At 41.1% G+C, this 144,179-nt stretch overlaps 8 protein-coding genes across 8 annotated transcripts in view; 4 read left to right on the forward strand and 4 right to left on the reverse strand.

The window, feature by feature from the left end:
- Window positions 1-11,191: 11,191 nt before the first annotated feature.
- LOC119655306 lies at window positions 11,192-52,954 on the reverse strand. The gene is made up of 25 exons (XM_038061135.1): window positions 52,743-52,954; window positions 33,913-34,103; window positions 33,620-33,858; window positions 33,377-33,560; window positions 33,087-33,221; window positions 32,920-33,027; window positions 32,380-32,799; window positions 32,132-32,322; window positions 31,980-32,075; window positions 31,682-31,865; window positions 31,478-31,622; window positions 31,143-31,417; window positions 26,008-26,184; window positions 24,563-25,954; window positions 24,371-24,506; window positions 23,994-24,301; window positions 23,813-23,937; window positions 23,582-23,757; window positions 14,034-14,195; window positions 13,720-13,974; window positions 13,461-13,645; window positions 13,199-13,400; window positions 12,852-13,039; window positions 12,530-12,785; window positions 11,192-11,524 (listed from the first exon to the last, which is right to left on the reverse strand). Exons 1-25 carry the CDS (start codon window positions 52,780-52,782, stop codon window positions 11,283-11,285), a joined length of 6,012 nt encoding a protein of 2,003 aa, XP_037917063.1. The 5' UTR covers window positions 52,783-52,954; the 3' UTR covers window positions 11,192-11,282.
- LOC119655308 (protein tumorous imaginal discs, mitochondrial-like) lies at window positions 39,604-44,092 on the forward strand. The gene is made up of 2 exons (XM_038061136.1): window positions 39,604-40,350; window positions 43,059-44,092. Exons 1-2 carry the CDS (start codon window positions 39,795-39,797, stop codon window positions 43,922-43,924), a joined length of 1,422 nt encoding a protein of 473 aa, XP_037917064.1. The 5' UTR covers window positions 39,604-39,794; the 3' UTR covers window positions 43,925-44,092.
- Window positions 52,955-53,099: 145 nt separating the features above from the next.
- Window positions 53,100-69,598, forward strand: LOC119654844 (telomere-associated protein RIF1). Its single transcript, XM_038060423.1, has 8 exons — window positions 53,100-53,330; window positions 62,143-62,284; window positions 62,349-62,584; window positions 62,698-64,130; window positions 64,232-65,457; window positions 66,978-67,766; window positions 67,828-68,354; window positions 68,461-69,598. Exons 2-8 carry the CDS (start codon window positions 62,189-62,191, stop codon window positions 69,230-69,232), a joined length of 5,079 nt encoding a protein of 1,692 aa, XP_037916351.1. The 5' UTR covers window positions 53,100-53,330; window positions 62,143-62,188; the 3' UTR covers window positions 69,233-69,598.
- A 7,632-nt stretch (window positions 69,599-77,230) lies between these two features.
- LOC119655601 (histone PARylation factor 1-like) lies at window positions 77,231-79,035 on the reverse strand. Its single transcript, XM_038061557.1, has 3 exons — window positions 77,933-79,035; window positions 77,532-77,875; window positions 77,231-77,478 (listed from the first exon to the last, which is right to left on the reverse strand). Exons 1-3 carry the CDS (start codon window positions 78,931-78,933, stop codon window positions 77,279-77,281), a joined length of 1,545 nt encoding a protein of 514 aa, XP_037917485.1. The 5' UTR covers window positions 78,934-79,035; the 3' UTR covers window positions 77,231-77,278.
- A 5,710-nt stretch (window positions 79,036-84,745) lies between these two features.
- LOC119654353 (54S ribosomal protein L12, mitochondrial) lies at window positions 84,746-85,463 on the reverse strand. Its single transcript, XM_038059697.1, has one exon. It carries the CDS (start codon window positions 85,369-85,371, stop codon window positions 84,817-84,819), a length of 555 nt encoding a protein of 184 aa, XP_037915625.1. The 5' UTR covers window positions 85,372-85,463; the 3' UTR covers window positions 84,746-84,816.
- Window positions 85,464-85,536: 73 nt separating this feature from the next.
- Window positions 85,537-88,729, forward strand: LOC119654352 (ATP-dependent RNA helicase DDX42). Its single transcript, XM_038059696.1, has 5 exons — window positions 85,537-86,040; window positions 86,229-86,395; window positions 86,448-87,217; window positions 87,281-88,185; window positions 88,401-88,729. Exons 1-5 carry the CDS (start codon window positions 85,684-85,686, stop codon window positions 88,563-88,565), a joined length of 2,364 nt encoding a protein of 787 aa, XP_037915624.1. The 5' UTR covers window positions 85,537-85,683; the 3' UTR covers window positions 88,566-88,729.
- Window positions 88,730-113,995: 25,266 nt separating this feature from the next.
- LOC119655169 (transferrin-like) lies at window positions 113,996-125,191 on the forward strand. Its single transcript, XM_038060919.1, has 11 exons — window positions 113,996-114,185; window positions 119,930-120,163; window positions 120,253-120,534; window positions 120,629-120,777; window positions 120,841-120,962; window positions 123,471-123,628; window positions 123,704-123,941; window positions 124,006-124,400; window positions 124,456-124,569; window positions 124,621-124,883; window positions 124,945-125,191. Exons 1-11 carry the CDS (start codon window positions 114,128-114,130, stop codon window positions 125,125-125,127), a joined length of 2,196 nt encoding a protein of 731 aa, XP_037916847.1. The 5' UTR covers window positions 113,996-114,127; the 3' UTR covers window positions 125,128-125,191.
- Window positions 125,192-142,936: 17,745 nt separating this feature from the next.
- Window positions 142,937-144,179, reverse strand: part of LOC119655862 (DNA repair protein complementing XP-A cells homolog) — a 9,758-nt gene continuing 8,515 nt past the window's right edge. Inside the window, exon 3 of the mRNA XM_038061983.1 lies at window positions 142,937-143,394. Within this exon, the coding sequence (XP_037917911.1) occupies window positions 143,122-143,394 (273 nt within the window). The 3' untranslated portion in view covers window positions 142,937-143,121. The remainder of the gene's footprint in view (window positions 143,395-144,179) is intronic.

Consider the following 144,179-nt stretch of genomic DNA (forward strand, 5'->3'; position numbering starts at 1 on the left):
ACTCCATAAGCATGCATACATACATATTATCTCATCTTGTTGACTAAAACGTGGTAGCATCATAATAAAAATTCAAGTTATGTACTTTATTCCATATTGAAATTTGTACACCTTTTATTCATACCACATTTCACCTTATAATTGCTGTTTACACAAAACCTTAAAATTAACGTTTCGGCGAGCACGGTACAAGATTGCCCTGTAAATATACCTGCCTACATACATACGTACAATACTCATATTGGCTGCATTTGCAAAACGGAAATGTATCTACTATGCACATAGTACATTGCATCAACAAGACATCCTATATCGTCTCACCAATTAAGTGACTCGCATTTCGCTGAGTCGGATGTATAGCGTGCTCATTGAGCGGTTGGAATTGTGTGTTGTCATATCGACGTCGTCGACTATTCTGAGTTGATTCGATTCACTCCTTTTGTGCTCACATCAATGGACTGAGTACCACAACTGGATCGAAACTCCTATGAGTTGCTCATCTCTAACAATAAGATGAATTTCCGTCAATGTCGGGGAACTATTCTCGAATGCACAGTTTGTCCAGATAGTGAACCTTGGACTAGGTCATCTTCAGTAAAATCATCGGTTCTGCATTCCAAACTTTACTTACATGGAATTTTTGCAAACTGAGACGAAATAAAGGGATGTCTAATCAATAAACCCACCGATAAACGATCAGAGCCCATTTTAATCCAAACCTTATACCCCGGATAGCTGAGTGGTTAGAGCACAAGGCTGTCGTACGGAGGGTCGCGGTTCAAATCTCGCTGGCGGCAGTGGGATTTGTATCGTGATTTGACGTCGGATACCAGTCGACTCAGCTGTGAATGAGTACCTGAGTCAAATCAGGGTAATAATCTCGGGCGAGCGCAATGCTGACCACATTGCCTCCTACAGTCTACTGTGGTGTACCGTTACGGTCTTGAATGAAGTGCTCTAACACACTTCAAGGCCCTGATCCAATATGGATTGTTGTGCCAACGATTATTATTATTATACCCCTTATGTCAAAAGAACACTATCGGAGATATCTTCCCCAGGATAACCGATATTCTAGATAAATTAGGAAAATATATGTACTTCTTATCTTGGATCAGACCAGATCAAAGTCCGTGAGCAAAAATCCAAAAACCATTTTCCCAGTCCAGAACGGACATTATGAATATACTTGAATGCCATTCGGCTTTACAAATGCTCCAGCTACCTTTCAACGTATCAGGAGTAACATCGTCAGGGATATCATTGGAATCAAATGTCTTATATATGCATATATTTTGATGACATTTACTCGATCGCCCGCTATGGTTCTAAGTATTCGGCTACTATGAAAGACAATGAACGATGCCTCGCGGTAATAGAGACGGGGTAATACCCCATTATCACATCCGAAATGAGGACACCTGCGATCCATATCAACTCTCACCGGATATGTAATTTGCGTTGATTGAACAGGCCCTCCGAAACAGTGTTGGTTTGATACGCAAGACGGTGGTTTGGCAGCTTCTCATCACCATCCACATCAGGAGTATGATCGACGAAAATAGCGCGACCCATCAAGACGACAAGACCTCGCTTCTGAACGAGACAAAGACCTAAGAAGCAGAATACTCCAGGAACACATTGAAAACCTCGAAGAAGTATAGCCAATCTTAAAATTCGGTGAATCTAAATTAACTAAAAGAGAAACCAATTTCCTAGGACACATTATCTTTGAAATATGTATTAAGCAAATGCAGATGCAAACAAGTAAATACAAACCTTAATTTTAATTCTTCCTTTGGGCCATAATTGTCAGCATCTGAGATGAAATCACGTAAGTGATTTGTTATTCTATATATTCTTGTTGTTAACTCCATGGGGTTTTCGCACATGTTTGAATCTGCATTGAATTTGAAATGTTTATAATTTAAAAATGATAACTGTTATTATAAGTTTTGTTATTGCGCTCTACGGAAATGAATTTCATCATTATTGAAAGCAGGCGGAGTTTTTGTTGTTGTTATTTAATTCCACTTAAAATGGTTTCTTATAGAGGGAATTTTGGTGCACGACTGCCTCGTGGTATATGTCTATGCATTGAGTATATTAGGCCAGGGCCGTAGAGATCCTCTTTACGGGGGAAAACTATGCAGAAAAACCGTGTCAATGGCTGTAAACGGAATTCATAAAGTGATCGCCACATATTATGAAATAGTTTTAAGCTCCCAACAAATGTAGTTGCGTAACCTATGACAGAAGCTACTCCTGGAGGAATATAATACGAAATACTTAACAAGTGTAAAAAAAAGCAAATTCTTAAAGCAAAACGGGAATTGTTGAGGAGAACCGGTGAGGAAATTCACATACTGTAAAAGAGAATGTGCTTTAAGGTGACATTCATCAAAAATCCGGCGTAACATACACAACAACTGGCAAATAAACTTTAGATAGAAGGATCAAAAAACTCAATTTCCAGCTACTGTATTGTACTGTACGGGTGACGACATCTTGTTGGATGACTCAATTTCAGAGAAGCTACTGGAACCACATGGTATTCTACTCACGTACAACATCTAGTGAACATACGTATCATATATAGAAACGGGTTGGAAGCAGTTTAGGGTGCCTTTACTAGCAATTACAGGGCGGGACCAAACCCAAGTCAAAGTCTACAGATGAATCAGTTTCATTTCCTTCCTTGTCAAAATTTGAGGGATGGAGAGACTGATAGCATACTTACCAACCGGGGAATCCTATGTAAATGGTTTGCATCAGCTGATACCAAGAACTGAAACCGTGCTTAAACACGAAGAGAAAGCTATTTTGATATTAATAGATATATCCCTTAACCCTATGATATTAGCAGCTAGAAGGTAGGATGTAGAAAAACAATATGTATGAATGAACTATATGGAAGGCAGGGTGGCTCAGCCAACTTATTAGGTGAGGGGAGTTCTCTCGTCATTATTGTGAAATCTTGTATTAGGCGAACTGTTGATTTTAGGGATACACTGATCATTATAGGTAAATCCTGGGAAACATTCTAAGAATTTGTTTGACCAAGTACCTTAGACTTGGGTTAAACTAAATTGGCATAGATTATACTATTTATAAATTTATTTGAGCGAATACCGGTATGGAGGCATCATGATTTTTGGGTGTACGGTTCTTGGGAATGGGTCCTGTAATTTTTCACAGATTGCAATATGTTATAGTTGTCTAAAAAAAAGTACGAGAGTAAGTACGTAGCAAACAAACACTGTTTCGAAGAAAAGGTATTTAGCGATTCCATCTACATAGAGTATCTGTTCAGCTTGCTCGCATAGATCACTTTTAGCCAAAAAAGGTCCTATCCTGCTTTGATCTAAAATATTAAACTCCATATATGAAGCAGCAACTTTTTCCTATTTTTAAGGATTTGTGTGAAACAAAACCTTATTAGAATCAAGTCAATATCTGTCTGCCACACCCGATTTATTCGGAAACGGCCGGAACAATTGTCACGAAAATTGGTGAGAGTATGTGATCTGTTGTTCCCTTTACATGCAGCAAGTGGCGCCATTTTGTGTTAAGTTTAAGGGGTTGCGAATGGAGGGTGCACAACTTTTTTTTCATAAAATGTGGTCATGTGGGGTATCAAATGATGATTCCATATTTGATATGAAATATAGGGGAGTGATGGCTCAAAATATGACCATCAACAAGTGTAAACGGTCTCGTTCTCAGAACCTACTCAACCGAAAAATATGAAAAAAATCACAGTGCTGCATATCTACTAAATCCAGGCCTTAAAATACATCCGGTTCCGATAACTGCACAAATAAAGTTAATAATAGTATATTTCCACATTTTAGAAATTTATCCGGCAACTCCCTTATGTTCATCCCATCAACATAATGCACAATTTGGATAGGTTTGAAGAAAATCCAACTATTATTAACAAAGTTATAGGGGGTGAAACCTTGCCATTTTTTGTGAATTTCGTGCATTCTACAACCTGTATGACGTCATCATCACATATCAATTCATCAATACCACAACGAAATGTATGAGTGCGTATGAATGGGATCGCAAAGAATCATTTTGTTTTAGTTTTTTAGTCATTTGTATATGAATATCAATTACTTCAAACAGACATATGTGTATGCCTGTGTGGAGTTGCCAAATCTCCCATCAGGCGCGTCCCTTCGTGCGGATAAGGGAATGCTCGGCGAATGTGTCATGGCCATGCACATGCACGCATCCGGAGATGTGCGTGTATGGGCATGTTTATGCGCAGGCCGGGTAGGTGGGAAGTAAACGCCCACCCGTGGATAAAAATTGGCTATGGGAAGGATACCCAGAAATAAAACCAAACATGGAGGAGCAGAAGAAGAATGAAGTTACGGTGCAGGGCTTCGGAAACCCAGTGCCGGCGGTTTTTGGGAGTGAGCAAGCGGGCTCCCGGCCGTCGATATCCAACGACCGCAGTGCCTCAGTAGTGGGAACCTTGGCTACTGTGGCATCTAATGTTACAAGCGTACGGGAGGAACTTGAACTGGCTCCAGTGATGGATCCGTTCAGAAGGAGCTCGATTTTTCGCAGATCCCCTCCCACACGGGCACAAGCCCCCACGATCGCTACCCCCAGTGGGAAGCGTATAGCGGGAGTCTTCGATGAGGAAGAATCGCTGACGCCGATTCACCCGAGCGATGTTTTGGGCAATGATCAGTCTGGAGCTGCCTTTACTGCCCTCGGTAAAAAGATCATGGAGCTGTGTGAGTTTATAAAGGAGCACAGGAACATTCACTAAAATATAAGGGCCATAAGAGGCATCCGTTTGACGTACGGCAAGGCCCAGGATGAACGAGTGGGGAAGTCGCCGATTGGAAAAGTGAACCAGGCAACTCAAGTAACGCCGGTTCAAAACACAAAAGGGGAGAAACCGGGGAAGAGGCGGCGCGAGAAGCTGAATGACTCAACAGGCCAGCAAACCCCGAAAAGAAAAAAGGACTCAACTCCCAAAAAGGCGGAGTTCATGAAAAGTACGTCTGAAGCTACCAGGAAAAATACTGCAGTGGCTACCTCGAGAAAAGGGATCGAACCTTCAAAGGCGGATGCGGAAGCTTGGAGGAAGGTAGAACCGCGGAAAAGAAATTATCGGAGGAAGATTAGACCGGCGGTGATTTTCATTTCCAAACGAGGCGAAGGGTCATACGCCGACATTCTCAGGAAAGTGAAGGCAGACCCCGAACTCACCAATTTGGGAGACCACGTCAGCCGTATTAGACGGTCGCAGAAGGGAGATCTTATGTTGGAACTTAAGAAATCCAAGGATGCAACCGCGGACAAATTCTTAAGCCAAATCGGGAAGACTTTAGGGCAGGAAGCCGACATAAGAGCTAGCAGGCCGGAGATCACTATAATCTGCAAAGATATAGATGAAATCACGACGAAGGAGGAGGTTCGCGAAGCGTTGGAGAAACAGTTCGATCTTGCCGGACTACAAGAGTCAACGGTGAAAACGCTAAGGAAAGCCTATGGGGGAACACAAACCGCCATCATCAGCCTACCAGTGGAGAACGCACTCAAACTGTTAGCAGCAGGGAGAGTGAGAATAGGCTGGGTTATGTGTCGCCTTAGGGAACAGGTGGCGTTAAAACGGTGCTTTAGATGCCTTGGATTTGGTCACATTGCGAAGTCATGCACTAACCCAAATGACAGGTCAAAGCAATGCAGGAGATGCGGAGTGAAAGGCCACATCAGCAAGGACTGCGGAGCTGACCCAAATTGTCTACTGTGCAAAGGAAAGGAGGGTGTGGACCATCGGCACATTGCAGGCAGCAGCAGGTGCCCGGAATACAGGAGAGCCCTTAGCACAAATCGCAGATGAGGTTGATACAAATCAACCTCAACCACTGCAGGCGGCGCAGGATCTACTCGGAACCATCCGCGAGAAAAACATCGATGTGGCCATACTAAGTGAACCATACCGAAACCGCGGTGGTAGCGTTTGGGTCAAAGACCAAACGGGCCAAGCAGCGCTGTGGACTTGTGGAGAACAAGCCTTCCAGGAAATAATGGAGCACCCGGAGGAGGGCTTCATCAGAGCGAAGGTGAAGGGCATCCACATCTACAGCTGCTATGCTCCACCCAGCGCTACACTCGTCGAGTATGAGCGGATGCTTGCTGCTCTTGTTTTGGATGCAAGAGGACGTTGGCCGATCATAATAGGAGGCGATTTCAATGCGTGGGCTCTTGAATGGGGCAGCCGGATAACTAATGTGAGGGGACGTGTTCTCCTCGAAGCATTCGCGGAGCTGGACGTGGTACTGGCGAATGTTGGGTCTTCGTACACTTTCCGGGGAAGGGGCCTGGGGTCTATAGTGGACCTGACATACGTGAGTGCCACTTTAGCCAGTAGAATCGCTTGGCATGTCAGTGAGGACTATACTCACAGCGACCACCAGGCAATCTGCATAGAGATCAAGGGCAGATCGAGCTCGAAAAAGAGTTTTCGCAAAATGCCGGGTGGTATGCTTGGCTGGACAGTGAAAGCGTTCGAGGGGGACACGTTTTCCGCGGTGCTCAAATCCGACATATCCCTGAGTGGTACGGCTGGAGAGAAAGCCACCCAGATCACCCGATGGGTGACGGAAGCATGCGATGCTACTATACCCAGAAGGCGATTGCTCCCCAGTAGGCAACCCAACTACTGGTGGAACAATGAAATCGCAAGTTTGCGAGCCGCATGTTTTCGGGCAAGGAGGCTTTGCCAGAGGCTCAGGGGAAAACCCGGTGGCGACGGTCGAGAGGAGGCACACAAGCAATTGCGTGGCCGCCTAAAGGAAGCCATTCGGAGGAGCAAAAAGAACTGCTTCAAACAGCTGTGCGACCATGCCGACATAAACCCTTGGGGCGAGGCTTACAGAGTGGTGATGAAAAGGCTGCGGAAATCACCCCAGGTGACCTGTCCGCGCCTCCTGAAACAGATTGTTACCACTCTGTTCCCTCACCACGAAAATAGGAGAAGGCAAGTTTTTGTCCAGCCAAATGACGGCATAATACCGCCTGTAACTGTGGAGGAGCTGCGGGAAATATGTGGTTGGTTTGGTGACAACAAGGCCCCAGGTTTGGATGGCATCCCCAACCGAGCTTTGAAACTGGCAGTGAAGACTAGGCCCGACCTTTTCGCCAACACCTTCGAGGCGTGCCTAAAAGAAGGAATATTCCCTGCCCAGTGGAAAAAGCAAAAGTTGGTGTTGCTTCCGAAGCCTGGCAAGCAACCTGGAAACCAAGCGTCGTATCGTCCTATCTGCCTGTTGGATACAATGGGGAAGATGATGGAGAGAGTCATCTACAACAGACTCCTGCCCATCGTCGAAGCCAGCAATGGTTTGTCGGAACGCCAGTTTGGTTTCCGACGCGCCCACTCTACGGTGGACGCAATTGGCATGGTGGTAAACCTGGCAAAAGGTGCACTGATTTCTGGCGGCTGCTGTGCCGTGGTGGCGTTGGATGTCAAAAACGCATTCAACTCGGCCAACTGGAATAGAATTAAACGGGCGTTGGCTGACATAGGTGTCCCCGGATACTTAGCGAATTTGGTGGAAAACTACCTCTCAGAGAGGACTCTCTGGTATGGGACGGATGAGGGCCCCAAAGAGTACATTGTCACAGCCGGGGTACCACAGGGATCGGTACTTGGTCCCCTGTTGTGGAATATCATGTATAACGGGGTGCTTGCTCTTCCCGTTCCAGAGGGGACTACGATTGTCGGCTTTGCTGATGACCTAGCTGTGGTTGTTGCAGCAAAACACCCAGAAGATGTGAAGGTTTACGCAACGGAAACAGTGAGAGCGGTAAAGTCCTGGCTGACCTTGGCGGACGCGAAAACGGAAGCGGTCTTGATAACGAAACGCAGGAAAAATAATACTGTAAAAGTGGAGGTCGGTGGACATACGGTCGTATCAAAGCCGGCTATCAAATACCTGGGGGTAATAATTGACACCAAATTGAGTTTTAGGGGGCACCTAGAGTATGCATGCCAAAAGGCAGCCAGTGCCACCATGGCACTTGCAAAAATGTTGCCAAATATTGGTGGGCTGAAACATTGCCGGAGGTTGGTGCTAGCCGGAGTGGTGCGCTCCATCCTGCTCTACTCGTCGCCTGTGTGGGCAGAGGAGCTTGCAAACTCTCAGAGACGGAAGCAGGTGAACTCGGTTTACCGGCGGATGGCTTTGAGGGTTTGCAGTGCTTTTAGAACCACATCAGATGAGGCAGTATTGGTGGTGGCAGGCATGATCCCGGTTGACATTCTGGCCAAAGAAATGAGTGTCCTGTACAATGCAAGACATATGGAGGGGCATGCACAGCGTAGAAATGTGGCAAGGTCAGAGTCGCTTGATCTCTGGCAACGCAGATGGGACGAGTCTGCGAAAGGTCGGTGGACGCACAGGCTCATTCCCAACATTAGGGTGTGGCTTGAGCGAAAACATGGGGATACCAACTACCACATTACCCAGTTCCTCACGGGACACGGTGGTTGCTACAGGCAGTATCTACACCGCTTTGGGTTGGATGATTTTCCGAACTGTCCCAGATGCGGTGGCATACCGGAGGATCCAGAGCATGTGATGTTTCACTGCCCACGATTTGCGATGGAGAGAAGGAGCTTAAACCAGGTGCTGGGCAGGAGCGGGACCCCGGAGAGCTTGGTTACTGAGATGCTGGAGTCCGAGGAGAAGTGGCTTGCGGTTAGCTCCGCAATCATCCAAATGCAGGAGGAGTTGTTGAAAGAACAAAGAAGGAGGAAAGCTGCAAATAGGAGAAGGATGAGTGCCTAAGAGCAAACCTACCCCGCGAAGTAATACCTCAATGGTGGTCCCGCGGGGCTGGGCTGGAGAGACGGGGGGTGGTTTTTAGTGGGTGTGAATCCCACACGCGCCTGCTGTTGTTCCGCCGTTCGGGCGACGGAGCTGCGGCGTGTCTTTCTAAGATTTTCCACCTCCGTGTACGCACAAAAAAAAAAAAAAAAAAGACATGTGTATGTAGGTATATAGTATATGCGTGCTAATTAAGTTTGCGGGTAGTGTCTAATTCAGATAGATATATTTGTACATTAAACCAGCCATATTTTATATACGTACTATATATGCACATATGTATGCTTTTGTGCACCAAGTAAATCGGAAATATGGATGCGATCAATTTATATACGTGCATATATATGCACAGTATTCGGAAATGCTTATTTAGGGTGAGGATAGTATGTATGGCTGTAATATGTACGCATATTTTGTAGTTTGAAAGACAATGAATGAATGAAGAACTATGTTGGATTTGTAGCTATATACGGATAGAAAAATGTGCGTTGAAGTTTCTTACATAAGATGACTACAAAACCTTTATACTCGAAGCGCGAGCTTCCGGTATTCCGATTTGTTTGTGTCTGGTTTTAGGTGAACTTCTCTCCACTTGCTAATGATGTTAAACTCCTAGTTTGAAACGTATGTAGTTGACTATTATTGATAGAGTATTGCACAGTAAATTATTTGTACAAATGATTCTCGAATAAGACAACAATGCAACATTTAATTTTTAACTACATACAAGTAGAACTGCCATGCACTCAAGGTTCCTCACATAAGAAACACAAAGCCTTTTATACCTGAAGTGGCCAGCTTTCGGTTTCTCAACATGTTTTAGCGGATCTCATTTGCGCCTTGCGTCTGCCTGTCTATTTGATGAGCATAAAAGCAGAAAAACTTTCCTGTTGACTATTATCTGCAACTCACTCACCCGATTTCACGATGCATAAAGATCCTTTACTAAATTGTTCAGCAGCAATGTACAGCCCCTGGCGCAATCATTAGACGCACTATCGTTTTTTTGCCTTATCTAAATAATTACAATATTAGAATATTTAATGTAATTGAAAAGTAAACGTGTAAGATGTTATTCAGGATACCTACTATAAACTGTCATTTCACACTTTTTTGTTATCGGTATAAGAATGTAAATAAACTCATTTTTATTTCAGTTGATTTTAAGATAACGTGATGCTAAAGTACTCGTTTCTTCGTTTTACTAGTACTAAAATTCTGTATGTGTATCACCATTAGTTAAAGAATTAAGAGAAAATGCGGGAAATAATCAGCTTCCACACCAATGGCAGAAAAGTGCCTCAAAAATTATTTAAACAACAGATTTGCTACTGTAAAAATAATTCAACCTATACATTAACAAAACCTGAGTTTAGAACGTTTTAGTAAAGTTCTATAACTAAAAGTAAAAAATTCAAAACATTTACTAAATGTTTTTATTGTCTGCAAAAATGAATATTTCGGCAACTATTTGTCGCCTTCATCATTGCACGGGTTAGAAAATTAAAATAAAAATTATTTTAAAAAATCTTTTTTCTTAGGAAGATTTTGTTTTCTTTTATTTCCTAATTTTACACAAGGTTCCCAAGTTAAGAGAAAGTAATATGTTTCGCTCCTCGATACAAATCATCATCATCATTAAAGGCGCAACAACCGGTATCCGGTCTAGGCCTGCCTTAATAAGGAACTCTAGACATCCCGGTTTTGCGCCAATTCGATATCCCCAGAAGCTGTCTGACGTCCTGACCTACGCCATCGCTCCATCTTAGGCAGGGTCTACCTCGTCTTCTTTTTCTACCATAGATATTGCCCTTATAGACTTTCCGGGCTGGATCATCCTCATCCATACGGATTAAGTGACCCCCCCACCGTTACCTATTGAGGCGGATTTTATCCACAACTTGACGGTCATGGTATCGCTCATAGATTTCGTCGTTAATTAGGCTACGGAATCGTCCATCCTCATGTAGGGGGCCAAAAATTCTTCGGAAGATTCTTCTCTCTCGATGCAAATGGAATTTTAAAAAACGAATAAGCGCGACCTTGGTGAGGTTGAGTTGAAATGCTTGCGGCCGCGGGGGGCGCATTCTATGTGTGTTGTATGCTAAAATATAGCGCATAATATGAAAACCAATTTATCTTTTCCGCAGAGGGATAAGTAGGTACTTATCCTCCTGCACAAAACATAAATCATCATCATTAGTAGCGGGAATATAGGATGTGGAACGATATGATTTCCACAAGAAAGCAAAAATTCAGTAAAAACGATATTTGCAGTGCAGTTTCATAAAATAGTCCATATTTATACCTGAAGTTTTATTTATTTATTCAACTTCATTTAGGTTATTTATTTAAATCTATTTAATATCTTTCAAAATATAAACTTATTTCCAAATGCTTTTTAAAATCAGTCAACATTTATTCTAATATTTTACTTAATATTTCTAAAACATTCATCAAATTATCATTTTCTACTTCATAACATGATTTAATCATCTCATCATGCATCATTTTGATTTTCTTTGGTATAGAAGTTGATTTGATTGCGTGTTTGGCTTTACAATTGCCAGCAATAAGTCGCCAAACTGCTACAAGTACCAAAATTTGTTCCGAGCGAGAACCATCGCAAAGTATTGACTTGGAAATGTACAAAAAGTCCTCTGAAATTAAAGTTAAGAAAAAAAATCTTAAATAACTCATGTTATGTACCTAACAAGTTATCTGATAGAGGAAAATGCTCCCACTGATGTAGAGCTAAATGTAAAACTGGCTTATGCGTGGTAAAAACTGCTCTCGATCAAAGGATAAAATAGATGTTGCGACCAATTCAAAGAACCCTATTCATGTCGTACTATTTGCCTTTTAGAAAATATATATTTTCTAAGATCACGTGATTTATATTCACCGTTTTCTTGTGTGTGTTTTGTCATCTTCCTCATCTGGAAACAGATGCATCCGAAAGATCTTAGATTTCTTCTCATTTCCTAGGATACTAAACAGGGATCTATGTAGCGCGTGTTTGCGTCAACCATGCATCGATTGTTCCATTATTTTCAATTTAATTCCATAATCTTCAATTCAATTCTCAATTCTCTAGGGTGATGAGTGATGTTAAAGGAGGAGAAATTCCAGATAAACAATCTCCCCTATTCCGCATAAATGGAGCTAAATGTTCCGCTAAAACAGAGGACGACCTGGAGTCAGCCCACGCTCCCAACGAACTCTTGGAAGATATGAAGGTCGGTGGTCCGATGGAGACTAACGATTTTCCTACGCAAGCAGATAATTCTACAGCACACGAAGAACGCCTTAGGTAGTTTGTTGATCTTCTTCCGAGAGGAAGATATCGACATCACACTGGTACAAAAGCCATGGATTGGAGGAGGCCGGAGTATCAAAGGAATACAATTTATGTTACAGTACAAGGGACAGGCCTAGAGTATGTATTCTCGCTAGACAATCAACTAACTCTTCCCGAATAACTATAACATCTGGCTCCATTATCGCAGCCAGGAAGGCCAACCTGCTGATAGGCTGTGAGGCGGATGCAAGGAACACTCTTTAGGGCAGCTTGGAAATCAATGAAAAAGGTGAGTTTCTCTTGTTAATAATAAACATGGACATATGTTAATAATAAACAATCATCGACCTTTCATATTTCTTACCTGATGAACATAATGCGGCACGATTTGAATTCAAGAACGCCATATTTCGAAGAATTGTTAAGCACTGATAGCGTATATTTTTAGTAGACTTTGTAATCAATATGCATAAAAGGTGCATATGCCGAACAGTAGCACCCTCTGGATACCGCGAAAATATTTCCCAATATTTTAACCATAGTAAGATGATAGGATTCCAGCATTTTTGAGACTTTGTTACGGACGGATGAAATTTATTGAAGACATCGAGGGCATTGAACTAAAATTTATAAAAATAATATCTTACTTGTTTGGTAAGAGTACTAAACCCAGTGAAATGCCTTACCTTTAAACTCTGTAAACGGCCTTCTATGCATGAACAGCAGTTCGACATGGCCCTCAGGCCAATTTCCAATAAGGTCGCGTCGATTTGCGATGATTTTGCCTTTAATGTTTCTTGAACAAGAAGTGATATTAATTGTTGTAAAATTGTAGATGTTTGACCCGCAATCATGCTGGAAAACTGTTTACATACTGCAGGGTTAAAAAGAAGTATTAGTTGAATATTTATATGAGGCAGATAGGATTTCAAGTTTGTAATATGAATTAGAAGAAAGCAATCCTTTTTTGCATTTTAAAACAGATTCGGTGCTGGAATTTCAAATTAAATTGTCTTTCTGCTTGATCACACACCTGTAATAGAGTTCTCGCTAACGAAAGCCAACAATTTGACAAACGTGATCCTTAAATCGACTGAGTGATTTATCCAAGGCCAAGTGTTTAGGAGAATTTTCGTTAATCCGAGAATTTGTTTTTCGTCAGCAAGTGTATCTTCTAAATACCAATTTAGAAGAATAGTGAAGATGGAAATGAAACTATCAATTACTGGCTGTTTCTGAAAAATAAATAAAAAAATTAATTTTGATTAAATTATTCGTATAGCAATTTCTACTACCTTCACATCACCATATTTTCTTATAAAATCTGTGCAGTTCATACCCATCTTATCAAATATATTTTGCAATTTTGTAAGAAGATAATCGAACAATTGAATACGTGCCGCAATATTTCGGGCTTGTTTAGAATGTTTCAATAACACACTGAGGGTTTCAGAGCAAGCTGACAGCAGCTTTTGTTTTTCTGTAGAAGAAAATATACGAAAGCATAATAATAATACAACAGATTTGGGACAAATTGACATCACATTAACTTACCACAGCTATGTTTACTCTTTTCACTCGTATCGAAGCTAGCGAACAGTTTAAACAGGACTATTAGTAATACCTCACTTGCATATTTTGCTTTGGTGGAATTACGTTCGCTCTCAATTGCTTTATTGTTGATTTTTAAGTTTGCGCCGTCTAAAACTTCGGTTGTATCGAGAATTTCATGAAAAGTAGGAAAGTCGAAATGTCCTGTTTGTCCTCTGATCAAAAGGACTCCAACAAATTCAACACATGAGCGGCTTACTGAAAATTTAATTTTTTTTCTTTAAATAAGATCATTATACTTTTTTCATATAACTTACGCAAAATGTCGTTACAATTTGTAGCAAAACAAATGAATGTGAAGAATTTGCCGGTAACGTCTGCCGATATACTGTTCAAAATCATATTATAAGGTAACATCTCTTTTGCTAAAATGCGTAAGACTTGTATAATATGGATGGGAGCCGATTTGATGGAGTTTTCTGTAATATTAAAGAATAATTCTACTCAGACAAATGTAAAATTTGCGCATTTTTTATTCGATTTGATAAACCTAAATTAAACACCAGTATTAGCTTAGTAATTTATAAACGCGATCAGTAACTCGCTGTGATTAATAATACGTTATTCGTCGTACCAAGGTTGCAAAAAATTGCATCGCTAAAGCTAAATGATGACACCAATTGTAGCACTCAAGATAGATGACCTTCTTTGGAATCTTAGCGATCATCCCTTCGTTTTCCCAGGATTTCCGTATAAGTGGAAGTAGCAAATCTGCGCAAACTCCAGGTGCTCTGCAATTTTACACCGTTCGGCTCAGCAATTTTACACCGTTCGGCTCAGCAATTTTACACCGTTCGGCTCAGCAATTTTACACCGTTCACGTGCATTAATAGCCGAGATCATTTCTTTTTTTCTACATGTTATAGTGACTAGCAATTAATTCACAAGATTCTGTACTTCACCGGATGAGCAAAGTTAACGTCCTTCACAGGAAGATCGAAAGATTTGTGACTCCGTATAAGTTTTTTCGTGGTTCTGAAATTATTGCTATCTGCGGAATTGAAATTATTGCTATCTGTGGAAGATTCTGTTTCCCTGACCAGCCCAATAACAATTTCCTATGCATTTTTGATATTCGTAGGCGGGTTACTCAGAGCATTTGCCGTTTGATCAGCAAGATAGCTCTCAAAATATCCAGCGACAGCTGGATCATATAAGCGGATGAAATACGCAAGCGGAGGTAAGAGACCATCAAATGGTGTTGTCAGAGTCTACCTTGGCATTTAGATCACTCATTATGATCACAATGACACCTTTGGAAAGCTTCTCCTAAACTGTGTGATTGCCCATAGAAAGTATCCTTCTCCAATTTGTCGGAAGTCAGCATTGGTACATAGCAGTGTACATTTGTGATGCTCTTTAACCTGAACCGAAATCTTGCAGTCAAGATTCTGTCAGAAACCGGCTTTCAGGTCAAAAGAGCGTATCTTGCTACACATTGCTATACCTAACTTGTCTTTTACGACAACCATGTAAGGGTTATTGGCCTGTAAACAGTTTGTATTGATATGTGTGATATGATGTCCTAACGACGGTGCATTTTGACATCTTTAGCTTTATGTATATGTCAAGCTTAATGTAATTTCGCCAGTTCTATCCTCTTCCATTGTAGATTCTAGGTTTGTGTGCGAGTCATTTATTTGTTTTAGCATCACTCCTTCATCATATTCTTTCACAACTGCCAGGAATGCCAAGAGTTGTGTACTCTTAACAGCAGTTCTCACGAAAGAAATATTTGAAAACAGAAAACTTCTATTGTTGAAACCGCTACAAAAAGTGGATACCGCCCACTGTTGATTGACAGCCCAATAAGAAAAAACAAACAACAGAAAACAGTGGAACGTGACCCTCTGATAACCCTATTTGAACAAGAAAGAGTCAACAAAGATACCAAGCGAGCCAGTGTAATACACTTAACAGAAATGTTCCTTCCTTTTCCACGCATCGTGGCCAAAGAAAGAATTGAGGTGGGAGGATTTAGTAGGGACCATAGTTCTATTGGCAGTGGGATTTGTATCGTGATCTGACGTCAGATACCAGTCGACTCAACTGTGAATGAGTCCCTGAGTCAAATCAGGTTAATAATCTCCGGCGAGCGCAATGCTGTCCACATTGCTTCCTACAGTGTAATACTGTAGTATACCGTTACGATCTTGAATGAAGTGCTCCAACACACTTCAAGGCCCTGATCCAATATAGGTTGTTGCGCCAACGATTATTGTTATTATAGTTCTATTGTGTACCGAAAAAGATCCTAAGAAACAGAATGAAAAAAGGCGATTTACAGAATGTCTTATGAGGTTTGCCCATACATAAGGCAAGCGAAACGCTAAGTTAGCACTTGGGTTAAAGAGGATCTGAAGAAAGATGAATTAGTAAAACGGGAGCGCAGACAACATATTAGGTCTGCAGCCACACCGCATATCAAGAAAAAAAGGACATGAAATGAAGCAAGTAACGGTGGTCAAAAAGTATTAAGCCCAATAAATTTAACCCTTACCATAGCTGCTTCATCGGAAAAAGGATCGGGCACATAGTCTACACACATATATGGGTAATGTGCACTCATATTTGTTTTTACTTATATGGAGGAGAGAATAATAAAATTAGCGATATGATTAAGGTTCAATCATTTAAATTAAGTTTGAGAGGATAAGTTTTGTCCATTCCGTTGAAAAAGTAACCTACCGAAATACGTTTTCGGAAAAATAAAGAAAGATTCACTGACTCTGTAGAACTGGCGAATTTTTATTTTTAGATTTTTGAATCGTAAATGACAATTCGATGGTTTAGAGGAGTAATTTTAATATGAATTTGCATCTCTGGAACTCTCTATCGTGGAGATTGAAGTCAGGGATCAATGTGGTTTCCAGAATGATTAATTATGCAAAGCACTTTAAGATTATGAGAAAGCAATTTAAGCATTAGTTATGATAAATGACAATTGGCAATTGTACTAATAATAATGTGAAAATAAAAAAATTCAATTCCTTGTAATCCGGACCGACCACATCCGAAGGGCATGTCAAATAAAACAATGATCAATAAAGGGGTTTTTTGACAATCATATCAAACATAATTTCACTTTTAACTTCCGTACTCCATTCATTCAGTTCACAAGTAGGTTTGCTTTTGCAGACTCCCTTCAATTCTCACTGTGTGTCGCTCAGTTGTCTTCAGTTATCGTCAAACAATTGTCCGACTAAAATACGTCCCTCGACAATGGAAAGTGGCCGAAGTTATAACAGTCCTTAAACCAGGGAAGGAGCCAAGTAGAGTCGAATTGTATCGAAAATATCACTGCTTCCTAATACAACCAAGCTATTTGAAAGACTTTTCCTTAAGAGATTGAAGCAAATGATTGTGGATCGAAATCTAATCACACCTTGCCACTTCGTGTGTGTGCGCGCCACTTTTCTTGATGTCGCCCAGGCGTTTGATAAGTTGTGGCATCAAGGTTTGTTGTATAAATTGCATAGGGACCTCCTAGAAGAATTTTTCGATATCTAAAATCATATATATCAGAGCTCCTATTCAGAGTGAAATATAAAGGAACCTATTTTGAACTCAAAAAAATTGCAGCTGATGTACCAGAGGACAGTGTTTTGGGCCCAATACTGTTCCCCCTATATATCAATGATATACCTTGCTGTGAAGAAGCCAAAATAGCGAAATTCGCGGACGACACTGTCATCCTCGCTACTGATGGAATTACGGAAGAAGCAAAAATAAAGTTACAAAACGCTATTGACATTGTAGAATGGATCAGGAAATGGCAAATAAAATTATACGAAAGCAAATCAGCATGCATTAACTTCACAAACAAAGAAGAGAATCCAGCTAAACGGACAAGATGTGCCACAGGCGAATGAGGTCAAATATTTAGTTATGGCACTCGATGCTAAGGTCAGCTGGAAAAGACACATCTTAAGAAAGAAGGATGAGCTAAATTCCAGATACAGACAGATATACTGGCTATTGGGGAGGAATTCCCAGCCGACCAACGACAACAGCTTGCTAATTTATAAGGAGATCCTAAAGCCCATATGGACCTTCGGCATCCAGTTCTGGAGCTATTATGGACCTTCGGCATTCAGTTCTGGAGCTGCTAAAAAAATAAACCTGAAAGTCATACAATCGTTGCAAAATAAAATGCTTACAAGCATAGTAGACGCTCATTGGTTCATTCGTGATGAGCATCTGTATAGGGACCCGAAAGTGTTGATTAGTGAAGTCATCAAAGGACAAGCAATTAAGCATAGTCACCGACTACAATCACATGAAAATAAAGAAGTTCGAAAATTGACTTATAATGAGACGACTGAAAAGAGTAAAGCCAAACGATTTACTAACGAAATGGATGTCTAAAGATGATATAACCTACTGAGGAATAACCAGTTCCTCAGCGAAGCTTACCAAAGTGCTGGGGTGGACTACAGAGTCCTCGCCTCACAAACGGGACTTAAATATATACAAAGGAATCTGTTGGATGGGGAAATCTTAGTCGTAGCTGGCGAGAGGTGGTTCTAGTGGCTAAAAATCGCACACTCTCAGGGATCATCAACTTTTGAAGATTTTCACCTTCTATAAAAAAAAAGTTGCCACTCTTTTCAATATATTACAATGTTTCGGCATGTGCAATATAATTGGCAATTAGTAGGCTACATTGTAAAACAACATTGTACCGTTTATTTTCCACTTTCTACAAGAGAGAATTGCTGCTTGGCCGAGCGTTGGTATCTAATGCAGAAAGAGCTACTCCAAGACCTCCTCGAAAGAGAAAGTATTTTTTTTGCTCGTACAAACGCAAATGGTACACATAAGTTTAAAATAGTACTCTTTGAAAAACAAAATATTACAGAGCACAAAAAATGCAGCGACTTTCCCGTTGAAAAATGCATGAATAATTTCAACTCGAAAAGTGATTTTAAACAGAGAATAACCTTGAGGGGCCTTCCCACTCTAACATTTTTTATAAATCCTTTTTTATTTTGATTTTCGAAGTGTATGGGTGTATAGGTATACTGTGTTATAATTATAATGAATTTTGTGTGCCATTTCGCGCTTCTTCTCCTGCGGCAATTTGGTTTCATTTCCTTAAACAAAATAAAACTCACCGTAGAAGGGCTAGATTAGACAAAAGAAAACCGGAAGGTTTGTTCTATAATGCAGGCATTGCCGATTAGCTCCAAGTTGCAATTATCAACTTTCAATTTCCGTTAAAAGCAATTAAAGGAGTAAAAATAAAACTAGGTAGCTTTCTCCTACTACAATATATTTTAATAGTTAGTAAATACGAATTTCGAGCCTACCTGAGAGCTAGCTTAAACTACTAGTACCTTAAGTACTGAGGAAGAGAGTAATTAGCTCTTGAAATACGTATTTACTAACTATTAAAATATATTGTAGTAGGAGAAAGCTACCTAGTTTTATTTTTATTTAGAAGGGCTACAAGCATCGGAACGATAACTATTTTAATTAAAGGAGTCTTTCTCAAAACAACATATTTCAACGTTGAACGTTTGAAGTAGGGATGATAAACACTTGTTTACTGATCATAAATCTTTTTGATTTTTTGGTTTCTCACTATCCAAATCGGAGATTTTTACAACGCAAATATAACATTACACTAATATAATGTATAATTAATAAAAAAAAACAAGTTTAGCCAAAATACCCTCAGAACTCATTGAAAATCTCACTATTTAGATTGCTTTTTATTTGTGAATTTTAGTGATAAGTGTTGTATCCTGATGCAATAGCAAAATTGAGTACATAGAGTATATAGAGATTTTGTTAATACCAACAATTCAGATCGTTCGAGAGTCCATATTCAAATAACGGTGAATCAAGCCGGGTTTATCAAGAACTGCGGAACTAGTGACGTTATACATGCTGTCCGGTTACTCATGGAGAAACATCGTAAGGAGCATTGCTCTGTTTACATTGCATTTCAGGATCTAAAGAAGACGTTTATCCGTGCGTCACACGTACTCATTTGTGAGTCATCGCCTTATACAACACGGTCTCAGATTGAATCTGAATAAAACTGAAGTTTAGACCACCGATGGTAGTATGGTCACGTAATTCGCGCTAACGAGAATTCACTTGCCAAGATTGGCCTGAACATGGAAGTCGTTGGGAAAAGGCCAAAAGGCCGGTCGAAGAAACGGTGGTTTGATACGCTGGATTGTGATCTGAAGGACTCGTGACTACATCGAAATCAGGTCTTTGAAATCCGGAGTTTTGTTTCAGAGAATGAAAGTTAAATTTGGCCATACTGTATAAAACTTTAGAATAGTTTTTGAAGAGTTGATCCTAAGTGTGTTAAAAGAAATGACAGCATTTATGGCAGTGCAAATACAATAAAAGCTACTAGCTGGCGGTTGCGAAAAGCAGCTTCTTTTTTCCAAATTTTTTAGTTGGAATCGTAATGACAATTTTTCCCACTTTGCTAAATTTAAACTTTGGGAATTGATAATAAATAAATGGGCGTTTATTTGGACACTTTGTTGATGGTGGCAAACCTGCACGGTCAAATTCAAATTAGCTTTTCGGAATATGTTCTTCCTTAGTAGTTGATCATGATCAACCCAGATGGTCACTTTGGCCATCCCCAACTTCAAGAAGTCTTTACAAAGTTTGTATGACGAATGAAATACTTTTCGACTTCTGACAAAAAACGCAATAAGGTGCAGGTCTACATTAGTAGACAAATTTTTATGGATTTTTTTCTCAGCTGATCAGTGGTATTGACGTTTCCTTTGGTGGAATAAAATAAATTCGTATTTTAGAAAGAGGGGACACACAATCGAGGCCATGAGGCTGCGAAGAGTCGAAAAGGCGCTGACGTTTAAAACGGTTTCAGATTACTTGAACGAAAGAATTTTTTGAAGATATCTTAAGAAGTCATTTTTGAAAGTGTAAAGAATTAAAAAACGAAAAAAAAACAAAAAAAAATATTTTTTTTTAAAACTTGTAAGTAGGAAAAGTGAAATACATTTCTATAACTTTCTGAATTTCTTCTGAATTTCTAAAGTACGGTAATATGCTATTATAAACTTTATTTAGGTAGGTATTGGAATGGGATGAGTTTTGAGGCCTTGATTTTATATAGGTGCACCACTGTGATTATTTTCAGATTTTTCGGTTAGATAAGTTCTGAGAATGAGAACTGTTACACTTTGTATTCAGTCAATTTCTAAAATATGGTAATATACTATTAGTAAGCTTATTTGAGCAGATATCGGAATGGGACATATTTCGAGGTCTAGATTTCATCTAAGCGCACCACCCTGACTTTTTTTTGGATTTTTGGGTTGGGTAGTTTCTGAAAATGGGTCCTGTTTCACTTTAAGTGTGTATATTTCGACTCCTTACTCGTGCACTTTGCAATTCACGTCAACGTCACATGTCTATATTCGATGAAAAAAAAATTTTACATCTCCTTTACATGTATGGGGAGCCCCTTTTAAACTGCACATAAATCTATGTCACTCGCTGTATGCGTGGGATCTCAGTTCCCATATGTCGACCAAATCTCGTTCGGATCTGTTCAGCCGTTTTGGAGAAAAGTGCGTGAGGCAGGCAGACAGTGAATCAGTTTTAATAAGGTTTTCTTTTGCACAAAACAATAAAAACTATTCAGCCAACTTAATTGAAATTTGAATCCCTTACTCTACACACCTGTGTCGATATGTAGAATCTCAAAAATATTTACTTTTATAATAATAAATATTTTTTTTAATAATTTAGCATAAATAACACGTTTTTGAAAATGTTTTTTTCACAAATCCGCCTTTTTGCCATTTTTGGAAAATGTTTCGTTATTTGAGGTCCAGCATATTGCGACAAGTCTACAGAATAGAAAGAAATTCCTCCTTTTTAATTCGGATCACTATGTTTTGACGAGAGATAGCGTAGTAAGTTCCGTTGTTACCTAACATGTATATTCATGGTGAAACTATTGTCAATAACTACCGTTTGCTTTACATTAACTGCTTTTCGATCGTAAATAATAAAACTTTGCAATCACTGAATATCGAAATTTGTGTCGGATAAATAATAATATGAATAAAAGTGCTGCTAGTAGTCATAATATTTTATTGGAAATTTATGGTAAATCTACTTTAGTTGAGCAAACTTTTCGATAGTGATTTGCACGTTTAAAAATTGGTGATACCTGCTTGAAAATAAGGGACCACATGAACAACCAAAAATGTTTGAAAATAAAGAATCATAGAAGTTGCTGAATGAATATTCACTTTAAAGGCTCCTAGAATTGTCAACATTGTTGGGGGTTGATTTATGAATAGTAGGAAAATATTTTTAAATTATGGGTATAACTCAAAAGTAAAGTAACAATTTTCTTTAAATAAAAACATTTTTTTTAATAAATGTTCTAATTCCTACGGTCACTATAAATTAAAAAAATTAAGTCGGAAAATTATAGCAGAAAATTACAAGAATAAACGAGAAAATGACATGAGATGAATTCCGACTGCCTTTGGCTGGAATAGACTTTCGCCTAAGACAGACACTGACAGATATGTGTTTAAGACAAACAGAGTCAATTTGTCTGAAACATGCAGAGTGCTGTCTCAGGCAGAAACCGACACAGTTCTCTGTCTGTTGGGAGCTTATACTAATGAATAAGTCCTTTAAAGTCAGATGATGCGGAATCTTATAAAAGTTATCTGGTTTTAATTTTAGCTATTTTGCCTTCGAAGTTATGAATGATCATGACGTCATAATTAGACTACAATCATAAACAGTAGAATTTAGTTACGATGACCATCAGGGAGCTCAACACAATGATTCCAGCCGGCAAGTGATAAGAGAGAAGTACCAAATATGTCTTGAGAACCAACTTTGTCGACTCCCATAAAAGACAATGTGCAAAATAAAAGTCACAATCCAAAAACTCTGCTAATTTCACCATGCAATAGAAACCATTATCCGACCGAAACCGCTAATTGTACTGTTTTAGAGCTATGCTTATGGAGCTGAGAAGTCTGAAAAGAGTTATCCCGTGTGTCGGATCCGCGGAATCGATTTTTTTTGGTATCTATATATAATGTAGAATATATGGGCAAAGCGATTTTTTGATATTTGGAGTCGTTCCGAAATTATAGTGTTAAACACGTGATCAGTCACATGCCAGATTTATGTCGATCCCCGTAATAAAGCTCGTATTTATTGGTCCGAATGATGTTGGAATGACTTCGCTAAAAGGACAAGAATTAAAATCAAGGCTGTGCATGTGTTTCTTGAAGAAACTTAAGGTCTATGGACTAGGTATAGCAGATTAGTGGCAGCAGAAAAACACTTTTTTGGAGATGGGTGTATGCACGCTCAAGATATTAATAAATCTATGGTGAAAAATTTGTATTTGTATCTTTACCCAGTTCTTCACAACAAATTTATAAAAAAAGCCAAAAAAGAACGGCCTTTACACGGTGTGACCCCCTTAAGCATAATTTCACCCCCGTGCTTTACGTGGGAAATATTTATTGTTTATAAAAGCGTTTGTCTGCGAAAAAAAATTGTAGAAATACTATGTTATAGTAATCTTCCTGATGGAACATGATAAAAGTAAAAAATTCAAAATTATTCACGAAAATAATAAGACGACTACTTAATGATATGTTAAGATAAACACGCGTCGAGCCAATTTTGACACCACGTAAAATTATAATAAATTACAATAACAAGAGCGAGGAACAAATTAACAATATAAATAATTGTCATACTTAATTGAGTACGAAAGCGATTGAAGGCATAATACATACTAAAAAATACTCACCAAACAACCTCCAATCCAAAGTGTTCACTAATATCTCTATAAAGCATCGATCACGCGACATCAAACTTAACATCAAACTTTCATCAGCCTGGAGAAATTTTGTTAATAAATTGCAAATTTCTGCTAACATATTCAACGATGACTCCGTTATACATAAAGGCACATTTTTAATGATCCTTGAAATGTAAATAAATTAACTTTTAAGAATATTCTTGTTTTGCTACAACTCACTGGAATATCTTTTCAAAGCAAGCAAATTCCAAATATAGAGACAGTATCTCAGGATACAATTCTGTGAAGTTAATGAACACTGAACAATACATTCGTACTATATCACAGGTTGCTATACAGTCTTTCTGAAATGATAATGTATAAGAGGCGCCCAAAAAGGAATTCAATCCACTGATAATACTTCGTTAATGAGGATTATGTCGGATATGTAAAAGTAATCCAGAGAGATTTCAACACGATTATAAAATCGATGCTTGTTAAAGAGTTGCAATAATAATTGCACCCCATCATTTGCTGTTGAAGATGGCAAATTAGAACAAAGAGGAGCAACGGTCATATTCAAAATCTTTCCGGTTGGCGTTTCTTTGGTATATGTTAAAAAATTGGATAAAAGACCTCCTGCCGTGGCTCGCACGATTGGCGTCTCCTGGAAATCGAGGAAAGTACTTAGACAGCAAGCGTGGAAGCCTCCCGGTAGATAGGACAATGCTAAAATACGAAAGAAGAAATCAATCAACGGGGTTTTAAACAGTATTGGTAAGTTTGTCTCTAAATTACCTTTGATTAACGAATGTGCTCCTTTAAGAGATCGTGAAATTTTCTCTAGAATACACCAGGATAAAGCTCTTATTTCAAAATCTTGATGAGCACAAAGGCCTGATAAGCACTTTAAGTACTTCCCATCTAATATTATCTGCAATATAACTTATCATGTGAAACCGTGACAAAAGATATATATGGTTGCCATACTTCGCTAATATTCTCCAAAACATTCCTCGCTATCAAGAGTGCATTTTTGTTGATATGTGATCCAGTTTGCGTAAACGATTTCAATTTCATTATAAAATCTAACATTTGCTTTGCTATATTTATGCTAAAACCTTCATCTAAATCAATGGAATTACTCAAACTTATATATTGAGCCAAGCTCAATAAAAGGCGAAACCGGTCAATGTCGTGTAGACGGAAAGCTTCCTCCGATATTTTTAAAATGCGCTCAAAAATCTGGTTATAGAAATTTGAGTCATCTTCTTTTTTATTCGATTTTAAATGTGATTTGAGTTGGTTTTGATCGGTGTGGTAGATGCATTGCTTTACTATGAGTTGCAAAAATTTACAGGTGGCCTTATATAACCATATCGATGAGGTTAGATTCTTCAATATAAACCAAAATAAACAGTGTTTGATCTTTAGCTCACTTATTATTAAAAACAATGCATCATCATTGCCCGCTGATATTAAATGCGCCAACAAATTGAGAACATTTTCGAATAATGCAACATCTTTTGCATTATTTGGTGGCGTCATTATGAACCGCTTAAAAGTATTTAAAATGTGCTTTTGTTGGTGAGAAGATATTTTACTAGCAACCGTAATACATAAATGAATTTTGGCGATGCTCTCTGCTACGTGACAATGCGTGGTAGCATTTGAAGCATCATAAAGGAATTGCTTAATACTTTCATGTCTTGAGCTGATTTTTACAGATTCTATGTCAGTCTTTCGTAAATTGAGATCTGCATTGTACTTTAAAAATTCTTTCAGTGATGATATATTATCACTATAATTTATAATTTGATTTCTCGATCTAAATTTCGGATAATTTTGATTGCCTTCCATATTAGTTACTTCGTTTAGAACATTTTCAAGCCCATCGCACCATAATATTGCTAATTGTATTCGCATAAATCGCAAGGCACATTGTTTCAATGAGCTAATGCTATCGTTGGAGTGATTTGTAGTAAACTGAAATTCAGATGAACTGTTTGACCGTGGGGAGTCTATTATATCAGCAAATAATTCTGCATAGGCCTGTTCAAGAGGGCTTTTATCTGGATGTCGGTTTTCTTGAGAAATAGTTTGACAAAATATTGGCATTTGAAGTCCTTTACACATTTCCGGAATTGAAATACGTTTGCTCCCAATGAGAATAGTACTAAATGTTAGTAGAAATATCAAAAGGATGCAATCTTGTTTGAAGGCATCTTCATAAGGGTAAGAAAATAATGCTCTCAATATGAGAAAGTAAATATTCAACTCTTTCGATAATTCTCGGCGAAATTCAGGCACACACAAAGAAATTTTAGCAATAATTCCTACAGCTGGTATAGCAGCATCAGGATAATCAATTGAACCAGTTTTCTAAAAGGAGTGAAATTGTTTTACAGCTTCAATGTACGTTATCAATTTTTTACCTTGAGAGCATTTTCAATTGCTTGTAGCACCAATGACCAACCATGTTCATTGTGGATAAATTCCGCTAAATCTGGATCTTGGCTCATTACATTCAATTGCAATAGTGTTGTTTTGCGGATAGATGGTTCTACATCCGGACTATTGAGAAGCTCAAGTAAGGCTCGCACAGTGTTTTTCTGAAATGGATAAATATAGCTTTACTTCATGGAATGGTAAATTTTTTCTTGCATCATCATAAATGGGAAGATACAGAATATAATGAAATAGTGTAATCATCGAAAAAAAGTTGAATGGAAAACCACAACAATTGGGTTGAAATTCATTGCACATTATTGAGTTCTCAGACTAAGGGGAAATAAATCAATGATGATATGACCTTAGATGGAAATGCTATTTTTGCAGTAAGCACTTTGGAACAAGTCGGGAAACTGGAAGCTGGGCGCTTCAGATATGAAAGGTTTTGTTTGCTTGTTCTGTGAGTATATTTGAGTGTAGAACTATCCCATTTGTACGTAGCCCGTTATGTATTTGCATATAGTATGTCTGACTACCCACTTTAGTGTGATATTGATATTTAGTTGCAGTAAATTTACAGGGTTAAGTCAACTTCGAGCTACTGTAACTTTGTTGCTAATAGTTTGATTTTGATCAAACTTGGGGATAATGTGCTTCATATTATATTTTATACTACTACCAACTTTTATAACTCTGGGATGCACTTAAGGGGGGTTTTACTCAATTTCCCCCAAAATATGGTAATATACTATTATTAATTTAAATTGGACGGATATCGATATGGAGAGTATTTTGAGGCCTGGGCATCATATAGTTGCAGCTTTATTATTTTTTTCAGATTTTTCGGTTGGATAGTTTCTAAGAATGGGTCCGTTAAAGGAATCATCAATTTCCACTCCTCCCACTCCCCGCCTTTCTAACAAATTTCAAAACTAAGATCGGCTTCGAAAAGTACCCAACAACCCCCCTTTTACACATATGGGGACCCCCCCAAAATTCCAACGTAGAAGGATATCACTCACTGCATGTCTGGGCGTTCACAGTTTCCACATTCTCACCAAATTTCGTGTCAATCGGTATAGCCGTTTCTGAGAAAAGTCCGTGTGATAGACAGACAGCCAGACGGACAAATAGACATACAGACTGTCATTGAACCGATTTTAATAAGGTTTTGTTTTGCAAACAAGAGTCAGTATGTGGTGTAGATTATGAGTATATAAGGCATTATCTGTTAGCATACATCCAGCAAGGCACTTTGGAACTTACACACCTCACATATAGCATTAATCGTACATGCGAGAAATAGAAGTTTTTATGAAAGGAAATTAAATTTCAGATGATTTGTATTAACAAACTATAATGTTGAGATATCTGTAATAACAATCACGACATTCGCAGTTGCTACACTACTACACTAACTCAAATATTAAAAACAACCATTTATCTGCACTGTTTGTGAACGAGAGATTCTACTTGTCTTTTTAAGGGTTTCTATCATCCTACATGAATCCTTTGGATTTATCCTACATGATCAAAATGTGGCACGAGTATAAATGATAGTAAAAAGCTTGATAGAAATCTTATCACTATTAACGAAATAGTATTGGTGTGAATCGATATCATCCCGAGATATCAGGGATACACGAAGTGTATAGAATGATCTACGCAAAAAGGAAGCGTTCTGGAGAGACTAATAGTTATTATCAGAGCGAATATAATGTCGCTTGCTGCATTGAGGTAAAATTTCAGAGACATTTGAAGTCCAAACAGGGTTATATATATCTTGTCACCGACGATTTTTGTTGCGAAGAATGTCAACGATCACACTCTTTAATGGGCGATGTCATCTTTCTTTCAAAAGCTTTCCACCATGCTAATGATATCGGCTTGCTCTCTCATTGAGTCATGGGAGAAAAAGGAGAGAGCAGAGCCGGATTGAAGACAATTATCAAGAAAACCAAGGTTGTCAGTCTTCTATTTCCATTAAATGGAACAGAAGACGGAGAATACAATTTTTAAATTTATCAATAATAATCGATGATGTGTCCGAATAGCTGCGTGGCTAGAGCACAAGGCTGTCGTATGGAAGGCCCCCTCGAGCGAGCGCAATGCTGACCATATTGTTACTACAGCGTACTGTAGTGCATCGAATGAAGTGCTCTAACACACTTCAAGGCCCTGATCCAATATGGATTGTTGCGATAACGATGATGATGAAACAAAAGCCGGTGTGCGCAAGACAGGAGGAAAAATCGAGACAACTTATGGGGGGTACTTCCAAGGATAAGGAGAAACCCCGCCTGCAGAATCTCGGTGGTACCGTATTTTCGGAGATGCTATTGCGAGGTCAGCCACCAGAAACTGTTGCCGACTTAGCGTCAAGGACTACGCCGCACTTCCGTCAAGCATCGAGGATGCAACATCAGATATAAGACGTCCTTGCCTTCAGCAGCGGGAAAACGTATGCCATAGTTCGCTCCACTATTGTTAAGCTAACTCGCGGAACTGTAAATGGAGACACGAGCAGATGAACAACGGATCCATTGCTAGCATCACGACGTAGACAGCTGAATCTTGCAAATTTCTTGCACTTAATCACTGACAGAGGAGTACCGTAACGGTGTTAATTACTTTCAGACACATATAGCAAGGAAATCAGGAACTCAACTAGTGTAACTTTTCTTTTCTACCGAAACGAGTTTCTCCTTAGGAATTATTTAATTGGGTTATTTAGATCCGCTACTGGGTAGAAAAGTCAAAATGACTGCTAATATCCAAAAGTCTATTCCTGAATTTTTGAAAGTTACTTAAAATCACCTTGATTTTATACTAGGACAGCCTTTGAAATAATAAAAACTTGTTTCTTTTTCGTTGGTGTTAGCACTGATGAAGGGAACAAGTGGTTCCCGAAATATCGGTATTTGCAAGAATAAACATTCACACCAACGAAAAAGAAACAACAAGTTTTTATTATTTCAAATAATTAATCGTTGGAAACACCGCATAATTTCACTCAGATAAAATAGCCTTTTGTGGACATGTGGACAAAATGTCAGTAACACAAACCAAAGCCATGCACTGAATTTAAACACGCTTTGGTGGGCCTGGACCAGGAGTCCATCGTCGACGCGCTGAGCGAATGCTCCTACGTCTGAATCAGCTCATCAGGCGCCTGTCAGTAAGTGAGACACCCAAAATGACGGATCTGACGCTCGGCGATCGTATCCAGCTACTTCGGAAAATGACGCAGCCGGCTGGGGACAAATTTAGATCTGAACTTCAAAGACTTTGTAGGTTCAGCGACTGTTGGGAGGACTATACTAATTGCCATACTAGCGTGTGCGGATGACGATTTCCTAGAAGTGGTGGCCGCGACTGCGGACAAAATCCGCGAGGTGCGCGTGCGCCCTTTTGTTGCGGAGGTATTGGGCGGTCGACGTGGCGGAATTGTGGCCCCACTGACGTGGCGATGAATGCTTTGGGTTTGAGAGAGCAGCCGCGAACAACGTTTAATGCTTGCCTCAAGAAATGAGTGCTCAGGTAGCTGCGCATTGCACTCCGCATCGAACTCTAACATCGTAGGTTTACGGAGCAGGTCACTGAATGGACCAGCCCCTGCACTGCAACTGAGTTTGCTGGGGGACGCGGCGAAGTCTAAACAAAGCGCAGCAACGCGTCGTTTGACTCCTTTAGTAGGCACAATTATTTAATATACACGGGCGCGGAGGTCTCAGTCCTCCCCATCTCTAGACCCAACAAGCTTTTTCCTCAACAGTTGAAATTAGCGGCAGCAAACTCCACGCGCACCACAACTCACGGCTACTGGCAAATGTGGGTCTTATTTTACGTAGGACCTTTCTGCGGCGGTTCATTTTGGTTGACATCAGTGTCCCCATAATAGGCGCAGGTTTCATGTGTCATACGATCGCTGTCGCAAAGAAAGATCACACAGTTCTTCAGAGAATGCAGTTAGACCCCTAATACAAGTTTCAGGAATTCCCCATCTTTGACTCACCTTCCTCTATCTACTGCGAGATCTTCGAAAAGGGACTTAGACCATATATTCCGGTCGCTTTTACGTAAGGAAGTTTTTCGCTCGCTGCACGATCTAGCGCACCCCGGCATTCGAACAACAAACCGGCTAATCTCCAGCAAATATTTCTAGCCGTCCACGAACAAGGACCTTCATTCAAGAGAGTGCATCGCATGTGAAAGTTGCAAGGTCACTAGGCATGCTAGGAAGGAATTAGGTGTATTCCCTAAGTCAAAAAAGCACTTCCACACCATTAATCTCGACATTGTACATTGCTACAAGTATTGCCTCACGATCATAGATCAGTTTACGCGGTAGCCTGAGAAAAGTTATGTCCTTGGGCCTCCTGTGGAGAGTTGATCCCGCTGTTTGGTGTTCGTGCCCTAATCATCACAGAACAGCGAATGCAATTCGAATTCACTCTTTTCCCCGAGCATGGAAAACTTCTTGGATTCAAACGCCAGCGGGCAGCCGCATATAATCCGCATTCCACTGGGTTGCTAGAACGTAGGTGTCGGACGCTTAAGGCGGCCATTATGGCGCGCGACGTGCCTTAGGTCTTAGCTTTCATTGTGCTTACCCTCCGTTCTCCGCTTCGGGCTGATTCCAGTTAACCCATTGGGGATTGCCATCCTCACGTGCTCGAGGAGGGTGATCAGACCCGAGTCTGCAAGGGACTATCTGAAGCGGCCACGCATCCACTGGTATGAATGCTGAGCTCTGATTGTGGTCCCAAATTCAATCCGTGTCCGAAGAGGACCATGGGATTATGCCTACACGGCAAGTACTCACGTTAAACCCCCAGGACTTTGATGTGCTTACCCTCCATAGCTGGGGCGGGGTGCTGTGGGAGAACGAGCGTACTCAGTTTTACGAATTGGGTTGGCCATGACGTCGGAAAAATTGATATTCCGATGTCAAAAGAGAAAAATATAAAAATAAAAATGTTAGTGACTGATCATCAGCGACCATACACAACGGTTAACTTATTGAATAAGTTAATTAAGAAATGTAATAATTATTACAATATCATCCCAAGTTCACCTTGGAACTTTCTAAAAAATATAAACAGATCAAAGCAATCACCTCATATAATCCGTTTGTGAATATTTTTTCCGAATTCCTGGGTGTGTTTAAAATGCAAACATCATTTAAAATCGTATCACTAATTTGCAAAATATTTGGAGTCCATATTTCAGCTTCCGGTTGAGTTGAAACTAAATAAATAATTCTCGAAAGTCCATCTCGACGAATTTCTTCATCTCTTGAAAATAGAAATCGAAGGTTCCCTTTAATACTTTCTAGTAAATCTATATCACTTCCACTATCATCAGGGTCGTATAACTTTAGTAGTAATGCACCTGTTTAAAGTAAAAGTTATCAGAATGATTGAATTGAATTCATTGAAAAAAATGGCATACTTAAACTTGATTTCTCATTTGCTACAGAAGACTGTAGAAGAGTAAGATTTGGCAATAATATATCCAGTATTTCTTTCCAATTACTTCCCAAAATTGGTTTTGATTTCAAAATTAATACAAGTATAGTCTCAGCGTTCGTTTGAATCTGTGACGACAAGCAATTATTTTGATATTTGAATATAATTTATAATATAAGAATATTACTATCACATCCTCGTCGCAGTATCCTTGGCATATAATTTGGTTTAGAATACTCGCAGTTACTGGTATACCAAAGTTTGGAATACGATGAGCACCACCAATGGACCTACCACTTACTACTACTTCTCCATTCATTGCTTCGGCAAAAAAATGTTTGGCTTTATTACAACACTCTTTGTACATAGTTCTGTAATAACAAATTATTTTTATATTGTTAAATTCGATTAATGCTATTTTCAATTAGATATTTCATAATGCCAAAAAGTTACATTTCAATTATTAAAGCATCTTATACACCCACCTCCTAATATTAACATCGTCATGAGAAAGCAATTTCAACAGCAAAGTTTCTGCGCAGTCTTTCAACTTGTCATTGCCGTCGTAAAGTGGAACACAACTATAAAATAAAAAAAAATTGAATAGTAATATCTTATATTATTAACATAAACCTACTCGACAATGGCATCTACAAGCTTAGGAACGAAATCAATGTTTTTAGTTATTAGCAGTGTATCAATCATTTCCGATCCCTCAGTCACCAGCTTTTCACTAGGCATTCTTCCATGGTTCTTCATAACTTCTACCGCAGGATGTAGAACGTTCTCACAATTTAATAAGATTTGCAGCTTATTTTTTTCTGTTGCCTAAAATAAAAGTTTGGTAATTTCATCCGAATATATGTTTTCATTGCGAATTTTTACTTTGCAATAAATTTTTATTTTTTTATACAATGCGCCATACATTTCTTTCAATGAAAAATCAAAAAGCGCACATTCTAGTTCCACCATCCAAGAATCCAGGTGGTGAATATCATGATAACTGCTGTTTGACATGTATGTTTCTGGATCATAACGAGCTTTCGATTTTCCAGCCGTCGGTATAAGCTGTACATTTTTCTTAGTTTCAATGTCCAATACTTCAATTATGATTTGCAATATGTATATATATAACATTCGATTTAAGGCGGTTTCTGATTCATTAGAGGAATATCGCTGCCTAAAGTATCGCGCCAAATTTCCTAGGTCAATTAGGACTGTATTTCGGAAATCATAAAAATGAAGATCGTTCGCAATAACATCCAAGATTTCTTTTTGTAGGTTGTAGATTGTTATTGGTGGCGGCTAGAAGAAGAAGTAAATAGAAATACATTAAAAAACATCTGGATTGCATTGACTTTGTTGTTTATTGGTGATGAGGCAAAAGCATTGACATCTAAATCTATTTGTTTTCAAATAACTTACTTTATTTTCCAACTCACTTGACGTTTTATAATATTCTAAGCACAAATTGAACAATACGATGCAATACCTTTGAGTTGTAATTTGATTATTGGCGCTGTGTAGTTTATTCTGAAAAATCCAAGACATTATCCTACTAGTATAAAAAAAGAGCGAATTTCACTACATACGTCTTCTGAGGAGAAATATGTTTTCGACAATTGCCTTTTCTTTATCCTTCCTGCTAATGATCTCGTTAAGCTGGTTAATATTTTCAATAATACTTCGGATTCAAAACTCCTCTTTTTGCTTAGTAATAAAAGAGACTAAAAAAAGCCTGAATTTAGAACAAGTTAACAAAATATCTGTCGTAATTTGTCCCACAAAAGCATATCATGAATGTAGCTCCGATTTATCATTCAACTAAAATTGACTCAAATCAAGCGATGCTTTCGCGTAACAATCTATTGAATTTAATTACATTGAAGATGTATGGAGGTTGTAGAAAGTATTCCGGCGGATAATCAGCAATCGCTGCTTCCAAATAATTAAATGCATGCTGCAAGCCATCTTCACTTCCTGTGGAGAGTGTCTCTGATAGTAGTTTTAATGAATTGTAATCAGGCACTGATGGCAAAGTCCATTGTGCTTCGTAATCTGAAGTACTTCATAAAAAAATTATGTTTTTATTTGTTAATAAAATAAATATTCATAAGGCCCATACTCATCCAATAATATGTCTGAAGAAGAAGTGTATGTGATGCTCGATGAAGAGAGACTTTTACATTCGCTTCTTTCCAGCGAACATCTACCTTCAGGAGATCGATGCCTTTCGACTAAATCAATCATTTCCGATACTTTTTTCTTCAAGAAATTACTTTGCACAATTTTTTCAATTTTATTAAATTCCTTGAGTAATCGTTCTTTACTAAGATATTGCACTGCTTCATCGATGTATTTGCTCTAAAATGAAATTAGCGTTACGTTACGCGTTAATTGTCACAAATAAATGCGTACCTGTAAGATTTTAACGATAAGGTTGAGAACATTTTCTTCGTCTTGTAATGGCTTCTGTCCAAACCAGCGGATAAGATGTTTCAACAAGCTTCCTGGGTTAAAGACAATGTCTTCATTCAAATCAAGAGAACGTTGAATTTTCCCGTCAATATGTTTAAGAGCTCTTGACCGAATCTCGGGGATATCATGTCCTGCATAAAATAAAAAAATGTTTAATTTATACATATAGGCTGTCGGTTCATCTCATTGATGATAAAATTTGTATAGTGATTGGAAGCCGGACACTAATCATTGTGAATCAAGGTAGTAATCACGAGCGAGAGCAATGAAGACCACATTACCTTTCACCGTACCCCCACTTTGTTGAATAATGTGCTCTAATACGTTCCAAGGCCTAAATCCAAATATATTGCTGCGCCAATGATTATTATTATTTCTTGTAGAAAACATAGAAGTTCAAAAGATCATATAAGTTTACTTAAGACGCTGTCTGGTATCTGCTTTTGAAAAAATCGATATTTTTATAGTATATAGCTGCGAACTCAGCAAATGTGGTTCAATGCTTATTTTGAGAGCACGCGCATATTATAAACTTCTAAACTCTTTTATCTCGAAACCGAGTTTTATGAACTAGACGAAACTGGACGCTTCAGGTATGAAAGGTTTTGTGTATTTCTTATATAGAAACATTTGAGTGGACATTTGTCCCATTAGTACCTCACACGTAATGTATATGCATATATTATGTTAGAATATTCATCTTCGCGTGCAACTTAGAATTTGCACTGAAGTGACAACTTTGACCTATTATAAACTTTATTAGTGATAATACGAGTTCCACCAAACTTGGTAGAATCATGCTTTATACTACAGCCAGGCTGAAGTTAAGGAGGATTTTGCAGACAATTACCGAAAATTATAATAATATACTATTATTAGCATTATTTGAACAGATATCTGCCCTCTCCCTTGTGCATAAAATATCTCAATTGACCGCTTTGAAAATACTAGCCCCACATGACTATATTCTGTGGAAAAAATGTACACCCCCCTTTGCAGTTGTGGAGCTCCGTTCACAAGTCCTACCTTTGTCAATTGGTATAACCGTTTCTGAGAAAAAGGCGTGTGACCGACAGACAGACAGACAATAAGCCGCTTTTAACAAGGTTTTGTTTTACACAAAACCTTTAAAAGAGGGCCAAAAAATTGTAAATGCCGACACCTTGTTTTTTCACCTACAGTTCTTGATTCTCTAAGTTTTTTCCAAAGCTCCCAGATTTGTGTATTGTGTGAACCCGTCAAAAAAGTTATATTACCTAGCTACTGAAAAATAGCTTTGTACTGATGAAGGGAGTAAGTTGCTCCCGAAATATATATACATAATAAAATAAAATTGTAGTTTGGAGTAAGCTACTGGTCTATCAATTTTAGACTTAACTACAAACAGAAGGCAATATCTAACATTTTAGAAAAATATACTGTTGAAGACAAGGCCTGGCTTGATAAATATTATTGGGATTTTGCGCCAGGAAAATCAACCGTTCAGAAGTCGTTTGCTAAGTTTAAACTAGGCGAAATGAGCACAGAGGACAATGCACGCAGTCGACGCCCCAAAGAGGCTGTTACCGACCAAAGATTCAAAAAAGTTCACAAAATACTTTTGGATTATCGCAAAGTAAAGTTGATCGAGATAGCTGAGGCTCTAAAGATATCAAAGGAACGTGTTGGACATATCGTGCATGAATATTTGGGTATGCGTAGATCGTAGAGAAACTTCGAGGAAGGCGTCTTCGATGGTATGGTCATGTAATTCGGGTTAACGAAAATTCACTTATCAAGATTGCTCTGAACATCGAAGTCAATAGTAACAACGGTGGCTTGATACGCTGGATGGGCATTTAAAAGCCCAAAATTGCATGCAGATCAAGCATTTAATAAAATAAAATGGCGAAACCGATCACGACGAGCCGACCCCGATTGTGAACGGGACAAAGGCTGAACAAAAAGAAGAAGATGTGAGGAGCGACGAGTGCATGACAGCTCTGTGTTAAATTAAATGTTAAAAATTCGATTGCCCTCGAGTTTTTAAAAAGCGATTTAAATATATCATTTGATGGAAAGCCCTGTATTGATAATAGTCAACCTCATACGGTTCAGACTCTGAGTTTAATATTATTAGAAAATGCGAAGACTTTAACCTACAATAGATACAAAAAAGGGCTGGGGAGAACTAGATTCTTCATTAATGGAATTCTAACATTTCATTCAGATGTCAATTATTCTCGTTAATTATGACGCCAGCATCTTATTTGTACGGCTTAGGATGCGATAAATTCGCAGGAAATTGATAAGTTTGAACTGTTATAACTTTGACACTAATAGTCGGATGTGGCATGTGTTTGCACGAGACAGTCCTCTATGTCGGTGCAAAATTTAATATTCCTAGGATGAACTTAAGGGGAGTTTTTCAGTCAATTTCTAAAAGTTGGTAATATACTATTAGTAAATTTATTTGAGCAGATATCGGAATGGGGCATACTTCGGAACTTAAATTTCACATAAGCGTTTTGCATAAAACCTTAAAAAGGACTAGGTAAAAGTAGATTCTTCATAAATACGAATCTAATATTTCACGCGATTCTCAACTATTCTCGTTAATTATGACGTCACCATCTTATTTGCATGGCTATAGAAGCAGTAAAATCACCCGAAATTGCTAAGTTTGAACGGCTATAACTTTGGCGTGAATGGCCAGATTTTCATGAAATTTGGCATGTGTGGTGGTGGTTGGTAGTCCTAAGATGCATTTAAGGGGGGTTTTTCAGTAAATTTCTAAAAGTTGGTAATATACTATTAGTAAGTTTATTTGAGCAGATATCGAAATGGGACATATTTTGAGGCCTAGATTTCATCTAAGCGCACCATCCTGATTTTTTTCGGATTTTTGGGTTGGGTAGTTTCCGAAAATGAGTCCTGTCTTACTTTAAGTGCTTATATTTTCACTCCGTACTCACGCACTTTGCAATTTACGACAAAACTAATGCCAATTATTAATCGAGATGCTAATCCTGTCGAGACAAAGAGGGAAATCTGATTTCCGACAGAATGGGCATATTGGAGCGATGGGTTGAGTACTTTGATGAGCTTCTGAACAACCAGAACATCGGCGAGTAGGAGTTCCCGCCAACTGAGTCCGTGCAATTCATCGGCTAAAAAATCATAAGTCGCCAGGAGCCGATGGAATTACAGGCGATCAGTTACACCAAGTAGTTCATCAACTTGTGCTCAAGGTATGGAACAGAGAATCAATGCCTGACGATTGGCAACGAGGCATCATCTGTCTCATATACAAAAAGGGAGATATCACACAGTGCAGCAATTATAGAGGTATCACGTTGCTGAGTACCATCTATAAGATATTCTCCGCTATCTTGCTAGGCCGGATAGCTCCATACGCCCAGAACATCATTGGCCCATACCAAAGAGGCTTCACTCCAGGCAAATCAGCAACAGATCAGATTTTCTCTCTGCGGCAAGCGATGGAAAAACTGTTGGAATATGGACAATAGTTGTACCATCTATCTACCTATGATAGCATAGCCAGGGTAAAACTGTACACGGCCATCACGGAATTCGGTATCCCGACGAAACTAATAAGAATGACTAGGCTGACCCTGACCAATGTACGAGGCCAGATAAAAGCAGCAGGATCACTCTCAAGACCATTCGACATCAACAACGGTCTACGACAAGGGGATGCCCTGTCATGCGTCCTCTTTAACCTGGCCCTCGAGAAAGTGATCCGTGATGCTGAAGTAAATGCAAGAGGTACGATCCTCTTCAAGTCCACCCAACTACTGGCCTATGCTGACGATATCGACATCATGGGAAGAACCATCCGAGACGTACAAACAGACTTCATCCAGATCGAGCAGGCGGCGCGAGATCTTGAGCTGCACATCAATGAAGGCAAGACAAAATATATGGTGGCAACGTCAGCAACGAAGACGAATCAACCAACAACATCAAACCGCACTGGTCAAACAGGAAGAATAAAGATAGGAGAATACAACTTTGAGATCGTTGACAATTTCTCCTATCTAGGGTAGAAAATCACAACCGATACCAGCTACGATGATGAAATCCGCGCACGGTTGTTGTCAGCCAACAGAGCCTATTTCAGCTTACAAAGACTGTTTCGCTCGAAACGTCTCACCATAGGGTCAAAGCTCTTACTGTATAAGACTATGATCTTGTCAGTCCGCATGTATTCCTCGGAAACTTGGGTTCTTAGCAAGAAAAATTGCGAACTCTTGGCCGCGTTCGAGAGAAGAATCTTCCGAAGAATTTTTGGCCACCTACATGAGGATGGACGATTCCGTAGCCTACACAATGACGAAATTTATGAGCGATACCATGACCGTCCGGTTGTGGATAAAGTCCGGCTCAATAGGTTACGGTGGGCGGGTCACTTAATCCGTATAGATGAGGATGATCCCACCCGGAAAGTCTATAAGACGAGGCAGACCCTGCCTAAGATAGAGCGACGGCGTAGGCCAGGACGCCAGAAAGCTTTTAGGGATATCGAATTAGTGGACCTCGGCGCAAAACCGGGATGTCTGGAGTTCCTTATTAAGGCAGGCCTAGACCGGATACCGGTTGTTGCGCCGTTAATGATGATGATTAATCGAGACCTTTCATTTGATACCCTAAACGTTTTACACAAAACCTTAAAAATGGTATCGAAAAATTGTATGACCGGTTTAATCGTTGTATCGCTCTCGAAGTCAATTATATTGAATAATAGAATCAATCATTTTATCAAAAAAAAATTTTCCCATGTTAGCCTACGAACTTTTCAGCCCAACTGTTATTACCATACTCATAAGTATATTTTCTAGAAATTGACTGAGTACCCTGTTAAGTTTAGCATAGAGTCATAAACTTTTGTTTTTGTAGTAATGTAGGTTGGACTATAGAGCATGATACTGCCAAGTTTGGTGGAAATCGCACTATTACTAATAGAGTTATAATAGGTCAAAGTAGTCACTTTTGCGCAAATTTCTTGCATTCTAAAATTTTGAATGTTAGTATCTTACTAAAGTGAATGGTTTGACAAACTAAATGCATAAACATTACGAGCTCAGTACAAATGGGAGAAATGCCCATTCAAATATGCTTATGTAAGTTATATACGAAGCCTTTCATACCTGGAATGTTTAGCTTCCGGTTTCCCGACTTGTTTGAGATTTGATTTGTTCTTCTTTGTGCGAAATTTGCCACAGACAAAGCTAAACAATTACGCCGAAACTAAAATCTGTTCATGAAAGTACTAATTGAGATTTTTCATTTGATACCAGACATGGCTAAATTACGAGAAAAAAATGTTACATTCCCCTTTGCGCGTATGGGGAGCCCTCCTTTACACTTACAAGTTTATGTAAGTATGCGTGGGATTTCATAGTCCCCATAAGATCCACAAATTTCGTTTCAATCGGTCTAGCCGTCTTGGAGGAAAGTGCGTGTGACAGACACATATAGACAGACACAAAGTAAACCAATTTTATAAAACTTAATTTTACAAACTTAAAAAGGCAAAAATATTATCTTATGGCGCATTAATGACCATTTTAATACATACATTGCCTACTTTCTACTTAAAATTGATAAGCAATTGAATTTCTATGGATTGACATCCAGTGAGCGCTGACTTATAATTCAAATTTAAATTGGGAAATGTTTGTCGGTAGAAAAAATCACGTTTAAAAATAAAATTTTTGCTAAACAGTTTTCAGTAAAAAATTTCGATTTCTACCTGCAATTTCTACTCTATTTAGATTTCAGCCTTTGTTTCTTTTAGCTTTAAAAATTGCGAAAGGAAAATGAATGCACTTCAAAATTGTTTCAATGTGGCAAAATATCTTATGCATTATCATCCGTATCGTCGACATTCGAAGCTGTATTTCGATACTTTTCGATTGATCAGTTCTATGCACCAGTTCAAAGTGAACACCATGATAAAATATCCTAAGCGAGAAATCCCTAAAGATAGTCAGGCTGAATTACCTATAGAACAGAGAAATATTCATCAAACATCTTCCCGTTTGGCGGAGCGCAAGAATTACTATAATATTTTAGGTGTAAGAAAGGACGCTACATTGCGGGATATTAAGAAAGCTTACTACGTTTTAGCAAAGAGATATCATCCAGATTCATCAAAGGCATTTACTTCACCCGAGAGCGATAAAAAGTTCCAAGAAATCGCAGAAGCATATCGAATTTTGAGTGATGAAAGTAAGCGGCTTGAGTACGATCTATATGGAGTTGTTAAAAGTATCAAGAGAAGCTTGCCCGAGTTAAAAACTAAAAATGAAAACGAGCAGAGACTGCATCGGATGTTCGATGAAATTGGTTTTACTCGAGATAGTGGGGACTTCGGTAAGCGTTTTTTCTTATTATCGTCCTCTGCAGTAATAACATGATGTTTCACTACTACAAGTTTATTCAGAGTAAACAATTTTTAACATTGCCTATGATAATGATGACCGGTTCAATATTGATCCGGCTCTATTGACATTATTTACACTCAGTTTAGGAACAACTTAGAACTACTCATCACTTAATTTTGGAAAAATTAATTTTTCTATTTTCTTCTTGATACTTTTACTTTGCGAAGATAACATAATTAACAACGAACATCCTTGGGATTTGTCTAATAAAATACGATGAGTTGATTTTAGCGTCCTGGGTCTGGTTTAGGTTTCTACGACCTATACATTAACGGATAGTGATGCTCAATATATGGCTGCGTTGTTGCCAACTGCGGAATATAGATTGTAATATTAATGGCGCCAATTCATAAAAAGTCTGATAAAAATACTTAGTAACCTCTTAATTTCGAAACTATATTGTTAACGAAAGCTTGTCAATGACTCGGAGAGGGTCTGACCTTACGGCTGAAGTTGTCGTTCATGTCTCAACAGGACGGACAAGACCTTGCTCACTACAGGGAGGAGGCGGATCGATGGTCGTGATGGACTTAACGAGTACCGTGAGTTGCTGGTAGATGGATTTTTATCGTGAGTGGTCAAGTTAGGGTAATAATCTCGAGCGGGCGTAATGCTGACCACATAGCCCCGTATAGTATATATAATCCTGTAGTGTACCGTTACGGTCTTGAATGAAGTGCCCTAACACGCTTCAAAGTCCAGATCCAACTGGATTGTCGCATCAACTATTATTAAATTAAATTTTTAGACTCCATTTGAATTAAATTAAGAGCATTGCATTACAACGGTAAGCAATACCGATTAAAATCCGTTTTTCTGAGCTTTGAAAATTTATCCTGAGTTCGTTATGCAAATGAAGATACAATAGAGAAAAAACTTTTATAAAAAGAAACTTCGCTGCCATTAAATCGTTTCTTAGCAACCGTTAAGTTGTTTATAGTGAGCCCAGGTACGTTTACGTTGCACTACCCGATATCAGTATTTCGTGATCCGAACGACAGCGGTATTTAAATATGATTTTCTGTTGGGAATATTAGGTTTGTAAATTTGTTACTATAAGAAGGAAGCATGAGGGCTCATCACCATCTTTGCAAAGTCTTAATATTGTTTACTAAGGCATTTTCAGTAACTAAATATCAATTTTTTATATGAAAGAATTTTCGCTTATTTTTGACGATAAACAGCCAGTCTACGAGTAAATATAAATTAACAACCATCTTATCTCAGAATAAGCAGAAATATAGAACACCAATCACAAATGAAATCGGGACATCAAGGAAAATTATTCTGCGCTAAGAAAATCATTTTATTCTACGCCTCTCTTCTAATGTAGCGACTAAAGCACCTAACCGGTTGATATTCCTTTAAGACCGTAACAAAATTTGAAAACATTTTCAATACATATTTTCCTTGCGAAAGTTTACAGAAGAAAAAATGTTAATAGCATCCTATTCGCTTCCATGGTGATTAGCTAAATGTTTAATCTTTTAAGGAACTTTCTTTATTTATTTTTATTTTATTTATTCCCCGTAGTCCCAGAAAATTCTAATGGTATTCTGGTTTTTTAGTACCTTCATTGATTTAGAGTATAATATGTTATTTTTCCCAAATGTCAAATTTGTGTGCATATGTATATATGGTAGTTCCATATCAGAAATATGAGTTAATTTTCATCCGTAATACTACTCCTCAGTATTCAGCCTAGATGAGGCCTAGATTTCGTAAAGATGCACCACTGTGATTTTTTTCAGATTTTTCGGTTGGCTAGGTAAGAACGAGACCTGTTACACTTTTTGATGGTCATAATTTGAGCCCTCGCTTCCCTATTTTTCTTCCGATATCAAATATGGAACCAGTTTCGAAAAGTACTAATTGAGCCCTTTCGTTTGATACACACATGGTCACATTTTGTGAAAAAAAAATTGCACCTTCCATTCATATGTATGGGGAGCCTCCCCTTAAACTTAACACAAAATGGTGCCACTTGCTGTATGTAAAGGGAACAGCAGATCACATACTCTCACCAAGAATCGTGAGAATCGGACCAGCCGTTTCCGAATAAACAGGGAGTGACAGGCAGACAGACAGAGGGACAGACAGAGACCGGCTTCTAATAAGGTTTTGTTTTCCCCATCATTCCTAGGGTGTAAAAGACGTCTTGCGTTGATATATTTGACACTGAAATAACCACCTCAAATGCAAAACGAATATCTCGAAGGGCTATTTGGCACAGTCCAGATTCCAGATTCGTTTACACCTGAATCTGTGGCGCAATATGGAATGGAAAATATGGCCCCTATGGTATCTGCTTGAGTTTTAAAAATTTGACGTCAGCGCTAAAAGACGTTTTAGTGGAAAAAAAACAAATGTTATTCTTATAGCAATATATTGTAAAGCTTCAAAGAAGTGATAGACTGCATTCTGCAAGGGATATATTTTGTAATCAATCATGCCCTTAGTTTCGCCATATTTGGAAGATATAGAGACGTCCAATGGGCGATGATAATTTTCATAAAAAAAACTCAACCATTGAGATACATTGCATTTGCTGCGTTTTATTTATTTTATTTATTTATTTATTTTTTATTTATTTAAAGATATAAGTTATCCTCCACTTTCATCTACATGTTCTTTCAGACCCGCCTTTTCCTATTGAAATCCCAGAAGAAGCAACCATCAAACTTACATTTTTACAATCAGTTCGTGGCACCAAGAAGGACATAACAGTTAAGACAATGAAAAAATGTCATGCGTGCGCAGGAGTTACAGGAACACCGATCAAGAGAAACTTAGTAATGTGTGCAAAATGCAATGGTTCTGGAGTTCAAGCCATCACAACAAAAGCTCACATGGTCCGGGGGCCATGTAAAGTATGTAATGGACGGAGATATGTTCCACAACAATCGTGTCTCCAATGTAACGGGCGCGGAATTATGATTGTAAATAAACAAGTTGAAGTCAACGTGCCAGCTGGGGTCGATTCGGGCGATATTATAAGGGTGCCACATCCAAATAAAAAGCAACAAATTGCTGTGCGTATCCTGGTTGCAAAGAGTGATGATTTTACACGAGTAGGGAATGATATTCTTAGCGATTTAATGATACCCCTTTCGCAAGCTGTTCTGGGCGGATCAGTCAAAGTTAAGGGTGTCGACGGTGAAAACAATGAAATAGTTCTCCAGCCTGGGACAGAGAGTAATACGAAAATCCGATTAGTTGGCAAAGGCGTGAAGACAAATTCTGGCGTTGGAGACCATATTCTAACTGTGAAAGTTAGAATCCCTAAAATCTTGTCTGCGAAGCAACGAGCTTTGATGACCGCGTTTGCCGAGATGGAACATGACGAACCTGATCATAAAGCCGAACTTCGCAAATCGAAAATCAGGGACGAATTAGCAAATCTACATAATCTGAACAAGCAACAAAAAAAGTCACCACTAACAACAATGTCCAAGCAGAAAATGTCAAACGATTTGTCGACTAAACGATTTTTCCCAAAATAGACACTATACGCCATTAAGATTACGATAGTGTGTGTTAAGAGAGTTTTGGCCAAACAAAGTTTGACTTCAGTGAGAAATTGTGAAAGTTTTTCGTCCAAACCAGATAACAGCATTTGCAGCTCGTTTTCTATTGAAGATATAATAAATATGAAAATTATCTGTGGGAAAGTACTTTTTATTCCTTACGCGTTTACAATTTTTGTTATTTTTGTCATGCAGGTTGAAAGTCTGATCGATTTTAACATCAAATATTGATGTCAACAAGCTGTTTTTGTGCTTTACCTGGTTAAAAATTTTCAGATTTCAAACTGCTTTTAAAATAATAGATGCAGTTTCAATTGAAAGGTTCTGATATTTCCACATTGTCTTTTATTGAATGAAAACTTTCGAAGTGCTTCAATAATTTAATTGGACAATTGATATCGGTGAAATTCATTCTTTGTTTTCATGTGAGACTGAACAATTGCGCACAAAATGAGTTTGACGGTAATTTCATAATTTTCACCCAAATGGAAAATCATATTTTGATTGCGAAATTCACATAAGTTTCATTGGAATGCTTGCTTCCATGTTATTAAGCCCACATCAACCTGGAAGGATAGATAACTTTAGATAAGACAATAGTCAGGGGTTTACATGTAGGCATTTAATCAAATGGTTATCTATCTAAAGTACCACACTTCCAATATGGAAAAAGAAAGGTCCAGCAGAATGTTTCAATTACCGTCCGATCTGGTTACTTTCTCATTCCATGAAGATTTTTGAACGCATTCTTGACAACCGTATTCACGAAATCGTTGAAATAACTGTGAATCAAGTGGGATTTGTCAAGAACTGTGGGACTACTGACGCAATACACGCTGCGCGGTTACTCATGGAGAAGCACCATGAGAAGCATCGTCTTCTTCACATTGCATTTCTGGATCTGGAGAAAGCATTTGACCGTGTGCCACACGAACTCATCTAGTATGCTCTACGACAACATTTAGTGCCAAACGAACTCGTGCGCTGGGTTCAATTGCTCAACCACGATCCGAAAAGTAAAGTCCGTAGTGTGGCGGGTGTATAAAAACCGCTTCGTGTCTCTGTTGGTGCTCATCAAGGAAGCGTCCTCTCACCAGTCCTTTTTGTGCTTGCTATGGACTGTCACACGGGACATCCAGGGTCTAGCGCTCTATACACTGCTTTATGCAGATGAAGTTTTCCTAGCGTCCAATAGCAAAAATGATCTCGATCAACTTGTCCAAAAATAGAATGATCGCCTCATGCAACACGGTCTCAGATTGAATCTGAATAAAATTGAATTTTTGATGACCAATCTCCATGAAACAGGAACAATCACTGTCAGAACTGAGCGATTTAAATACCTCGGGTCACCGCTATCAGTCAATGGAGAACTGCATTATGAAATTGCTTCATGCATTAACACAACCTGGATGAAGTGGCGTTGCACTGGTGGTGTTCTTGGTGACCGACGTTCGTCGATAACGTCTCAAATCTAAAATTTGCCGCAATTTCGTCCGTCCTGTCGCTCTCTATTGTCCTGAGTCTTGACCGACTATAAAGGGCAATGAACGGCGTCTTGCGGTAATGGAGACGAAGATTTTGCGCTCGATTAGTGGTATGACACGTTTTGATCACATCCGAAATGAGGATATCCGCGATCGATATGGGGTTGCACCGATCGTGGGAAAACTGCGAGAGAGGCGTCTTCCAAGGTATGGTCACGTAATTCGCGCCAACGAGAATTCACTTGCCAAGATTTGTCTGAACATCCATGTCGATGGTAAGCAACCAAAAGGCCGGCCGAAACAACGATGGCCTGATACGCTGGATGGCGATTGCATCCAGATCAGGCATTTGAGAGAGCCAAATGGCGAAATCGATCACGACGAGCTGGCCCCGCTTGTGAATGAGACAAAGGCTGGAGGAAGAGTAGACTTGTTTCCTTCATCAGTGCTACACGTCGTGCACCGTTGAAGTCATTCCCGAAATGCCGGTATAATCAATCAAAAAATTTAACCGCTAGAAACCCCGCAAGATTACCCTTAGCTAGAGCATGTCGTGTATGTTATACAGAAATTCAAAATCTTAAATTGCAGTAAATTTACACAAAAAATGATAACTTTGACCTATCATAACTCATTAATAGTATTGTGATTTCCACCAAAAATGGCAGTATCATACTCTATATTACCGAAAATTTACGATTCCAGGATTACCTTTCCAGTCAACTTTTAAAATATATAAAACTCTGCTATTATTAACCTTATTTGAACAGATATAGGTATGGAGGGTATTTCGAAGCGCAGACACTATATCGTCAGCGCCTCGTATTTTTTTTCAGATTTTTTAGTTGTGTGGCTTCTGAAAATGCGTCCGTGAAAGGAACGACGACTTTGAAAAACTCAGTAAATTGACCAGATGACTTCTGAACCGCGTTTGGAAAAGCAATAATTAAGACTGCTTAAACTTCAGCAGCTCCCAGCGTAAATTTAAGAGACTCGTAAGACTCCTTTAGAAGACATTGTCAGAAGTTCGAAAGCAAAAGAAAGACTTAAAGGCTGTGTAAAATTCTTAAGCGGGATAAGTCAGCCACGTTGGACTCATTTAGAACACCAGATTGATTTGTCTTGAGAAAAAGGCGAGAAGTATTTACACAATTGTTTTTCAATATTTGAAGATGATTTCTAACTAATTTTGTGTAGCGTGATAATGGGTAGAACAAAGTAATCGACTGCCAACAACATTGAACATTAAAATGAATTAACATAGTGAAGGATAGACAACCTATAAAGGAAGTTGCTTGATTGTGTTGATGTGCGGTCCGTAACTTTATTCCGCGCCCTGGAAATTATGCCAAGAAAAAGTCAAAAGGAAGGCTAAGAATTATAAGTCCTCGGTCCGAACGAGAATTATTTGAGTAGCCTCTAATTGTAAATTAACCGCATGACAAATCGCGGACAAGGGGAGCATCGCTATTAAGATTGTGTAGAAATGCACGAAACAATATCGCACGAGCAAAGCATCTTAAGGGGTTATCCTAGTGTCAAAAGTTTTCGTTTTCGATTTTTTCCTTTTTACATATTTCAAAACATTAAAAAATAACTGCATTAAATATTACTTTCGTTCTAATTCTATAAAAATATTTCAAATCGTGTGTGAATAGTTGCCATGCAGTTGAAATCAGTAATAAAGATATTTCTTCAAAACACGTGTTTTGAAGCGTTCCACAGAGAAAAATTTAATGAACCAATTTAAACAATTTTTTTTTCAAACTTATGGCATAATTGACGACTGCATGCAATATTAAATTTGGAAATTGCGGAGCACTTTTCCAATAAGAAAACGACAAAAATAGAAAATTCTATGTTCAAAAGATTGTCGAATTTACCAAATTCAAAATTTATAGCCAAATTTAGGAGCGCGGCAGTGGGTTTTTATCAAAGCTAAAAAAATATTATTGTTGAGTTGGTTACCGGTCACATGGAAAACCTGGGTACTACCCGAGCGATTCACTCTCTTTGTATTGTCACGCTGCAATGCTTGGAAACTGCGGCCGCTATCTTGTTTTTTTTTAAATTTTTTGTAACCATGAGATTTTAATTTTAAGGATACAATAAAGATGCATGTAAAATTTGAAGTCAATAGCTATAGTTTTCTTTTTATAACAGTTTTAAAATGATACCCTCTTTTCGCATATAAAACTAGAATAAATTGAAATCAACATAGCCTCTTACAAAAGAACATAAAATAGCCAGAAAGGTCTTTCCTGAAAGTCACTTGCATTGGAAGAAAAATGGTACATCACATCAGATACATACATAGCTCTGGGGATCGTTTTAATTTTTAAGATTTCTTTAAAACCAAAATGTGTACGTTATTATTTTTAACGACATTGCAACACTGTTGATCATTTCTCCATACAGCATACATCATACCATACATCACTTCTCTCCATACAGCGAAAAATGTTTGGAAGGAGTTCAAGGTTTTGGCATTAGGGATTAAAAAACATACTTTCAAAATTACAAAGCTTTCATCATTCACCGAAAGGAAAAAAAAGTATATCAAATTTTACAGAGGACAATACGGGAAATTAGTAATTTCGCTTTTATGATATGTTCATCAAATATGGAAATACTAGAACAAATAGTCATTGACCCATAATAAATAGTTGTTCAGCTGAGGACAATACAAGAGTAAAATACTGGTTCCGGTAAGCTAACGATGCAATGCCGTGTCGCACCGATTCAGTTTACGATGACTGCCGACATGAGGAGAATGGCAGGCTTTTGCCTATGATGCCAATGTTTTCGATAAGTTTATAATGTACTTCGTAGAAAAGTTTATCTTAGAAGGTGCAGGACAGGGAAGAATGGAGATTGTTTGGATCTCCTAATTTTACAGCTGTAAAAAAAGGAAAAGTAAAAAGCAAAAGAAAGCTACAGCAAAGGCACGAAATGTGCGGCTTTGGTGTATGGCTATGTGAGTAGAAAAATTGAGATAGCACACAGAAGCTAGTGTAAACGGAAGACAAAAAAAACGGAGGGGTAAGGTTAGATATAGAAGATGAAGGAAAAACATGAGCAGGAGAGGGAATAGGGAAGCTAGAGCCTGATTCCAACTTCTTTTATAAAACTGGCAAGGTTTATCCAAAGCGATCGCAGTTCGCTCCGAGTTCGCGTGTGCTCCGAGTTCTCGAAACGAACGATCAGCAAGAGCAGAAGCTGATCGAGGACCGTTAAGAACCAGAAGGAAGTATACGTTCTGGACAGTGGTGTCATTCACGTCACGTGTTACATTCCAGAGCTGCCGCACACAACAGCAACTACGGGCTTGGGGACAGGATGTCCGCCAAGAGGTGTAAGATGATACACTCCGAGGAGATGTCATCGGAACAAGAAGGCTGCAAGCATTGAACGAAACCCTCCTCGAAAAAATCGAAGAGTTGAAACAAGAGAAGGCGACGATGGTCCAGCAACTGGACTGTCAACAAAACATCATCAAGCAGCTAGAGGAACGCTTGGCATCCCTTGAACAGAGGATGTCAATCGCAACAACAATATCTACAACATGAAGAACACGAACAACGGCAACGTCATCGTGAACAACGGCAACATCAAGAACAACACAAGCAACAACAGAAGGAGCAACAACATCATCAAGATGGAGAGATGTGCGTCGAAGTCGTCATCCAAGAAGAGGAAGGCGACGAATTCAATTTCGTCCAGCGGAGGAAAAAGAAAAACAAAGAGAAAGTGAGTGTAAGTAGAGTTAATCTCCCTCCGGCAAACCATCAGGCACCCTCCCCCAGGCTACCCGCCCAAAAAAGGCAAAAATTCCACCCATCACTGGGTATAAAATCAATGTTCCTCAATTCTTGAGGATACTAAAAGTGAAAGGGTTAAAAGCAACCCTAAAAAATTCAAGGGCCGATTGGACCCTCATTTTCGCTCAAAGCCTTAAAGATCATGCAGCGATCTTCAAGCTTATTAAAGAAAAGGGGCTACACGTCACGACCAGTACCCCACCAGCTTTAAGGACTCAGTCCTTAGTCATCCGTGGTCTTCACAGAGAGACAGACCCGGCTGACATAATGCGCGAACTCAACAAAGAGTATCCGTACCTAAAGTTGAAAAGCGTGTCGAATCTAGTCACGCGAGCCAACAAGCTTGTACACAGCCAGAACCTGACGCTTCCGTTGAAGTCGTAATCGGGGCTGTTCTTGGCTACTTTCAAGCCAGAACAAGAGCTAAATGAAGCGCTTAAGGTGAAATATATTCTCCATCAGAAAATTTCGTTTGAGAAAGTCAGGCAGACTCAAGAAGTGCAGTGCTACAACTGCCAAAACTTCGGGCATATCGCCCTCAATTGCTTCATCGTGCACCGGTGCGTGAGGTGCACGAAAACCCATGTGCGAGAGGAATGCCCAAATCCCACCGCAGACAAACCAACTTGCTGCAATTGCGGCCAGTCCTGACATCCCCCCCCCAACTACCGCGGATGCCCGGCATACAAGGACATGGTTGCCAGAAGGGAAACTGGCAGGGCAAAAAAGCCGAGGTCATGAAAGCCAAACAGACGGTGACTCAGATGTCACAAAGCTTGACCAAACCGGACGTTTCTTACGCTCAAGCAGCTAGGAATACTCTTCCTAGAGCTACAGCCCCCCAAACTCTTCTTATCCAAGCAACTACGAATACTATTCCTAGAACTACAGCCCCTCAAGGCAACAAGTTGGCCTTCAAAAACTTGGTCGAAACGGTCGCTTCAGCCCAAACAAAAGAACAGCGGGAATTAGCCGGTATCCAACTTTTGATGAGTTTATGGAGTTAAAAATCGTCCCATTTAACTCCGCATCCTTGGTCTCACACGCCCAACGTGCCACCGCACAAGAGTTGGTCGATTCCCTGAAAGCAGACTTCTTCTGTGTTTCAGAGACACATTTAAAAAGCAGGCACATCGTTAATTTTACCGGATATAACATTATCCGAGACGACACCAACTGCGGTACTGCCCTTTTAGTCAGAAAAAACTATGCATTTGAGGAAGTCTCCATCAAAAACCTGCAAATCTGTTCGGCGGCAGCGGCTTTAGTTAAAACTAACGACAGTAGACGCATCTAAACAGCTGCAGTCTACATAATATGTAACTCTCCCTCTGAACAACTGGGCCAAGATTTACAAATCTTGAGCGATCTCCAGTCAAAATACTTCATTTTTGGTGGGGACTTTAACTCACACTTCCTGGGGCGATTTGGCAAAACCCCGAAATGGGATTGCCCTCGAAAAATGGATCCATATACAAAGTCCATTAAACCAGCTGGAGATGATCTTGCCAGACACACCTACAAGGCCTGAAAGTCAATCAATACTTGACTATTTTCTAATGTCCGCAGACGCCACTTTCACACTGCAGGCGTTAACGTGCAAAACCTTACCAGGAATGTCACTTCGCAGTTGAACTCAAACTTTCATTAAACTCAACTGCAAAAGCGACTACCCAACAAAATAAGATCATTTGCCCATACTAACTGGGATAAGTTCAGGGCAGAATTAGCACCACAGCTAAACCTGAAAAAAATCACTGTCTCGCAAAATCTAAATGAGGCCATCATCTTGGCCACTGATGCCATCAAGTACAATAAACTGCCGCACGAGATAATAAAACACCTGAAAGTCAGACGAATCTGGTGCAGAAATCTCAAGCGAAATTTCCACAAAAATGGCTACAGAACTAACACGGAATATAATGTGTTAATTTCTCGGATTAACTGCCTTAGTACATTAATCCGTCAAATGGTGGAACAATTCCGTAGCAAGGAACTCACCCTCAAGCTAGCAGATGTGAAACCCGGATCTAATATGTTTGAATACATTAATAGGCTGGCAATAGGCCGCAATAGATCCAAAAACTTTTTTCTTACCAAGAACAATGAAAACCAAAAACCAAATGACCCAAAAACCTATTTGAGCTTATCACAGCTCGCAGCCAGCACTAAAAGCCTTAGCAGCAAAAAATCAACTGGGCCAATTGACATAGCAAAAATTGTCATCAAAAACCTCCATAGGGCATCAATGAAGTTCCTTCTTGCAGTCTTCAACAACTACATCAATAATGGTTATTTTCCCATTACTTGGAAAGTAGCCAAGGTAATCGCCATTAAAAAAAAGGCCACAAAACTTCAGGTCCGTCTCTCTCCTCTCCAAATTGGCCAAGCTTTTCGAAAAAACATGGACAGTGGGATTAGTCCATTAAATATCTTCCTCTTTTTAGAAGAAAAAAACACTGAAGAAGGGGACAATTGGTCCCCGAAATACGTATTTGTTTAAATTAGACACTTTTAGCCAATAAAACGGAAAAATATCTTCCAAGGCAATCTTTTATTCTAGAACTTCGGCTAACAAATAACCTCTTAATTCAAACCTTGATGGGAATGTTAAGGAAGACACGAAAGAAAAACTTACCTTTATCTAAGGAAGTGAGTTTGAAAGCCTCGTTCCATTCAGAACGAATGCTCTCAGAAAAATCATAAGGAGGGGGAGTCAGAGTGCCGGTCGTTCTTGCTCGTTTGGCATCATCATCCGCTATTCCGAGAGAGTGTGAGCACTTTTTTCAAACGAGTTTCCTCATTACATCGAGCAGCCAGGTAATTGACTGGAATTTTGTTAATGAGGGTTTTAATGGCTTGAAGGGACTCCATGATCATTAGGATTTTCTTTAGCTTAGCCGTACCGATTTCACCACATGTGCCAAGATCTCCTGAGGGCGAGTCATCATCCTTAATAAGGAGAAGGGTTTGAAAGGGACAGGGGCAATGGCAAAAAAAATATGCCTTATTATTTTTGCCCACCCGAAAAATTCAACTTTTTTTAATTACTCGATATGTTACATCGGAAAACTTCAATTAATTACTCAGAAAAGTAACGGCATGCGATCACATCAGATACGTACACAGCTTCTGTGGGCCGTTTTACTTTTAAATATTTCTTTAAAAACAAAATATGTATATCATTTTAACCAAGTTCAAAGTGTTAGCATTAGGGATTAAAAAACGTACTATGAAAATTAGTTTTTATATTTCAACGAAAGGAAGAAATATATGTATCAAATATTGTGTAAGACAGATGTCTTTCATTATTTTTGCTCAATGATCAAATGCGAACTTAGTGAATCGAATTGTCCTTTCGCCTTTATATATCCATTAAACATGGAAACACTAGAGCAATAGTCATTGACCTATAATAAATAGTGTTCAGCTGAGGACAATACAAGGGAAAAACACTGAGATATTATACTCATTTCTGAAATATACCTAGTTTGCTGATAGCTGATGATGATATCTGCAAGGACATATTGCTTATTCACGAAACGAACAAATCACGCTGCACTTTTACTATCTTTGTAAATTTACAAGTGTGCTTCTCCTTCTTACATTATTTGAAATCTGGAACTAACAACACAATACCAAAGTACCTCTCAGGTCCTGACAGTTATATGATGGAAATCAAATGCCGAAACATCAAATTCAAATGTCACTCGGCAGCTCGTAATACAAAAGTCTACACAAATCGTTCTGTCTACGACAGCGCCACACTGCCGACAGTTTGCTTTATTGAAATGTCATATAATTCGCGCCATTTCTCACTGTTTTGACATTTATCGGGAAAAAATGACAACAAATGGCGCGCAGAGTTCATGGGAGTCGCGCGTTTTCGTAAGTTTGCTGAGTGTGCTACTTTGTAGAAAACCTAATGAAATAAGACTTTTAAATAGTGTATCAGATTTCGAGAAAGTGTTTTAAAGGAAGTAAGGACTTAAAGTGTTTAAAGAAGTTGTAAAACTATACGGAGAAGTAGAAATGAGCGATTGATATGAAATAGATGAAAATTTCACAAAGCAGGTATGTAGGAAAATTTCCGGTCTCCCAATATGAGCGATTTGTAATGATAGTACTGATGTTAATGGTTGGTTTTACACATTGTTGAACTAGCAAAGTCTTTGGCGGTGAAATATGACCTAAATTAGGTAATGAAGGACCAATTAACCTCAACATTTGACCATTTTCGCTGACAAGTGCTATACAATGGCTACTCGGGCATTCTAGTCTGACGAAATTATTTTTACAATAGGTCATGCCTGGCTGGTGACGTTGTAAGCGTTTATTTATAAAAACACGGAGAGTAAATACGGCAGCGAAACTCGTGAAAGAGCAATGTCAAAATATGTGCATTGTAAAGAATCACAACATTCGAATGTGGCTTGCCAAGTGTATCAGGAATATCCTTTTTCTGCTACTTGTTTGATTGCGCCACATGCTGTGCATATTGGGCCAACAGGGTGAAAATAATGACTACCACCTTCTCAAGGTAGCTCTGACAGCTGTGGTGCACTGACAATATGTAATAATTTCAATATCTTTCACGTTACCTTATCAGAGCTTATCGATTCGTGATTATTGGATACTTTTAGAGGATTTGGTCTTTTAATTGGGGCGGGAAATGCGATTGTGTTTTGAGCTCCAACATTGGGAGTGTTAGAATTAAATGTTATAAATTGCAGTTTAATACTTTCAGATTGCATACAAGAGGCTACACAAAGATTCACGTATTTATATATTTACAAACTCATTGTGTTACTTCTAGTAACTTAGGTACTGGGCAATTCGGGTCAATATTTGTTTAAAATGTTTAATGGACTGCTAAGAAAAAATTACCATGTTGGAATCCATTTTTAAGTTCCCTTACTTGGTGATCAGGCTTTATATAGTCACTTGGTTAGATTATCGGCCTATATGTGCAACGGAATGGTTAAGATTGCTTTCCTATGTAACGCTCGTTATCTTAACCTTTAGATTTTGTTTTGTCACTTTCTTTTCGATTTATTTATATATAAATAATAGCGTATTGAATTATAATATAAAATTTTCAATTGACGAATTGGATAATCATTTGTGCACTAAAAGCTGCACCCGTGGGCGGACACTCACAGGGCCAGTGATATTGTCCGGCCAAGGGAGATGTCGAATAATAAAGAACGAAAAATTGACAACAAAAGAAGTAATTTTACATAGAAATCAGCCAAATATTGTAGATAAAGTTACTAATTGGCTAAAATCAAAATGACGAATTATCAAATGGTTTAAATTAGATTAATAATAATTTCCACCCTTCCTCACTGTGGGGATTACCTACCTTATCCCTAAGGACACGGTGCAGGACCCCGCAGACACAAGACCGATTACTTGCTTACCAACCCTCTACAAATTCATCACGTTCATTATTAGTGGAAGGATCAATGCGCACCTCGAGACCAACATTCTGTCCGAGGAGCAGAAGGGCCGCCTAGTTGGGTCAAGGGGTGGCAAAGAGCAACTTATTATCGACTCGGCAGTTGTAGGACAAGCAACTAGAGGCCAAATAAACCTCTTTGGTTGCTATATCGATTATGCCAAAGCTTTTGATAGTGTCCCGCATACCTGGCTAATCAATATCCTACATCTGTATCGCATTATAATAAAGTTTTTTTTTTTAATAAAATTTTTGGCGACAGTCATGGAAGGGTGGCATACCACCTTATCAGTGCGTACATCTGAGGGTGCTAACACCTCAGAACCCATTCGTATACGAAGGGGCATTTTCCAGGGGAATTCGTTGACTCCCCTTTGGCTTTGTATGGCACTGAATCCCTTTTCATGGCTACTGAATGATGTTAGAGGGCATGCGAACTGACACACTTGATGTACTCAGATGACTGTATGTTGGGACTGACGACCATCTTAGAAGTCTGTTGCGAATAATAGACATGGTCAGCCGTGATATTCGGATGGAGTTTGGATTAGACAAGTGTCGAATCCAAGCCATCCGCAAAGGTCATCACGAGCCACATGCCGGACATAGCATTGGTGATCTTCACCTCGAAGCTATGACCGAGACAGACTTCTACAAGTACCTAGGAATTTTGCAAGGAACCCAGGCTCGAGTTGGTGATTTGAAGGATGCTCTGCAGGATTTGAAGGATGCTCTGCTGGAGAAGAAGGTGAACTATGAGCCATTAGCTCGGGAAATCAAAGAAATCTGGCATCTCAAGCGAGTGACTGTAGTTCCCATAATATTGTCAGCTACAGGTATTGTACTTAAATTCCTCACGGCTTCCCGTGATGTCCTCGGACTTTCGCACAGTCTGGTTCAAATCATGCAGAACTTCAGCATTCTGCATACGTGCTCGATGTTGCGGAGAGTCTCGACGGATTATCCCAAAAACCTACCACAGGCCACCATCATCAGCGTCTCTTTAGTTTTTAAGTAGGTAGGATCGTCCGAGCCTAAATGCTTGGCACTTAGTGCTAGTATTAGGATGCCAAGATTGTGATAACCTCGGGAAATGATAATCGTTGGCGCAACAATCCATATTGGATCTAGGCCTTGAAGTGTGTTAGAGCACTTCATTAAAGATCGTAACGGTACACTACAGTACACTGTAGGATGTAATGTGGTCAGCGTTGCGCTCGCCTGAGATTATCACAGCTAAGTCGACTGGTATCCGACGTCAAATCACGATATAAATTCCACTGTCACCAGTGAGATTTGAACCGCGACCTTCCGTACGACAGCCTTGTGCTCTAACTAATCTGCTATCACATTGCCTCCTAGTGTACCGTTATGGTCTTGACTGAAGTGCTCTAATACACTTCAAGGCCCTGATCCAACATGGATTGTTGTGCCAACGATTATTATTATTATATTAACTGTAACGAAATAATACAGTCGTTTTTTTGCAAATTGTTTCAAATGCGAATTTTGTTGCAATGGAAAAAGAATGGTAGTCCAGCAGAATGTTCAGTTACTTTCTCATACTATGAAGATTTTTGAGGGCATTTTTGATAACCGTATTCGCGAAACCGTTGAATTAACATGCAAAACGGTCGCAGATTGAATATGAATAAAACTGAATTTTTGACAACCGAACCCCATAAAATAGACACAATCGCCATCAGCGGTAATGACCTGCCCAGAATTGAGCGATTTAACTACCTCGGGTCAGCGCTATCAGTCAAAGGAGAACTGCAACCTGCATTGAGTGCCTCAAATCTCAAATTTACCGCAATGCCGCCCGTCCTGTTATGTATGGTTCTGAGTGTTGGCCGGCTAGAAAAGATAATGAACGGCGTCTTGCGGTAATGGGGAAGAAGATGTTGCGTTGGACTAGTGGTGTGACGTGTTTTGATCACATTCGAAATGAGGATATCCGCGATCGATATGGAGTTGCACTGATCGTGGAAAAAATGCGAGAGGCGTCTTTGATGGTATGGTCACGTAATTCGCTCTAATGAGAATTCACTCGCCATGGTTGGGCTGAACATCGAAGTCGACGACCAAAAGGGGTTTAAAAGCCTCGCGACTACATCCAGATGAGGCAGTTGATAGAACCAAATGGCGAAACCGATTATGGCGACCCGACTCTGTTTGTGAGCGGAAAAAAGGCTCAAGAAAAAGAAGAAGAAAGGTGCCATTCACCCCTTGGTGGAGTATACTGCGTCAACCACATCTACGCGCCATCGTTCGTGGTTACCTGAAATGCCCTTCAGCACCCCCCACGATTCCCCGAGACGCTCGCACTTCTCTTTTACTGTTCTGCACCAAGTGCCTTTGGAACGACAGTCGTCGGACATCAAGGTCTTCGTTTGAGATAGTGTTAGGCCAACGCACTCCGATGATAGGAAGCAGACAGGTATTGACGAAAGCTTGGAGCTTTTGGGTAAAAGTGGGGTTCACTTTGATTGCACTACTACCATATAGCAACATAGAAAGAACACTTGCACAGAACAATCTTAACTTGATCTTGGTATATAAATATAAATAATTTCATATTACTAATTACCAAAACGTCGGAGTTGTAAAGGAAAATTTTCAAAATTAGGTCATTTTTTCATTGAAAATCGAAAATAAGATCATTACCGAAAATATGATATCGTGGTTCGGACTAGAAGGATGTGAAAATTTCAACCCTATCGGTAGAACAGAATTTTAGTTGTACTTCCTACCAGTTGAAGTTTTGTATGCAAATCAACACGGCTCTTACTCTTCTAGGAGCAATGTGGTCAGCATTTCACTCACCCGATATTATTACCCTGATTTGACTGAGGTACTCATTCACAGCTGAGTTGACTGGCATCCGACATCCAGTCACGACAACCAATCCCTCTCCGCCAGTGAGATTTGAACCACAACCTTCCTTGATTAAATAATTTATGGGTAAAAAACCAATTGTCCACTGTAATATAAATTTCGTGATTTTTTGGATATTAGTATTATTAGATGAATGACGATATCAACGTGTTTGTTTTTCAGTTTATGAGATCCATGAGGTTTAGATTTGTAGCATCTTCCTAAGCAGTGGGCACAGACGCTCTACCAAATAATGTGCTTTTTATCTATTACTATGGTTATTGACTATATATTGTCTGAAAGCGCAGTTCCAAGCACTCATATCTTTTGTTGGACCCATTGTACTATCCCCTAAAATCGCCCATTGAATAGTCTTCCGTTTGCAGCAATCGCAGGCCTTTTATCTGGAAGCATTTTCCAGTAGCAGAAAGTGCGCCGATTCTTCTCCAAGGTATCTCCGTCTGAGGTCTGAGTAGACCGGGCAGCTGTATATGACGAAATGAAGTACATCTCCTTTTCGTCACAACCACCAGACCATGCATGCATGCGTCACAGTGGATTTTATTACGGATGTATACGTCCAAATAATGTAGTGAATCTTCTCAGGTCTTATCTATTGCAATCCGACAGCATCACGATAATTTGCAGGATATCTGATATTGTTCTGGAAAATGGTGCTACCTTGTTAGATTGCACTTGAGATGTTTCCCAAAATACTTGATAGTTTGTATCACCTGAATTTCTGCATGTGGTAAGTGGGGTATTTTCTAGCGGCCCCATCTAACGTCGCTAGTAGCCCCAGCCCAGTCTTCCTAGCATTCATGGTGAGTTCGTTACGGAGCCACTAAGTGTGGATTGCTGGGTAATTAGAACGCTGGTTTATATTTGCAGAACTTAATCGAAAACGATCTGTAATTTAAGAATCTCACATCTCTAGTGGTGTCCTGGAAGATCTGCAAATTACTCGTTTACAGCAACTATTACCTCTTCATCTGATGAAAATCGATATCCACGTAAGAATTTTTGAACTGTGGGAACAGCAAGAAATCAGAGGGAGCTAAATTTGGGGTTGGGTTGGATATTACAGCAATTCATACTTTAATTCTCTTCTAGCTATGGGTTTCTGAGCTATGTGAGCACGTGCATAGTCTTAAAGCAAAATAATTTTTTTCTTTTGCAACGCTGGCATTTTCTTCCGCGCAGCTGGTCCAACAAGTGTGTGTGTGTGTGTTTGCGGTGGGGAGAGGGAAAGCCTTAGTCGTCCATTGTATACGATTCCCCCGTCTAACGGAATATTCCGGATTCTTTTATGTATCGTAGGAATTCCGTTATTGGATGTGACGCTGCCCACTGCAGTTGGAACACATCAGCACGAAAAATTTGTTATCCGATGCGTCCATAGGCGGGGCACTCACATAGAAAATGTTCCGTGGATTCTGCTTTCTCATTTCCGGAATCACACGTATCAACTTGGATAATTTCTGTTCTGAACATATGCTCAGCTAGTGATTTATGCCCAGCCAGAATGCCACAGTACTTCTGGTTGGTTGGTTCTGACAGGAAAAGTTTGGTGTGTCTAGCAGCATTGAAGCTTCGCCACCTGTCATTATGGGAAGCTTGCTAACCGTTTTTGATAGCAGCATCAGCCAATGCTACCGACACCTCAATTGCTGGGGGAAGTTGAAGCTTCTTTTACTAAGGCATCCGTGGTTTCATTTCCCTCTACACCGCAATGACCAGGTACCCAGAGTAATTTCACCGTATTGAATCTAGAAACAGAGTTCAATCGGTTTCTAAATTCCTGAAGGAAAAAGTTATAGTAATAATTGTGGTTTATTGTCTTTCCAATTTGGAGACAATCCAATAACAAAACTTCTTTAACATCTCAAAACATTGACGCTAGCAAACTTTTAGCTGATTTCGGTGCTAAAGATTCAGGTGGACAATACTCCCTTGCCTCCAGTTTCAATTAGGGACCATGGTGATGAATCGACGCACAAAATATTTTCAAGTTTTCCTTAAATGCTCCAAACGTTGCTGAGAAAGTTCGTTCGGGCGCGTTTTTTGTCCCATTAAAGAATGCGGAACCCATTGCGCACACAGCTCTCTGAAACCCGAAATGTCACTTAACATATGGCTGACACTGCCCGCTGAGATGTGTGCGGCCTCCACTAATTGTTTCTGTGTTACTTGACGATTTTCGAAAACCATATCTTGTAATTTCTTATGTTTTCTGAATTTGATTCACGGAACGTCTTCAATGCTTGTACGGTTTCTAATTCACCTTTGTTTTCGAAGGAGCACATTCGCCTAGTACATTTACCACTTCGGTATAAACCGCCATTGGTCTTTTTACCAAAAAAAAAAAAATAAAAATAGTACGATGATTTCCATTGTTGCACTGATATGCCTGTTTAGAATAGCTTGTAAGCAATAGCGGAACTACCAGATCGAGTTGAACCTCGGGGAAGCCATATGACCGAGATCTTGGACTATATTGTCTCGTTTTATTTTGGCATGTTGAGGGGACTGCCTTCTTAGAAAGCTTCTCTCATGCGAGTTGTGGTTATTTGGGTTGTTTTCGGAATTCCAGCGATAGATTTGATGCGCCTCCAGTGATCATAACTCGGGCGCCCAGTTCTGTTTCGTACGTCACTCAAAGTGGCTTCCGGGGATTCCAAAGTGGAGTGGCTAGAGGTGGACCCATACTCATTACGAAATCATTGCGCCAATGATCCGATGCTGTCTGCTTCCCAAGTCAGGGGATGCCACCGTGATGTCGATGACCACTCATCACATTGAAGGAAGTGGGTTGATTACCTAAGCTGAAGATCTGCAGTCCGGTTCCTATCATAATTTCCCTTCATATATGGGGAGGGTTAACATAATATCCTGTTATTATCCCAATGCCTTTGCTTTTGGTATATTGGACAGCCCTAATGAATGTTCCTCGAGGAACTTCTTCCACGACATAAGGAAAGTTAGCTGAACACAAACAATCTCTTTATCTCCCTTTTCGCACCGGTATTTATATTCACCCCGACTCTCCCTGTCTCGTTTAGCAAATGCGAAATCAATAAGTCAAACTAATAATCCATAGGGTGTTGATATGTTCAGTACGGAAGGATTCAAATGGAAATTAGTAGAAAAAGGCGGCGCCGATGTAACTGGTCCAAGGAAAACGGACTTAGAATCAATTTGTAAGCATATCAGCATATTCTATGTAGAAATACACGCCGTAGATAGATGTACCTACTTCAACCTCGAAGGGAACTATAGAGGGCAGAACATTGCTATTATAACCGACAATCAACCGGCTATTAAGGCACTTAGGTCCTACCAGATAAACTCCAAACTGGTGTGTGAATGACTTAACAGACTGAACACCCTCGGCTCCGTCAATAAGATCTAGATGCCTAGGTTCTGGACCACATCTCGTTAGAAGGTCACGAGGAGGCGGACGGCTGGCCAGAAAAGGGTAGTGATGCCACTATAGGGACCACAGTCATTCTGTAGAGTCGGAAATCGGTTCATGGCTACTTCGATAAAAAAAGCAAAGAAAGGCTGAGGGTGCTGTGCTGGGCAAACATACCAGGAGTGGAATAGTCTAGGCTGCTCATGGGAGAATACAAACCCAAACTTCATCAAGAAGAGCCTCCGGAGCATGTGGGTGGGAATACTCACTGGCCACTGCAAAACTAAACTATCACGTGGGGAAGCTAGGGCTATTTACGGGCACTATATGTAGATTCTGTGAGAATAGTAATGAAGCCTCTACACATGTTCTGTGACAATGTTCAGCACTTATGCCAAGAAGGTTGGGGCACCTGAGAAAATACTTAATAGCAGATGCTAAGTTGAAACACTTGGAAATAGGGAACATAATAAAGTTCCTGCCGTTTATAGGCTTAAACGACATACTGCAGTTTATAGAAATAGCAAAGGCAAGTAAAGGGGCACAATAATTATTTTAGGATGCAGAGCAACATCCTTTGATAATATTATTATCCTTTTGAGAGTACAGTAGCAAAGAACCACAAAAGGGAGGGAATCCCACCATCTAACCTCCCTTAACGTCAGAAGGCCTAATTTGTAGCTCTCGAACTCTTGATCAAATTGGAGAACGCGATATCGTTATCGAGTTTAGGCACCTTCTAGAAGCCAACGCATATCGTTGTATTGTACTATAGCCGAAGCTACTATAAACTATACTATAAACTCCGGTTAACTAGCGTAATTTTAAATTGTAAACAAAATATTGGAGTGGGGTAAATATTTTCTCAAACTGAATTTGATGTCGCCCTTGGTGGATTTGCTCGGGGGTTAAATTGGGTCTGTTACGGAATTTGCAACGGACCCAATATGGTTGCTTTTTTCGTTTGGGGGCGAACCTATATAAAAATACCTACCTCAGTATTATTCAACAATAATATCGGATAGTACTTCATTAGTTCCCGAAAATGAAAAAAATGAACCTTCATCAATGCTAACCTTTTCCTCCATTGTAACTTAGAGATAGGATTTTAATTAAAAAAAATTTTCTTCCAGCTCTTGTAGTTGACTATTTTATCAACATAGACGTTTATTAAAACAAATGAAAATGACGAACGATTTAAGTGTAGCTGTCCAGGGAGTTTATAACTCCTCACGAGAAATAATGAAAAACAAACAGAGGCATCTATACATAAATGTGAGTATTGTAAATTACCATTTGCCTTAAGCCTTAAATTACTAATGAAATTCGCCCATTATAGATGTTGGATCTTCTAATCAGAACTACTAGGGCTTCGGGTGTTTCCTCAGCCGTACCTCTAAACGAAGATTATGTTAAATTTTGGTATAGCGAGATACTGCCGTTGGTTTTTGATGAAGAAAAAGCCATACAAGAAAACGCTATAACCGCTTTAGAGACTGTACTGCCATATCTGGAAAGTGTAGATTTCCAAAATCTCCCTGAGTGGCCGGTAATAAAGGCGATCATTGTTGACCAGTAAGTAGAAAATAACTGAATAAATTGTTGTTAAAATCTTTCAATTTCACTGTGAGGTGAAGATAAATTATTTTACAAGATCATCAGATATTTTTTTTTTGTGTTTCCACCAGATATTCGAAAAAACTTCATGACCTTCGCCAAGCCTCCAATTTACTTTGGTATAAAATTTGGTGCCTTCTCGTACGAATTCTTAACAAAGAAATCCTAAAAGGTGCCACTGTCATCAATACATTTCTATCAATTGTGGAAATGGGCTTTCGTAGTGGGGATTACGCAATTCGGGCCGATGCTTTCTTGTGCTGGAAAGTTCTTGTTGAAATATTCGCAAAACATAACGAGATATTTTCGCCAAAACGAATCAAACTGATTTGCATTCCATTAAAGTCATCGCAATCAAAAACTTTGGAAACTTCAGTGAACAAGTTCAAAGTTTGGTGGTATTTTCTGAGCAAACTGGCACCAAGAATTGATGAATATTTGGATATTTATGAGTCGTTTTTAGTATATTGTTTTGGACCATCTTGTAAACAGTCAAATGGGGCGAATTCAAGCACATCAGCCTCATCGGGTCAAGGAAAAATGTATCTGAAAGTGAAACAAATGGCTATTGCCTGTTTGATTGAATCACTGGGACAGCCAACTAAAGAGGTGACATGCGTTCTAAACTCAATGGGATTAGACTCGTTATCTAATCCTCTTGTTGGCAAGAATTTGATGTCGAAATGCAGCAAAATGATCACAACTGCTTGCGTTGAGTCTACTTTGATGGCTTGTGATCCCGAAGGCAAATTCGGAAAACAGATTGAGGCATTGTGGAAGAATTTCAATGATCGATTAGTTGAATCTGCTGATCCAGAATTGTATTACGAATGTTTTAAGCAACTTGGTACAATCGTTGAGAACGAGAAATTCGCCGAAAATACGCTCTTGTCCCAAGGGTTTACAAAAATCATTGATGTGTTGACAAGCTCAAAGCAGATTCCTTTTGAAAGTGAAGATAGTGTTAATGCTTCAAAGCTATCTGATGCCCTCATTCAATTCCTTAAAGTTTTGTCTGATTCTGATTCTGGGCTCTCAAATAATACCATGGAAAATGCCGCTGAGATGTTTAGCCTGAAAAATCTTGTCCAAAACCAAAAATATTGGTTAGTCCAAAGAAATATGATAACATTCATTATGAGTCGAGAAAAAATAAATGGAGACTTTAAATTAGCTTTGTGGCGAACCATATCATCAACTTTAGTTGATTATCTGAAGCATAGTTTGTTTGAATTCAGAATAGCAGATAATGCAAAAATTGTGAACGAATGGATTATGTGGCCCATTCAAACTCAGTCAAAGACCGATGAGCCAGTTTTGAGTGATGCACAGATTTTCACAATTTGGAAACAATTGATTGAGGCTGCATCGACTGCTGAGGGAAAAGAGGTATTCACAGAGCAAATGGTGGGAGCACTTCGGAAGGTATTCGAGAGCGGTACTAGCAACAGCATGTTTGCAAATGTCTTTGGGTCCTTCATATTGGCTTTGGATATTGAATTTGGTGAGTATAGGGTACTTAAAGTTATTTTTTTTTCTTTCGTGATACTTCTGAAGCGTTTCTTCAGAATGCAGATGCAGATGAAATAACATAAATAATTTCAGATGAAACCAACAAGCCAGTAGCGGCATTGAAACTAGTTAACGAGGTTATATCAAATGCTCAGAAATCTAGCAAGCAGGACTACACATTTCTTGTTGAATCTTTAACAACCTACCTCGCAAAGCTACCAGAAAACCAAATCATCCTAGCATTTCCCGAGCTGAAAATAATTTTCGCTACAATTATTGAGAAAGAAGGCAGTGGTACATTCGCGAAGCATTCAGTCGAAAACTTCAAACGGACCCTGCAAGACAAGCTTAAATCTAATAAGGCGAAAGAAAAGAAGTTATTGAAAGAGATTAAAGATCTTATGAAAAACAATTCGACATACGTCATCATACCAACGGTTTGGAGCATGAATCCTGAGAAATTAACGGAGCACCAGAAAGAGAAAATGAAAGAAAAACGTAGCGATATACCAGCTTTGTATAACGATATAAGTCAATCGCAAGACACATCTATTAAACCGTGGACTCCTAAGAAGATAGTTATTGCGAAAAGCAAAGATTCGCCTGGGGAAATTGTTATTGAAAACAACATTGAAGATAGGGACTCTCCGATACCATTGCCAGATAGTGATGACAATGTGGAAACCCCCTCCACTGTCACTAGAACTGATGCAACTCATGGAGAGGCAGCGGGCTCTAATGATGGATCGCCGCGTGCAGATTCGATGCAGAAAGATGTTGGAGACAGACCCGAAAATGCAAACGCATCAAAGGATGAAAAAGTTGGGAAAAGCTCTGGGGAAAAATCTAACCTTGGAAATAAAAAAAGAAGTAAAAATATCGTATTAAATGAAAGTAAAAAACTTTTAAATAAACTAAATATTCAAATTGATGAAACGAATAAAAAAAAAGTAATTCGCGAACTGAAAACAATTGAAATTGATACAGTAGAAGGTAATACAGTGGTCAAGGGGAGATTTCGAGAGCGGCGATCAATTGGTGGCAAAGATGAAGCCAATAAGAAACGACGGTCATTAGGCGCCAAAAGGAAGCGCAGTGATAACAGTGAGGATGATCAGCAAGCTAGCAAGAAGAAGGATACAAAATCTTCGAGAAAAAGTCTTGTTTTTGGTTCGGAGAATTTGGAAAAAGGCGAAAAACTGGTGAAGAATGACGCTAAAGAAAAAACTGACCAAGCTAAGCAAACAAATGGATCAAATGAGTCGATAGATGAAGTTATTGAGGCCTCACAAAAATCTGAATCTGTTCTGGCTAAGAAGGTATGTAAAGTTTTCTGTAGATTCTATATATATGTTTCTATTCATTTGCATAAGATTAACAGTCACTTCTAACACTCGGGGAATATTACGTTGCTTGTTTTGTAACTGCTTGTAATTTGTAACTTCCTTTGGTTCTTTCACTAAAATACGGTCAGGAAATCTGTTTAACTGTTGCGTTTTTTTCCGATTGGTTTTACTATAGGAATGCTTATTGGAAAAGATAATATGCTATTCAAAAATTTCAAGAATTTAATGAACACTCAATGAATTTCTGCAGACACCCAGATCAAAATGTTTGTGTAGGAATTGAAGGAGTTATGAGTTCACTATCTACTTGGTGGCGGGTCGAACCGAACCGATGAAGCAACCGTCTCTCACTATTGGTCCATGGGCCCCTCTGATTACTGGGTTAAATTGGTCTATCGCAATTCGAAGAGTAAATTTCGAAATGTGGCAGGTATATTAAATCTACTTGCTGCCTCTGTCGTTGTGCATCAAGAAAAGGACCTCTCGCCACTCTTTACTTTGTTAAAAACACTAACACACGAGACTTATTTTCGTGTCTAGTGATCTCGAGCAACTTTTCAAAAATGCAGTGATCACTTCACCAGAGTAAAATATAATTTTTAACAACGGACCCGAATGAAACAAGCATTTTACTGTGTGGGGCAGCGCCCTGCCAAGATCTGAGCGATTTAAACATCTAGGATCCTTGCTATTAGTCTATGGTGAGCTGCGTTATCAAATTGCTTCTAACTTAGCCAATATTGAAAAATCCCGGTCGTACGCTCACGATTTCCGCTGTCGACTAACCACTAGTTGCTTTCAATCGGATTCGTGACTATACGAGCAAACGATTTCTATTAGTATATTTGTTCATTTCTCTGGTGTAGCTACACCTATGTTATCCCATCCCTTAGTTGAGCTTATCATCGGCCGGCTTCAAATTGTTTTCCTGATTAGAACGAAACATATATGATATTCTCGCCCTAATTTCCTGTAAAAGCCTCTCCTAAAACAACTTTCCAGTTTCTTGGAATGAAGCATTAATAAACCCCATCCACGGTGGGATGGAGAATTGAAATTCTTTGCCCGCTTAGAATTATCGTCTCATTTGTTGTCTGTACATCTTCCCTCGCTGGACAATTCAAAACTATCTAGATTTGTTGAGAATTAACTTAACGCTGCCGGCCTACCTAATTTCGAAGCTCGCGAAATTAAGTTCATCGGGTAGTGATCGTTACAACGTGATCCTCCTTCGTCTGTTGTTCATTGTTCTGGATAAGTCAATCGCATTTGTCGGTAATTGAAATTAAAAATATTTTCTTACGCAAGTCCTCTTGAAGCAGCTGGTTTCGTATAAGAATTTGTATCACATGAGCTGAATTTTAAGTTATATATTTTTGTCCCAAGGTTTTTAAGTGAAGCCTGCAATATCTTCATTTCCCTATTCTTTTTATTTCTTCTTCTATTTGTATTGAATTACCAGTGAATGAACATTGCTTGCTTTATTTATACAGGTTACAACAAGAAAATCGATTGGACTAACTTCAAACAACAACAATACATTCATGAAACCGTTCCCTAAAAATCAAATACAGAACGAAACATTACACACGCCTCAAATTATATCTCTCAGTCCGCAAAAGGAAAATTCGTCGCCAAATGTAGAAGAAACAATAGCCGAAACACCAATCAATCAAGGTGATCTCCCGCCATCGGATCATAAAGACAAAGCTGAAACCATATTCGAAATTGAAACAGAACCGAATACTGAAATTCTGGATAGATCTTATAACGCACAATTCTTGAAACCATCGGACGTCTCCTCAACGTCTGTGAATAATTCTCCTTCAAGCAAAGTACAAATATCAACCATAGCAAGCGAAACTGCCGATTCACTGAAGGCATCAACTTCAATAAAAACAGCATCTTCTAATTCGAAACACTTGGCATCGGAAACAGTATCGATGAACGGACAAGATACTGAACCGAACACGGAGTTACAAGTCAACGCTTCTGCAGAGAAAAGGTCGCCATCGGCACTGTCTACAGTTGGTCAAATATTACAATCAGAAGCTGGCGAAAAATCGAACTCCATTACAGTAGATATGAATTGTAGCATCCGATCATCCCCGGAATGTAAAGATGCTGACGAAAGAAATTCTGAATTCCTAAATAACACCCTTAATATATCGCCAATATTAAGTGAAGCAGAGAACGCAACCACGGTACGAACTGTAATAGATCAAGATAAAACACCTTCGTCTCCTGTCGGAAGAAAGTCGAGCAGAGTTGGATTGCAATTGGTTAGTTTGGCAATTCTGCAAATGACAATGTAGTTGCTATAATTTAATATTTCATTTACAGCCGATATCTCCTCCTGAAAGAAAATCTACAAATAATACTGAAAGCCCACCGACTCGACCAAAACATGGTACACAATTTACTGGTCGCGGGGCTCAACTTATTAATTTGATACGTAATAGGCGCATTGAGAATACGCCTAAACCTCAAAACACACTTATAATGACTGCGAAGACTGATGACAAACTTACCGAACAAATGATGCAGCCACCGGTGCCACAGGCCTCTTCCTTATCACCCCCCAAAAAAGACCACATTACTGCATCTACTACACAACCCTCAGCACCTTTACAAGTTCCACAAATTTCTATGCACAAAGACCTTTTGGTCTTTTCAAAAACGTTACCGTCGCCTTATGCCAGTCCGTCGGCTAGTATACTCAAGCGGAAAATTCGACACGATAGCTTAGACGAGAGTGAGTCCCCTGCAAGTAAACGGAAGCGAGTTAGTTTCCATGATCCACCTGTTTCAGTGACAAAGGAATATGTCAAGTTTAGTGAAGAGGACACTGTCAGACCGAACTTGAATAGGTATAGTAAAATGTTTAGTCGTTTTAGTAATTTTGTGCCCATGACGGGAATGACTAAAATTCTATATGTATATTAGGAAATAGTCTAACTTAAAATACATTTACAGATGCCTTTTACCTGATCGTACAAGCACACCAAACAATATCAGCACAAAGAACAATTCCTTTAAACGTAAAAGTCGGGCAGATAGTATGTTGGAGTTGGCCAACTTTTCTGACAAAACAGAGCAACACCTGAACGTTGTCAATGGAAATCGAAGTGTACAATTTGACCAACCATCTACGGAAATGGATTCGCTAAAGTGGAATAATACCTCCACTGATAATTGTCCAGCAGATTTAGATGACAGATGTCTGACACCGTCACCCTCTTTCTATTTCGTAAACGAAGAAGCTGTTCTAAAACACGTCATGGAAAAATATCAATTAGAGACCCTTTTTGAAAAGTACATGCAGAACGATAAGGCCCTAACAAACAAATCAGTTCGTACTATTACGAATAAAATATGCACCCTTATGAAGCAAGATCCGAAAACTAAGACTAATGTCCTGGAAATCTTGTCTGAACAGCATCCGCGTGAATTCTTAGACCATGCTATTCAAGAGAATTTAAGCTTCGTCGTCTGCGAACGGTTAAATTATAGTTCGATTGTAGAGTTCGTCTGCGAAAAGTCAAAATGCAACGAAGACAATCGTCGAACGTTACTTGAGCGAATACAAAGCCTGCTAAGTGTTGATAAACTGACTGCAGATGCCCACCAGTTGCTCATGACCCTCTTGAAAAATCACCGAATGTCCGACCAAGAAATTGTTGCCTGCATGAAACTGATTGTTGATCGACAACAAGAAAATCAGCAAGAGCTGTCTGAAAGCGTTTAATATTGGAAATATATATTTTTTACCTATAGTTTATAAGGTTATAATTTGTGTATTTAATTTAAATATTTGTTGCTTGAAAAGGTTACAAAGTATATTGAAGAAAACTTATTCCATAGAAAACTCCCTTTCACTGCTAAAACTCCGGGATATCACCATGTGATTGGTCATTTTTTTAAAAAATAACTTTTTGTAAAGCTCTACTATAAAATACAATGTACAACTGAAACAGTCACCTTATCACCAAAAGAATTTATCAAGTCCAACAACTAAGATGGATTGAAATCGGTAAACGTTCTATCCTCATGTTTATGAATTAAGAAATATTTTATTAGTAAATAAAAGTAGAAATAGTTTTTACAAACAAAACATTTTGTTTCAATTGTGACGAAAGAAGTTAAATGAGCTTAAAATATTTTCACTGCTATGAAAATAGAAGGCATAAGGAGAAGTTGAAGAGAACTATTTTGTTGAAAGTATTAACAGTTTATGATACGATGTCGGTGATAACATGCCACAGAGAAGTTACTTATGGAATAACTGAAAAAATGATTGTTCACTTTGGTGATGGTTTATCAATTCTGGGTAAGTTGGCATTCGTAGTTATTTCATTGGAGATTAACGAAGCAAAAGTATCTGAAGGTTGCAACGCTGTTTCAACGATGAAATTTGAAACTTAAAATTTCAAATGTAAAACACGTTTTCAATTGCATGGTTATTGCGGGGAAGGTGGACAAGATCGTCGGCCAGAGTGACAAAATTAGAGCAAACTAGTCGTTTGTGGCAAGAAACTGATGGACTGGTAAACTTGGCCGATAATATTTAAATATCTAAATAAGTCAGTCTGGTTGGATTGCTGGTAGACTAAGTGTAGTGCAGTTGTCATTGCCTTGTTGGTCGAAGTCAAGAAGACTATACAGAGGAGTTGAAACTGCTTAGTAAGCCTTAAATTTCTACAGGCTACAAATGAAAGCATCCGATTTGCGGAGCTTTTAAGCCTAAATCGCAGTTGCATACTGCGCATCTTCATTAGTATTGGTTCCAATTTGTGTGATGGTATTAATGGACGTGGCTGCGTTTTTTTATAGAAATTTTCCACTTTAGTGCGAAAATCAATTGAAGAAGGCGGTTATCCTATTATTCGTATGCAATCCACTTTTTCAATTTACTGTTGTATTTATGTATTAATGCATTGGTTGCCTAGTTACGTGGATTCACACACAAAAAAGTACCATAAAAACAGGATACATTAACAGATGCGCAGAACGCTCTGCAATCTTGAATCCGCCTGAAACCGGATGATTCATTTTTCGTCCTGCTTTTGTTGACTAGTTTCACCTCCTCTGTATAGTCTTCTTGTTCGAAACATTACTTACGATTTGATTCGAATGTTCAAATATGTATATGCAGCAAAAAGTCCTATTTGTAAGACTCGCCTTACACGGTCAGCCATAAATCAATCTATAAAAAACCAACCAGCCAACAATATCAAACCGCATTGGTCAAACGGGAAGAATAAAGACAGGAGACTACAACTTTAAGACCGATGATAATTTCTCCTACCTAGGGTCGAAAATCACAACCGTTAACAGCCACGATGATGAAATCCGCGCGCGGTTGTTGGCAGCCAACAGAGCCCGTTTTAGCTTACAAAAACTGTTCCACTCGAAACGTCTCACCATAGGGTCAAAGCTCTTACTGTACAAGACAATGATCTTGCCAATCCTCATGTATTCCTCGGAGACTTGTGTTCTTAGCAAGAAAAATTGCGAACTCTTGGCCGCGTTCGAGAGAAGAATCCTCCGAAGAATTTTTGGCCCCCCCTACATGAGGATAGACGATTCCGTAGCCTACATAATGACGAAATCTATGAGCGATACCATGACCGTCCGGTTGTGGATAAAATAGCTAAAATTTAAATGCGTTTTTCTCGAAACTATACTGAAAATCGGCTGCCACCATAGCTCAAAATCTATCAAACGAAATTTTGACGACTTATTCAGAACTACGGTCCGCAAACTAGGATAGTTACGATTCATTCAGTAGTTTTTTTTTATTCATTAAAGAAGCCTTAAAAAAAACCAAAAATTCACAAAAAAAAGTTTAAAACGTCGCCAAAAATTTAGCTTTTCATATTTTTAATAATCCTAGTTTGCGGACTGTAGTTAAATCTACACGTTAAAATGCCGTTTACTTTTTTTCGTTAAAATGATCGCGGCACCCTCTAGCGTGGCAGCAGAAAAACACCTTTTTTTTGGAGATGGGTGAATAAATTGCCCTGTATTTCAATAACAAACTATGCCTTCGGGCCGGGAGAACTACTACGCATGCTCAAAATATTAATAAATATATGGCGAACAATTCGTATTTGTATCTTTATCCAGTTCTTCACAAAAATTTATAAAAAAGCGAAAAAAACCGCCTTCATACGGGATGACCCCCTTAAGCTCATTTCCCATCACCATACATATAATTCCAAATTAAGTTCTGATTTTAAGTGATACCTTAAGTTATTGTATAGATGGAGCGCCCATATCTCAAATTGTAGGTTACGTCGCAACCCTATGGCTCCTATATTGCAGCTTTTTCACTCATTAATCTACTTTACCGAACGCATCCATAAAATAGGCTGCCGCGACACTATATCACCTTTGATTGATTTTTTTTCACTTGTTATCTTACTTCATCGAATACATTAAAGATGCATTGCAAAGTCAAAATGTTTGACTTAACTTAAGATACGTACTATTAGAAAATGTAGGCCGCCTCTCTATATGCCCCGCAACTTTGTGCCATCCTCGACCGAAGTTGTTTTTCAGTGGTTACCCTACTTTATCGAATACTTAGATCAATTCTTTTTTCATCCAAATACATCGAAGTGGAGATTACTTCTTCCCCACAGGCAGTCTATTTATTTTCAATGGTACACACCATGCCCCTAAACTTTTTAAGAATGCTGAAGAGTGATTTTCTCTTCCAAAGTAACAAGGTTCAAAAGTTAAATGATGCGTCAAATTTAGACTAGCGTGCCCAATTACTATAAATAGGTCAATCTCATCTTCAGTGAAACGAAGCAAAACATCGCCTTACTAGACAGAACAAACGCCAACTTTTTAGAATAACCATGCTGAGTTGACATATGAGGTCTTTATTTACGATCTGCATTTATACAATAAAGTATATGCGATTTTAATGGATAGAATATTTGCCCAGAAGAACAACGGTGAATAGAAGGAAAGATAGGTGATTTGCACAATAGCAGGACTCGTGGTTTTGTGGCGCAGTAGGATTAACAACATTCGAAATACGAGCGGATGAATAACGCCACCGCCGCTCTCCGCAGCTTTTCTAGAACTCGCCACGAGAGTGGAAAGCCAGTAGTGAGAGAGTCCCGTGGTTTGGAGACAGAGGGTCCGCATCTCTTCTGCTCCAACCGCCGGCGTGATCACATGCACTCTCGCGTAGTAAAGTTTACGTTTTCACTCTTTTGGCGAGCTATTGTTCTTTTCGATCTGCGAATCAAGCGTCCGCTTCGGGGTGCGTCGTTGGTTTCTCTTTTTCACTCGTGCGGACATTTGTTGGCGCGGTCTGCCGTAGTCAGTGCAGAGCCTTATTAGAATCTGGTACAGCCGCGTCTTTGACAACACTCGCGTCGTTAACTTAGCTTTAGTTATATCGTTTGACAATCAAGACGCGGCAGGCCCATCAGATCCTCATGTGACCATCCTCGCTGTCCGCGTCCATTTTGGCGGCGGAACCCGGAGCTGTCCTTCTGAAAGCACAATTCCAGATGTCCGGAATAACGGCGGACGCGATCTAGTCGATAGTCGGTCTGGATAAGGAGTCCATCCTACTGGTGACCGACGTGGTAAAATTGGCCTCTTACACGCTTCTGAAGACCGAATTGATCAAGCGCCTGTCGGTAAGTGAGTCAGCAAAACTGGATCACTTGCTGGCAGGTTTAATATTGGGTGATCGAACCCAGCCAATTGCTTCGCGAAATGAGGCAATTGGGTGGGAGCAAGATCGACGATGACTTGATGAAGTCGCTCTGGCTGCGTAGACTCCCGGAGGGCACCCAGGAAGTATTTGTTGGTACCATCGCAGATTCGGCGAGAAAGCCACCAAATGTACGATCCCGTGTTGCACGGTCAGAAGATTCGCTTTCGTGTTATTGGTTTGAGTGACTAAAGAGATCCACCATGGAAAATTCATCTGCAACGTCGGCGGAACTCACTAAGGCAGGACATTCCTAGACTGATTCAGATCAGCACTGGCAATGCCAGCAGACGGGTGAGAAATAAAGTGCAGAGGGTTTACCGGAACTATGCCATCCCCAGTGAAATACCCGTAGTTGAAATTATGGACACACTAAAGCAGAAACTTTCTGTCATATGCAGTCGATTACGATGGTATGGTGAAAGTTATTCCAGTCGTGTCCAGAATGCAACATACGCGAAGAACCAGCGGAGTTTTTTCAGATCTCTCAACAAATCCCAACAGAGCGTCCAGACGTGCCGTTTTCGGTGACGGAAGCGGAAGAGTATTGGGGTGGACTTTGGGGATTACCCGCCCTGAGTGGAAAACCGTCGAAGGCACCCGCCATGTCAATACGCCTGGCATGAATTTTGCGGATGTTACCGAAGAGGAAGTTCGACGAGCCATAAACAGTTGGAAGAACTGGAGGGGCCCAGGTCTGGATCGTGTGCAGAATTTCTGATGTAAGGAATTTACCAGCGTACACAGTCGGTTGGCACACAGTATAAATAAGGTCATGAGTCGGCCGGAGGAATTTCCACTCTTCCTTACTGCGGGGGTTACCTACCTTATCCCTAAGGACACGATGCAGGACCTCGCAGACACAAGACCGATTACTTGCTTACCAACCCTCTACAAATTCATAATGTCCATTATTAGTGGATCCAAAGTCTGCCGTCGGGTGAAATCGGACCAAATGCGGATCGATGAATGAAAATCGAAGGCAATGCACAGTAAACACGTGAATTGTCTTTAGCAGCCGTTTGATTGATTTGCATTTGTCAAACAGATGGCTGTGTGCTGGGGAGCTCTGGGAGGGAGGGGTTCATGAGGAGGGGACGGCGAAAGAACAGGTGGAGAACGACCAGTGCAGAATGTGTGGTTCAGCGTTAGAGACGACAAGACGGGTCGCTCCGCGTATATAATTGATGTTGTTATCCCCCATAATAGCAACATCGAACGGAAATACGTGGAAAAAAAGAACAATGAGCCACTGGCTCGGGAAATCAAAGAAATTTGACGTCTCGAGCGGGTGGTTATAGTTCACATAATATTGTCAGCTACAGGTATTGTACCAAAATCCCTCGCGGCTTCCCTTAATGTCCTGGGACTTTCCCACAGTGTGGTTCAAACCATGCAGAAGTACACCATTCTGCATACGTGCTTGATGTTGTGGGGAGTTCTCGACGGATACTAACATTAACCTACCACCGGTCACCACCACCAGCGCTCCTTTCGTTTTTATGTAGGTAGGATCGTCCGAGTCTAATTGTTTGGCACTTAGTGCTAGTATTACGTAAAATCCGGCATCTGCCGGGATTGTGATAACTCGGAAATATAACAATAATCGTTGGCGGCTGACCACATTGCCTCCTACAGTCCACTGTAGGAGGCAATGTGGTCAGCATTGCGCTCGCCCTAGATTATTACAATGATTTGACTCAGATACTCATTCACAGCTGAGTCGACTGATATCCGACATATTTTCTATAAAACAGGTTTTATTTACTTTTTGCCAGACTACAAAACTGAATACTAAAAGCCTAAGATTTTCATAGCACATACTCTCTCCAAAACAGGCTATTTTTTTTCAGGGATGAACGGTTCCACAATATTTTACGTATGTTCTAAGAGTGAATCTGTCTACTCGTGCATATCGCGCCATTTTTCCCCAATGTCGTGACGCTTTTGAAAAGACTTTTCTGCGAATTGTTTTTGAATTGCCAGCGTTCGCAGTGGGTCGTTCCACCTTATTTCCAATTTCTTGGATTATTTTATACTCTTTATGATGTAGTTATTCACCTAAATCGCTATTTAGTTCTGCAATTTTACGGAAATTTTGAATCATTTCAAGAAATTTTTAAAGACAACGTAACGTTACAGTTCAAATTTTCGGTCATTTTGTTGTTCAGCAAAACGCGAAATATTAATCTCGTTTACTGAGCTACTGATGAACTGGCTAGTATGCGTATTATATAATCAAAAGGAAGCAATAGTTCTTTAGGACGCAGTTCAATGTTTATTCTATATGGTTGCATAAAGCATAGCGAGCAGAGCGTAACAACCATGTCTACCCGATATGGCTGCCAGTTCGTCAATGTGCTTCAGCTCGCAACAAGTTTTTACGAGAAGTACTCCCCCATTGTTATACACCACGTAGTTCTTATGAATTATTCACAGCCACTTCCGCCTTCTCCAGGAGTACCCATACACCGGCGAAGTTCTTCATTTGTTATTGTCTCAGATCAGAGTAAGCTGATGACACGCTAATGGAAGCTTCCAAGTGAGAGGTGATGGAAATTTTCCATGCGTTACTGCCATATAGAGAACATTGGTGCAAACAGAAAAATCGAATAAACGTCGAGTCAAGGATAAGGAGAGTGTCTGGCTTAGTATAAAGCTCCGCTTTCGACTTTCAATCTCTCTGAGATTTTACCTAGATACAGCAAGTAATATCTTCTTCTGATAAAAACTATTAACTTCTACGCAATGCAGAGCATTCCAGATACATGCCACAATCCTGATCTTTTTTAACCCGTTAACTCTATCACCAACATTCATTAGGTTAAGTTGCGTATTTTTACAACCCTTCTTAGCCACAAGAAAATTACAGTCGTTCTTGGTCATTTATGAGATTTTAGTGCAGATTTTTTAGAATTGTGTTTATAATATATATTAGTATTATAGATTTACAAGAAGAAGAAGAAAAAGTGTGTGAAACAAAAAAAAAGAAAGGACAAAATTCTGTGCCTCATAAAATTGGCCTGTCAACCCTGAAATGGTTCGCCACTTGGGCGGAAGCCCTGGTATTATAGCCAGAAATTTTCCTGAATTTAAAGCTTATAGTATATCTTCCGGTCGGTGAAAAACGGGAAACTTTTAACTACGAGTCATATGCAATGGACCGGAATCTTGCAGTCACCTGGTTTCTAAGATATGAGAGTGCGCCTTGCGGTAGGTATCACCAAGAGTTCGACAATGAATTCGATTCTGCTACCACTCGGCTTTCCAAAGTGCAAAAGCGTAGTATCGCAAGAAGGAAAGGGGTACTCTCCAGAGCCTTAGCACCTCACTTCGCTTAGGTCCAAGTGTTCCGTTTATCTCGTCGGTATTGGAGAAAGCGAGCACTCTAAGGGCTCTTGACAGGGATTGAGTGCACTCTTAAACTGAAACTGGTTTTTGAAAAACTCAAAAAAAAAAAAAAATACTTCTTAACACGTGACTATCTATTCCTATTATTTATTATCAAATTAGTTAAATATTCGAGTAATCAGGCGAAAATTCAGATTGGAAAAGCCGCCAAAAGTTTCAACCCAACATAAATAGACATTGTATTAAGGATATTAGGAGCAAGCAAATTGGATATGCTTGATTATTTTAGCAAAGCTGAATTGAGCTGATATTTGAATGGTAAGCAGTGCCGTCAGAAGGGGTCTGGAAACTATTCTACAAATGTATGAACAACCCAAGAATGTTTTTCCGAACTCCTCCATATTATCATCAACGGCGCAGCAATCAGTATCCGGGCTAGGCCTGCCTTAATAACGAACTGCAGACATCTCGGTTTTGCGCCGAGGCCCACCAATTTGATATCCCTAAAAGAAGCTGTCTAGCGTCTCCATATAGCTTTCCCAAACCTCACGTTGCCAACCTAAGTGCATATCATAGACGGGTAGGCTACCAAAATACATTCCTTATTCACATTTATGAAAAGAAATCTTTCATTTTTCGAAAATTTAATAGTTTGTTTTAGAAACTCAAGCGTGTATTTGTAAAAACTTAAAATATACCTTAGGCAAATATACTTAAATCTGAACCCTTTCGCCTTCTTTCGAGATGTGTTTTCATAATAGCAATAAACTGTGGACGATCGACCATCGAATACCCTGTCACCAGCAAAGCATTCACCGCACCATGCACCTCCTTGTGACCCGAACAGAATAAATCGATTCCTAGTTCGATAGCTGTCCCAAAATCACACTCGTCGACAGCTAAAATTACTAATCAATATCCGAAAGAATAAAATCAGAATATGGGGGCCTACCTATATTCGCCGCTGTAATAAAAGGCTGTAACTCCTCCATGGCTGACGCTATTAATTTCTCATCGCCCTTGGCCAAATCGAAACGCGCTAAAATTTTTTTTAGCTTCGCTTCTGTGTCAATCAATCCCCGATATCCCAATTCCGTTTTTCTATCGAATGGCACGACCAAGCCAGCATGATGGAAAGTCTTGCAGACAACTTTCCGGTCCCGTTTTTTCTTCAATTCTTTCAAGGCTGTTAGTGGAATGTCGTTAGACTGTGCAAACTGCTCCAATGATTTCCGCAAGGAAGTGGCAATTTGCCGGTTGAATGGTGTGATATCTGCATCTTTGTCTAAGTAGTACCTGCAATGAGGAGACATGCTCGACTTTAAATTAAACAGAAATAAAGCAAATATTTACAATACAGTTTCGAAACAATTCCCGCCAACAAATTCGAATTCGCAACCTTTCTTTGCATCGTTTCGTGCTAGTAAAAGATTCTCTTTGTCCTTAGGGTCATCACGCCAGTAGCCATAGTGAATTTCTGACTTCTGCTTTACAAAGATTGTCTGGAATTCAGGTGGGTCGTAAAAGAACCGCCAGTGCCGTAAGTACTCACCGGGCTCGCTGATCTCTACATCGTGAAAGTTCTTTGCTAGACAATCAAAGGGACCAACCAACATCAAGCCAAGCTTCTCCAACAAATTTTGAGGCTTTTGCCCTGCTTTCGCCTGAGTTTCGCAGAACTCCCAGAATTTATAAAAATCAGGTGGCATTTCGACCAGAAACATGTGCCGCATGAACAAGGCAGGTTCTTTGAGCAATTCCTTGTATTCCGCCTTTTGGGAGTAGCGAACAGCGTCGGGTTCGTACTGTGGTGCACCTGCCAAATTTCTCATGACTTCGTTGTAAAGTTCAGAATTGTCTATTTCCCTGCGTTCCGAATGAGGTGACTTCGATTTAGCTGAGTGTCTCTCTTTAGAGCCGGTTTCATTCCCTTTAGGCGAGGTGGTTGGTCCTGCAGATTTTGCAGTTTTCTTAGGACTCACGCTGCGACGGGCAGGGCTACGCTTGGGACTTTTGTTGGGAGATGGCGAATTGCGGGAGCTTGATCCCGGCACTTGTAGATGGCTGGGTGAACTGTCACGATTTGCTACCTTCTCTGGCGTAGGTGTTCTTGCCGGTGACTTCTTAAACTTCTTTCGATCACTTGAGTCGTCACTGTCATTCCGGGGGCTGCGTTTTTCAGGACTTCTTCGATCTGGCTTTCCTGGTGAAACGGGCTCTGGTGTTTTCGATTTTTTCCTGGGTGACCGAGCAGTGGCTGCCGTTACCGCCGGATGATTGTACTTTTCACAATGCTCTGCATTTCTTTGATAGCACTTGTCCCAATATTTACAATCTTTTTTCTTCTTGTCCATGTCTTATAACGCGAAGGGAGAGCGAATTATGTCCGGTGAATCAAAATAATTGGCGCGAACGTCAGCCGGAGAAGTAAATGCAACCGCTTGACAGCTGCTTGGTCTGCTTTCAAATAGCATTGCCAGATTTCGATATTGGACGCAATACAAGGAAAGAGAGACAAGAAAAGAGAAATTATATTTTTAGGGGAAAAGATTTTGTCAACATTGTGTGGATTCGGTGTTTGTCTATTTTTTTATTTTTCGGATCCAGAGAAAGACATTTTTTTTTTAAATAATAAATTCCATACTCCCACCCCTTGCTTTTCCAATCCCCTCCTGACTCGTGTCATTGTCGATTTTAGTCTTGATATCAATGGCGGTTGTGATGACGATTTTTCAAATTTTTTTTAACAAAATCTAAACAGCATATTTCTCTCTCCTTTTAAATGTTCAACAAAAGTTTATCTGAAGGTATTCTCTCAGACAATTGGAAGGCTGCATGTCTCATCTCCCTACAAAAAAGTCGGTTCGTAGGCTTTAACGGGGGTACTCTGCCGCAACTTACGCATTAAAGTTTATCAACTTTGTCATTAAATTCCTTATCCAAAGGATAGACGTGCAAACAATTTGTACAGACCTCTCCAAAGCTTTTGACTCAGTCGACCACATCTTCTCCCTCAAGATGCTCAAATCGTATGGCCACAGTAGATCTACTATAGGCAGTACCCTTACAAAAATGACCCCACTTGCAAATGTGCTTGCAGAAGCTTATCTGTACACATCAGATACGCTGAACAAGGAAAAGGCATAATCTTCGTCAAATCGTATTGGTAAGAGAGAGATCGGTGAGCTTTTCCTATTCTGGTACTACGGCGTGCTCACCCACATAGCAAAAAGTTGTTTCACGTATTCACTTATACATAAGCAAAAACTTGCCAATCTCACCAATGCATTGGCAAGTCCGGGCGGTATGTCAAACACAGCTGATCGGGTTTTCGGTACATCTCGCTCATGCTCAAGGGCAAAACAATTTGAAATCGTGTGTATTCGCACTGATTTCCCCCCTTGAGGGGCAAGGGGGAGTGAGGTAGCTGTCTAGTATCTAACTGTGGTATGGCTTTCCACCAGTCGTTCCCTTCTGGTGGTTCAGGTATTACTTATGCGGTGGAGTGATTTGGGTCTCCTTCAACAGCTGCGCCTCAACTTTTTCTTCCTCTCACCTAGTGTCCTCTTCTTTTCCTTGGTCTATTTCTATTATCCTTATTTATTAATAACCGTCCTTCCTTATTTATCTATTTTGTCTTTTGTAAGAAAGATTATTTGGAACTACTTTCTACTGTTGACTCGCTTGCAGAATTTCGTCACCTACAATCAAACCTCGACCGTCTGTTTCGTTGGTGTGCACAGAATAAGTTGGCGCCTAATATTAGCAGATATTTAGCATTATTGTTTTCCCTGAAATCTGCTTTCGCGATACCTGTTTATTGTTTGAATGGCCAGCCTCTTTCGGTTATTTCGTCGGGTGAGAATCGTGACGTAACATTCGAGAACAGGCTTCGTTTTAATATTCACTATGTTAATAACCTCAGCCGAGCTTACAGAATATTTTGCTTCGTTTTGCGCTCTTCTTTCCAGTTCAAGAATCCTCATTCCTTCCTTCACCCGTAATATTCTCGGTATGATTCAGTGCTATGATGTTGTGATGAAAATCATTTTGGAAACTTATGTGTGACGGTAATGTAAATTGTAGTAATGACAATTAGCCAGGACACTAAAATTATATAACAGTAAGGCAAATTTTCAGTTACGATAATTGTTAACAGATGATAATAATGTGTGTAGAAAGATCTTGTCGCAAAGTAGTTTTCTAGTAAAGTGTTTACATGCCTTTCTGGAATGTTCCGCGGGGTATAAAAGGGCCAAAAATCCGCTCACAAAGTCAGTCTGGTTCTAGAGTTAGAACAGATCCCGTCGGGTATGAATACGCCTCGAATTGTACTAGTTAAAGAATTGTTCTATAATTTTTTATACAGTACCGTTATATAATTTAGTGTTTAATAAACGCTTGTATTAAAGTTTCCGGATAGCTGTCGTACGGAAGGTCGCGGTTCAAATTTCACTGATGGCAGTGGGATTTGCATCGTGATTTGACGTCGAATACCAGTCGACTCAGCTGTGAATGATTACCTGAGTCAAATTAGGGTGATAATCTCGGGCGAGCGCAATGCTGATCACATTGCCTCCTACAGGGTACTGTAATACTGTAGTGTACCGTTACGGTGTTGAATGAAGTGCTCTAACACACTTCAAGGCCCTGATCAAATATGGATTGTTGCGCCAACGATTATTATTATTGTATTAAAGTTACAGAACGGGTTTTTGTTTAGTGCTACGAGCCTACGTAAAACAAGTAATGTAACTAGTGATAAGTACGAATAGCTAAGAACGTAATAATTGGTGTGAAGCGGTGGATTACGTGAAGGGAATCGTAACAATTGGTAACAGCGTTAGAAGTACGAAAAACAAATTCGTAACAATATTCTTGCAATTATTGCGATTGTTATGCAACTGAAACAGGTCAGGGGAAGTTTACTCACTCTCTGCTTTTTAAAAAGTACCTTTCCTATTGGTGTGTGGCCTCATAGACAGCTGTTTACCCTCTGGAATTCATTTTCGAGACTTTTCTTGTGTGAGTAACCTTAGAAAACTAAACCATTTTCAGAAATTAACTGGCTCTGTCGCGGCTTTCATATATAAATCTGCAAATTAATTAATCTCAGGAAGATTCACATTAACTTTAAGTTAACGCAGCTTAGACTCAACCCAGTTACCCCCAAACGCAGTTTTTTTCTCGCAGGAGCAAATAAATCTACACTTTCGATTCAAAAACACATATGCCTAATTTTTGAAACGCGGAGTCTATTTTGAGTCTTTATTTTCAACGTTTTTATGCTTGTTTTATTTTTTACTTCGTAAATACTAATACTAAAACAACTTATTCTTTTCTTCGGTGCAAGGTTGTTTCGAAATAACCAAACATCACGTGTGAAAGGTATGCCTACAGAATTTCTAAGAACAGAAAGTACATTTGTAATATCGAAGCTCTGTGAATTTTGAAATAAAATAAATTGCGGCGTAAATATATGCCTTATTAATAAAAAGGCGAGAAGTCTATCGCTGTAAAGACTATAACGAGATATTCTTGCTTATTTAGGAGGTGCTGCCAAAAATGATTGAAAGGAGGTTTGTAACTCGTAACACTAAGCAAACAGTAATTCGTATCAATAGATCAAGTTCACCAGGCATGTTTTAATAGAATCATTCCTCGCATATTTCGTTGTGCGCTTATCGTGTTGATGAGTTTGTGCTATATGATATGAAGTGCTGATGTTTCATTATCATCATCAATGGCGCAACAACCGGTATCCGGTCTAGGCCTACCTTAATAAGGAACTCCAGACATCCCGGTTTTGCACCGAGGTCCACCAATTCTATATACCTAAAAGCTGTCTGGCATCCTGACCTACGCTATCGCTTCATCTCAGGCAGGGTCTGCCTCGTTTTCTTTTTCTACCATAAATATTGCCCTTATAGACTTTCCGGGCTGGATCATCCTCATCTATACGGATTAAGTGACCCGCCCACCGTAACCTATTGAGCCGGATTTTATCCGCAACTTGACGGTCATGGTATCGCTCATAGATTTCATCGTTATGTATGCTACGGAATCGTCCATCCTCATGTAGGGGGCCAAAAATTCTTCGGAGGATTCTTCTCTCGAACGCGGTCAAGAGTTCACAATTTTTCTTGCTAAGAACCCAAGTCTCCGAGGAATACACGAGGACTGACAAGATCATTGTCTTGTACAGTAAGAGCTTTGACCCTACGGTGAGGCGTTTCGAGCGGAACAGTTTTTGTAAGCTGAAATAGACTCTGTTGGCTGACAACAACCGTGCGCGGATTTCATCATCATAGCTGGTATCGATTGTAATTTTTGACTCTAGATAGGAGAAATTATCAACTGTCTCAAAATTATATTCTCCTATCCTTATTCTTTCTGTTTGACCAGTGCGGTTTGATATTGTTAGTTGGTTAGTTTTCAGTGCTGACGTTGCTACTATATATTTTGTCTTGCTTTCATTGATGTGGAGCCCAAGATCTCGTGCCGCCTGCTCGATCTGGATGAAGGCAGTTTGTGCGTCTCCGGTGGTTCTTCCCATGATGTGATATCGTCAGCATAGGCCAGTAGTTGGGTGGACTTAAAGAGGATCGTACCTCTTGCATTTACCTCAGCATCACTGATCACTTTCTCGAGGGCCAGGTTAAAGAGGATGCATGATAGCGCATCACCTTGTTCTAGACCGTTGTTGATATCGAACGGTCTTGAGAGTGATCCTGCTGCTTTTATCTGGCCTCGCATATTGGTCAGGGTCAGCCTAGTCAGTCTTATCAATTTCGTCGGGATACCGAATTTTCTCATGGTCGTGTACAGTTTTACCCTGGTTATGCTATCATAGGCGGCTTTAAAGTCGATGAACAGATGGTGCAACTGTTGTCCATATTCCAACAGTTTTCCCATCGCCTGCCGCAGAGAGAAAATCTGATCTGTTGCTGATTTGTCTGAAGTGAAGCCTCTTTGGTATGGGGCAATGATGTTCTGGGCGCATGGGTCTATCCGGCCAAGCAAGATAGATGAGAATATCTTATAGATGATACTCAGCAACGTGTTACCTGTATAGTTGCTGCACTGTGTCATATCTCCCTTTTTATGTATGAGACAGATAATGCCTCTTTGCCAGTCGTCAGGCATTGATTCGCTGCCCTCTACACCTTGAGCACAAGTTGATGAATCACTTGGTGTAATTGGTCGCCTCCATATTTAACCAATTCGGTTGTAAATCCATCTGCCCCCGGCTGTTTGCCAAATTAAATCAAGCAGCTCTATTTCGCCGTCCCTTTTGATTCGACTCGCCTCTTTTGTGATGAGTCGCATCAGTAACATAAATGGACATTTGAGTCGAGTCACACATATCTATTTCACACTAAAAATACTCAACATAGCTACGGAACTGCTAATGAATCAGATAATAGCCGTTGTTGATGATATAAATATTCCGGAAACATTGAAAATCATCCGCCTAGAAATAAACAGGGACAAAACCGGAAGTATGATGGTAAAGAGACAAAAGATTACTTTAAGACAAGTGGGCAACTTCATATAATTGCATATACTTTCGCTAGTTACTCTTGAACGAGCATAGCCCGGTAAACACGTTTCATAGTTGACGTTTTGCAGAAATGTGCTTCAGTTCCTTCCAGTGAGATTTTCACTCCTATACCACTGTTCCCCGCCAGGTTGACTTAGTCGTTGGCCATGTTAAGAAAGTGGATTCTATTGCTTGGCATAGCCAGCAGTCTCAATATACAAGAACTGATTTGGTCAATCTTGTTCTCTAATAGTTTCGGGCGAATTCTAGGACTAGTGAAAGGGAATGACCAATGGCAAAACAGTTATAACAGAGAACTGTTCCTTTTGTATAATGAGTCGGGAACTCACAGCGTCCAATATCTCCAATGATCAGGTCATATTGAGTGGACGGTCGATGCCTAATCAAAGGCAAGGTAGAAGGCATAGGCGAAGAGATAGGATGCTTCGCTTGGCAGAGGGAGTCCGTTGCTCGGTCTTCGGAAGCAGAGGATGCAATCACTCGATCGGAAGGAATAGGAACATGATGTGCCCCTAGACAAAACCAGAGGTTGGCAACAAACGTTTGCATGAACTAGTCGTAAAAACTACAGTGCGATTCGACGGCAAATTGAGAATACAAAGTGTTTTTATTAGAACGTTTGTATTTTCGTATAACACCTACAATCTATGCGTAAATCAAAAATTCACAAAATCTACTCGATTTCTATTTCAGCTCCCACTTTCGAAAGCGCCTCCTTCAGTTTTTCCGCCTCATCCTTAGGAATATCTTCCTTAACTATCGTCGGTGCGCTTTCGACGAATTTCTTTGCTTGCACCAGGTTCATGCCCTCCAGAAGATTTTTCACTTCCTTTATCAATGCAACCTTCTGTTTGTCGTCAAATTTCACTAATTTGACTTTGAACGAAGTTTGCACTTTCTTTGGAGCCGCCTCCTCCTCCTCTTCGGCTGCGGGTCTAGCGGGGCCTGCAGCAAACGATGCCGGCATGAATGCTGTCTCGGGAAGATTTAGTTTCTTTTTAAGCAGTGTACTAAGCTCCGATACTTCGAGTAGGTTTAATGTCGCGATTTCGTTAACAATATTAACTAGTTTTGGGTTAGCTGGTCTTTCGGCACTTTCCGGGGGTGGTGTGGTTAATTTTTCTGAGGTGGCAGGTGCGGCTGTAGCTGTAGAGTTTAAAATTGTGCATCGTGATAATTGCCGGTGCGTGCCTTGCAACCGCCGCGATACGATTCGTACGGTAAACATCTCAATTGGATTAAAAACTTCTCCAAAATTGCAGAAAAACTCACGAGCGCTCTCGTCTGACAAATATCGAATTGAGGTTATTTCGCATTGGAATATTGATAGTTTCTTTTGGAAGCTTTCCAGTCAACCGCCATCCAAACCAATTCCATACAAGCATATAATTCATTGGACTTTCGTGTTTTGACAACTATCATTTTGACGCTCGATTGTGAGGGACTGCGAAGACAGATCGCTTTCCATCCGGCCGTTTAGGAGACGGTGTGGGGCGATAAATATTGTGTATTACAGTGATACGGAACAAGTGCATCGAAAATGAGCTATCGCGGTATCGGTGGCGGTGGTTTCCCATACAGAAAATCGGAAATTTCCGACAAGAGTGGCTATTCTATGAACGCCGTTCCGCCACCGAGCACCTTGAATAGTGGTCGCTCGGCTGGTGGTTTTGCTAATCGAAATTTGGTACCACAGACCGGTGGAGGTTTGTCGAAACATGGATATTCAACAATGGATGCCATTTCGCAGTTCGCGAACTCTTCGCAATATGCGCTGGGGAAGAGAAAGTCTCGGACGGAAGACGAGTATTTTGACGAGGAGGACGAAACAACTCCAGATCTAGCGTACATTCCGGCGCCGGGGAGTCCAACCGCATCCCAGCCACAGCAGAAAGCTGTAAGTGCGAAGTCGTACCTCAAATAAGTTAACAACTCTCTCCCAATCCTTTCGAGACCGAAATGGATTCTTAATTAGTTGCGGGAGTTTGTACTGCGACAAGTAACTCCTAACATTCGATTTGAGTCGCATTTGCTTTCCACACTAGCAGGAATTCTCGTTAAATCTATTGATTTTCTCCTTTCAAGGTTGACAGTTCAGACGAGGATGATGATCCGCTTGATGCTTTCATGGCCGGCATCGAGAAGCAGGTTGAAAAGGAGAAGAAAATCGCAGAGAATCCGAACGTTGAGCACAAATCCAAAGGCATTAGAGCAGACATAGATGATGAGGACGATGAGGAGAGCTATTATAGGTCTGTTTTGAGTCTTGTGGTATCAATCTCCCACTTATTCCGGTATTTTTAGATATATGGAAGAAAATCCTTTGGCTGGGGTACAAGATGACGGATCAGATGCGGAGATTGAGTACGACGAAGACGGTAATCCGATCGCGCCGCCTCGAAAGCGCGACATCGACCCTCTACCGCCTATCGACCATTCTGAGATCGACTATGAGTCTTTTGAGAAAAATTTCTACAATCAGCATGAAGATATTGCGAAGTTGACTCCACAACAAGTAGCTGATCTTCGTCGTACGTTAGGCGTGAAAGTGACGGGTCCAGTTCCGCCAAATCCAGTGACGAGTTTTGCTCATTTCGGATTCGACGAACCGCTTATGAAGGCCATCCGTAAATCGGAATACACTCAACCTACTCCAATTCAAGCGCAAGCAATACCCGCCGCTCTGAGCGGTCGTGATATTATTGGCATCGCAAAAACTGGTAGTGGAAAGACAGCGGCGTTCATTTGGCCGATGCTCGTTCATATAATGGACCAAAGGGAGCTGAAACCCGGGGAAGGACCAATCGCTCTGGTGTTGGCGCCGACGCGTGAACTGTCACTTCAAATCTACAACGAGGCGAAAAAATTTGGCAAGGTTTATAATATTCACGTTGTATGCGCGTATGGTGGCGGGTCAAAATGGGAGCAGAGCAAAGCATTGGAGCAGGGAGCAGAAATCGTCGTCGCGACTCCAGGTCGAATGATTGATATGGTTAAGATCAAAGCGACGAATTTAAAGAGAGTGTCATATCTTGTCCTCGATGAAGCTGATCGGATGTTCAACATGGGATTTGGTAGGCTAGCGTCTCAACTTGCAATCAAGTTTATACAAACAACATTCGTTTTTTCATTTCCAGAACCACAAGTCCGGTCGATTTGTAACCACGTCCGTCCAGACCGTCAAACCATGCTATTTTCCGCTACATTCAAGAAACGCATCGAGAAGCTAGCTCGCGACGTTTTGACCGATCCAATCCGAATTATCCAAGGCGACTTAGGAGAAGCCAACGAAGATATAACCCAACACGTTCTAGTCTTCTCAAATCCACATCACAAATGGAACTGGCTACTATGCAAAATTGTTGAGTTCCAGTCACAAGGGAGCATTTTGATATTTGTGACGAAGAAGCTCGATGCCGAACAAGTTGCCAATAATTTAAAGTTGAAGGAGTTCGATTGCGTACTGTTGCACGGTGACATGGACCAGGCGGATCGTAACAAGGTGATCACGCGTTTCAAGCGCAAGGAATGTGATATCATGGTGGCAACAGATGTGGCTGCACGTGGTTTAGACATTCCACATATTCGAACAGTGGTCAACTACGATATCGCTCGTGATATTGACACACATACACATCGAATCGGCCGAACGGGGCGAGCAGGTGAAAAGGGAACAGCTTACACATTGGTCGTGGAGAAAGACAAAGAATTTGCCGGCCATTTGGTACGGAACTTGGAAGGTGCAAATCAAGAAGTACCAAATGCCTTGATGGAACTTGCCATGCAGAGCTCATGGTTCCGTAAATCAAGATTCAAGAGCGGCAAGGGTAAAAAGCTGAATATTGGAGGAGCTGGTTTAGGTTATAGAGAACGTCCAGGTTTAGGCGCATCAAGCAATTCATATTCTTCTTCTGAGGGTCATTCACAAAAGAGTCAATCCGCACAACCGGCAAGCGCTCCTTCGCCGGTAAGTGCTTCAGGACCAGCAAGCGATCGTCTTTCGGCCATGCGGGAGGCTTTTCGCAGTCAGTATAACACCCAGGTAAACTTACGTTTCTAGATCAACATTTTTTCAGCGCAAATCGCTTTCTAAGACTGACATCGACATAATTTAATCTTCCCTCTTTCGTTTCTGAAGTTAGTTGCTTTCTTCTTTAGTCACCGATTGCTTTTGAACTGAAGTTCAGGATGGACAAAAAGACAAGCTACTTTTTTCTCTTCAACCGTGTTTTTCATTGTGCTTTTGTTTTGTTCTAGTTTCGAGCGTCAAGCGATCGGACATGGGAGAAGACTGTACCAGAGTCAGGTGTGTTTTTGGCACCAGCTTTACCTGGGGGAATGACTCCACCAGCACCCAGACCGCCTGCTGCATCGGATGGTTCAGATTCCACCAAGAAGAAGAAGAGAAGTCGATGGGATTAGTCGTAAAAATCTGCTTTTCATAATAATATAAATCGAGAAACGTATATTGGATTAAATATATGATACTTACTGTATATTCAAATGTGTATGTGTTACGGTGCAACAAAACATTAAACCCTCTTTACTCGTTTTATTTAGAAATAAAGTACGATGGAAAAGATTAATTTTACACTTTAATTCAATCGACTAAGAAATGTGCTTTGGACAACTGGGGCTGAATAAGCAAGGAAACCGTGGTAAGGCTTTCCCTAATAATCTGTTCCTTCATATAGTACAAAAAGTTACCGTGGGGTCTTGAGCACTATTTTTTTCTTCTTCGTACCATTAAGTCAATTCGAAGTCCTTGCTTCTGGAATGCCCATTTAATGAGGCGAGTTGAATCTATTTTTTCACAGCCATCTATTCAATCTGGAGCCATTGTATTTTGTTCAGACTACCTTTTCAAATTTCCTCGTGTTGGGTCGTACTTCCTTTTTCATTTTTACCCGCAATTGAAGGAGAGGTAAGAAGTTTAGGACGGGAAGGACAGGGCAGAATGAAGGTAACATCGGGGGCGGTTCAGGGATTTATCCTTGGTCCGGACCTTTGGAACGCCTTATACGATGGTTTTCTACGACTCGAAATGCCTGACGAATCACATCTGCTAGGATACACGGATGACTGGGAATAGTGAGGCGGGAAGTAAGCAAATGGATGACTGAACATGGATTGTCCGTAGCTCTGGAGACAACCGAAGTCAGCATGAGGGTTCTCACAGTCTTCCCTGTTCAGGTTGGTGAAACCATGGACTTGTCGAAGCCGGCGATAAAATACCTCGGCATCACGGTAAATACGAAGATGAGCTTCTTCGAGCAGATTCCAACACCGCAGACAAGACTGAGGCTAGAATGTTTGTGATTTGCTGGCTGATGTCCAATGCCGGAGGTCTATTATCCAGCAGGCGTCGCTTGCTGATGAGCGAGATTCAGTCCGCCCTTCCTTACGGTTCCGAAGTATGGGCGGACTTCCTTAGTAAGAAAATTTACCGCAAGCGCGTAGCGCAAATTAACCTACCGTACCGTCTCAGAGCCAACAGTAATGGAGACCGCGGGAGTTATTCCGATCGCTTTCCATGCTGCCGAGCGGAGGCTTACATACCTCAAAAAAGGCGAGGGAAATAAAGGCGCTTCCGCTTGCGACAGAGAATTGAGGGGTAGATGGACCGCGTATCTCATAAAAGATGTGCGGCCGTGGTTCAATCGAAAACACCGTGAGGTTCAATATTAACTAATTAAGCTGCTCAGCGGACATGCACATTTTCAATCTCACCTGCACACAATCGGAAAATCACGGTCGCTGATGGATGATGCCTGCCACACCTTTTTCTTCTGGAGAAGGTGGGAGCACCATTGCCATCACCTTTCGATGCAAGGGTGTCTTGCGTCCCCGGACATCATAATTGAGGCCATACTGCTGAGCGAGGACAGGTGAAGCCGGGTAGCACTTTACACTCAAGGCGTTCTTAAGGTGAAAAAGGGTGAGATGGATAGGAGAGATGCCAGGGTAGTTGAGGCTCCCTGAATACTTCTGTACTGAAAAGACCTACCCTGAGGTAATGTGTCAAACGGTTCCGGGTTAGAGTCCTAGACGCTCTAGACAGGGGTCCGGCCCTTTGTGCGTAAATGCATTTCACAGGGCCCTACCCAAGAAGCAACTAATAATTTTAGAAATTTGATGGCCAACAACATCCAAAGGCAAATAAGCAACAGATCAGATTTTCTATGTTCGGTAAACGATACAAAAACTGTTGGAATATGGCCATCAGTTGCACCATCTCTCATCGACTTGAAGGCCGCCTATTATAGCATACCCAGGGCCATGAGAGAATTCGGTATTCCCACAAAATTGATGAGACTGGCTAGGGTCACCCTGAGCAAGGTGCGTAAGACAAAAGCAGCAAGATCACTCTTGAGACCATTCGACAACGGTCTAAGCCAAGGAGATGTTCTATCCAACTTTTTAACATAGGCTTCAAAATACGTTCCACTCCGTTATCTACTCAAATAAAGTTAGTAACGGTGCATTACTATATTTTAGAAATTTACCAAAAAGACCCGAAATGCGAAATGTTATCATTACTTAGAAATTTGTAATAGAACTAAGGTTCCAATTTCGTGTTAATTGAGCATAACATTTATATATGTCCTTATAACTTGGCATTTGAAAATACGGGAAGGAATATTTTGAATTTTCAGGTCTGTACGAATGGGTAAACGTACATTGAAAATGTCTAACATAACACACACGCCCAATATTTCATATATGAACCATTCGGTCTCTCGTTTCTCCACTTGTTTCATTTTCGATTTGCTAATAATCCAATAAAATATCAGTGAATTTTAATTTAAGACACCAAACTCAATATTTAGCATGAGAAAACCTAAAAGTTTATCTTAATTTTATTGATTTTTATTGAAATTAAAAAAAAATGTTTCCAAGCTAACTCAATAAGGCGCGAACTCATGATATGGGAAGTTGCAGATAGTATTTAGTGAGGTTCAGAATACAGATTCTAAATAAGGACCAGGATCTTGCCTGACTTAACTCTAGAATATCTAGCCTATACCGCTAAGATTCACGCCTTTTTCGTTTTTGCTTGCTTAGACGTACCTTCTATTTTTCTTGTACTCTTTTGTTTCTCTACGTTCAGGGGTCACCTATGATGTCTTTGTTGCCGCCGATGAACTTTCCTTTGATTCTTTCTCTTCTTTCCGCGCTTTATTGTACTCATATACCATCTTGATGGCTTCCGCCATCAGACTTCTGTTCAACAGCCCTGTTCGATATTGGAGGAGATCTCATAATTGCCGAGTTTCCCCTGAATGGGTTCGCTTCTTGTTCCTGAGGAGCCTGTTGTGACCCACTACACTCAGTCATGGTGGACATTATTGCGGCTTGTGAGGTCCACCAGTCTCTCCTGGGTGCATCCTTCCGCACTTTTGTTGTGGGTATTCTAGAGGGCGAGCTATTGGGCTTAAACATCTCCTTTTCCAACCTGTTTGTAGCATTATACCCCATGCATGCATGCGCCGAGCATTCCTTTGTTTGAACGAAGGGACGTGCTTGATGGTAACTCCTCACAGGATGTCTGCCTGTCATAACAGTTTGTTCGGAAATGGCTGCATCTTCTGACATGAAATTTGGTTGAAATATTGGAACTGAAAACTCCAGTGCATGGTGTAAGTAACATCATTCTATATTGAGTTCGAGGGTCCCTGCAGTGTAAAAGTTGGGTGGTAATAGGTTTTTGCCGAAAAGGATAAAAAGGCCCACTTGAATCAGGGACCAATGCTCAGAAACTACCACTCCGAAAAATCTAAAAATTATAGTGATGACCCTTTAGGAACACTTGATTTCCTTTGTTTTGAATTTGCAAAAAAAACTCTGCAGAAAGCGAATAATGAACTTGCAGCAGAACACTTTCATACACAGAATAATTTTTTATTCTTATAACTTTACAAATCGTACCTGAGATTGAGAGTGTGCTCGGTGACGGCTGGAGCAGAAGAGACCGGTTCTTCTCCATTCGGTCCCTCTGCCTCCAACCAACGGCACTTTCTCACCGCTAGCTCTCCACTCCAGTGGCGAGTTCTAAAAAGCGTGGAGAGCGCCGATGGCGCAGCGGTTTCCGGACGGCATCCGTCCTGACCAGGACGTGCGTACATGTGTCCAGCTCCTTGGGTGCACAGGCAGGTGCGGACGAGTGTCGGATGGGAGGTGTGGCTTTTGATGCGTCGGAAATTGCCCCCAGCAGACGCACCAACCGCACCTCTGTGAGACCCGATCTGTTGTCGAAGACCGGATCACTTGGGAGTCTTGGGTTCTCCCCGTATACCAGTTCCGCGGGGCTGGCAGGGTTGTACGTAGGCCGAGTAGAACGAGAGGCAAGACTTGAGTCCAGGACGGATCGTCGCGTGCCATAATGGTGGCTTTCAGCATCCGGTTCCAACGTTCTAGCATCGCATTGTATTGCGGGTGGTATGCAGTAGTCCGCCGGCGTTTAAATCCCATTAGTTTGCCTAACTCCGAGAAAAGGGTGGACTCAAATTGTATTCCCTGGTCAGTGATGACCACTGCAAGGACGCCAAAGCGAGGCGTCCACTCTCGACAGAAGGCTTCGGCACAAGATTGCGCCGTAATGTCCTTCAGAGATATTGCCTCTGGTCACCGCCTGGTCTCCATGCCTGGAGACTTTACACTTCACAGGAATTGACATCCTTGTTCATGGAGGGCCTGAAGTATTTCTCGGTGACTAACCGATTTGTTGTTCTGATGCCTGGATGCGCTAAGTGGTGAACCGCGTGGATCACTTCCTTGATCGGAATGTATGGCCGTGGCCCCTTTTCCGAGTCTTCGCAGCAGAGAGAGAGGTTCGAGCCGAAGATGGACAACTCTCGAAATTTGTATTTGGGGTTGGATTTGAGGCTCTGAAGTGCTGCGTCATCCTCCTGCGCCTTGGCAATAACCGAGGAGTCGAGTGAGGCGGGGATGTTAACCCCGGAGACACGAGACAAAGCGCCAGCAACTATGTTGTCCTTGCCGGACACGTACTGGACGTCTGACGTAAACTGGCTTATAAAGCTCAGGTGTCGAAGCTGGCGAAGGAACGCTTTGTCGGGCTTTTGTTTCAAAGCATGCGTGAGAGGCTTATGGTCCGTGAACACTGTGAACGACCTGCCTTCTAGGGAGAAGCGGAAGTATTTGATTCCCAAGTGCGCGGCGAGCAGTTCGCGATCGTAGGTACTGTAGAGAAGAAGCTCAACGGCTGCCAGCCCTGATCCGCCTTTTGGTGATGGGCAGCACCTACTGCGATGTCAGAGGCATCAACAAAAACGGCTAGGGGTGCATCTTGCAGAGGATATGCTAAGAGTGTAGCGTCGGCCAGTTGTTGACGGGATTTGTCAAACGCGCGGACAGCCTCTTCAGACCACACGATCTCTCGTGCGTCCTTAGTTTTGGGGCCAGACAAGTACGTTCAAAACGGACTGGTGTTGGGCGGCCTTGGGCAGGAAACGGCGGTAGAAGTTTAGCATGCCTAAGAACCTCCTCAACCCCTCCACTGTCTTCGGACGCGGGAAGCTTGTAATTGCTTGCTCCTTGTCTGGGTCGGGCTGTATTCCTTCAGGAGAAATGGAGTGACCGAGGAATCTTACGTGTTTTTGAAGGAATTTGCATTTCTCAACGTTTAGGACTAAACCGGCTTCAAGGAGACGTTAAGAAATGCACTCGAGATGGGTTAAGTGCTCAGACTCAGTGGAAGAAGCGACCGAAACATCATTCGAGTATACGAAACAGAAATCGAGGTTTCGCAAGACTGAATGAATGAACCGTTGAAAGGTTTGCGCCGCATTGCACAATCCGAAAGTCATCCGGGTGAACTCGAAGAGTCCAAAGAGTGTGCATATTGCTGTCTTTGGTGTGTCTTCTGGAGCTACAGGGATTTGATGATAAGCCTTGGCTAAGTCGCAATTCGCGAGGTGATGCGCAAAGTCGTGGATGAGTGGAATTGGATATCGGGCAGGAACAGTCTGTGCATTTAGCTTTCTGTAATCCCCACAGGGGCTCCATTCGCCGTTTGGCTTAGGGACCATATCCAGTGGGGAAGACCAACAGCTCTTTGAGGGCCTGCAGATACCCTGTTGAACAAGTTGTTCAAATTCTTTCCGCGCAATAGCCAGTTTCTGGGATGGTAGAAGACACACCTTCGAGAAAATCGGGGAACCAGTAGTGTTAATGTGGTGCTGCACATTGTGCTTCACTGGTTTTGAGGGACTACACCTGGTAATAATCTGGCTAAACTTTTGGAGAAGTGTCCGAACACGAGAGTCGGTACTATCTTCTAAAAGAACGGGAAAATTATTGTCTGGGTGAGATACCATTTGGCCTGACGAATTAAGGTTGGTCGTGGGATCTAAAAGGGACTTATTTTGCAAGTCCACCAGCAACCCATTGTGACACAGGATGAAACGCCATGAAAACGTCTTACGCAAGCCAAGACTCACGTCCACTTGCCTATACCCGTATGTGTTGAAACGGGAAAAATTTGCTGCCGCCAGTTTTAGAGGTTGTGGAAAAAGTCGATGGTGCCGGGGTATGGAACCGAAACCTCCGCACCAGTATCCACCAGGTAGTTGCGCCTACTGAGGGGGTCGAAAATAGTTAGGCGACGTGGCGCTGCGTTCTAGGTGGCCGTCCCCAGGACCCCCCGCGGACCTAGTTTTTTGCGGCCGCAGCTGCCAGTTACTCCAAGGAACGGGAGACGCACGCGAGGACCACCTGGATGCCCTCCGGGAGAAATAAATTTCGAATGCCGCGGATCCTGCTGCGCCACAACCCTATACGATAAGTAAAGTACACTAGCCTATAGGGATTGGGCGGGAAGAGGATTTGTGGGCTTTTTGACTCTATATATCTATATGACGAGAGTATCCTTCATCATCATCATCATCATCAACGGCGCAACAACCGGCATCCGGTCTAGGCCTGCCTTAATAAGGAACTCCAGACATCCCGGTTTTGCGCCGAGGTCCACCAATTCGATATCCCTAAAAGCCGTCTGGCGTCCTCGCCCACGCCATCGCTCCATCTTAGGCAGGGTCTGCCTCGTCTTCTTTTCCTACCATAGATATTGCCCTTATAGATTTTCCGGGTGGGATCATCTTCATCCATACGGATTAAGTGACCCGCCCACCGTAACCTATTGAGCCGGATTTTATCCACAACCGGACGGTCATGGTATCGCTCATAGATTTCGTCATTGTGTAGGCTACGGAATCGTCCATCCTCATGTAGGGGGCCAAAAATTCTTCGGAGGATTCTTCTCTCGAACGCGGCCAAGAGTTCGCAATTTTTCTTGCTAAGAACCCAAGTTTCCGAGGAATACATGAGGACTGGCAAGATCATAGTCTTGTACAGTAAGAGCTTTGACCCTATGGTGAGACGTTTCGAGCGGAACAGTCTTTGTAAGCTGAAGTAGGCTCTGTTGGCTGACAACAACCGTGCGCGGATTTCATCATCGTAGTTGTTATCGGTTGTGATTTTCGACCCTAGATAGGAGAAATTGTCAACGGTCTCAAAGTTGTATTCTCCTATCCTTATTCTTGTTCGTGCTTGTGTTTGACCAGTGCAGTTTGATGTTGTTGGTTGATTCGTCTTCGGTGCTGACGTTGCCACCATGTATTTTGTCTTGCCTTCATTGATGTGCAGCCCAAGATCTCGCGCCGCCTGCTCGATCTGGATGAAGGCAGTTTGAACGTCTCGGGTGGTTCTTCCCATGATGTCGATATCGTCAGCATAGGCCAGTAGTTGGGTGGACTTGAAGAGGATCGTACCTCTTGCATTCACCTCAGCATCACGGATCACCTTCTCGAGGGCCAGGTTAAAGAGGACGCATGATAGCGCATCCCCTTGTCGTAGACCGTTGTTGATGTCGAATGGTCTTGAGAGTGATCCTGCTGCTTTTATCTGGCCTCGCACATTGGTCAGGGTCAGCCTAGTCAGTCTTATTAATTTCGTCGGGATACCGAATTCTCTCATGGCCGTGTACAGTTTTACCCTGGCTATGCTATCATAGGCGGCTTTAAAGTCGATGAATAGATGGTGCAACTGTTGTCCATATTCCAACAGTTTTTCCATCGCCTGCCGCAGAGAGAAAATCTGATCTGTTGCTGATTTGCCTGGAGTGAAGCCTCTTTGGTATGGGCCAATGATGTTCTGGGCGTATGGGGCTATCCGGCCTAGCAAGATAGTGGAGAATATCTTATAGATGGTACTCAGCAACGTGATACCTCTATAATTGCTGCACTGTGTGATATCTCCCTTTTTATGTATGAGACAGATTATGCCTCGCTGCCAATCGTCAGGCATTGATTCGCTGTCCCATGCCTTGAGCACAAGTTGATGAACCACTTGGTGTAACTGGTCGCCTCCATATTTAACCAATTCGGCTGTAATTCCATCGGCTCCTGGCGACTTATGATTTTTTAGCCGATGAATTGTACGGACTGTTTCTCCTAAACTTGGTGGTGGCAGTATTTGTCCGTCGTCTTCAGTTGGCGGGACCTCCAACTCGCCGATGTTCTGGTTGTTCAGTAGCTCATCAAAGTACTCAACCCATCGCTCTAATATGCCCATTCTGTCGGAAATCAGATTTCCCTCTTTGTCTCGGCAGGATGAGCATCGAGGTGTATAAGGCTTCATCCTGCTGACTTGTTGGTAAAACTTCCGCGCCTGGTGCGGTTGCTCCCTGTACTTTTCTAGTTCACAGACTTGTTGGTTCTCCCAGGCTTCCTTTTTCCGTCTGTGAAGTCGCTTCTCCGCTCGACGGAGTTCGTGATAAGTCTCTGCGCGTGCCCGCGTTCTTTGAGAATGCAACATTACTCGGTATGCGGCATTCTTCCGTTCCGTTGCTAGCTTACATTCATCGTCAAACCAGCCGTTCCGACTCCTTTTGCGGCTGGGGCCAAGTATATTTGTGGCCGTATCCATGATAACGTTCTTCAGGTGGTTGTGAAGATCATTAGTTGATGCTTCATCTCCAGGTCCTCTATTGACTGCGGTTATTGCGGCATCCATTTCCCTCTTATAGGTGTCGCGGAGGGTTGTGTTGTGGATGGCTTCAGTGTTCACTCTCACCCGATTGTCAGAGGGGATTCTAGGTGGTATTGTTATTCGAGCTCGGAGCACCATGCCAACGAGATAGTGATCCGAGTCTATATTGGCCCCCCTATATGTTCTGACATTCATCAAGGCTGAGAGGTGGCGGCGTTCGATCAACACGTGGTCAATTTGGTTGAAAGTGGTCCCGTCTGGAGAGGCCCACGTATGTTTGTGGACCGCTTTCCGCGCAAACCAGGTACTTCCAACAACCATTTCGTGTGACCCTGCTAATTGAATAGTCCGCAGTCCGTTATCATTTGTTTTTTCGTGTAAGCTATGGGAGCCAACGTATCGCCTGAATACGGGCTCCTTCCCTACTTGGCTGTTAAAATCCCCAAGTATGATTTTGATATCATATCTGGGACAGGCTTCGAGGGCTCTTTCTACTGCCTCGTAGAAGGTATCCTTCTCCGACTCTGCAGTCTCCTCTGTAGGGGCGTGAACGTTTATGAGGCTTATATTTCTAAACTTGCCTCGCAAGCGCAGAGTGCATAGCCGTTCGCTTATACTTTCAAAGCCGATAACAGCAGGTTTCATTTTTTGGCTGACTAAGAAACCTACTCCGAGCACATGGTTTACTGGATGGCCGCTATAATATATGGTGTAGTGGCTCTTCTCCAGGAAACCGGTCCCTGTCCATCGCATCTCTTGCAACGCTGTTACATCAGCCCTATATTGGGACAGGGTATCGGCTAGCTGCTTATCAGCTTCATCTCTGTACAGGGAGCGCACGTTCCATGAGAAAATGCGCAAATCGTTGTTCCTTTGTCGTTGCCGGGTCCGTCGTTTTAACATCCGTCCTATCCGAGGCTCCTGTTGTGGCTTCGTAACAGGTTGTTTTCCGTGTAGGGTTGTCAGCCCTACCCAACCCCCAACCTGGAGGACCAGTTGGTACAATTTGTCCCGTTTTTAGGCGCGGGAGACTCGCCTTCATCCTTCTCCGTCTGCAGCTTTTCGTCAAGAAAGAGCTCCCAGCGGTCACCACGTGGAGGTGGAGATAGGGTTTGGTAGTAGAGCTGTTGGTGTTGGTTCAGCAGGCATTTCCCAGGTTTTATGCTCCATCGTGGGTACCAATCCACGTTTCGCCCCGGGACCTATACTACCCTTTGACCACCAGAGTATCCTTACTAGCTGTAAATTATTTAATGATCATTCTGTGAAGAGTTTCGCTCCAGGTAACTTCATTTATTAAGCAACGTCAACATTGTTAATGACATACACTTAGCCATATCTATGCGCCACTGCTGTAGATTTCTGGCAATCTACTTCATGTTCTCTCAAGATTTTTCGAAAGCTTCCGCCATTTTTCCACGGGGTATTTGGCTTACACACTGGTGGACTCCTTTATTTGTTAGTGTCTCACGAATTTTTCGGATCAAGATACCTTCTTGGAGTATGGGCCTTCTCCTTTTGGTTCCACGTTTCCCTGGAAGCCTAACTTTCATTAAAGAGGATACCCCCATATATATTATGGGCGCGAAATGCAAAGGAAGGACAGGAACTACGAGGATCACACCTCCATTCCATTGAAGAGAAAGTATTAGCATCAATGAAAGCAGAGCATTTTGTATGTAAGTATAACTAACATATGATAATTTGAACTGATATATCTCGCTTTTCCGGTGGGATAGTTTCATCATAGAAGCGCAACAACCAGTGCCTGGTTTAGGTCTGCCTTAGTAAGGAGACCCAGACATTCCTGTTTTGCGCCGAGGTCCCCCAATTCGATATCCCTAAAAACTCCTTTTTAGGCAGGGTTTGTCTCGCCTTCTTTTTCTACCATAGATATTGCTCTTACAGACTTTTCGGGCAGGATTATCCCCATCCATACGGATTAAGTAACCCGCCCCCGGACATCTATTAAGCCGAACTTTATCTACAACCAGTCGGACATGGCATCGCCCATAGATTTCGTCGCTATGTAGGTTGCGGAATCGTCCGTTCTTATGTAGGCAGCCAGAAATTTTTCGGAGGATTCTTTTCTCGAACGCGGCCAAGAGTTCGTAATTTTTCTTCGTAAGACTCCAGATCTTCAAGGAATACATGGGGAGTGGCAAGATCATTCTTTCGTACAGTAAAAGGTTTGACTCTATGGTGAGGTGTTTCGAGAGGAACAGTTTTCGTAAGGTCAAATAGGTTCTCTTGGCTACCAACAACCGTGCGCGGATTTCATCGTCGTAGCTGGTTGTGGTTTGACCCCAGATAGGAGAAATTATAAAAGTTGTACTCTCCTATTCTCATTGTTCTTATTTGACCAGTACTATTTGATGCTTTTGGTTCTTGAGCTTTGGTGCTGACGTTACCACTATATATATCGTCTTGCCCTCATTAATGTGTAGCCCAAGGTCTCCTACTAATCGCCGCGTGCTAAATCGGGATGAAGGTAAACTTCGGGTTGCCCTTCCCATCATGTCAGCATAGGCCACTAGTTGGAGGGACTTGAAGAGGATGATGACACACGCATTACAACTGCATCAGGGACCAGGTTAAAGAGGATGCACGATAGGGTCCTTGTCTTAGACCGTTGTTGATGCTGAATGGTCTCCAAAGTGATCTCGTTGCATTTTTCCGGCTACATTGGCCAGCGCTGGCGTCATCAGTCTAATCGAAGTCACTCATTTATTGCAGGATTGGCTGCGTTCTTGGGTTATGAAATGCAACAGACCTAACACATGTGAATTTTGGAAGTGGTGTGAGAGACAACGAAACACCAAAGGGTCCGAATCGCTTCCCCAATTAGGCAGCAAACACAAAAAAGCGCGTGTTTACGGGTGTTTTGTAGAAGCTACGGTGAAAAGGTGCTATTTTTTCCATTTTGTTGTTGTTTTGTTGGAAGTTTACTTTGATAATTTTCAAATAATACTCTCATACTTTATTTACGCTAGGCAGCAGAAACAACGTAGAGGAAACTTCACTTTCCATATAGTGAGCAAAATTGAAATCCGGACATATGAATGTGAATATGTGCATCGATACAAAAATACAACCTATTGAGAAAAGGTTAAATTTTATCTCCCATTTGGGTAGATAAGGGTAGAAACTTTGGAAATGCTAGCTCTAGTGGAAGGGTTAAGGGGAACAGAGCATGCAAAAACATGCAAAGCAGTTGATAGAGCTGCTTTCGAATTTATTTTAGTAAGAGGAAATCATCTCTCCATAGGTGGAATAATATTGAAGGAAAAGGCTTTAAAGTTTGCAAAAAGTTTGAACTGACTTGCTTACCGAGCGCGTGATGGTCAGCTACAACGATTTAAAAATAGATATGGGTTCTATGAAAAAATATATTTAAAGTGCAGCAATTTAGAAGCGGTGGAGTTGTGATTGCCGGGAAAATAAAAAAGTTCTTTAAGTACATTATCTCAACGTATTCTCACCAAATTTTTTGACGATCGGAGCATTAGGTCTGAAGTTATAGCTAATTATAACATATTGCTCCGCTGCTCCAGCGTAGTTGCGTGTAGAACCTTCATCGCCGTATATACTGATTGTAGTTTCAGTCACAATAGAAGCTAGAATAGCTAGCAGGTAGCATCAATTCGATGTTTTGGAGTCTCGAAGATTGGATGTAAGAAAATAAGTTCATTTTTAATATGAAAAACACAAAGTTGAAACTTCGCGGTGAATACGATTACTAAAAAACTAGTAGTCCAAGCAACGGCAAATTTTTACCAGTTTTTTATTATCATAGTAGCTAGTAACCAAACGAACGATTTTAAATTCTTTTAAACTATTTTATTCTTTTAAGTAACAAAATCGAAAATTTAACCTCTCCAAAACGTAAATCATCATCATCATCATCAACGGCTCAACAACTATCCGGTCTAGACCTGCCTTAATAAGGAACTGTAGACATCCCGGTTTTGCGCCGAGGTCCACCAATTCGATATCACTAAAAGCTGTCTGGTGTCCTGAGCTACGCCATCTCTCCATCTCAGGCAGGGTCTGCCTCGTCTTCTGTTTCTACCATAGATATTGCCCTTATAGACTTTCCGGGTTGGATCATTCTCATCCATACGGATTAAGTGACTCGTCCATCGTAACCTATTGGCCGGATTATATCCACAACCTGACGGTCATGGTATCGCTCATAGATTTCGTCGTTATGTAGGCTACGGAATCGTCCATCCTCATGTAGGCGGTCGAAAATTCTTCGGAGGATTCTTCTCTCAAACGCGGCTAAGGGTTCGCAATTTTTCTTGCCACGAACCCAAGTTTCCGAGGAATACATGAGGACTGACAAGATCATAGTCTTGTACAGTAAGAGCTTTGACCCTACGGTGAGATGTTTCGAGCAGAACAGTTTTTGTAAGCTGAAATAGGTTCTGTTGGCTGACAAAAACCGTGCACGGATTTCGCCATCGTAGCTGTTATCGGTTGTGATTTTCGACCCTAGATAGGAGAAATTATCAGCAGTCTCAAAGTTGTATTCTCCTATCCTTATTCTTCCTATTTGACCAGTGCGGTTTGATGTTGTTGGTTGACCGGTTTTTGGTGCTGAAGTTGCCACCATATATTTTGTCTTGCCTTCATTGATGTGCAGCCTAAGATCTCGCGCCGCCTGCTCAGACTGGTCTCGGGTTGTTCTTTCCATGATGTCGATATCGTCAGCATAGGCCAATAGTTGGGTGGACTTAAAGAGGATCGTACCACAGCATCACGGATCACTTTCTCCAGGGCCAGGTTAAAGAGGACGCATGATAGGACATATGTCGAATGGTCTTGAGAGTGATCCTGCTTCTTTTATCTTGCCTCGCACATTGTCGCAGAGAGAAAATTCGATCTGCTGCTGATTTGCTTGGAGTGAAGTCTCTTTGGTATGCGTCAATGATATTCTGGACGTATGGGGCTATCCGATCTAGCAAGATAGCGGAGAATTTCTTATAAATGATACTCTCAGCAACGTGATACCTCTATAATTGCCTCACTGTGTGATATCTCCCTTTTTTATGTATGAGACAGATAATGCCTCTTTGCAAGTCTTCAGGCATTGATTTGCTGTCTTATACCTTGAGCACAAGTCGATGAACCACTTGGTGTAATGGGTCGCCTCCATACTTAACAAATTCGGCTGTAATTACATCGGCACCTAGCGACTTATGATCTTTAAGCCGATGAGCACCAGGCCAACGAGATAGTGATCCGGGTCTATATTGGTCTCCCTATATGTTCTGACATTCATCAAGGCTCAGAGTTGGCGGCGTTCGATCAACACGTGGTCAATTTGGTTGAAAGTAGTTCCGTCTGGAGAGGCCCGCGTTCGTTTGTGGACCACTTTCCGCGCAAACCAGGTACTTCCAACAACCATTTCGTGTGACACTGCTAATTTGCCTTGCACGCGCAGAGTGCATAGGCGTTCGCTTACATTTTCAAAGCCGATAACAGCAGGCTTCATTTTTTGACTAATTAAGAAACCTACTCCGAGCACATGGTTTACTGGATGGCCGCTATAATATATGGTGTAGCGACACTTCTCCAGGAATCCAGTCCCTGTCCAACGCATCTCCTGTATTGCTGTTATATCAGTCCTATATTGGGAGAAGGTATCGGCTAGCTACTTGGCAGCTCCATCTCTGTACAGGGAGCACACATTCCATGAGAAAATGCGCAAATCGTTATTCCATTATCGTTGCCGGGTTCGTCGTTGTGTTATCAGTTCAGTCCGAGGGTCCTGTTGTGGCTTCGGAACAAGTTGTTCTCCGTGTAGGGTTGTCAACCCTACCCAACCCCCAACCTGGAGGACCAGTTAGTGCAATTTGTCCCGTTTTTAGGCGCGGCAGATTCGCCTTCATCCTTCTTCCTTTGAAGCTTTTCGTTAAGAAAAAGCTCCCAGCGGTCAGCACATGAAGGTGGAGATAGGGTTTGGTAGTAGAGCAGTTGGTGTTGGTTCAGCAGGCGTTTCCCAGGTCTTATGCTCCATCGTGGGCATGCAACCCTTTAAAAGACTTTCTCCAAAATTGTCCTATATGTAATTTCACCGTTGAAAAAATAAACGAAACGGTGCTTTAATGCTAAAAGGAGATACATAAATATTTGGGCAGAAAGCATAGCAAAGAAAGGGTAACTTTGCTCATTCAGTCAAACAAGCTGAAGTCTTCAATTATAGGAAAAGGTAACCAATCTTGTTGTTTTCGAGGAATAAATTACGTAATTATAGCCATCATATCCATATATAGGCAAAAATATGATGGGCAAAGTTCAACCAAGGGACATGGGAATCATTCAGAGTTTTAAAATGCATTGCCAGAAACATTGGTTAAGAAAAATTCCCAACTTTTAGAAAATAAAAAAAATTCAGCCCCTACTTAAAAGTCAGGCCTACCATAATTGCAAATTGTTTAAAAAGCTTCGAGAATTTCTCGTGGGAAGACAACGTTTGCCACTGCCTCTATTCTAACGCATGACAGAAAACAACAAGAATGAAGCAGGAGAAATCCGGCAGTCTATTAGGATCTGGATATAATGCCGATTATTCTCAGCTATTGGACTATATTCAGAATGACAACGATGCCCTGACAGCATGCATTCTTGATGAATACCGAATTCTGGAAGACGCCCATGAAATAGCTAGAAATGATAGCGACGATGAGAATGATGATAATAATCCTACAATAAAAACACCCGATAGAGAAAAATTCATCCAATTAATAGCTAATTTGCAAATAGTAATTTACCGAATAGGATTTAAAACAAGTCGGGAAACCGGAAGCTAGACGCTTCAGGTACGAAAGGTTTTGTGTATTTCTTAGTACGTAGCAATTTTCAAAGAAGCAACAACTTCGACGTATTATAAATTTGTTAGTAATAGTGCGATTTCCATCAAACTTGGTATGATTATGCTCTACATTATAGCCTATATCACTGCAGAATTTTGTGCCGCTAGTATGAATTTAAGGGGGGTTTCCAGCCAATTACAAAAAATTATAGTAATATACTATTATTAACTTTCTTTGAACAGATATCGGTATGAAAGGTATTTCGGAGCCAAGGCACCATATAGTGGCAGCCTCTTGATTTTTTTCAGATTTTTCGGTTAGGTAGTTTCTGAGAATGGCCCCCTTAAAGAAATGATCACTTTCAACCCCCCGCACTCCCCACGTTTCCAAGAAATGTCAAAATTAAGACCGGCTTCGAAAAGTACTAATCGAGACCTTTAATTTGATACCCCACATGACTATATTTGATGAAAAAAAATTGTACACCCCCCTTTTGCATGCATGGGGACCCCCCTTAAGTTCAACGTAAAAGGATTTAACTCACTGTGTGTGTGAGCGTTCACAGTTCCCACCTTTCTACCAAATTTGGTGTCAATCGCTATAACCGTCTCCGAGAAAAATGCGTGTGACGGACAGACAGACAGACAGACAGACAGACAGGCAGACAGACGGTAAACCGATTTTAATAAGGTTTTGCGTTTACACAAAACCTTAAAAAACAGTCGGGAAACCGGAAGCTAGACGCTTCAGATATAAAAGGTTTTGTGTATTTCTCTATGTGAGCAATGATGAATGCATGACAGTTCCGTGTGTCCGTTGTTAAAAATTTAATTGCCATCTACCTTTCAAAAAGCCATTTACACAAATAATTTTATTTAGGTAGGAGTATGAGGAGTTCAATATTATTAATAAATGTGAAGGAAACAACCTACAACAGATATAAACAAGTTGGAATGCCAGGAGCTGCTGCTTCGGGTATAAAGCTTTTGTGTTCAGCTTATGTCAGAAACTTTCTGCGCACATTTTTCCATTCGTATATGGTAAAAACAAAATACAAAATATTTCTTCTTATTTTCTTCAAACTACAAGATATACGTACATATTACAGAGGTAAATATTATGCCCATCCTAAGTAAACAAAAATTGCTTATTAGCGAATTGCACATATATTTCCGATTTACTTCATGCACAAAAGCATACATTCAATTGTACATATACAGTACGTATATTGGATACCGTTGGTTTAATGTACAAATATATCTATTTGAATTAGGTACTACCCCTAAGCTTCATTAGGATGTACATATAAATGCATACATATGTCTTGCTCGAGTAATTGATATTGACTCCCCCTCGGACATCACCTTGTCGTGGTGGGGGAGCCTGCAGTAGTTTACTACTACACTAAGGGTGTCCAAAATATGAATATGGAAACCAAGGATATAGATTCTCAACTTGGGAGGAACTGGAAAACCGACTACGGCCGGCCTGTCCGCGATACTACAGCCCAAATCCATCCGCAAACGGAAGACGAAGGCTCGGCAGAAAGGAACTTCGGCCACTAAGGAGGGGGACTACAGGCTGAATCCTGCCTGTCAGAACCTGCTCCTTCATCCTTACCAGGAAGAGCGGAAGAACGGGAAGCTTGTTACGTGGACGCTATTGGCTTAACGCCAGTATGTGAAAATGAACCCAAGCGGCCCGGACGCCGCGAACTTGGAAAGGCCCCAAGCCGGCGGCAGAAGAGAGCACTGCGAAGGAAGATGAAGCACCTTGGGAATGAGGATATGGACGTGGCTGTACCACTTGGTGCGGTAACGTTCAGGGAAATCGGATGCAAGGAAGCGGAATCTCCGGCGGAAGGTGAGGATAAACAGGAAACCCCGGTAAGGTCCACACTGGACACACCAGACTCTTCTGTCAGCGGTAATGCACGCAAGAAGCGTAAGACCAACACATCTGCTGTGGCCAACGCTTTATTGTGCTCCGCACGAGGGCTTACATCCACGCGTCTCGTGGGGATTAGAATCATTGTGCCGGAGAGTGCCAGAGAACATCATCCGCATGCTGGGTGAACAGAACCTGGGCATGGACTTTGGACACTGGAGGGTTAAGTTCATGAATGCTAGGAAGGACAAATTTACAAACGTGGAGGGTTTCAACTTGGTATTCGAACTGGACCAAAAGAGTCTGAATGTGCTCAGGGTAAGTCACGATACTTCACTTTTTCCTAGATAGACTGAAATTCAGTCATATCAGGAAACTGTAGGGCATCATCTCCATTTTGAGAGCGAAGAACAATGATAGTCTTCGGCTCACAAAATATAGAGCAAATTGCAGTATCTTTGGTGCGTTCTCCTACAATGGAACTGCGCGCGGAGGATAGTGTATACGGGGGCGGAACCCCCGTATAAAGGATCGTATTGGTGAAGGGACTACATAGTGAATCCTACCTGTTAGTAACTTCTCCTACACCTTCTAAGGTACAGGCGAAAGAAAGGAAAAACAGAGACGTGAACGGAACTGACTTGATGCCAGTTCGAGTCATCGAATCTATGCAAACCGGATCCCGCAAACCAATCAAGGTGCTAAGTGGAAAACAGACGAATGCTCTGCAGGATGAGATGAGATTTTTCATGGATGAAGACATGGGAACTGCGGTACATCCAAGTGCGGCTTTTCTCAGAGAAATCGAACACGAGGGGATCGAGTCTCTGGCGGTAGGGTGTGGGAGAAATCCTGTCACACGCGGACTGCCGCATATGCTTCTAACTGTTTTCCATAACACAATAGAATAAGTTTATGTCGAAAAACTTAAAGATTGGTCAAACCAACCTGCAGCATGCCAAAGCTCCCTCCTACCTGTTGGCACATCTACATATTTTGGGTGCAAGAGCCGTTGGTCTGATTTAACAGAATCTGTGGCATTGGATCAGTAAAGGGAGCTAGGATCTTCTACGATGAAAGATCCATAAGACCGATAGCTTGCGTCCTAATGTTAAGACTGTTAGAGGCAACCATGCTGAGACAGTACTGTTCCCAGGACTTAGCTACGGTCATCATACAATACCAGATAAATGGTGAGAGGAAAAATAGCCAACAAACAAAGCAGCCTCCGCTTATTTACCCTATGATTCTTTGTATCCTCCACCGACGCAAGAGCTTAGGGATCTGGTGGCGTATGCAGAATCAAGTGGTTTCGAACTCTTAATAGGTTGCGATGCGAATGTTCAACATATTTGTTGGGGCAGTAGCAAATGCAATCTCAGAGGCGAGAAGCTATTTGTTTTCATCATTTCAGCTGGTTTTATGGCTGCAAACGTAGGGTGCGCCTCTACGTTCGTGGGACCGAGAAAAGAGCAATCTGTACCTCAAGAGTGTTAGAGTTGATTACACACTGGCGTGTGCTAGACGAGGTCTCACTGTCAGATCACCGATACCTAGAATTCAATCTGGCTATTGCGGGCGAACAGTCTGCAGTACAAAGACGGAACCCTAGGAAAACGGATTGGACAAAACTTCTTGGCAATAAAGTACAGTTCCCTAGGCGACTAAAGACCCCTTTGGCGCTGGAAGATGAATTGAAAATTCTGAAATTCTGAAGCTTGTCCTATTTTCCGAGGCCAAAGCGGTAAAACGGTTCCTTGGTGGAACCGAGAACTGCAAAAACTCAGGAAATCAACCAGGCGACTTCTGAACCATGCTTGGAAAAGCGATAAGAACGAAGACTGGTTAAATTTCAAGAACTCACAGCGTGAATATAAGAGGCTCGTTAGGTGTTCGAAACGAGACTGGTTTAGAGAGTACTGTGAGGAACTGGAAGGCGAAAGAGAGACTTCAAGGTTGTGCAGAGTCCTTAAAAGGGATGAGTTGGCCAAGTTGGACTCTCTTAGAAAGCCCGACGATACTTTCACCAGCTCCAGACTGGATTCAGTACAGACCCTCCTGGAAGTACACCATTCGGGAGAACGGGTGAGAGAAATGGCAGGGGGAGAGTTGACGGTTCTTGCAACCCCTTCAACACGCAAGTGCTGCAAGGGGAACTGGAACACTGCGAAAGTGGTTGTTACCCATGAACAGGTGAGAGCTGCCATCCTGTCCTTTGAATACTTCAAAGCACCTGGCATGGATGGTATATATCCGGCAATGCTCAAGGAGGATATGGAGCACTTAGAGAAACCTCTAAGAAATATTTTTCGAGGATGTCTTGCTCTGGGCTACGTGCATTCCTCTTGGCAAAAGGTTAAGGTAGTCTTCATACCGTAACCTGGGAAAGATGACTATTCTAATCTAAAGAACTTCAGGTAGATCAGCTTGACTTCATTCTTGCTGAAAGTTTTAGAGAGACTGGTGGAGTGTCACATTCATGGAAACGCACTTAGGTCACACCCACTTCATGAAAACCAGTATGCTTACCTGCGTGGAAAATCCTGTGGGTCTTCTCTTCATTCTTTGGTCACAAAGATAGAGGATGCAACTTTGGATGGTGAGTACGCGATGGGGGTGTTCGTGGACATTGAAGGGGCTTTTGAATGTGCGCCTTTTTAAAAACTTTGTGATGCCGCCAGAGCGCATGGTGTTGATGATGCTTTAATTAAGTGGATCCATGTTATGTTAACACAGAGATTGCTATGTGCTGAGGTGCAGAAGCAACGAAGGGCTGCCCTCAAGTAGGTGTGCTTTCGTCACTTCTGCTGATCGACTGAGATAAGGGGTCACTCTAGATAAAAAACCTCTTTGGAACAAACATGTAGAGGTAAAGATGAAACGAGCTCTCACAGCTTATGGGCTGGGCAGATGGACCTTTGCCTCCACATGGGGATTCAGGCCTCATGTGGTAATGTGGATATATGTTGCCATCATTAGGCCAATATTCGTATATGCATCCGTAATGTGGTGGGTTCAGGTGAGACAAAAAGGTTTTCACCGTAAACTAGCCGCACTGCAAAGAACTGTGTGTGGGTATCACTGGTGCTATGAGCACGACATCCGGCGCAGCTCTGAATGCATTACTCAATTTGCAGCCCCTGGATATATTTATTCAAAGCACTGCAATGATAGCAGCTCATAGACTAATTCGATTAGATTGGGGAAACAATGGATGTGGGGGGTACAGAGCATTGGAAGAGTTACTGGGAGGACTGAATCCAGTTCTCACAATGCCTTCCGATTCTCGTGTCCCCATACATCTGTTTGGTAGGAGGTATGAAGTTACCCGGAAGCGTAGAGAGAACTGGAAAGTCCCAGAGGAATGCGTGGCGGGATATACGGAAGTCTTCTACACCGATGGCTCAAAAACAGAAGAGGGTTCTGGAGTGGGAGTCTACCTTTTGAAGAAAAACGAAAAGTGGGCTTTTCTTTTGGGACAATATGCAACGGTGTGTTAAGCCGAAGTTTATGCGATCCTAAGGCCGGCAAACTGGGTGAAATTTGCACCCTCCTTTCGCATGTATGGGGAGTCCAAACTTAAACTCAACACAAAATGACGCCACTTGCTGTAAAGGGATTCATAGACTACATATTCTCATCAAATTTCGTGTCGATTTGGCTAGTTGTTTCTGAATAAATCGGATGTGACAGACAGACAAGCAGACTTCGAATCGATTCTAATGAGGTTTTGTTTCACACAAAACTTTAAAAAGGGCTGGGGAGAAGTACATTCTTCATGAATGGAATTTGATTATTTCTCCCGAATGTCGGAGATTAGGATGCAGTAAATTCGCGCGAAATTGCTAAGTTTGAACTGCTATAATTTTGATACTAATAGCCCGTAGTATTATAATTACTTCAGAATGGTACATATTTTGAGCCCTACACTTCATAATCACACACCTGCCATAAGACCATAAGGGTGATCAATATCTATCTTGAAATTAAACGCCTCTTATTTGATTACATATTCTATTCCTTGTAGCGATCCATTATGACTGAGGAATATCGTTTGCTCCACACTACTAAAAGAAGACATCAACATGACTAACCATCGAAAAGTATCCTTAATATCATTTCTTCAAATTCATTTCAGGTGGAGAGGTCAGGCAATTGCTACTGAAAATGTAGGATTATGCTTACATGATTGCGACTACGTGACTACATGATTACGTGATTACAATCATAATCACTAGACGATGATTACAACCATGTAAGCATGAAATTCGTAATCATAATCGTATAATCAAGATTATAAATTTGCCCAACTCTGTTAGTTTTTTTTTTCGCTAACAAGGAAGGCGTCTAATCATATCATACTCGAGATGCCTTTTCATCATCAACGGCGCAACAACCGGTATCCGGTCTAGGCCTGCCTTAATAAGGAACTCCAGACATCCCGGTTTTACGCCGAGGTCCACCAATTCGATATCCCTAAAAGCTGTCTAGCGTCCTGACCTATGCCATGGCTCCATCTTAGGCAGGATCTGCCTCGTCTTCTGTTTCTACCATAGATACTGCACTTATAGACTTTCCGGGCTGGATCATCCTCATCCATAACCTATTGAGTTGGATTTTATCTACCACGGTCATGGTATCGCTCATAGATTTCGTCGTTATGTAGGCTACGGAATCGTCCATCCTTACGTTGGGGGCCAAAAATTCTTCGGAGGATTCTTTTCTCGAACGCGGCCAAGAGTTCGCAATTCTTCTTACTAAGAACGAAAGTCTCCGAGGAATACATGAGGACTGGCAAGATCATAGTCTTGTACAGTAAGAACTTTGACCCTATGGTGAGACGTTTCGAGCGGAACAGTTTTTGTAAGCTGAAATAGGTTCTGTTGGCTGACAACAACCGTGCGCGGATTTCATCATCGTAGCTGTTATCGGTTGTGATTTTCGACCCTAGATAGGAGAAATTATCAACGGTCTCAAAGTTGTATTCTCGTATCTTTATTCTTCCCGTTTGACCAGTGCGGTTTGATATGGTCTGTTGGTTGGTTTTCGGTGCTGACGTTGCTACCATATATTTTGTCTTGCCTTCATTGATGTGTAGCCCAAGATCTCGCGCCGCCTGTTCGATCCGGATGAAGGCAGTTTGTACGTTTCGGGTCGTTCCTCCAATGATATCGATATCGTCAGCATATGCCAGTAGTTGGGTCGACTTAAAGAGGATCGTACCTCTTGCATTTACCTCAGCATCACGGATCATTTTCTCCAGAGCCAGATTAAAAAGGACGCATCCCCTTCTCGTAGACCGTTGTTGATGTCGAATGATGTTGAGAGTGATCCTGCTGCTTTTATTTGACCTCGTACATTGGTCAGGGTCAGCCTAGTCAGTCTTATTAATTTCGTCGGAATACCGAATTCTCTCGTGGCCATGTACAGTTTTACTCTGGCTATGCTATCATAGGACCCCCTTAGGGTCATCCCGTTTAAAGGCCGTTTTTTTTGGCTTTTTTTAGAATTTTATTGTGAAGAACTGGAGAAAGATGCAAATACGAATTTTTCACCATAGATTCACTAATATCTTGAGCGTGCATCATACTTTTTCCAGCCCGATCACGTAGCTGGTTATTGAAATACAGAGCAATTTATACACCCATCTCCAAAAAAAGGTGTTTCTCTGCTGCCACGCTAGAGGGCACTGCGATCATTTTAGAGATAAAAAGTAAACATCATTTGAACGTATAGACTTAACTACAGTTCGCAAACTTGGATTATTAAAAAATATTAAAAACTCAATTTTTGATGCCGTGTTAAACTTTTTTTTGTGAATTTTGTTGTTTTTTCACGGCTTTTTCAATGACTACTGAATGAATCGCAATTATCCTAGTTTGCGGACCGTAGAAATATGTTCTGAATAAGTGTGAAAATTTCAAAGAATTTCATTTGATAGATTTAGGCTATGGTGGCAGTCGATTTTCAACATGCGGTTTCGAGAAAAACGCATTTAAAAAGTAGAATGCGATTTTTAGCCATAAAACCTTAACTGACCATTAACCTGCTATACCTAGTCCATAAACTTAGGTTTCTTGAAGAAAAACATGTACGGCCTTGGCTTCAAAGCTTGTCCTTTTAATGAAGTCATTCGAGCGTCATTCGGACCGATAAATACGAGCTTTATTACGGCGATCGACATAAATCTAGCATGTGACTTATCACGTGTTTAACACTATAATTTCCGACTGACTTCTAATATAAAAAAATCACGTTCTATAATTGCTGCACTGTGTGATATCTCCCTTTTTATATATAGGACAAGTAATGCCTCGTTGTCAATCGTCAGGCATTGATTCGCTGTCCCATACCTTGAGCACAAGTTGATGAACCACTTGGTGTAACTGGCCGCCTCCATATTTAACCAATTCAGTTGTAATTCCGTCGGCTCCTGGTGACTTATGATTTTTTGCCGATGAATTGCACGGACTGTTTCTCCTAAACTTGGTCGTGGCAGTATTTGTCCGTGGTTTTCAGTTGGCGGGACCTCCAACTCGCCGCTGTTCTGGTTGTTCAGTAGTTCATCAGAGTACTTAACCCATCGCTCCAATATGCCCATTCTGTCGGAAATCAGATTTCCCTCTTTGTCTCGGCAGGATGAGCATCGAGGTGTATAAGGCTTCATTCTGCTGACTTGTTGGTAAAACTTCCGCGCCTGGTGCGGTTGCCCCCTGTATTTTCTAGTTCACAGACTTGTTGGTTCTCCCAGGCTTCCTTTTTCCGTCTGTGAAGTCGCTTCTCCGCTCGACGGAGTTCGTGATATGTCTTTGCGCGTGCTCGTGTTCTTGTATGTATGAATGTAACATTACTTGGTATGCGGCATTCTTCCGTTCCGTTGCTAGCTTACATTCATTGTCAAACCAGCCGTTCCGACTCCTTTTGCGGCTGGGGCCAAGTATGTTTGTGGCCGTATTTGTGATAACGTTCTGCTGGTGATTGTGAAGATCATTTGTTGATGCTTCATCTCCAGGATCTCTGTTGACTGCGATTATTGCGGCATCCATTTCCCTCATATATGTGTCGCGCAGGGCTGTGTTATGGATGGCTTCATTGATAACTCTCACCTGATTGTTAGAGGGGATTCTGGGTGGTGTTGTTATTCGAGCTCGGAGCACCATGCCAACGAGATAGTGATCCGAGTCTATATTGGCCCCCTATATGTTCTGACATTCATCAAGGCTGATAGGTGGCGGCGTTCGTTCAACACGTGGTCAATTTGGTTGAAAGTGGTCCCGTCTGGAGAGGCCCATGTATGTTTGTGGACCGCTTTCCGCACAAACCAGGTACTTCCAACAACCATTTCGTATGACACCGCCAATTGAGTAATCCGCAGTCCGTTATCATTTGTATTTTGGTGTAAGCTATGGGAGCCAGCGTATCGCCTGAATACTGGCTCCTTCCCTACTTGGCTGTTAAAATCCCCAAGTATGATTTTGATATCTTATTTGGGACAGGCTTCGAGGGTTCGTTCTACTGCCTCGTAGAGAGATGCCTTTTCCTTTATTATAAGTAGCGTTAGAAGAATTTTTAAGTATCTTAGAAAGGAAAGACAGGTTTTTCAATAGTGATTAAGTTTCAAATAAAAATTATTATTGTGAGTCATTCGAACTTGCACGTTGTTCAGTATCAATTATGTCGATTACACTCGTCATTCAGTCAATGAGAATGCGTGAATATTTTCTAAGAAAACAGGCGTCAGTCATCCACTTTGCGAATTTTACTGCTTTGAGTTTGTACATACATACATACCTATAAATATTTTTTGTGGATGTACTCACGTTCAACGGAAACTATTTAAGTTTCTCATAGGAAGTGTATTCCCAGGAAAATTTATAATCTAACGAATTATCTCAGCATATGGTTATACCTAAAATAAACGTTAAATAAGTAATGATATCTTAAAATGACTTTACTTGGCGCGTATGTATCAAGTGAGTATAAACGGGTGTTTTCGCTTCAGGTAAAATAGGGGAGTAATCGTACGCATATAATACACCCATACTGATATGGAAAGAGTCCAATTTCAAGATAACATTCTGATAAGATTAGATATAGATTTCTGTTTGATTCCATGAGTGCACGAAGAATGCTAATAAGGCTCTTTCAGTTACCGATTGTTGTTCGTTGAGAGTAGTGCCGTTTTCTTACGTTACTGCTATTGTGTTAGCAAAGTGCAGATTCATTCACTTCACACGGTAGTTTGTAGAGAAGTGCGTTTGAGCAATGTGGGTCAAATACGCGCTCCTTGCGTTAGGAATATTTGCGCTTAGTGTCGATGCCGGTGAGTGCAGTGTATTGACGATTGCAGGCTTACGTAACGAATTTTCAAAATTTAAATGTTTAAATTCATAATAGCTCCAATAAACAATAGCAAGCTTTAATATAATTCTCAAGTTTTGGATCGATTTTCGCATGAAGTGACTGATCCATTAACGCTGAACCTGTTGCTATTCTAAATTTATCAGCGAGGTCATAAGAATTCCCAATTACTGTTACGAACATGACGTCCAGGGAAAGTATCGATTGGTCGGACAGAATTGACTATTCATATCGTTGAGTGGTTATCTCAAATTGGCGATTAGATATGTTGTTTGTCAAGCTAGGCTTGGACCCACCTTTGATTGGAACTTTGGACACTCAACATACACATTTAAGTCACCTTAAACCCAATACTCTACGCAAGTGGTTCAGAGCGATAAATGCTGGCAATTCACTAGTCGAACCACAATTTTTAGGCAAATTCGAAATTTCAAAGTCAAATCAATGTGGTTGCGTTATGTTCTATAAATACTAAAACCTATTAGTGGTTGTAATCATTATGAATCACTGGTAAACATGGCGTTAAGCTTTTAGTGCACTGCTGATTACAAAATGAAGTGGTTCAAGTGTAACCTGCGCTAACCGTCCCAATATTGGTTGCTGTTTCCTTGAACCTGACGATATGGGTTTGGTGATTTCAGAGATATGCTTCCAGAATTCGAGACTTTTGATGGATTGGTAAACCTTGTTATCTTAAGCGCTACTGAGTTAAAAAAAAATTGGCGGGCGTTGAAGATAAGCAAGCGTGCACATAACGAATCCATTTGATTGGATTGATGAAATTGCACCTTTAAATTTGGGCGTATGCTATCAGTCTCAGAGCTTCTGATCCATTATGAAACCCACTCCAAAAATTATCAGCGCACTTCAAGATGTGCCTTTTGAACCCAGTGCATTTGCCTAGTAACGATTTCATTGATTGATAAGTGAAGTTTTTTCATAAATACAACGAACTCTACTATCGAAAGGCTTTAATATTAAAGGTAGAATGAACAAAATTAATAGGTAGTAGAAAGTTTGATATCTAATTAGAATTGCTCAATAACTTCTGTGGGTGGATTCCCAATATGGTTTTTTAGTTTTTTTTTTAACACTGTAGGAGAATAACGACACAAGGTAATTTTCTGATTAACTCGCCCTAATTCATTTAATATTAATTCTTCTTCTTTTCTGGCGCTATAGTCCATTGTCGGTACTTGGCCTCCTGAAGTCCTCTTTTATTTTTCTTGATCGAAAGCCTACCTATGACAATTTCAAAAACCGAGCAGCTTTCGTTATCCACTGAATCTTCCTACCTGTTTTGAAGTTTCCAAGGCGGCCATTTATCTTCCACCTTACTTTTGCTTAGACGCTTGGAAGTTCCTCTGTTGCCCAGACAATGTACATGGCTTTCCCCCTGGAACCTTCGAATCCTTATAAGGTTGTTGGTGGTCGGATAGTAAGTATAACTCACTGTTATATTTCATTTGTCATTTAGTGATGTTCGAAAACAATGATTATTTACTTTCCCGCCTCGTTAATTTTTCAAGTCCTACTGCCCTAACACAGGACCGGTTGAATCAAAGTTTTACATCGTATGAACTTTGTTTTACAAGGAATTCTCGTTTGTTGTTTGAAGTTATAATTGTTTAATGTGGCATTTTTTCTTTTTATGTTTGTTTCATGATTTGGATTTCTCTTCGTTATTTTTAAGTCTATTTTCTTCGTTACTTTGTCAAGCTGGCCAGTGCCATCTTCACGCATTCTTTCGAAAGTCTCAGGATGTTCATATCATTTTGGGAGTCTACTCAGTTTCCTTGGGATTTCAAATTCAAACAAAATTGTATACAGGTCCTAGCGATCGATACTATGGTATATCTGTTTAAAGTTAACGACAATTTGATGAATATCAACGTAATATTCTTGAAGTTTTTCCAGTACCTGTTTGACTGAGAATATCTGGTCAATCGTTCATTTTTCACGTTGAAATTCACTCTGTTATTCGCCAATAATATGTGGGAGGGGTTGAGCCTTCTTTCCATTATTTTTAATAACACAACAACGATATCCTTCAGCAAAGTTTGCATCTTTTTAAGGTTTTGTATAAAACAAAACATTAGAATCCATTCGATGTCATTTGTCACAACCAATTGTCTCGAAAGTTGTGGAGAGCGTGTGGTCTGTAAATCTCTTTACGGACAACGATGACATTATTTTGCATTAGGTTTAAAAGGGGCTGGACATTGTTTTTTCATAGAATGGTATCAAATGGAAGGCCTCAATTAGTAATTTTCGAAGCTGGTGGTATTTTTGATGCCGGGTGGAACATAGGTGAAGGCTCAAAATATGTGCCTCGAAAAGTGTAACATGTAACAAAGTTAGTAACTTAAGCACATGCTAGAAGTTTAAAATTCGGCACGGTTATAAGTAATAATATAATGCATAATTTTGACAAAAATCCAGCAATTTTTAAAAAATTGATTGCAGATCAAAATTGTGTATTTCACGGGAATTTATCGCAATCTAAGACGTGTATGATGCCAACATCATATGAAGTGAACTTTTATGACAGGCGGAGTTAGAGTTTTGGAAATACATATGTATATCAAGGAATATTTTGAATTGGAGGTATACCCGAATGGGAAAGCGTAAATAGGGAATTTCTCACACAAGACGAATGCAAAACCTTATACCCGAAGCGTCCAATTCCTGGTATTCCGACTTGTTTATAAATTAGGCAAATTGAGTTTTTTGACCATTCTTCTGTTAGTTTCGTCAGGACAAATATGGCGTAGGAGCTCATGAAACTTAATCGCTATCGCCATTCTTCTTGCCCTGGGTAGCTCCGCAGCTATCCCATACACACTCGGCGCTTCGTAGTTTCTGAGCGTTTTTAAACGTATTCTCGACAGCTTCGAGTGAAATTGAGGGTTATCTAGGGGAAATGTAGCAAATTCAGATATATATGTCAATACCATACCATCTATGCGGAAATTCTATATGAAAGGATATGATACGAAAATGATGCCTACATGTTATATACCCGCATCATCATAATTGTTTTCATACGTTTCGGTTTGGTAGTTTTTGAAAATAGGTCCTATTTCACGTTAAGTTCGTACTCTTTCATCCATTACTTTCTTGCTTTGCATTGAAAATCAAAACTTAAATGTGTGTAGAAAAACACTAACGCATATATGAGGACAGACCTCTCCCCTTTTAATTCAACAAAAATCGTGGCATCCATTGTTCGCATGGCATATCACAAAGCCCACATGTCCACCAATTTTCGTTTGAATCGATATTGCCATTTCCGAGAAAAATACGTGTGACAGACAAACGCTAAACAGGTTTAATAAACTTAAGGTTAACGTAGAGAGACGTACATCAGACAAAATCTAACACCAACCGACTACAACTGCCAATAAGTCAATAGTTTCGTGTATCTAAGCATAAAAAACACTCCCGAATGTCTTTGTTTAAAATTTAGGCCAACAACATATAGTACATCACTGAATTTTGGGAATTCTCTAGAAACCTCTTTAAGTTTTCCTTAGAAGTATTTAATTATACAGCAATGCAAGGCGTGTTATTGGAAAGTTTAGTGCACATTACACTATTATTAACAGCCTTAAGACTCATGTCAAAACTAACGGCGAGTACTAATCTAGTACTCACCTTTCATTTGATACCTCATACTAGGCTAGATTTGGTGGAAAAAGAATTGACACCCCTTTTCTGCACAAAACCTTAGAAAATAATGATATGAGAGGCTAGGTAGAAATCGTGTTTCAACCAGAATTGCGCTAATTTTTTGTTTCTGAATAAGTTTCTTTAAGCGGTTACCTGGAATTGCATGTGCTTTCTTATACTAGTCAGGAATAGTTGATTCAGTATAGAAATGATATAATTTCCGACTGAAATCTGGCATTCCGGGAGCTTCGACAGTTGCATTAACTTTACCACTTTGCGCTCTTTTTTGAAAATTCTAACCAGGCACGTAAACGGCCAATATCAAGCAAGCATTGAAAGTTCTCTCGAACCATGGGAATTCAAGCTGTTATGGTTACATGCCCACACTCCTTTCTTTATTAACATAACATTTTTGATGCTATTTCCAATTTATACAATCTTCCTCTTATCGACAGTATTGACATTCAAGTGCGTTATGGTCCCATCGCGTAACTAGCGTTACAAATATCGGTTGAACGAGATCAGCTCTTGAAGCGAACATTCCCTTTTGAAAAAAAAAAAAAAATTCGGCCGCCCTCGTTGCATTTTTACCTCGCAGGTAGTAAAAACGTAAAATATGGCAAATTTCTTGCTTGATGTACTCCATTTTTCACGCGCTATAACTTGAGACTGAGACGTACGATCACAGCACTGTTAAAGAGACACTTGTAGCACAGATTGTCGTCTTCAAATCGCCGTATAGTATGACCTAATCCGATAACTACAACACAAGATATGTTTAAGTGTCGCCACCCATTGACAAAATACGATATTTCTTTTTCCCCAACCCAATATACAGTGCTACGCGATTAAAGGGAAACCACATTAGAAGTCTTATTTTCACGCACTTTTTTGTTTTTTTTGTGAGAAGGATTAATCTGGACATTATATTAGTCATGGGGGGTGCGGTAGGTTAAGTGGCTGATCCACCCAATCAACAGTCCAATAAAGCTATGTAATAGTAGCTGTTGATGGTTTTTCCCTTCTTGAGATAGTCGATGAATATTATACCATGCGCATCTCAAAATACTGATGCCATTGTCTTGCCAGCCGATTGTTGGTCTTTACACGCTTTGGAGTCGGTTCACCACGTGCAGTCTACTTAGATGATGATCGTTTTGATTCTGGTGTGAAATAATGGAGCCGTGTTTCGTCCGTTGTCATGTGACAACGCATAAATTCGGGTTTCCTATGGAGGAAGAGCTTTAAACATTGCACAGAATCGTTAACTCGATTGTGAACTTTCAACAACACGTTCCTTCGATATCTTTAGAGCCTCAGCCATCTCGGTCAACTTTACTTTGCGATCATCCAAAATTATTTTGTGAACTTTTCCGATGTTGTCGTCGGTAGCATCCTCTTTGGGGCGCCCACTGCGTGCATGGCCTTCGGTGCTCACTTCGTCTCGTTTAAACTTAGCAAACCACTTCTCAGCGGTTGATTTTCCTGGTTCAAGTCCGAGTAATGTTTATCAAGTCAAGCATTGGCTTCGACAGTATTTTTTTCGGCAAAAGCAATGCTTGATTAACACACGAGATTCCTTTCTATCCATTTTTTTCAAATTAATAAAAGTTTCATGACTCAAAATGCTCTATCCCACAAACTAATAGTTCGACAGCTGTCAAATTTGTACAGGGTTAACTAAAAATCATCTGGATTTAATACTTGTGGTATCAGCTGTGTGTTAGGCTGCGAACTTTTCAGCCCAGCTGTTATATATGTACATACATATATCTTGAAGTTTGGAAATACATGAGTAAATATTTTGAGTTTTTAGCTATGCATTATATAAATGGAAAAACATGCATCAAAAGTTGCTTGCATAAGAAAAATTCAAATCGTTTTATGCCTAAAGAGCGCAGCTTCTGGGTTTCCAACTTGTTTATTAACATAAAGCAAATTATGCAATCATTAAGCAGTTATAGTTCGTTGAAAGTAAAAGTAGGAAATACAATATTTCTCAAAATAACAAATGTTTTATTTTTCTTGCTTCAGTATACAAAATATGCGCTACACCAAAGTACACTTCAGAATGTACGCAACTCCAAAGGGGCAATTCTGAAGTTGCTTGTCAATATGTGCAGGACAGTATAGAGTGTGCAAAACGTATCATAAACGGAACGGCAGATTTTGGTTCATTTTCGGCAGAAAGCACGGCTCACCTCGCAGTTCTAGGGTGGACTGACTTGACAATTATCAAAGAGCTCCGACACAAGGATAGGCTAGAGGGTATGTAATGAAATTTAATATGTTCCCTAGAAATCATAAGCTTTTGACTAAGGATTGACTTGACTAAGATTTGAATTTATATTATACAGCCCCGATTGATTTCCAAGTAGTGGTGTTAGTTAGGAGAACACATTCCGGCGGACTTGCTACACTACAAGGTAAGGGATATTGCCACCGTGGATTTTATTATGGAAAGGCGCATCGTTGGACGGAGCTATTTTTGAAAACATTCGAGAGAAATGCCGTCCCACAAGTTTGTAACGCCTCAATGTCAACGATTGAAGTTGAAACCAGCTCAATTAGCCGATTTTTCAGTAAAGCTTGCCGGCCTGGTGTATGGTCACACGATCGCGTAGAGGATGCTCAACTGAGTGAGTATTGCCATTTGATCAAGTTTTGGTAACCTAAACTTGAATATCATTATCAGTAAAGCTTGAATAAATATCCTAACTTGGATCCTTTCAGAAAAGAAATATTCAAACCTGTGCGAGCTCTGTGATAACAAATCATCCTGCTCTTATCAGAGCGACAACGTGTCGCAAGTTTTCGAATGCCTGGATCAAGGAGACAACGTTGCGTTTGTATCTTTACAAGAAGCCAGAGATTTTGAAAAAGTAATTTATGGTGGATATGTTTTAAAATTGCGATGAATGTTAACATTTTGTTTTTCCTTTTAGTCCTCAAATAAGTCGAGTCAATATAGTTATCTTTGCCCGGATGGAACGATGCAAGTTTTGAAAAACAATACAAGTCCTTGCTCTTGGCTAAAGGAACCATGGAGTGTTGTAATTGCAAGCTCGTAAGTTATACTATATAATGATTAGCTGAATTAAAGTTCCGTGTGAAGCTTGTCGACTAAATGCAATTTACTTGGTGATGGTTGAGCTTACTGCCACAAAATCTGTTGAGAAAATTGGAATTTTAGAAATTTTACATTCCAAGGACAGGAATTTTTTGGAACGTGCGCCAAAACGATATGTAGGTTTTGTAGATCCGACACAACATCGTCTTTCGCCATTCATCTAGTAATTTTTCCTTTAAAAATTTTTGCGTTTAGTTTATAGATTTATTTGATAACTCCGTTCACGCCTTCTTCTCATCGAATATTGGTACTTTAAGATTGCCCGTATTCAAAAAGTTGAAAGTGGTCTTTCTTTCTTTCTTTCTTTATGGGGACCATTCTCAGAAACTACCAAACCGAAAAATCTGAAAAAATCAAGAGGCTGCCACTATATGGTGCCTAGGCTCCGAAATACCCTCCATACCGATACCTGTTCAAATAAAGTTAATAATAGTACATTACTATAATTTTTAGTCATTGACAGGAAAACCCCCCTTAAGTTCACCCTAGAATCATGAAATGCAGCAATGTAGGCAACAGTATAGAGCATGATCCTGCCAAATTACAAATTACTAACAAAGTTATAATAGGTCAAAGCTGTCGCTTCACTGCAAATTCAAAACTATGAATGTCAATATCACTTGAAAGGGGATACTTTCACATAATATATGTATATATTACGTGCTACTAATGGGACAAATGTACACTCAAATTTCTTTATAAAAGAAATACACAAAGTTCCTGACTTGTTTCAAGATAGTTGGCGCGGAACAACCTCAACTTGATGTTCGCGATGAGGTTTTTTTAGTTTGAAATCGATGAAGAGTAGGTAAAGCGGAGATCTACCCTAGGTACACTGTTTCAAAATGATCCAAAGGGTGCGGATGTGAGACCAGCCTGCTCTCTATTGATCAATCTTTCGAGGTGTTTTCTGATACTTTTCAGGATTTTAGGTTCCTAGCGGATGTACCTAATGATCATCCCTAATTCCACTCATTGGGGCAGATTTCAGGTACTCAAATATGTACGACAGAAACAAGAAATACCAACTCTGCAGGGTCTCCCATAGACATTGATTACTGAGGTGACTTCACTTTTGTTTAAATGAGACGTTTGTAATCCCATGTTAAGATGCCCACTGCTTATAGTTTAAAAACAACAGTTGTAAGTTTTGTTAGATTGCTCCACTGGAATGGGGTTGGGAGTCGATTCTTTCATTATCATACCGCCCGTACAAACTATGCTACACTATCCATGATTTGTAGCGGCTTCGGAGCACAGATGCGTTACGTTTGCTTCCACTCACAATATGTCCTTATGTTCGTGTTACTTAGAAGGTTCGCCAATTAACTAGATTTTATGGTCTCCTTTTGGGCCATGGCCAACAACCTGATGCCAGAGAAAAGAGTACGTTTGATTGTAGCCCAATGCTCACCAATATTCGTTGGCGAGCTACTCAAGATGTCTATCGTCTGATCAGAAAGATTGCTTTTCGACTACTGAACAACAATTATATCGTGAAAGCTAAATATGTTGAGGGGTCGAGATTTTCCACCTCTAGGAGATGCAGAGCACGGAAGCGGAGGCAAGAAATCATCAAGTGATGATCTCGTTCGAGGTCTATGTCAGAGTCGTTTGGCATATCCAGAAGACAGCTCCTAAATCTACTCCTGATTACGATGTGATCGATCTGATTTAATATACTTTGCCGGTCAATTGAAATTAGACTGACCTTATGGCAGGTTAAGTGTTCGAACGATGTGTCGCCAATGACGAGGCGGTGGAATCCCCAGATATCCATACATCTTTCGCCATTATCGTTATTGTCCTCAAGATCGTGTTTTCCTATCATATGTCGGAGTAAGATTTTAACAGAGCCCACCTTGGTATTCACGATCACAATTTCATTTTTAGGAAGCCTCATGTAGACTGCATTCAGGTGCTGATAGAAAGCCTCCTTCTCTTATTGATCGGAACTCTCCTTTGGTGCGTAATACATTAAGATTTTTCGGTTGGGTAGGTTCTGAGACTGAAACCTGTTTCACTTTTCGGGATTACATTTTGACCCCTCAATCTCCTGATCCAATGAGCTTGCCTGTGTTTCATCCTGTATCCGAAATAAGATTAGATTTGAAAAGGACTTATCGAGCCCTTTCATTTGACACCCATACCCTGTAAAAAAATATTACATTATTGAACGCATTTTAGTTTCGGCCGTCGTGCTTTTACATAGATGGTTGCTTGTTGACTAGTTAAAATATGGCAAAAATATTATTTCTGTTTTCTTTATCGGAGAACTTGTTCTGGACTTTAATTGGCTCGGGAATTGTGGTCGGTTGTTTTCATTTACGAATGGGTCACACAGGCTGCACGGAGTTCTCAAATTTAATATACTTGATAGGCGTAGATGTTTATGTACACATATTAGTAGGATTGCAATAAAAATATAACCTGAATTTTTCACAGGTCCAAATCCATAGATTTAGGAAAAATACTTGATTCATGGATATATAAAGCAAGAACGCAAGGAGGATGGCAATCAATCTTAGCGGATATCTTAATTCCTAGCAGTTTCCAAATGATTCAGACAACAGTACAATCACCTGCTGATCATATGCAAGGCGGTAAGAACTAAACTGGGGACTGTTTTCTTATTCTTTATAATGATTGAAAGTTAAATAACTATTTTATACTTTTAGTGGGTCGCGGAGCTGCTCCAAGAACTGAGTGTGATACTCTTTTGTCATGGTGCACGGTATCACCAGAAGAAAAGGAGAAGTGTGAAGTTGCCCGTGCAGGTGCCATCGTCAGTGGTGTTATGCCTCTCATTGAGTGTTTAGAGCCTGCAAATGACGTTGTAGATTGTTTGAATGCCATAAGCCAGGACCGTGCTGATTTCATGGGTATTGACTCAAACTTCGGCTACCTGGCTCGAAGGTAAAGTTATTAGGAAGACAGTCAGTCTCTTCAATTTCGTTAATATGGCCATCTTCACTTCTAGCTTGTACAATCTTACTGCCGCCTTATACTTCGAAACTCAAACAGACCAGTACTCTTCTGTAGTGACAGTCGTCCACCAAGGTTCTAAATATAAATCATTTGAAAGCTTGCGTGGGGCACGTGCCTGTATACCAGAATTCGGAGGAACCGCTTCAATGGCTTTCGTCAATGTCGGCAAATCTCGTGGATTTTTAGACAGAAAGGAATGTCGTTATGGCTTATTAATGTCCAGATTCTTTGGTGAATCATGTGCCCCAGGAGCAAAAGATTTCAGGCATCATAGGACAAGTAATGTTCAGTCATCATTGTGCAGTTTGTGTAAGAGTGCAGTGACGGAAAATCCTGTCCAATATAGAAGTCGGTCCGATGTGAACATTACTGGAACTCCATCAACTGGTGAGTCTGGGAGACTCAGTATTTGGAGTGGACTTTTACCTCTATCTATTTTCAGTGCGAGATGAGTGCTCGGCGGATGATGAGAACCCTTACTACGGCAATGACGGTGCGTTGAAATGTTTGAATGAAGGCGGTGATGTTGCTATACTAGAATTGCAATCATTAAAAGGTAATTTGCGTATTTTCTTTAAATTTCTTAATTAAATAGATTGTTTTTTAGATCATGCTTTCGATTTGAATATCAATGAATATGATTTCCGCGTGATTTGCCGCAATGGAACTTTGGCCTCTCATCCCGGGTTCAGTGTGGATTCCGAATGTGTTTTGACTAGTATCGTTGATGGCGAGGTTGTCGTTCGGCGAGGTTCTAGCAAGACGAACAGCATTATCAACGCTCTCTCGTCCATCGATTCCTATTTCCAAGTAGCCCCAGATTTTGAAATGTACAACATTTATAATGGGAAAAAGCATTTGCTGTTCAAGGTAGTGTAACGATATTGTTTGTTGGCTCGTGGAAAGACGCAGTCATTTTGTTTGGTTACAGGACTCGACTATCGGTCTGATCGGCTACAACGAGGAAGACCTGCCGAAGAGAGTGCAAAGCTACAAACAACTTTTTGAATACATTGAAAGCTGCAAACAAGGCAACTCTGCTAGTTCGACAGCTATTGTCGGTTTCATGACTATGTTATTGTCAATAGTAGTTTCTATGTTTTTAGCTTTGTAAATTTTTTTTTCAACTTTTCTTATTTCGTAAATAATTAAGCTAAATAAAACTGATTTATACAATTTTTTACTGTTTGAATGTTTAATGTAGCATTACACGTGTTGCATCACGGTTAAATCCTCTAGCATTCGTGAGCCTTTCAATGGTTCGATTAGGGATTTTACTGGTCGACAAATCATCCATGATTAGGGGCGTTTTAGAACGATTTTTAAGCATATGACAAAACTGCAGTTGGCGACTGCCCTATCTGGCATAAACTCATTGCGGATATTGATGTTCTGAAGTGAATTCACAAATTGATTCCATGCAGTTTCTAAGATCTGTTCAAATCGGTGGGACCCATTCGCTTGAAACCCTGGAAAGCAGAGATTGTTATAATGAAGCTTGGTATTTTTCACTATCATTACTGATTTGCTAGCCAAATTACCCATCTCAAGGATTTTTGATCTTCATTCTATTACAAAACATTTGTTTTTGGTCCGCCGAGCCAGATCGGCGCCATTTGGAGAAACAGAATTTTCGTAATACATTTAGAACTTCTGCAGCAAATTGGAAGCCAACGCACTAAGTTGACCATTGGTACTTTGAACCACAGCTCTGACAAGGCGATTAGGGCTTTCATTACACTACTTAGTATTGACGCTATTGAAATAACTTCGAATTTGAGATCGATGGAAATGGCTTTACCATCATCGCTGTCCAGAAGCACAGCCTGGAGAGGTTCCTCAAAGTCATAGAGAATTTCAAGAAGGATTTGACAACTCGACATAGTGAGCCTTACCACCTGGCGGAATATGAAGTAGCCGAGCGGACATGCCGTAGAATTTGCGGAAAAACTTTTAGAGTTTAGTAGACGATCAGGGTGTACAAATGTAGCGGGGGACCTTTCAAGTTTCTTATCCACGACAATGGAAGACTTTTTGGTTTGCAGAAATTTTATTAACCTGGCGCATCAGTAAAAGTGAAAGTCAGAATTCTTGAGACCTCTTAATGAGGAGACACGACATCAAGCGCATTATTGCTCATTTACTTCTGGCCCAGTTTTGGAATACGAAAAAGGATGATTGATATGACGGATGAGCTCATCACAAATTTGGATGACCTGGAGATCAACCCTTTCAATGCAATTATGATTTTCATTCTGTAGAGTAAGCTCGATTCATACTCGAAAGGAGAATTGCAACAAAAAATTGATGTCATTACAAGCATGCCAAAGTTGGAGACATACCTAGACTTTCTGGAAACCAAATACCAAGTAATTGAAGAGGTGAACATGTGTTCCCCTTCTAAAAAATCAAGCAGATTGGGGGTACATCATCATCATCAACGGCGCAACTACCAGTATCCGGTCAAGGTCTGACTTAATAAGGAACTCCAGACATCCCGGTTTTGCGCCGAGGTCCACCAATTCGACATCTCTAAAAGCTGTTTGGCGTCCTGATCTACGCCATCGCTCCATATTAGACAGGGTTTGCCTCGTCTTCTTTTTCTACCATAGATATTGCCCTTATAGACTTTCCGGACTGGATCATCCTCATCCATACGGATTAAGTGACCCGCCCACCGTAACCTATTGAGCCGGATTTTATTCACAACCGGACGGCCATGGTATCGCTCATAGATTTCGTCGTTATGTATGCTACGAAATCGTCCATCCTCATGTAGGGGGTCAAAAATTCTTCGGAGGATTCTTCTCTCGAACGCGGCCAAGAGTTCGCAATTCTTCTTGCTAAGAACCCAAGTCTCCGAGGAATACAAGATCATTGTCTTGTACATTAAGAGCTTTGACCCTACGGTGAGACAATTCGAGCGGAACAGTTTTTGTAAGCTGAAATAGGCTCTGTTGGCTGACAACAACCGTGCGCGGATTTCATCATCATAGCTGTTATCGGTTGTGATTTTCGACCCTAGTTAGGAGAAATTATCAATGGTCTCAAAATTGTATTCTCCTATCTTTATTCTTCCCATTTGACCAGTGCGGTTTGATGTTGTTGGCTGGTTCGTTGTCGGTGCTGACTTTGCCGCCATATATTTTGTCTTGCCTTCATTGATGAGCAGCCCAAAATCTCGCACCAATCGCCGCCTGCTCGATCTGGATGAAGGCAGTTTCTACGTCTCGGGTCGTTCTTCCCATGATGTCGATATCGTCAGCATAGGCCAGTAGTTGGGTGGACTTAAAGGGGGGTACATACCGTCTCTCAACGAGTGCAAGACCATATAAGTGCCCCCTCAATGAATGCGAAAGATGCATATTCTGAAAAATGCGTTGCAAGGTTACGCTAAAGACAAACGGGAGGGAGTTTGTTAAAACAAGCAACCTCTGCTCCAACTGCATGCGCGGACATCGAGTGTATGAATACGCATAAGGGGCCGTGTGTAAAACTTGTGCGAATAGGCATCATTCGACGTTACATTCGACGACCACGGGTCAGTGTAGTCTTTTTGGTACTAATTCAATTCAACACCTTAAGCAGTTCGTCAGGAACCTCAGGCGCTAATTTGCGAGTTCGTTATTACCTCAGTAGCTTTTCTCATTTTTCAGTACTTTTTTAGATAAATAGGTATTGTACTTTTTAGTATTTTTCAACAGAAACTGGAACAGTTAATATTTGTCAATATCACGTTTTGCTAAATGATAGAATGACCGAAAAGTTGAACTGGTAATGTTTCGCTGCTTGTGGTCGCTTCGTGCAATAGACCAAAATTTTTGTAAAATCGTAAAAGTAAAATAGCGATCTCGGTGAATGAAGTCCACCATATCATAAAAGGTATAAAATAAGCCTACTAAATTGGATATAGGAAGAAGAAGTCGCGATATATCCGGACGGATAGGTTGATAGCAAAGTTTCACAGTCGCTCATTTATTACAAAACGTCACCTTAGACATAGAAAACCTGTTGTCTTCCAGAAGAACAGCGACTCCATGTACACTTCCTTCTCGGCAAGATAATGGTAATTGTATAATGTCTCACGCCGATTCTATACTCCCCTGAAAAATCCAACCAACCAACCTTGTTAATTGGGAAAATATGAGGAATGAGCAACGGCGAAATATAAGCTGCGGGCGCTAGTAAATCAGGGCTCGCAGACTTCCTTCCTATTTGAATTGAAATGAAAATGTGTCTCAGTGGTCACATTTGAGATCGGAAGCGCAACCAGGAAATGTAGAAAAGAAGCTCTAATAACCATGAAGGAACAAAGTCGGAATATCGAAAGCTGGACTTTTCGAGGATAAAGGTTTTGTGGTCATCTTATGTGAGAAACTTTCTATCCACGTTTTCCCGTTCGTATATAGCTAAAAATGCAAAACCCCCCTCCACATCTTTCCAAACTCCAAGATATATGTATGTATATTATTAACGACATATATAATCCTAAACAAACAAACATTGGTTATTACTGAATACTGCACATTTATGCATCTTAATTGATCATATGTACCTGAATATTTTCACTTGACTACCCCGGTAACAATCTAGTTATATGTATGTCCATCTGAATTGGACTATTCGCATTTTGGCTCGAGTATATACAAATAACAAAAAAAGTCAAGATGTTTCTATGGGCGCCTCGTTCATATGGGTTTACTGATTGTGGTATTAATGAATTAAGATAAGATAATGACGTCATATACGTTTTAGAGTGCAATAAATTTACATGAAATGGGAAACTTCCACTTTCTACAACTTTGTTAGTAATAGTTGGATTTCCTCCTCAGTATTATGCCTTGTTTTATTCAGAATTATGCCCTATATTAACTCTTATCATTATCATCAATGGTGCAACAACAGGTATCCGGTCTAGGCCTGCCTTAATAAGGAACTCTAGACATCCCGGTTTTGCGCCGCCCTAAACGCTGTCTGGCGTCCTGACCTATGCCATCGCTTCATCTCTGGGAGGGTCTGCATCGTCTTCTTTTTATACCATAGAACTGGATCATCCTCATCCATACGGATTAAGTGACCCGCCCACCGTAAACTATTCAGCCGGATTTTATCCACAACCTGACGGTCATGGTATCGCTCATAGATTTCGTCGTTATGTAGGCTACGGAATCGTCCATCCTCATGTAGGGGGCCAACAATTCTTTGGACGATTCTTCTCTCAAACGCGGCTAAGAGTTCGCAATTCTTCTTGCTAAGAACCCAAGTCTCCGAGGAATACATGAGGACTGGCAAGATCATTGTCTTGCACGGTAAGAGGTTTGACCCTATGGTGAGTCGTTTGGAGCAGAACAGTTTTTGTAAGCTGAAATAGGTTCTGTTGGCTGCCAAAAACCGTGCGCGGATTCCATCATCGTAGCTGTTATCGGTTGTGATTTTCGACCCTAGATAGGGGAAATTATCAATGGTCTCAAAGTTGTATTCCCTTATCTTTATTCTTCCCGTTTGACCAGTCTGGTTTGATGTTGGTTGGTTGGTTTTTGGTGTTGATGCTGCCCCCATATATTTTGTCTTGCCTTCATTGATGTGCAGACCAAGATGGATGATGTCGACATCGTCAGCATAGGCCAGTAGTTGGGTGGACTTAAGGAGGGTCGTATCTCTTGCATTTACCTCAGCATCACATATCACTTTCTCGAGGGCCAATTTAAAGAGGACGCATGATAGGGCATCCCCTTGTCATAGACCGTTGTTGATGTCGAATGGTCTTGAGAGTGATCCTGCTGCTTTCATCTGGCCTCCCACATTGGTCAGGGTCAGCCTAGTCAGCCTTATCAATTTTGTCGAGATACCGATTTCTCTCATGGCCGTGTACAGTTTTACCCTGGCTATGCTATCATAGGCGGCTTTAAAATCGATGAATAGATGGTGCAACTTGTGTCCATATTCCAACAGTTTTTCCATCGCTTGCAACATAGAGCAAATCAGATCTGATATTAACCCTTATACTGATGTCAAATTTTGCACTTCTAAAAAGAACTTAAGGGTGGTCTTTGAGTAAATTGATAAAATATAATATACCATCATTAACTTGTGCAGATATCGGAAAGAGATATATATTCAGGCATAGATTTCATATAGATGCACCGTTGTGATATCTTCCAGATTTTTCGGTTGAATGGGTTCTGAGAACGAGACCAGTTCAACTTCTTGGGGCTTACACATTTTGAGTTCTCACTCCCCTATGTTTCACCCAATATCAAATATAACAGTAGACTATTAATCGAGCCTCTTCGAGTGATACCGAGTTCCTTCATAAGTTAGGCTTAGATCGGATACCGGTTGCTGCGCCGTTGATGATAGGAAGTTGATCTGTGTGGGGGTGGGCGGAAGGCTACAGAATGTAGACAATAACAATGCACTCACAAATGTATCACTTATTTCAGAAGTAACGCTTAACCGGAAACCCAAATGATGGCAAATCTTCCATCCTCTAGGTTTCCTAAAATGGTAGATTTAGCCATTTTGGGAAACTGACAATATCAAAATTCAAGAAGTAATTCGCGACGAGGTTGTGTATGTATAGCAAATAGATGAGCATTAACATAAGTTGCGAGAAACTTAACCACCAGTTAGTTAGCATCAATAATAACATTTAGCATCGATCAGGATCAATTCAATTCCGGAGTTCATGACAATGGAGAGGAATCCTGGGGAAATTAGTTACCGTCATCTTTGGGGTCAGCGATAAAGTCTATCAAGAGATAGACAATCTCTCATCAAACCAAGTCAATGTACTAAACATAAGTAAACCATCAAGCAAAAGTCATTTTGAAGGCAACTGAACTGCTAATGAATCTTAACCCAATTTTAGCACTTCAATGGATACGTAAAACGAATTAACGCTTTCAAAGCGTGGTACGTTACTGTGGACAGTAATAAAATTACTTTCAAATTGACTCGATACCTTTGAAAAAACATGTATATTCGAAACATTTGGATATATGCAATACCCCCACCAATGGTTTCATACCGTGTATGCAACGGATAAAGAAGGGAAAAAGATAGTCTCTCTCTCTCTATATATATATATATATATATATACCTGGCGTACCAGGTTTATCCTCACCTGAGTTGCAAACGCAGAGCTGCATGCGACCAGGCGCGTGTCATGGGTTGCGGATAATGACATGACCCACCGGGTCAGCTACGAATATCGCAAGTCAATCTTGTAAATAAGTAGCCGTGAACAAGCAGAACGTTTCCCTTTGTGTTCGTCCTCCCTTACCGATTCTTCCCGTTCAGGGGGAGTAAACCTCCTTAATAAATCCGTAATCTGGGGTGAAGGGATCGACGCGCCTATCGGATGAATTGCAGTGACGTTACACTGTATTTCAGCGGCTCCCCTCCAAATACCTTCCCTACCTTTGGAGGTAACCATGGGGCATTGCAACATTGGGGCTCTGTTGCAGGGTTGACTGCCTCCCCAATACTCGTGGGAACAAAATTGGGGAAAACAATTTAAATTCTTTTAATGGGACCCCAGGGACACGAAGACAGTACCCAACACGGTTAAGGGTCGTTCAACAACATCAGAGCGGCTCTTCGCCCTTGGATGTGTTGGCGGTTATGCCGTCAACCACCAGGGACGGGAGACCTAGGCGTCGTATGGTTTGGACGAACCAACTCAACGAATTTATCGTCCGCGCTTATTATCGTGTCACGGATTTGGAACGGAATCCATCAGGGTACAGACATCGACTACATGACGCGTTCATAACCCGATTTCCGGAGCTAAGTCATGTTCCGGAACAGAACGTCGTCAACCAGTACCGGGTGATAGTGAATAACAACCGAGTTGCCTTACCAACTAGGCAACAAATCTTCCAAGAAGTTTCACTTGAGCTCGGGCTGGAGTCATCAAATTACCGGACTAGTCAAAGGAGTAACACAAGTACTCCACCTGTAAGGCACTCCATGAATCCAGTAGTCAGGAGAAGCTTAGTACTGGGGATGTCGACCCAATTTATAATGAGGCTTTGACCGCATTCCAGGTCGTATTCACAAAGTATGCTGAGATTCTCCCAGACGCTAGGTCAAAGATCCCAGAACTGAAGTTTACTTCGGCAACTAATAACATAATTGCTGCCGTTCACAGAATTTTGGCTGATCGTTTGGCTAGCGAGATTACTGCTACAGAGGTTCACAGCCTGATCTACGTTGCAGCTGCCACGGTTATTCGTCTCCATAATCAACATCTTAGAGCGAATAACAGAGGTATGCGCAGAAGGACTTTACCTTTCTGGGTGTTTCTACTCAACAAAAGAGTGGAAAAGTTGAGAAAGGAGATTGATCGTGTCACGCAAGCACTGCTTGGAACTCCATCACCAAGAGCGCACAGATGCGTTGCGAACATCATTGGAAATTACCATCTGTCCAATGATATGCCAATCGAAGAAATCCTCGAGGTGCTGAAGCAGAAACTTGCGGTATGCTCCAATCGCATCCGTAGGTATCAGAAAAGCTTTCAGCGAAGGATAGACAACACTTTGTTCTTCCAGAACCAACGGGAATTCTACAAAAATCTCACCAACTCAGATAGGGAAAGTAACTTCGATCTGGATCAGGCAGAAGACTTCTGGAGAAGTGTTTGGAGCGAATCCAGCCGTTGCAATTTAGAAGCAGCGTGGGTCCCACACCTTATGCGTTCATGCGAGGCCCTCCCCGAAATGACCATGCCTGACGTAACTGAAGTCGACGTTGAAGCAGCCCTTGACAAGGCAGGTAACTGGAAGGGGCCAGGAGTTGACAAGATTCACAACTTCTGGCTGGAGCGGTTCAAGAGCACTCACAGGATATTGACAAATCAATTTAATCAGATGATTGCCGATCCTGATTTAGTTCCACAATTTTTCACCAAGGATCCCTTTATATATATTTATATTTTATATTTCCTCATCCCCAAGAAAGGGAAGGGGGTGCCTCTTGCCCTTCAAAATGTCCACCAATTACTTGTCTTCCTACCATCTACAAGGTCTTCACTTCAGTTCTGTGCGCGAACATCTCAAAACATCTTGAGAACTATGAACATCATAAATTTATAGCTAAGGAGCAAAAAGGATGCGCAAAAGGCTCCCGAGGCTGCAAAGAACAGCTTATAATCGATACGGTAGCTATAAAGCAGGCTGTCCATCAGAAACGAAATATCTCGACAGCCTACATCGATTATAAATCAGCCTTTGACTCCATATCGCATTCGTGGTTACTACAAGTGTTACGCTTGTACAAAATCAACCCGAATGTCGTTCTTCTTCTGAGAACAGTAATGAAGAATTGGAGCACGAAACTATCGGTATCCCCACAAACATCAGGAGAGATACCAATCAGGCGTGGCATTTGCCAAGGCGACTCACTAAGCCCGCTGTGGTTTTGTTTGGCTTTGAATCCGCTATCCCATTTTTTGCATGAAAGCAAATACGGGTTCCAAGTCAAGCATGACATATTGTCGAAATGTACATTGAGCCATTTAATGTACATTGACGACATCAAATTGAATGCCAAAGACCAGAACCAACTTCGCTCCTTGCTGGACATCACCATCCAGTTCAGCAGGGATATTGGCATGCAGTTGGGTTTGGGAAAATGTCGCATAAAACAATTGTTCGGGGAAAACACACCGACAACGAAGGATACAGCCACAATAACATCCGAATTGAGGGTATGGATTCGGACGACGTGTACAAATACCTCGGCATATTGCAAGCAATTATGAAATCTAAGTTGCTGGGGAAATTTGAACGGCGTCTTGATCTTGTCCTTAAAACTGAGCTGTACGGGAAAAATAAGATCATGGCAATCAACACCTTCGCCATTCCCGTCCTTCTATACACTTTCGGTGTGATACAGTGGAGTAATACTGATTTACAATCTGTCAATAGACGGGTAAGGGTAGTTCTTGCAAACAACAACATGCACAATAGAGCTGCCGAAAAATTGAGGATCACTATCCCACGTCATCAGGGAGGAAGGGGGGTACTTGATTTAAAAACGTTGCACTACAATCAAGTGCATTCTCTTCGTGAGTTTTTCTATGCGAAACAATCCTCTAGCCAAATACATCAGGCTACCGTCATGGCAGATAATAAATTATCTCCTTTGAACTTGAGAAGCAGAGAATGGGATCCCATGTCGAATGTTACTTCAGTCCAACAGAAGATCGACATGTGGAAAAAGAAACCCATTCACGGAGGTCATATAAAAAATTTGTTGTTGTCAGGCATTGACATCGAAGCCTCCAACAAATGGTTGACAAATGGTGTACTTTTCTATGAGACCGAAGCATTCCTAACTTCAATTTAGGATGCTTCGCTCCCAACAAAAAATTATAAACGGCACATTCTTCACGACTCCTCAGTCACCAACTCCAGTTGTAGGTTATGCAACTACGAAGAGGAGACCATCCAGCACATAACATCTGCGTGCAGGATGTTGAGCGGTACCGAGTACACCAATCGTCATAACTCCGTTTGCAAGATTGTCCATCAAAACCTTGCGTTGAAGTATAACTTAGTGGTAACCTACCATCCTTACTATAAGTATACTCCGCAGAGAATCTTGGAAAATGATCGGGTTAAACCACTGTGGGATCACACTATTGCCACCGACCACAGTGTTAATCATAACAGACCCGATCTAGTTCTGCTTCTGAAGGAAGAACGAGCGTGCTTTATAATCGATGTAGCCGTACCGTTGGAGCGGAACACTGTTGAAAAACAGCACGAAAAAATCCGGAACTGCGGCCCCTTGGCAGACGATATGAAGCAGACCTGGAGACTACAAAAGATCGAAGTAGTCCCAGTAGTAATTTCAGCGACGGGATTAGTCCCACAGAACTTACATAAAACGCTGAAAAAGCTCGATCTTAGGGCTGGACTATACATGGAGATGCAAAATCGGTTATCCTTGCAACCTGTGCTATAGTCCGAAGAGTCCTGTCCGGTAACAATCTGACCTAATGGGTTTCAGTCTTGATCCGCACTGTCTTCGATATAAGATCCATGTCTCTGTAGTGTAGAACCTCCGCGTCATTGGCTGAAGTGTTTGCGACAATCGGGATGTAGTAATACATTTTCGCATGGTCGCACACATTTTGCGTTAAAACGCATCATCGCTGTGATGCGGGGCTTTGGATGTTGCCTTCAGCTCATCCTTAGGTTGGTCGCCCCTCGGTCCGGTTCGGCGGGAAGAGGGTCCGTGGGCTTTTTTTAACTATATATATACTTTAAGCTCGGTCAACATCAGTTCATCAATGGCAACCGAAACAGTATCCACAATCAATGGATCAACTCTGCTTAAAGCGACAGGACCTTCTCTACATTATTACAAGAATTCTGCATGGAAGGAAATCCGCTCCTACACATTTAATTTTCGGTGGGCCTAACTACCGGTACAGGAGTGACCGTTATCCTCCTACTCTTCAAAGGGAATATCCAGTTCTTTGACAAACGACAGGGGCAGCCAGCACCACAAGAGCAAATGCTGAATTGGCACAACGCAACCCCAGTAGGCAACAATGAAATAAGTATCTAAGGACCTTAAGGTTTTTGGTGGGCGATATGTTCAAGAAACAGGTTATCAACTTTTTTAATTTAGCAACTTTTATGACATCAATACAATTCCCGCTCCACAGGAAAATAATCACACTAGAAAGAAAACACCCGCAAAGTGGAGCGTATCCTCTGCAAAGTGTTATACTTCACATAGAAGCAAGTCGGCAAACTTAACCTTCCGTCATGAAACATGCTAGCCATGTACAAGCAAATCATCGTCCCGTATCATCAATTTTCAATGCACATAGTTCCACGATCAAATTGTTGATGCTACTGCGAGTTGGGGCTAACAAACTACAAATTTCGAAACTGTTACTATTGAAAAGTCAACAACGCTATGGATAGGAACAACGAGAACTCCAGTGATATGGACATTCTGGGCATAAGCAAAGTAAGATGGCTACCGCAAGGCACGCTCTTTTGACTTGGAAGCTAGTTTTTGACACAATTTTGACTGCAAGATTCCGGTCCAGGTTAAGACGTATCATCTCCCCCAATCCAGGGTGTCATGCGAACCGTGCCCATTGGATAGTTTGCAGTCGGGGGTAACTGACTGTATTCGAACGGAGCCTCACTGATACCTGGTCGCCTCAGTGAGTAAGTTAGATCTTACCGTGCTACGGGGGGCTATGGCACGGCGGACCTCTTAACCCCCATACTCGTGGGAATCAAATGAGTACTAAATTGGAAAAAAAAAACAAAAACCAAAAAAGCGGGGCCCCGTACCGCACCAAAACTGGTTAATCAGGTGGAGGCACGTCTCCGAATTACTGAAAGCCAGGTGACTACACCCAAGAAGGGAGAAGTTGGGACGTCAAGCAGTGGATCCAAGGTGAGCATTGGTATACTGCATGGACTACAGCCAACGAACACCACTGCTCAAAGAGCAGGGACCAGCAAAAGCACGTCTGAGATAAATATAACAGACGTCAGGAAGGAGACAGGTCTCAGTGGCGCCGGGGTTAAATGGTACCTGCGCTATCTGAAGGAAGGCCTGAAACCAGAAGAGGCCCTTAAGAAGGCTCAGGACAGGCCTAAGCCATCTCTACCGGAGCCGAGAAAGCGGGGAGCAGCAGAGATCAGCCCGCATGAAGGGAATGCCCCCAAAAAACCCAGACCTGAACCCACGGGAGGAGAAAACCCGGGCAGGTCAGGAGTGAAGGCAGGACCCAGGAAGCCCGGCATTAGCTATGCTAGTGCGGTCAAGGGCATTCGACTGGCCATACTGCCAAAAAGGTTTCCCGAGCAAATACTCACTCGGGAGGAACAGGAAACCATTGAAGAACTTGTCGTCAAGCAGATGATCAAGGGATGGACGTCGAAACTGGTGTTCACCGGGATACGCTTTCGACCAGGCCTTATACTGGTGGACTGCGCGACGGAAGGTACCGCAGAATGGGTCAGAACCATAATTCCTGGATTGCCAGGCTGGGAAGGGGTGGAACTGTCAACATGTGCTGGAGATGATATACCAGGAGCCCACATGGTGACAGTTTTTCTCCCAAAGGCCGCGGCAATAGTAACAGAAGACCTCATGAGACTCCTAATTGCTCAGAACGAAGATCTCCATACTCGACTATGGAGAGTCTTCAGAAGCAAGGTGGAGGGAAAGGGTAAACTCCTCACGATCGGGGTAGATGACCGATCCCTAGAGGCAATTAAACGTCGGAGTTGTCATATCAACTACCGATTTGGCAACATACCCGTGCATGTGCACAGGGAAAAGCCAAGGAAAGAGACCTCGGAGGAGGCATCGGGTGGAAAACTTACCGAGGTCCCTGAAGAAGTCGCGGAAGCCATAGAGGCGGAAAGAACGGGATCAACCAGGGAAATAGACCTGCTGCCCAGTGAAGAGCAGAAGCTGGACGACCTAGACCTAGGACTGCTAGGGCTCGGGGTGGACAGCGACGCGCAGGAAAGCGCCATGTCGGAGGAGGAGGGTGACACTCCGACAGTGGAGAAGAGCTCCAAACAATAACGGAGCCAATGGCCAGCACTAGGATAGCCCAGATAAACCTCCACCATGCGAGAGCTGCATCTGCAGTGATTGCAAGGGCAAATTCCAAGGAGAACATTGGAATAGTGCTGGCTCAGGAGCCCTGGGTGTACCGGTGGCAGATTTGCGGTCTGCAAGGAGGAGACATGCAGGTAATTTGGGACTCGTCTTGTGAAAAACCAAGAGCTTGCATAATTCTCAAACGTAATCTAAAATACATATGTCTTTCAGAGTTCTTAACCGGGGACCTTGTGGCTATCCAAGTCTCATTGGAAGCCGGGAGGAGCACTCGAAAGGTAGTGGTAGCATCGGGATACTTCCCAGGAGACGAGAGCCGGGCTCCACCGGAACAAGTCGCAAAGCTGACGGAGTATTGCGAGGAGAGGGCGTTACCACTTCTTCTCGGCTGCGATGCCAACGCCCACCACGTAGTGTGGGGAAGCAGTGACACTAATCGTAGAGGTGAGTACCTTCTCGAATTTATTCTTAGTAATAAGTTAGAAATATACAACGTAGGGAACACTCCAACATTTGTGACCAGCACCAGACAAGAGGTACTAGATATAACTCTAGGAAATACCCTAATGAACGGGATGGTCAGGAATTGGAGGGTGTCGGATGAACCCTCAATGTCTGATCACAGGATAATCAGATTCGACATTGAGGGTAACTCCGAAATAAAAAGAATAATAAGGAATCCTAAGAGAACGGATTGGGAATCCTACACAATGCACCTGAGCAACAACATTGCCCACCTTCAAGGGAGCGGTGACATCAGGAGCGAATTAGAAACGGTGGTGGAAGACCTCAACACAATCGTCATTGACGCATATGAGGCCAGCTGTCCGGCCAAGACAGTCAAGTCATCAAGGGATGTACTATGGTGGAACAGAAACTTAGCCAGAATGAGAACGGAGGTACGAAAACTCTTTAACCGGGCAAAACGAACCGGGGACTGGCGGAGGTATAAAAATGCACTGACTGCGTATAGCAACGCCATCAGGGAAGCGAAACGGAACAGCTTTAGGGAATTCTGTGAAGGGATTGAACAGATCACAGAAGCAACTAGGCTGTACAAGGCTGTAGCCAAAGACGGGAGAATATCCTCTGTCTGCTTGAAAAAGGAAGATGGGACATTCACCGAGAATGAGGAGGACAGGGTACACCTGCTTCTCAGAACTCATTTCCCGGGGTCCTACCCCTCGGCGGCAGGCGACAATAATCTGCCTGACACCCCAACAACGAATAAAAGGGGAAGGAAAGAGAGCTGGAAACTAGCAAAAGAGGTATGCTCAGAAGCTAGGCTAAGATGGGCAGTGGGAACCTTTCAACCAATGAAATCTCCCGGAGCAGATGGCATTTTCCCTGCACTTATCCAGAGAGGCCTAGGAATTATCCTAGAGTCTCTTCTGAGGGTGGTAAGGGGGAGCATAGCACTGGGTTACATACCAAGGGCATGGAGACGGGCAAAAGTGGTCTTTATTCCGAAGGCGGGTAAAAAGGATCCTTTTCACCCTAAATCTTTCAGACCAATCTGCCTAACATCGTTCGTACTCAAAACGGTGGAGAAGGTCATAGACAACTATATTAGAACTAACGTTCTAAAGCGTAATCCCTTACATCACTGTCAACACGCTTACCGGGCAGGAAGGTCAACTGAAACTGCTCTGTATCAGCTGACAGAGGTACTACGGGACGCCATTGAAACAAAAGAAATTGCACTGTGCGCGTTTTTGGATATCGAAGGAGCATTCGACAACACATCGCACACAGAGATACAGGATGCCCTGAGCCGCAAAGGAGTGGGAAACACCCTGGCACTCTGGATGGGCAAAATGCTAGAAAGCAGACAAATAGAGGTACAAACAGGTACAAATTCTATTATCATGAACACCACTCAAGGCTGTCCACAGGGCGGAGTACTATCGCCGCTGATGTGGAGTATGGTAGTGGATGAACTCCTGGACGTGTTAACTAATACTGGAATACAAGTCCAGGGCTACGCGGACGACATTGTTCTAATCTGTAGGGGCAAATATGAAGATACCCTATGTGATAGAATCCAAACTGGATTAAGGGTTACTAGTGCCTGGTGCAGGAAGGTGGGACTGCGGATCAACCCAACCAAAACCACCATAGTACCATTCACTAGGAGGCGTAAGCTGGATCACCTGAAAGCCATAACATTACATGATATGGAGGTGAAACGAGAAACAGAGGTCAAATACTTGGGAATCACGCTAGACCAAAAATTACTCTGGAAGACACATGTCGGAAACACTTGTCGGAAAGCCACGAGGGCTCTGATGACTTGCAGATCCATAGCAGGAAAAAAATGGGGTTGTAGCCCGAAGATACTACTTTGGATATATACTGCAATAGTAAGACCAATGATTACCTATGGAGCGGTAATCTGGGCAGAAAGAACCCAACTCAGCACACAAGCCAGGGAATTACATAAGCTCCAAAGGCTGGCTTGCGTGTGTATCAGTGGGGCAATGAGGACATGCCCAACGGCATCCCTGAAGGTCCTTCTGGGATTAACCCCTCTCCATCTGCACATACAGATGCAGGCAAGGAGATCAATATTCAGGATGGCCGGTAGCATGAGTGAGGCGGGGAGCTGCCTAAATCGAAGGAAGATTGATATCCTTTCTAGGCGGTATCCCGAATTACTGATACCGAGGGACAACATGACAACGAGGTTTCACTTCGATAAGAAGTTTGAAACACGTTGGAGTAACAAGACAAACTGGGAAAGCGTGGCTGTGACATACGGCTTAAACCAGCAACTGATTACTTGGTACACTGACGGATCCCTCACAGCAGAGGGAGCGGGTGCCGGTGTCATTGGTCCAAGGAAAATGTACTTTGAGCCAATGGGCAGGTACACTAGCATATTCCAGGCGGAAATTTACGCCATAGACAAATGTGCCTCCTTTAATCTGCAAAGGAACTACAGGGGGCAGAACATAGCTATTCTCACCGATAGCCAAGCAGCGATCAAGGCACTTATCCAACCAGGTGAACTCTAAACTGGTATGGGAATGCCTTGAGAGACTGAATACACTCGGCTCGTCCAACAAGGTCTGGATACTTTGGGTTCCAGGCCATGCTGGGCTGGAAGGCAATGAGGCAGCGGATGAACTAGCCAAGAAGGGAGCAGGGATGCCTTTATACGGGCCAGAACCCTTCTGTGGAATCGGAAACGGTTTCATGGCTATGAATCTAAGAAACGAAGAAAAACGGTTGAGGGAACTATATTGGGCGGGCCTACCAGGGATGGAGCAGTCCAGGGTGCTTATTGGGGGATACGAACCCATGCGCACGAAGGATTGCTTAAACCTCACCAAAAAGAACCTCCGAATCATAGTGGGAATTCTCACTGGTCATTGTCGGCTGAACTACCACCTAGGGAAGCTAGGGATATCTACGGACACTGCCTGCAGGTTCTGTGAGGAGGAGGACGAAACCTCTATGCACGTCCTGGGACAGTGTCCAGCACTTGTGCAAAGTAGGTCGATACATCTGGGAGAACACTTAATACCAGATGCAAAGCTGAAACTTCTGGAAGTGGGGAACATACTAAAGTTCCTAACGGTTACTGGCCTGCTTGAGATACTATGATCAACAGGTACACTATAATCAGTAAAAGGGGCACAATAGTTCTTCAAGGACGCGGTGCGACTTTCCCTTAACAACAAAATAATAATAATAAGACGTATCATAATTGTACAATACTAACGGAGATTGGGGGATGCTTTCTAGAAGCAATTACACGCAGTTCAGGACAGGCTTTCTAAAGGTGAAATGGTGACCTTGGTGGGTGATCTGAATGCAGAGGTGGGCTTTGAATACACCCTTGTTCGGATATGTGATGAGGAAAAACGGTCTTGGCGGAAGGAGTTTAAGCGCACTTCAGCGGACTGTGTGCGCGTGAGGGTGGCTGACGCGCTATGCCCCATCAAGTGGTCCAAGATGGAAACAATTGAAATGCAATATTCATAATTTTGTTTTTTTTTTCAAATATTTGCAATTTTGTCTACTATGTAGCGTATAATAATGTCGTTAAAGAAATCAAATTAATAAACCATAATATATAATATTTTCTTGTGGTCTTAGAGTTTTCTGGACCTACCCTAAGAATGTTTCGTCTTTATTACATAACGCATATATTCTTTATTAATGAATGTGCGGTGCACTCTATAATCATCATCAACGGCGCAACAACTGGTATCTGGTTTAGGCCTGCCCTAATAAGGAACTCCAGACATCCCGGTTTTGCGCCGAGGTCCACCAATTCGATATCCCTAAAAGCTGTCTGGCGTCCTGACTTACGTTATCGCTCCATCTTAGGCAGGGTTTGCCTCGTCTTCTTTTTCTACTGTAGATATTGCACTTGGTGCAATCATCCTCATCCACACGGTTTAGGTGACCCGCCCACCGTAGCCTATTGAGCCGGATTTTATCCACAATCTGACGGTCATGGTATCGCTCACAGATTTCGTCATTGTGTAGGCTACGGAATCGTCCATCCTCATGCAGGCGGTTCAAAATTCTTCGGAGGAATCTTATTTCGAACGCGGTCAAGAGTTCGCAATTCTTCTTGCTAATAACCCAAGTTTTCGAGGAATACATGAGGACTGGCAAGATCATAGTCTTGTACAGTAAGAACTTTGACCCTATGGTGAGACGTTTCGAGCGGAACAGTCTTTGTAAGCTGAAATAGGTTCTGTTGGCTGACAACAACCGTGAGCGGATTTCATCTTCATAGCTGTTATCGGTTGTGATTTTCGATCCTAAATAGGAGAAATTATCAACGGTCTCAAAGTTGTAGTCTCCTTTCTTTATACTTCCCGTTTGACTAGTGCGATTTGATATTGGTTGGTTGGTTTTTGGTGCTGACGTTGCCACCATATATTTTGTCTTGCCTTCATTGATGTGCAGCCCAAGATCGCGCGCCATCTGCTCGATCTGGATGAAGGCAGTTTGTACGTCTCAGGTCGTTCTTCCCATGATGTCGATATCGTCACCATAGGCCAGTAGTTGGGTGGGCTTAAGGAGGGTCATATCTCTTGCATTTACCTCAGCATCACGGATCACTTTCTCGAGGGCCAGGTTAAAGAGGACGCATGATAGGGCATTCCCTTGTCGTAGACCGTTGTGCACTCTATGGGTTTGCTAATAAATGAAATAGGCGAAACGAAAGAAAGAAAACTGAATGTATTTGATTAGATTTAGTGTTTTATTCATTTATATTATTTTATCTATTAATATTTGCAATGTTCACTAATTGTTCTTAAAGTTTTATTTTTTTCTAATTGTGAAACTATTATCCAGACATTTAAACAAGGGAATAAAAGTGTTCGAATTGTGTTTGTAGATTTCAATATGAAACAGAAGAACAGTTGAGTAGCAATTTTTTTTGTGAAAGGAGAAACTATCAATCAAGAGCATCTCTTCTGTTGCGAAAGTAAAATGCACGTTTATTAATGTTGTTGCTGTTTTACATTTTTTCGAAAGTTTCCACAAACCCGCACTCAGTGCAGGTATGTGTGTAGGTATCCTCCTCTTCATTGTATGTTTCCTCCCCGTACGAATGTGTATGACTCGCCTTGACTGTCCGATCGTAAAGACTGCTTCGCATATCCATTCTTAATTCTTTCATTTTCTTGTTGTATTTTTTGATTTTAGAGATTTCTCGTTTATCCTCACGCAGTTCACGTTGTTTAATGATCTCTTCCTCGCTGCCCCAAACTTCTAGTGCTCGCTTCTCAACCTAGAAAATAATTTAGAGATACTTCACTTAGATTACACGCCTTATCAACTATTCATGTATGTTTATTTGGCTCTATGTTCTTGGGGATTAGTTGAAAATAAAAATCGAATCATTTTTATATATCTAAACACTACAAACGACTTTTCCTGTAACGGTGGAAGGGTTAGTTCTTCACTAACGCGGTTAGTGTATGGAAACTCAATTAAAGACGTTTCTAAGCCAACTCAAAAAGGGAACTGAAAGGCTTGGATGAAAGAGGCCGTTGTGAATGTTTGCGTCTGTTGCATACAGAACGATCAACAAGTAACATAATAACATAATGCAGGGAGAAAGCAAAATTTTTAGCAGGCTTCCGGTTTGGATCGCCAAGATTTGCAAGAGAGATATACTTTTCGATACCTTTTCGAATGGTATGAATATATCCAAATGGCGTGGCCACGAAGGAAATTGTGCAAATTATGCCATGATGAGCCAGCCAGCGGTTTGAATCCATGAGTACACGATATCTTCAGTCATTGAATAGGGAGAAATATGTGCGATGATTCCGGATAACCAACAAGGTGCAAACTAGCCTAGGTATCCCTTGCACCCCAGGTCTAAGACATGTTTGAAACAAGGAATAGTACCGGCTCAATGCCAAGTGAAAATTGGCAATCTTACCGAAATTAATCATCGAATGACAGCAACATATCGCCCTATTTGGTGGATAAATTGAAGAAGATGACGGAAAGAGTTGCCAACCATCGCTACAAATGGAAATGACCTGTCTATGGGTATGGGTTTCG

Source organism: Hermetia illucens, chromosome 4 (genome assembly GCF_905115235.1).
Source record: "Hermetia illucens chromosome 4, iHerIll2.2.curated.20191125, whole genome shotgun sequence".
NCBI lineage: Eukaryota > Metazoa > Arthropoda > Insecta > Diptera > Stratiomyidae > Hermetia > Hermetia illucens.

Bases quoted from the DNA above. Each gene is read 5' to 3' on its own strand.
- LOC119655306 (XM_038061135.1), bottom strand. From the start codon at position 52,782: ATGTCCTTGCAGATATCATCATCAGCTATCAGCAAACTAG. The intron at 24,507-24,562 runs GTATGGCAACCA...GTTATATTGCAG, and splicing joins TTTTGGAGAATATTAGCGAA to ATAATATTAGATGGGAAGTA. The intron at 13,040-13,198 runs GTGTGTGATCAA...TTAACCCTGCAG, and splicing joins TAGCGAGAACTCTATTACAG to TATGTAAACAGTTTTCCAGC.
- LOC119655308 (XM_038061136.1), top strand. From the start codon at position 39,795: ATGAATGCACTTCAAAATTGTTTCAATGTGGCAAAATATCTTATGCAT. The intron at 40,351-43,058 runs GTAAGCGTTTTT...ATGTTCTTTCAG, and splicing joins TCGAGATAGTGGGGACTTCG to ACCCGCCTTTTCCTATTGAA.
- LOC119654353 (XM_038059697.1), bottom strand. From the start codon at position 85,371: ATGTTTACCGTACGAATCGTATCGCGGCGGTTGCAAGGCACGCACCGG.
- LOC119655169 (XM_038060919.1), top strand. From the start codon at position 114,128: ATGTGGGTCAAATACGCGCTCCTTGCGTTAGGAATATTTGCGCTTAGT. The intron at 120,963-123,470 runs GTAAGTTATACT...AATTTTTCACAG, and splicing joins AGTGTTGTAATTGCAAGCTC to GTCCAAATCCATAGATTTAG. The intron at 123,629-123,703 runs GTAAGAACTAAA...TTATACTTTTAG, and splicing joins TGCTGATCATATGCAAGGCG to TGGGTCGCGGAGCTGCTCCA.
- LOC119654352 (XM_038059696.1), top strand. From the start codon at position 85,684: ATGAGCTATCGCGGTATCGGTGGCGGTGGTTTCCCATACAGAAAATCG. The intron at 86,041-86,228 runs GTAAGTGCGAAG...TCTCCTTTCAAG, and splicing joins CCCAGCCACAGCAGAAAGCT to GTTGACAGTTCAGACGAGGA. The intron at 88,186-88,400 runs GTAAACTTACGT...GTTTTGTTCTAG, and splicing joins GCAGTCAGTATAACACCCAG to TTTCGAGCGTCAAGCGATCG.
- LOC119654844 (XM_038060423.1), top strand. From the start codon at position 62,189: ATGAAAATGACGAACGATTTAAGTGTAGCTGTCCAGGGAGTTTATAAC. The intron at 64,131-64,231 runs GTGAGTATAGGG...AAATAATTTCAG, and splicing joins GGCTTTGGATATTGAATTTG to ATGAAACCAACAAGCCAGTA. The intron at 65,458-66,977 runs GTATGTAAAGTT...TTATTTATACAG, and splicing joins AATCTGTTCTGGCTAAGAAG to GTTACAACAAGAAAATCGAT.
- LOC119655601 (XM_038061557.1), bottom strand. From the start codon at position 78,933: ATGGACAAGAAGAAAAAAGATTGTAAATATTGGGACAAGTGCTATCAA. The intron at 77,876-77,932 runs GTAAATATTTGC...TCCTCATTGCAG, and splicing joins AATTGTTTCGAAACTGTATT to GTACTACTTAGACAAAGATG. The intron at 77,479-77,531 runs GTAGGCCCCCAT...TAGTAATTTTAG, and splicing joins TATTACAGCGGCGAATATAG to CTGTCGACGAGTGTGATTTT.